Here is a 144179-nt window from a genome sequence, read left to right as displayed (position 1 = left end):
TGGTCTGACTGCGGCCCTGCCGTGTCCCCCACCATCCACTGCAACCCCCATTAGGGCAGGGACCAAGTCCCAGAACCCCGGAATCCCAGAACAGACGTGAGCACTCCAGGTGAGGAAACTGAGGCCCAGCCCAGGAAGGCCTTGCACCTCAGCCAAGGTGCCCTAAGAGGTCTTCCAGGTCACCTCCTAACACTTGCATCTTGGGGAAAGCTCTGAAAGAAGTGACAATGTGAATAAGCAGTGCTCAGGATGTCGGAGGAGAAATAACTTCTTTGCTTTTCATTTTGATGCAGAGATCGAGGACCAGGAAAAGAAGAGGTATCCAATGGTCCCACCATAGTGTGGAGTCTGGAAAGCAGGGGGCACCTGGACTCCGGTTACTGCCCCACTCTGGAAACAGGGCGCAGGGCCAGCAGGATCAGTGGATATTACTAATGCATGTGCTGGTGGTGGCCAAGAGGCCATCTCAGGCTCCCCAGCTGGGCCCAGGGTGCATGTGGGTGGAGGCTCAGGGGCCCATGTTCACCCAGCTCTGGCCCCAGAGACAGCCCTGAGGAAACACACGCTGGTCTGCGGAAAGAGCCAGCCGCCACGTTCTGAGAGCCCAGACCAGCAGAAAGGAGGAGTCAGGTGGAATCCCTGTGTAGCGCTGTCATGTGATGCGATCACCTGTCCTCACAGCCTCCCCGGACACTTCTGTGCCCAGCTGTCTTCTCTATACTGATACCACCTGAGATGTGAATTTCATTTTTGCAAGGGGAATGACCTGTATTCCTGCCAGGGCCTCCACCCTGGATAATCCTGACTCTTCCTGGGGTGCCCGGCACCCCGCAGGCCGCTCTGTTCCACGCAGCTCCCCACCAGACACACACCAGGTGGCTCTCTCCCCACAGAGCCAGGATCAAGATGCTCCTGGGACACTTGGGTACATGGCTTTCCTGGGCTGGGCCTCACTCTCCACCCTGGACCCCGATGCCTTGGGTTTTATTGGTCTGTCTGGCTTTCTGAGTCTTTTGGTTTTGCTTTGTTTTAACTATTTATTTATTTATTTGGCTGCGCTGTGTCTTAGTTGTGGCACGCGGGATCTAGTTCCCTGACCAGGGATCAAATCTGGGCCCCCTGCATTGGGAGCGTGGAGTCCCAACCACTGGACCACCAGGGAAGTCCCTGTCTGTCTGTTTATACCCTGCCTTGTTGCAGAAAGGATTTTAGACATTGACATTTTGTACCTAGTAACCTACTCGGTCCTGTGAGATACAGAGGGCGGATTCCTGCCCTGTGGGACATGAGCAGCCACAGGTGCTTTAGCGCAGAGTTTAAGTGACTTGCTTAAGGCCAAACAGAACTCATCCAAAGTCACACACCAGCCTCCTTATCGCCAGCCCAGAGTTTTTTCCACCAGACTCTATGCCTCCCCATGAATAATTTGTGCCTGGCTGGCAGGGCAGTCATCAACCACATCCCTCTTCTCACTTTTCTGGAGCATCAACGCCAGCCTCTCTGCTCTCCCTCTGACAGTTCCCCATCAACATCTGTGAGCAGGAGAACCCGTGTGTTCAAAATTCTTAGCCAGTTCCTTCCCCTCCAAATAATGAGCCTCTCATCTCCTGAAGCAGCCTTGCATCATCCTGATTAGAATCTCATTTATAAAATCATTCATTCGGTTCTGGTCCACACATAAATATGAGACGTTCACACACACACACACACACACACACACACACACACTCACTCACTCACTTTGCAAGAGCACCTACCATAAAGCATTTTTAATTCATAATTTGACATTTGTGATAACAAGAGTAAGAGGAGGGCTTCCCTGGTGACGCAGTGGTTGAGAGTCCACCTGCCGATGCAGGGGACACGGGTTCGTGCCCCGGTCCGGGCAGATCCCACATGCCACGGAGAGGCTGGGCCCGTGAGCCATGGCCGCTGGGCCTGCACGTCCGGAGCCTGTGCTCCGCAACGGGAGAGGCCACAACAGTGAGAGGCCCGCGTACCGCAAAAAAAAAAAAAAAGAGTAAGAGGAAATGTACCTTTGCATTCTATATGCAAAAAAGTGTTGACTAAATAAATAGCATAATTGAGAAAAAAGCCTTATTTAATATCCTACGAGGGACTTCCCTGTGGCACAGTGGTTAAGAGTCCGCCTACCAATGCAGGGGACACGAGTTTGAGCCCTGGTCCGGGAAGATCCCACATGCCACAGAGCAACTAAGCCCACGCACCACAACTACTGAAGGCCGTGCACTCTAAGGCCCACGTGCTACAACTACTGAGCCCGCACGCTGCAACTACTGAAACCCGCGCGCCTAGAGCCCATGCTCCGCAACAAGAGAAGCCACCGCAATGAGAAGCCTACGCACCGCAATGAAGAGTAGCCCCCACTCGCTGCAACTAGAGAAAGCCCGCGTGCAGCAATGAAGACCTAACACAGCCAAAAATTAATTAATTAATTAATTTAAAATATATATATATATATATCCTACGAGAATTACATGCACAGGGTTCTTCAAGTTTGCCTTTGGAGTTCATGGCAGGGAGACCGGCTGATGGGAGGATGTCTCCTCAGCTGCACCCTGGGTCCTGAGACCCAGACCTCTGATGGAACAAATCCCAGGACCCTTTGGGTACAGCCAGAGCACTTGTGACCTTCATCCGTGTATGCCAAAGGAACTCATGCTTCCTGAAACAGAGGCTCTGATCGGATCCTTGGTCCCCTTCAACATGGAGAGCCCCAATTGGGGCTCAAAACCTCCTCAAATGCTCTTGGCCTCCCTGAGGTCCAGTCTGTGGTCCAATGACTGGCACAAGCATCTATCCTTGGCACTGGACGGGCTGGTGAAGGGGATTTCTCCGAAATCCGGGGCATGTTCTAAAAGGAGCACCTGGTGGCTTATACAGAACAGTGCTGAGGGTATAGAACCTCTAAAATACCAGAGTCGATTGTTCCCAGGTGCTTCAGAAACATACCTGACAACTAACCATTTGTAATAGCAAAACAATGGAAACAATTCAAATGGCCACCACAAAGGAGCAATTGAATAAACCATGATATATTTACATATTGCAACTGTTAAAAAAAAGGAATGAAAAATATCTCTACTTCCATAGATAGATATAGATATGGAAGATATATTAAATAATTTTGTGTGTGAGTGTGTGTGTGGTACGCGGGCCTCTCACTGCTGTGGCCTCTCCCGTTGCGGAGCACAGGCTCCGGACGCGCAGGCCCAGCGGCCATGGCTCACGGGCCCAGCCTCTCCGCGGCATGTGGGATCTTCCCGGACCGGGGCACGAACCCATATCCCCTGCATTGGCAGGCAGACTCTCAACCACTGTGCCACCAGGGAAGCCCTAAATAAAAAATTTTTTTTAATGTTTAAGGTGGAACTCTTTTTCTTCCTTCTTTTCCCTTCCCTTCCCTTTCTGAACAATTCATTCCAAAAGCCATGAAGTGGGCTGAACAAGGTAGACATGCATGCTGTGGTACAGGTGGGACCCTGAGCCAGGTAAGGAGGGCATTGGTGCAGGAGGGCGTGGGCTGGGTGTCAGAGCAGGAGCAGTGTAAGGCAGGCATCCATACAGCCGGTCCTGCCACCCGCTGCAGGGTGTCAAAGCCTAAATCGGATGAGAAGGGCATCTCCATAGGAGGCCCACCCATCACGGAGTGTCAGAGTCCAAACGGAGTAGGAGGGTACCCCCATAGGAGGGTGGACTAGAATGGGGTATCAGACTCCAAGAGAGGTGAGAGAGCTTCTGTTCCATTGAGGGGAGCTGTAGGGGAGAAGTGGCTGTGATTCGAGGTTGGTTACATATAGGGATTAACCAAATAAGTCAATATTTTAAGAGATCAACAGGAACCAGATTTCTCACTGTTGGAGAGGAAGGTACAAATATTGAGAGAGAGAAAACAAGGAGAAGCTATGGAGTTGGAAAACTTGTGGTGTTTTGTCATTTATACATAAATATAGTTCCAGGTAAATATGTATTTACATCTATAGATCCAGAAGTAAATATAAATGTAAACATACTTCCTAGCTCTACCCACTAGGAGGGCCTGGGATCAGTGACAGTAGTGATAGCAAAGGTTATTTTGCACCTTTGATGCACCTATGATGCTCCTATGATGGCAGTGTCCATCTCCAGTGCCCAGATTGCTTCTAAATACCATTTTCCACTAAAAGGAACCAGGACTCCTTGGAGCCTTGGTTGATTTTAGTACACTGGCAAGAAATATACAAATGAGTCTGAGATATCTTGCACCCAAAACCAAGGAAGTGCTCAAAAAAATATAGAGATGTGTCAAAAGCACACAGGAGTCCCCTTGAAAGGGCTCCCACAGGCCAAATCTAAGACAATTAGCATCAAAATAGTGATAGTAAAAATCATAATCCATTGAATAAAATCTGAATCCATGAGTCTATACCGATAGACACACGCAAATTGAAAGTTTGATGAGGGACAGGGTACTTACATAGGCTCAAAGCATCTCCCCACAAAATACATATTAATAACAAAGGAGACGAGAGCAGCTTCACAATGGGGAAGCCCCGCAGACACCATCTTATTCAAAGTGAACATCATCAGTAACGGGGCAAATGAAATTGTACCTCCTGATGCAACAAGAAGGATGCAGCATTGCTTTTGAGTATTTATACAGAAGACCCATAACCTGAGGGATCCAATCATGAGGAGTCATCGTCAGCAAACCCCAACTGAGAGGCATTCTACAAAATAATGGGTGTGGAATTTTCAAAATTGCCGAGGTCATGAAAGTTAAGGAAGGACCAAGGAACTGTTTCGGCCTGAAGGAGACCAAAGAGACTTGACAAGTATATACTATGCAGGATTGTGAGCTGGAGCCTTTCGTTATAAAGGACACTATTGGGACAACTGGTAAAACTGAGTGGGGTTCAAGGATTTGGTGAAGATCAATGATAATTTCTCGATTTTAATGTTTGTATTGTGGCTATGTAGAAGAATTTTTTTTTTAATAGAAAATATAAAAGTATTCGGAGGTGGGGCTTCCCTGGTGGCGCAGTGGTTGAGAGTCCGCCTGCCAATGCAGGGGACACGGGTTCGTGCCCCGGTCCAGGAAGATCCCACATGCCGCGGAGCGGCTGGGCCTGTGAGCCTTGGCCGCTGAGCCTGCACGTCCGGAGCCTGTGCACCGCAACGGGAGAGGCCACAACAGTGAGAGGCCCGCGTACCGCAAAAAAAAAAAAAAAAAAGTATTCGGAGGTGATGGGGTATCATGTTGGCAACTTATTCTCAAATGGAAAAAAAAAAGTTCCTTTTACTATACTGAAAACTTTTCTGTAAGTTTGTAATTATTTCACACTTTTGAAAAAATTTAAATCAAGATAGAGAAAAGTATGTATTGTCTGCTTCATTTATCTAAGAAAGGGAAATATGAATGCATATATACATATGCTTCTAGTTTTTTAAAAAATGGAAGAAAAACCCATACAAAAATTTTAAATGTTTACTTACAGGGGCAGAGCGGTTATAGGGTAGAGGGAATGGGGATGGACACCGGATTTAAATGATTTTTTTTTTTTTTTTTGTAGATTTGGCTATGGAACTGTGTAAATATTTTACAAAATTATAAAACAAATGTAAATGTAAACCATTTGTAATAGCAAAATATATGAAACAACTAAAATGTCAATCAGTAGTGAACTCGTTAAATAACTTTTGCTACATTCGTAAAATGAATTCTATGCAGCTATAAAAAAAGAATGAAAATGACTTAATTTTATGAAATGATACTGTGCTGAACAATGTATAGATAAACCAATTATGTAATAATGAATGTAATCTATATTCATATTTGCCTGCATTTTAACAAACTCTGAAAGGATAATCGAGATACTAATAAAAGTGGATGGAAAGGGGAAAATGAAAAAGAGAGGCCGGAAGATTTTTCATTGTATATCTTTTTATGTTGTCTCAGGTTTTGACTATGTGAATGTATTCCCTCTTTAAAAAAATTAGTTAAAATGCCATTTAAAAATGAAACGTAAGGGACTTCCCTTGTGGTCCAGTGGGTGGGACTTCTCTCTCCCAATGCAGGAGACCCAGGCTTGATCCCTGGTTGGGGAACTAGAAACCGCATGCATGCTGCAACTAAGAAGTCCACATGCCTCAACTAAAGATCCCGCAGGACACAATGAAGATCCTGCATGCTGCAGCTAAGACCCGGCACAGCCAAAGTAAATAAATAATAAATAAATAAATATTTTTTTTAAAAATGAAATGTAAAAAGAAAGAAATTCCTAAAAATCAGAAGTGGACTAAAACAAAGGAACCCTTATGTCTAGTTAAAGGTCATATCCACAAAGAGAGAAACTATAGCAAGTGACTTTTATTTTTGTGTGTTTGTTTTTCGGGTCTTTTTTGCCGTCCGCGGGCCTCTCACTGTTGTGGCCTCTCCCATTGAGGAGCACAGCCTCCGGACGCGCAGGATCCGGAAGCGCAGGCTCCAGAAGCGCGGGCTCAGCGGCCGTGGCTCACAGGCCTAGTCGCTCCGCAGCATGTGGAATCTTCGTGGACCGGGGCACGAACCCGTGTCTCTCGCATTGGCAGGTGGACTCTCAACCACTGCGCCACCAGGGAAGCTCTAACAAGCGACTGTAAAACACGGTACGTAACTTAACTGCATATTCCTCACAGAACATACTCAACAGACAAAAGAACTGAAAACACTGAAATTTAGCAATCATGCTGTTGGTGGTGGGGTTGGCTTTGTTACTCTGAGCTGCGTTGTGCATGAGCTGTAGAATAAAACAAGTGAGCCGTTATGTTGGTGTCCTTGAGAACTGACATGGATTTGGCATGGTTAAAAGCAAACACAGAAGATCAATAAGGTTAATTAAAAACACTTGGGTCAAAAAACAAACAAACAAAAAAACAGGTCTTAAATTTGAATAGAAATTGCTTGCTTTCTTGCTTGCTTGCTGTGTTGGGTCTTCATTGCTGCACACAGGCTTTCTCTAGTTGCAGAGAGCGGGGGCTATTCTTTGTTGCAGTGCCCCGGCTTCTCATTGCGGTGGCTTCTGTTGTTGCCAAGCACGGGCTCTAGGTGTGAGGGCTTCAGTAGTTGTGGCGCACGAGCTTAGTTGCCCCGCGGAATGTAAGATCTTCCCAGACCAGGGCTCGAACCCGTGTCCCCTGCACTGGCAGGTGGATTCTTAACCACTGCGCCACCAGGGAAGCCCCTAAAGAATTTCTTTTAAAAAATTATTAAGACAAATAATATTTCCTAGCTCTGCTGACTGGAAAGGACTAGAAATAATGACCAATCCAGTAGCAGTGAGTACCCCCTGACATCCAGATTCTAGACTCTGAATATTATCTCCCACTAAAAAGAAACAGGTGTCATTGGAGGAATTGTTGATTCTAGGTCTGAGGCAGAAAATGTCCAAGATGAATCTAGAACTTGTCATACCAGAAAGCAAAGATGCTCTCAAGGAAAAATAGGACTGAGTCAAAAGGACTCAGGAGCCGGCCTGAATAAGCTGCTCGGCATCATTAGTTATCAAGAAAATGCAAATTGAAGTCACCGGTGAGACGATGTGAACATCATAAAGGATAATAGCTGCAGTGCTAAAACACATCAATGCCATTCCATCCCTTGCACCACAACAAAGCCCTCTCTGATCAATGGAGGATGTTAGGGAACCACTTCATTCTGAAAACTGGCAAATAAAAAGAAAGAATCAAGTGTGTGAACTGCCTTTCCTATATGAACTGTACCAAGGAGCTAATCAAATCAAAGAGGGGAGACCTCTCTTTCTGGAAGTAGTGCTGTGAATAAATGGAGAAGGAGTGATAGACGGTCCCCGCTTTGAAACGTTTAATGAAGCAACAGATCTAGAGCAGCAGTTCTCAAAGTATGACCCTGGACACAGGGGGCCATGTGATCCTAGGATTTTCTTCATATATTTCAACCCAAAAAACATATCACAACAGATTGAATGCAGAAGCTGATAGGACAGTCCAGACGTTGAAGACATTTGCAAAAATGTAAGACAATGCCATTCTTCTTCTTAAGTACTATTTTTTGTTTTTGAAAATGGTTATTTTCATAAAATATGTTATTTTTGTTAACATGTAATACACTTACTGTTGTTATTTTTGAAAGAACTAATAGTTTTTAAATTTCTAAGTTTTAATTTCTAATAAAGTAAATGCAAATAGATACAACTCATATAAATAAAACCTCCTTGGGGCCCTCAATAATTTTTAAGAATAGAAGTATTCTAAAACCAAGGATTTTGAGAATCACTGATCTAAGCAAAATGTCCTCAATGGCTGATAACATCTGAAGAAAGTCTTCGGTACAACCTACAAAGTATCTTGCCTAAATAAAACCTGAATATGATCAAAATACCAATTTATAGGAAAAACAAGAACAAAAGAATGTATTAAATGACCCCACGGGGATGCAACTGAAAATATCCTGACTGTGAGAAACTCTACAAGATAAATGACCAGATTTCTTTAACCAAAAATTGGAAAGTGGGACTTCCCTGGCGGTCCAGTGGTTAAGACTCCATGCTTCCACTGCGGGGGGCACGGGTTCGATCCCTGGTCGGGGAACTAAGATCCCGCATGCTGTGTGTGGCACAGTCAAAAAAAAGAAAATTGGAAAGCATCTACAGCAGCAAAAGGAAATGGAGGGCAAGCGGGTAGACCTCATGCTGTGTTCTTATCACAATAAAATAATAAAATAGAATATAAAATAAAATATTTTTTAAAAAGCAAATGAAGGGGAGCCTGTCTTGGGATCAATTAGAAGAGACAAGAGACATATCAACCAACAGCTATGTATGGACCACATATGGATTCCAGTTCAAACAAACAGAGGGGATGTTATGGACAGAATGTGTGTGTCCTCTCAAATTCAAATGCTGAATCCTGAATCCCCAAAGTGATGTATTTGGAGGTGGGGCGTTTGGGAGGTAATTAGGTTTAGATGATGGAATGAGGATGCAGGTAGTGTCGTTATAAGAAGAGGGAGAGACCAGAGCTCTCTTTCTTCCTGCCATGTGAGGACACAGAGAAAGTGTTGGTCTGCAAACCTGGCAGAGAGCCCTCACGAGACACCAAATCTGCCAGCACCTTGATCCTGGACTTCCCAGCCTCCAGAATTGTGAGAAAGAAATGTCAGTTTTTTCAGCCACCCAGTCTATATTTTGTTAAAGCGGCCCGAGCTGACTAAGGCACCAGGGGCCTTGAGGCTGGGGAGATCAGGAAGAGCCTGCTAGCAGAGACAACGCTTGCTCTGCGTTTTGAAAGATCAGCAGGAATTATTCAGGCAAAGAATGTTCCAGAAGAGGTACAAACTATCCTCATTCAGGGAACTGCAGTAGTTCAGTGAAGCTGAAGTGTAGGGAGCATTGGAGAGTGGAGAGGTGAGAGGGTGGGATAAGTAGGGCCATACCATGCAGTATGTGAGCCCCAATTCGGAGAGACGGGGTCAGCTCTGTTTCAGGAAGAGGGGCTGGGGTGCATCCCGCCACCCCACTGTGCTCCATCTCTCTGACGCCTGGCCATGCAGGGGACAGCCAGGTCCACATCTGGTCACGGTCACTGGTCACAGCGGACTGGGCCCATGTGACATCTGGCCATTGTTATAGGACCTTCAAATGGTGTGGCATGAGGCCCTGGTGGCTTGCAAACAACTGTGCCGAGAAGCCTAACCTTCAAGACGGGTGACAGTGTGCTTATGGCAGTTTGGGGATCAATATAAAATAATTATGCTGGAGTTTCAAGGCGATATACTAGGGGACTAGAGGCTTGATGAGCCCTCAATTGGGGTGTCCTATAGAACCTCCTTTGGGACAGGCTGACAGGTAGCCACCAACTGGAATATGTCCCCCAAGAACCAAGAGAGGAGCCTGGAGGAGCCGTATCTCGCCAGCAGGTATCCTGGGAATCCTTTGCTGAACGTGGATCCTTCCCACTGGACTCAGTAAGTTGCATGAGAAAGAAGTGTCTGAGGGTCATCTTCACCAGTCCTCGGTATTGCAGGGCTAATGTGAAGTGGTGGAGTGTAAACGGAGAGGTCAGCGAGGCAGTTAACTCCCAGAGACAACAGCTGGTGACCTGCGTGAGGGTGCAATCCTGGAGATGGAAAGACCTGGAAGGACTGGGAGCTATTTGGGTGGCCTGAATGTGGGGCAAGAAAGTTCTCCCAGGTTAGAGTGAGGTGTACCATTCATGCGAGGGGGAGCCTGGGAGAAGGAGTGGGTTATGGATTTTTCAACATATTGGCTTTGAGATTCCTGTGGGACCCACACGAGGCTACTGGGAACAGAGATCTGAACCTCAGGCTGGAGATCCACTGAGAGAGACAGATTTAGCCATCGGCAGCCTACGGTGGGTGGTGGTGGGGCTCTGGGTGATGTTCCAGAACACCAACCGTATTTATTTTGTGAGGCTGCTGTTAAAAATTACCACAACTGGATGGTTGAAAACAACAGAAACATATTCTCTCAGTTCTGGGCAGAAGTCTGAAATCAAGTTGGCAGGGCCCCTGCCTCTGGAGAAGCTGGGAGAAAATCTGTTCCATGCCGCCCTCCCAGCTTGTGGGGGCAGCCAGCAGCCCTTGGCCTTCCTTGGCTGGTATGGGAGTCACTCCAATCTCTGCCTCTGTCCTCTCACTGCCACCTCCTCTGCTGTGTCTGTCTCCTCTGTGTCTCTTATAAGGACACTTGTCACTGGATTTAAGGCCCACCAGGATGTTCTCCTTGTCTCAAAATCCTTAACTTGAGGGGCTTCCCTGGTGGTGCAGTGGTTAAGAATCTCCCTGCCAATGCAGAGGACATGGGTTCGAGCTCTGGTCTGGGAAGATCCCACATGCCGTGGAGCAACTAAGCCCGTGTACCCACAACTACTGAGCCTGCGCTCTAGAGCCTGTGCTCCGCAGCAAAAGCCACCGCAATGAGAAGCCCACGCACTGCAACAAAGACCCAACGCAGCCAGAAATAAATAAAATAAATTTATTTTTTAAAAAATTCCTTAACTTGATTATATCAGGAAAGACCCTTTTTCCAAGTAAGGTAACATTTGCAGGTTCTAGGGATTAGGACGTGGGTGGACATATCTTTACGGGGGGGGGGGGCACCATTTAACCCACTACACCAGCCATTAAGGAGAAGAAACAGGCAAGAACTCGGTGAGTGGGAGCTCACCTGGACCCTGCAGGGCTGGACCTCGGATGCCGCAGGACTGCAGAGGGACCCACTTGGGGATGGGAGAAGGTGGGAGTGGATATTTCTGGTTTGTTTGCTTTGATGCTACTTCTGCTCCTTGGATTTATTTCCTTTGGTGTTTAACAAAGTCTCTTTTGAAAGTTCTAGTCTGTCTTGGCTGTGTTGCAAAGAACCTGGTTTTTGGACCAGAGTAACAGAGGGGGCTCAGCTCACCTGGGCCAAGGTGTGTCAGCAGCCCTCCAAAGTGAGACACTGGGGGAAAGGAAATGAGGGCACAGGCAGCTCCTTGAGGCAAACGGGCCTGCCCTCCTGGAAGCCTCCTCTCAGAGCCGAGCCTCAGAGAGCCAGGGTTCTGTTCCATCAAGGCAGTGGTGTCCTTTACACAAGGCCTCCAGCCTGGGAAGCCTCTGGACGCCGGTGGTGCTGATGTAGAAATACAAAAGGCAGAGAAGAGGCAGGAGTTGGGTGGGCTGGGGAAGGGCGGGGAGGGAGGTGGAGTCCAGACTTTGCAGGTTCTGGCTACCCCCCGTGCCCGGGGAAAAGAGCCTTCTAGACCGTGAGACCCAAGAAGGCTGGGAGAGCCCCTTCCCCACCCCCGACGTTAGCCACACGGAGGGTGGGCCAACGTGGCCCTGCGCCGTGAGCAAGCGGTCCAGCGTGGCGTGAGGGAGGGCAGGCGCCCGGGCCAGCCCCGCCAAGGTTCTCTCTGAGCCGGAGGCTGGAGGCAGGCGGGGGAGGAGCCGACACTTGAGAACCTGGAGAGAAACGGGCGGCCCACCTTCCAGATCGCCCCACCCCCACGGTTTCCGGTCGCAGCCAAAGGATATAGTAATAGTGCCGGTCTGGAGGGCGATTGTTGCGCGAGTGAAATAGGCTGTTGCTGTGAAGCTTTTAACACGCACCTACTCAGTGGTCACTGATGGTATTAACTAATGGTCAGTGGTCGTAAGCACATGGGAGGTGGCAGTAGCCTGAGGTGGCTCGCAGGGAAAGTCGAGCACCTCTGCAGGGATGGGGTGACAGGAGCAACGGTTTGGGGGATGGCTCTGGGAGGCTCTGGGCTGATAATCCATCTCTCTGAGGTCCCCCCCCACCTAGAAAAGTGGGAGTTCATGTCCTGAAAGCAGAGAAGCCCCTTGAAAGAGGAATATCTTAGTGAATCTCACAACTCAGGTCATGGGGGCATCATGCAAATTAGTGGGTACCCTAGGGGAAGACCCCTTTGTTCGATTCTGATTCCCCAGGCCTGAGAGTGCTTTCCAGAAGAACTTAGGGAGGAGATGCCATGCCCTTCCTTACCTTCCAGATGCCTGTCCTCAGGAAGTTCTGCTTGGTATCTCTCCGAAGGCTCCCGTGCTGCAGCCCTGGCAGATGCCCTGTGTTGGGCTGGGAGACATAGGCAGAGGGTCTTTGGGGGGCAAAAAAGGAGACACACAACAGAATTGGAGGACTCTGCCCAGCTCCATGGTGACAGCTATACACCCTTGGCTTTGGGGGGCAGGCAGGTGGGGAGGTGCCTGCCCGCCTGCCCCCCAGGGACTCCGTCTCTGTCAACTTCAAGAGCAATTTCCTTTATTACCGGCACCATTGGCTGGAACCCTGGATGAGCAAATGAATGTTGGAAGCAGGTGGGCACAGTTAATGCCTGCGGACGGCTCTATGTTCTCTCAGTGGTAAACAAAGATAATCTGAACTCTAAACAACCAGTCCAGGCTGCCCACGCAGTCCTCGCCGCCCACAGCAGCCCTTGCTCAGCAGATGATGGGCTTGTTTGAAAGACGCCAGGGCCCTTCCTTAACTGTCCAGATTCAGGGCGGTGGAATCACAGGATTCCACGAGGAGGGGCCGCCCTCACCCTGCCAGGGCCGCAGCTCTGCGAGGAGGATCCTCCTGCCACTTCCTGGCCCCTCACCTACTCCAGCCTCTCACTGCCCCGCAAACAGGAAGTCCTGCTGTGCTGCAACCGCCGCGATGATCCTGTGACACCCAGAGCCTCCAGGCCAGACTGGCAGAAGGGGTAGAGGCACCTGGGCACCCCAGCCCCAACTCCCCCGACATCTGCTGGGCAGGGTCTGCTCCCTCTTTCTGCTGGGCCAAGACTGGCTGGGCTCCTGCAGCCTGCGTTCAGGAATATCTTAGTGAATCTCACGGCTCAGGTCATGGGGGACATTGTACAGATTAGTGGGTACCCTGGGGGTAGGCCCCCTTGCTCGACTCTGATTCCCCAGGTCTAAGAGTGCTTTCCAGAAGGACTTAGGGAGGGGATGGCACGCCCTTCTCTGCTTTCAGGACCTGAACTCCCACCTTCCTAGGTGGGGGGGCCTCAGGCTGCTTACTGCCCCAACTCCCCTCTCCCAGACCCCATGGCTCCGAGGGCAGGACACTGTCATAACTCAGCAGGCCTTTCCAGGGGCCGACAGTGCAGAGCCCCTTAAGGGCACCCTGCAGCATCCGAGGCTGACCACATGGGGGTCCCAGGGCGGGGCCCCCACTACTGATGCCTGGAAGTAAGAATACCCATTACTAGCTTTTGAGCACTTACTATGTATGTGCTGAATTGCCTCTCATACTGGGGCTCACACAGATTTAAGGTGGGTCCTGCAGGAGAGGTGGTCTGGGGGTGGGTCAGGAAGCATTGAGGCAGAAGAGTTGGTATGGGCAAAGCTGAGGCAGGAACACGGGGTCTGGGGACCTCTGGCCAGGAAGGGGAGTCAGAGCAGCCCCTCAGAACACAGGAGTGGACACTGCCCTCCCTAAAACCCTCAGGAGGGGCCTGGAAGCCCTGGAATGGCAGATGGGAAGTAGGGTGTATTAAGAGGTTGCAGTATTGACAGCCTTCGGGTGGAGGTTTCGAAATACCTGAAGGGTGATTGAGGGTCATAGTCTAGTTCCATCACTGGGTGTTACTAACCAGCTGTTACCTTGGTCACGTCATTCTGGTCGCTTAGTCTCAGTGTTCTCATCTGTAAAATGGGGGCATAGGTTGGGGCAAACTAAACCACTAGTCATTTTTCCAAATTTTTTTAGCATTAGAGCCTGGAAGCTTTTCCTTAAAGGAGGTCTTTCTTGGGAGGCTTAAGAACAATGGATAAAAATGGAGCTGTGCCAACTGACAGTGGGAGGGAGAAGCCCAGGGTCTGATCAGGTTCCCCTCTTGTGTCTGCCCTGGGAGGCTGTTTGACAATCTCTGGGTTTGGTATCTGTCACGATAGTGACTCCATGGTCCTGACCCCACCCCACGATGGTCCCCTGACCCCCACCGCACATCCCCAGCTCAAGCAGGTGACCCCGCCTTCACGCTGGCCCCTCCCGGTCTGTTGCTGGCTTTGGAAGAGGGACAAACGCCCTAAGTCCCAGCCCTGGAAAAAGAAGGAGGATTTGGCCCGGCCCCCAGTCCCCTGGCATTAGTACTGAACTGTCCATATTTCTGTGCACCCAGAACCCCTGCACCCCGGAGCAGGGGAGGGGAACAGCCCTCCAGGGACCTAGGATGTAGTCGCAGGACCTGCCTGGCCTCCGGAGCCACCCTCAGCCTCGCCCCCAGCAGACCCCGGTTCAGGGGCAGTTGTCCAATCTCCCAGGGCTATACCCGAGCACCTACTACATACACGACTGGCTCATTGGCATTTATGACCCTGTGTGTGGCTTCTGTGATATGAACCAGTAATGTTTTAAATTTGCACACCCTTTGACATATACATATATATATTAATCAAAATATATCTTTTAAAAAAAATATGAGGGGGACTTCCCTGGTGGTGCAGTGGTTAAGAATCTGCTTGCCAATGCAGGCGACATGGGTTCAAGCCCTGGTCCGGGAAGATCCCACATGCCACAGAGCAACTAAGCCCGTGCGCCACAACTACTGAGCCTGTGCTCTAGAGCCCGCGAGCCACAACTACTGAGCCCACATGCCACAACTACTGAAGCCCGCACCCCTAGAGCCCGTGCTCCACAACAAGAGAAGCCATGGCAATGAGAAGCCCGCGCACTGCAACAAAGAGTAGCCCCTGCTCACCGCAACTAGAGAAAGCCCACACGCAGCAACAAAGACCAGTGCAGCCAAAAATAAATAAAAAATTAATTAATTAAAAAACCCCAAAATACGAGGGACTTCCCTGGTGGTCCTGTGGTTAAGACTCCGTGCTTCCACTGCAGGGGGCACAGGTTCATCCCCGGTCCTCGGGGAACTGAGATCCCGCATGCCACGGAGCACCACCAAAAAAAAAAAAAAAAAAAAGAATTTGTGTAATAGCGGGAAATTGGAAACTGCCCAAATGTCCTTAAGCTGAGCTTGATAAATTAAGGAATAACCATAGGATGAAATACTGCAGCAACTAATCGTCATATAATGTAATCTTCCCAAGAGGGAAAGCTTACTCAGTGAGAAAAGTGAGGTACAAAAGAGTACGTACAAAATGGTCTCTTTTTTTTAATTATTATTAAAACAAAATGCACGGTGGAGAAAGACAGGGTGAGCCTGCATTGGGTGGTGATGGCAGCTTTCTGGGATTCCTCTTCGTGGTCTTCTCTCTCTGCAGTCTAGGGGTTACTTCTATGATGGAGGGGCAGCAAACATTAGTTTTAAAAGAAAATTAGAGAAAAAGGAAAAAAACAAAACCCCAAAGCCTCCAAACAAATTCTGCCAGGAGGCACACCCATGGGCCTGGCATTTCTGTGGCTGCCCTCCCCTCCCCTTTTTCCTCTGCTTCTGTGTCACTCAGGTAATATGACCCTCCTGGTGAGGAGGGTCTCCATTCCCTGGGCTCCTCTTTCTGAGGCCAGCTGCGTTTCCTGGGCTCAGGGCTCAGGCCTGAAGAGGGAGATGCTGCCTCAGACTGTACAGCAAGCCCAGGCCGTGGCTAAGAGGAAGATCCTCTATTCCAACACTCACTGCATCCAGGAGTTGGACTGGGTCTGCAGGACCTTCTGAGTTTGTGTGGGCAGTCCTGTCTGCCAAGGGCTTCTTGCCCTTTGGTTAGTTATCCCGTAGTGAGACACTGGAGATGGCCCCTGGCCTTCAGAGACAAAGAGGAGAAACCTATTTCAAGGGTCTCCCATTCCTGCGCCCTGTGCTCAAAGCTCCACATAGATCACTGAAGTTAAGTCTAACGTTCCTATGAGGGGGATAAACTTTTATCCCCATCTTCCAGATGAGGAAACTTAGGCTCACAGAGGTGAGGTAGCTTGTTTCAGGTAACAGCAGCCACAAAAGCTAGCAGACGCTCCTAGCCGCTGGCAGGGCTCAGCCCAGTCTCCCAGGCTTGTTCCAATGGGGCCAGGTCTTACCCCCTTTCCTGGGTCAGGAAGGCAGTGGGAGGTCCCTTCTACTGCCGCTCAGCTGGGCCCCTGGGTGGGACACGTCTGACTAGGCCCTCTGCTCCGAAGGCCCAGCCAGCTCTGCCATAGGTGGGTGGGGCCTGGAAGCCTGGCCATGCACAGGCTGTTCCTGCTGCCTGCCCCTCACTGGGTGCAGAACGGACAGTGTTTACCCCTTTAGGGCACGTGCCCAGCTGCCCTTTGGACGGGCACCAGCCTGTTCCAGTGTGAAGAAGGGTCTCCCGAGAGGCTGTGGGTGGTGTGTGGCCTGGAGGCCCGGGTTTGTGTTCCTCACATCACGGGGAGCCGGGCCCGGCCCCCCGTACTCCCTTCACCCTCCGGGGTCTCGCCTTCCCAGCTGTGTGGACTGCCCTTCGGGGCATCCTCAGCAGCGGTGTTCTTCGCTGTGCTGTCCAGCGTCACCTAGGAGGGCAGCAGGGTGTGTGCGAGGGGGGCCGAGGGGGGAACGTCTGAGACAGACGGCAGAGGACAGGAGGGCAAGATGGAGACAGAGCCAGCAAGAGCAGGCAACAGAAAGATTCAGAGAGACTCAAGGAGAACACAGGGGACACCCAGTGGGCCCAGCAGCTTTGGGGACTGGGGGTGCAGTGGGGGATGGAGGCCAGGTGGAGTTGCCAGATTTAGCAAATAAAAATATGATTCCCAGTCCAATTTCAATATCGAATAAACAACTAATACTTTTGGGGGGTATAAGTATGCCCTATGCAATACAGTTGACCCTTGAACAACACGGGTTTCAATTACATGGGTCCAGTTACAGGCAGATTTTCTTTCCTTCTTCTTTCTGCGGTACGCGGGCCTCTCACTGTTGTGGCCTCTCCCGTTGCGGAGCACAGGCTCAGGACGCGCAGGCCCAGCGGCCATGGCTCACGAGCCCAGCCGCTCCGCGGCATGTGGGATCTGCCCGGACCGGGGCATGAACCCGTGTCCCCTGCATCGGCAGGCGGACTCTCAACCACTGCACCACCAGGGAAGCCCTACAGGCAGATTTTTTTCAATAATAAATCCTACAGTACTACACCATCCGTGGTAGCTTGACTCCTCAGAGAACCTCAGATACAAAGGGCCAACTATAAGTTTTCATTGGGCAGAGGGTCGGCGCCCCAACCCCCAGGTTGTTTAAGGGCCAACTATATTTGGGACGTATTTATACTAAAAAAGAAAAAGATTCATTGTTATCAGAAATTCCAATCTGACTGGCATCCCCTGTTTTATCTGACAACCCTAAAGCCAGGGCCTCTGTTTTCTTCAGCTGAAGAGGCCACTCAGAAGGCACTGAACTGCTCCCTCTGGCCACTGACCCTCATCTTCACACAGCCGGGAAGGGGCCTCCCCGTCCTGGGACGCGCTCAGTCTCATGGGGGTCAGGCCTTCCCTCAGGGTAGGGATATGCTGACCCACGACGACAGGGCGCTCCCTTCAAATGCTGGCTCAGACTCAGAAGCCACTTTACCCTGACGTGTGATGTAACATCCTGAGCCCCCAGAAACCATGCTGCGGAGCCCAGGTGGGCTGAGGTGGGTTCCTCAGGGATGAGTGGCAGCAGATGGTCTGATGCAAGTGTCCAGAGGATGCGCAGCTTCTGCGAAGGGTATCCAGGGGCCCAGGCATGGGCGCGGAGACCAGGGAAACACCCCAGCCCGCACCAGGCAGTCTCTCAGGACAGCATAGAACACCTGGGCTGGAAGGGAGTTCCAACTCTGCTTTAGGCATGAGTGCCCGGAGGCCCAGAGAGGCAGTTCCGGGGGCAGAGCCCAGGCCCCTTGGCCCTCACAGCAGTGCTTTCCACTGCGGTGTGGAGTGTCACCACACCACTGTGGCCTGTGGCCATGACATATTACTGCCCCTCATGGGGATCCAGCATTTTCTACTTAGCAAAACAAAGTTCTCTCCCCTCTTTTGTCTCATTTGGGGTGCACAGCCACCCTAGATGCCGATGGAACCACCAGCACTGGCCCTGTTTTACAGATGCAGACCCCGAGGCACGTATATGAAACTAGCCCAAAGTCTTCCAGAGGGGTGGTGGTAGAGCTCCAAGCAGAACCGGAGCCATCTTTGCTGCAGGCAAAGTGAGGAACCCCAGGGCAACTTGTTGCTCATTCTTCAGCCAGTCTGGGTAGGGACCCAGAGAAGTTACCTAGCTTCTGTAGACAGAAACTCAAGTTAATGGGCAGGCTTGGATGATGGAATATTTTGTGTATTTGCAAACAACTTCACCCAATCCCGAGAGTCTTGGTAGATTCCAATTCCTGCAAGAAGGGACTCTACAAACTTCAGAAAGATAGCAGAGGTGCCTCCGGCAGCACCTCCACTCCCCCTCACTGGCAAGCTGAGCCCCACCCTGCTCTCTGCGAAGGTGTGGGCTGGCCTTGGAGCCCAGGGCTCTGAACTCCCCACTGCCTGCTTGGCTTGAATGGATTACTTCTGATCCTCCCCTGCACCTCAGTTTCCCCACCAGTGAAGTGGGTGGAAATACGCTGTCATCTCAGGCTCGTAGGGGCCCAGAGTGATGCCCTGTTTGATTACAAAGTGGATTAAAAGTCTTGTGTACTTGATACAAGTAATTCTATCCTGTACATGGATAGTTTCATTGAAAAGCAGCCTCAGGTGGCCTTTCACCAGCCTCCCTGCCCCTCCCTTCAAGCCCCCATGGAATGGGCTGTGAAGGAAAGAGAGAAAGATGATAGGCTCCTCCTGGTGCCCTGAGGTATCACTGTTGCTGTTCTTTCTTGCAGAGGGCTCCCAGGAAGACCCAGGGGGGCTGGGTGTCTAGGCCAGGCAGGCCCCAGTTCATACCTCGTTCCTCCCAAGCTGGAAGCTTGTCTCTCCCAAAAAGGGCCATAATGGCTAGACAATGGGCTCAGACCGGAGGGCCAGGGTTCCTGCAGAACACATGGAGGGGCTCAGGTGCCCAAATGCATAGCCCAAGCTCAGATCTGGCCTCTGGCCAAGACCTAGTCCCCTCCTGCCCCTGGACATCTAGGTAGAGGGAGAGTGTAAGCTGCCCCAGGGGAAGCTGCAGTCCTGTTGCAAGGCCACCCTTACTCTGTTCCTCACAATGCAAGTAGGAAGGACTCAGCTGAGGCCCTGAGGTTGGTGCATAGGTAAGCGTTCGGTCACCACTACATTAGCTGTTGGTTCGGTGTGTTTCTGTCCCCCTCCTTCTGTGAGGGTTTTGCTGTTCTTTTTCTGTGCACAGCTCTTCTGCTGACGGTCTTTCATCATCTGCTCCTTCTGGAAGCAAGGCCTCAAATCAACAAGTGCATAAATGACATGTGTCCCGGTGGTTTTCAGGAAGTTGGACGTTAATGGAGCAGCATTCCCATCCCCACCATGACCACCATCTCCCCCTCCCATAATGCTGACACCCAGGCCTCTGGTGGCCTTGACCAGTCGAAGCTGCAGGCTGCAAACAGCTGTTGTGTGCAGCCTGCTGCCTGCACGAGCTGGAATGGCTGGGCTGGCCTGTTTGATTTCAAATGGATAGAAAGACTCCTGGACTTTATACTTTGGAGCAGAGTGATATTCTCCTTCGTTATGGCTGATGCTGGATTCAGAGACACAGCTCTAGAAGAAAGTTTGAAACTCATAGTTTTGTGAGCAGCAACTACCTTCACTGGCATAGTTGGCGAGATGGGGCCAAGGCCCGTCTGGAGCTCAGGATGTGGGGCTGCCTCTCTGCCCACTGGAAGCCAGAGGGTCCCTCCAGGGATATCCACACTCACTCTCACATAATGGCACTCAGACAGACTTGGTCCAAGTCCTGGCCCCACCCCATCCTGGCTGAGAGACCAAATTCCTGAACCTCTCCAGCCACAGTTTTCTCATCCATAAAATGGGCATAATAATGCTAACCTCACACAGCTGTGGGGAGGAGTGTAAAGCGCCCCCGCAATAAGTGTGATTTCCTACCTCCTGGGTTTTTAAATAAATTACAGATCAGAAAAAGAAACCATGTTTATTAACAAATGCCATTTATATATTCAACAAACATTTAACGAGTGCCTACTATGTGCCAGAAAGGTACCGTTAACACCTGAGCTCTCAGACAATTGCAGGGTGGTGCCTGAGCTTGCAGGTAGGAAGTACACACAGGGACACATAGCCTGTGTGGTCAAGAGGCATTTTGCGTTTGGATTTTCATGAGGGAAATGGAAGGTTCAGCAAATGTGACGAGAGTCTTCGGGAGGAATTTCATGGTTTTCTAACCTCTAGACTGAGGGCAACCTGAAGCAAGATGTCCAGGCGTCTTCAAGGCAAGATCAAAGCCACCATGTTAAGAAAACACTTCTATATATGTGGCTCAGCTAGAACTAGCTTGGGGCTGGCTGAGGCCTAGGGCAGATGGCCTGAGTAAGCCCCTACTGAGGCCTCCAGTAGACTCGAGTGGGGCAGAGTGGATTCCTGGGATCCTGACAGCCAAAAATCTAGGGTTCAAGTTTCAGCTCTGCCACTCACTAGCTGTGGGACTTGAGTGAGTCAATCTCCTGGAGACTCAGTTTCCTCATTGGTGGAATAGGGTTGTCCTGAGAATCCGATGAGATGAAGTGTGTAAAAGCCGTTTGTAAACAGCCAAAGTGGCATGATCAGGGTTGGGAGTGAGAAAACCTGGGTCCGAGCCTTCATCTGCCAAGGGCCCTCTTAGTGAACTTGGAAAAGGCACACTCTCAGCAAACCTCAGATCTTCCCATGCCACCGAGATCTGAGGAGGAGAATTCTGTAAGCCGTGATCTATCAGGTCTCAGTCAATCCGTGGCCCAGGCGCCCCAGGTTTCCCTGGTGGCTCCAAGGTGCCTGGAGCCCTTCACTGTGGCACTTCACTCAGAACATTTCCTCAGTATGGAGAACAGATCTGTGGTTTCCAAGGGGGACACAAGAGTGGGGGAGGGATGGATTGGGAGTTTGGGGCTAGCAGATGCAAACTATTGTATATAGAATGGATAAACAACAAGGTCCTACTGTATAGCACAGAGAACTATATTCAATATCCTGTGATAAACCATAATGGAAAACAATATGAAAAAGAATGTATATATAACTGAATCACTTGGCTACACAGCAGAAATTAACACAACATTGTAAATCAACTATACTTCAATTAAAAAAAAAAAAAAGAAGAGGAACATTTCCTCAAAACACAGAGCCAGGGAGTTCCCTGGTGGTCTAGTGGTTAGGATTCAGTGCTTTCACTGCTGTGGCCCGGGTTCAATCCCTGGTTGGGAGGAAAAAACACAGAGCCGGGTCCTTGTTCCCAGCCCCCTCAAAACTTACCCGTCCAGGCCAACAAGCACATGAAGAGATGCTCGACATCATTAGTTATCAAGGAAATGCAATTTGAAACCACAAGGAGATGTAGCTTCACACCCTCTAGAAGGCTAAAATGGAAAAGACTGGCCAATCAAGTGTTGGCAAGGATGTGGAGCAACAGGAACGTGGCAGCACGTTGATAGTTTCAAATGGCCATGATGGGAGTACTCCTACCTCGGAAACCAACAGAGGCTCCAAGTCAGGGCTGCCCTCCATTCCAAAGAGCTGGTTGTTAAACATTTACCAGCATAATTTCTGATGGAAACACGCCCATAAAGAGACTTGTACATGAATGTTCATAGTAACATAGTATTCATGATAGCCTCAAATTGGAAATAACCCAAACGTCGACCACCTGGTGAATGGATGAACAACCCGTGGTACATCTAGGCAACGGAATGTGACTCAGCGATAGAAAGGAGTGAACTAGTAATACACATAACAACGTGGATGAATCTCAAAGGCATTATGCTAAGTGAAAGCAGCCAGGTTCAAAAGATTACATATCATAATTGCATTTAGATGAAATTCTAGAAAAGGCAAAACTACAGTGATAGAGAGCAGATTAGTGGTTGCCAGGGGTTGGAGATGGGGTGGGGGTAGGGAGGCAGGCGAAGGAGGTTGACCTGGAAGGGAAATTTTAGGGGTGATCAAAATGTTCTATACCCTGACTGTGGTGGTGGTTACATGGGTGCATATACTTGTCAAAGCTCATCTAATTGTATGCTTAAATTGATTCATCGTATTGTACGAAAATTATACCTCAACAAAGTGGTCCAAAAAAAACCAATACCAAGACTTACCCATTCTGTGTCCCACTGCTTTAGGTCCCTCTCTCTGCTGACATATTTGGGATACTGTGGGTTCATGGGCTGCAGGACCAATCTTAGGGAAAACTCCTCACCTGATGTCTACAGGATAGGCCGATGGGAAAGCGATTCTGAAGCAGGAGATGTACCTCAAGTTACACCTCCTCCGAGGTGGGCCAGGGCCTGCTGGAGTCAGGGAGGGCAAGACTGGGCACAGGCTACTGTCCCTTTCAGTGGGCGTCCTTGCCACCTTCTGCCCCCCACATGAAGTCACTGACCTGTGGAGCTGACTGACAAAACTTACGTTTCCCCCAAAGCCTAGTGGAACTGAGAGAACTGGGGTCATTGACGCTTAGAGGAAAGATGATGGGAGGGGGGTGAGGGCAGGGAGGGACCAGGACCATGTCATTATTTACCACGTGTGCTTAGAGGGTTAGCATATGGCAGATAATAACCAGCTGTTCTCTGTCGGTTCCAGATGGATTCAGAGAAAAATGGCCTTCGTTGGTAGCATGAAAGATTTAGGTGGGCCACAGTGATGAACTTCCTGAGAGAGTTCTTGAGAAAGTGGACACGTGTGTGCTCACTCACGTAGGTGCGTGTGTGTGCGAGGGTGCATGCGTGTTGTAAAACCAGAGCAGGGGAAGCAGGCACTGGGTGTACATAACTCCTTTCTCTGGAACACTTCAGGAACTGGAAAGACAAACCTCATTCTGAAATGAGCCTGGGTCCCTCTGGGCCGGGGACAGAGCAATGGCCTCAGATCCTTTCTCTAGGTACCTTGGAGGGCAATTAGCTAGCTTGTCCATCAGTAAGACCCCCAAACCAGAAGTCTGTGGAGCCAGATGGGTACTCACTTCCATGGCCCGACCCCCCTTCCAGACGGCCCTGTGCACTCTCTTCCCCATTAGTGCAGAAAAGACCATCCATCACCAGCAGGGATGGTGATGTCACAGCTGCAGGCCTCCGAGTGCACAGGAAGACTGCTCCAGCCCCTCCAAGGTGCTAAATCATTCATGGGGTAGAGAGCCCGGGTGGCAGGAGATTTACTGCTGAGGAAACACTTTAGGGACTAGTGGAAATCAATTCTTTAAAGAGATCCCATCAGCTAGCAGGTGGCTTAAGGCTGAGGCTTGGGCATGTGATAGGGACCCAGTGAAGTGGGAACTGGCAGGGGGCGGGGGCAACTTCGCAATTCCAAAGCAGAGGATGGAAGGGAGACCAAGGCTTGGGGCCCAGGGTAGGTCCAAAGTGAAGGCAGATTCCCAGCACCCTGGGGCGCGGGAGGGGGTGTGTGTGTAATGGGAGGGGGGCTCTCAGATCTCCAGCTCTGGCTCACATACTCCTCCTGTCACCCCCTATGGGGCTTCCGTGCCAATACCCACAGGAACTCTGCAGGTCAATAAGACAGAATAAGGAACATTGTTGGAATGTGTTTGCTGAGACTCTTGGCTCTTCCACCTTGGACTACCTCATCCCAACCAGTCCCTGCCGGAAGGGGAGTTCTAGGCCAACTTTGGTTTCTCTGAAGTGGAAGTTGGAGCATTCCCTGGCATTCATCTTCTTGTCTGAAAGAGAATGTGAGCTCCTAGAATGCCCAAACAGTCTGTTTTATGATGTAGAATTCCAGGACTTGATTCAGCTCCTGGGGTACCATGTGTTAATTTATGTGACATCCAGAAGCAGCCTGGGACTCCTGCTGCCCCACACCATGCAGCACACAGTGGGAGCTTCATATCCAGCACAGTAGTTCTCTTCTGGTCCAAGTCCAGCCCAGCTCATGTCTATAGCCACAGCATACTTCCTCCATGTGTCTGTTTTTTTTGGCTGTGTTGGGTCTCTGTTGCTGCGCGCGGGCTTTCTCTAGTTGTGGTGAGCGGGGGCTACTCTTCGTTGCGGTGTGCGGGCTTCTCATTGCAGTGGCTTCTCTTGTTGCAGAGCTTGGGCTCTAGGTGCGCAGGCTTCAGTAGTTGTGGCACACGGTCTCAATAGTTGTGGCTCGCGGGCTCTAGAGCACAGGCTCAGTAGTTGTGGCGCATGGGCTTAGTTGCTCCGCAGCATGTGGGATCTTCCCAGACCAGGGCTCGAACCGGTGTCCCCTGCATTGGCAGGCAGATTCTTAACCACTGTGCCACCAGGGGAGTCCCCCTCCATGTGTCTTGAAAAAGAAAAATGAAGGGATGAAGGAGAAAAGGAACAGTATTTTTAGATCAGCTTTGGAAAAGCAGACATAGCTCTAGGGTTTCCTTTACAGATAATGAAACTGAAGCCTAGAGGGGGAATGGACTTGTCCAAAGTCCATGAGATGGGAAAATGGAAAGAGAAAAGACCCCCAGAAGTCATGCTGAGCAGTTTCCACCTCCCTTGAGATGACCTTGGTCACTGCTAGCTAAAAGGGGTGATGTAGAGCAGGCAGCTGTGATGGAAAGAGACCGGGACAGGTTCTGGTCCTTGTCCTGCTGCCTGGCTCCTCTGCAAGATGGGTCTCACTGTGCTGCAGGGGGATTCCTGTGGGACCCTGGTTGTGACTGCACTCTGTACCCTGGCTCATTTATTCACTCAAACACATATTTACGGAGGGCCTTCCAAGAGTCGGGCATGGGGATACAGCAGTGAACAAGACAGATGTGGCCCTTGCCTTCCTGAAGCTTGCATGTTATGTTACCTGGGACTAGTGCTAAAGGCCGGGGCAGGTAATCCCCCCAATCCAATCCACCCAAGGAGGCTGGGCCCAGCCCTGATCCAGCTCTACAGGGTGCTCATAGCAGCTCCACATCCTTGACTCAGGCCAAAGGCTGCTTCCTACAGTAGGGACCCCACAGTTTTCAGGGCAGGGCTTCCACTTACTGTAAAAGCTGCATCTTCACCACTTTGGCCAGCCCCGCCCTCAGCTGCCCTCAGTCTCAGGAGGGCCGGTCTGAACTGGTTCCCACAGGGCAGGAGCCAATGCTGGACTCTGGTTCTAGGTAGAGCTTTGTGTGAAAAGCAGACTCCAGGAGAATCAGAGAGATTCAGGAATTCCTGATCTGCCCAGTCGCTACTCCCCACAGCCCTGCATCATCTAGGGCAGGAGGGAATCTTGGCTTGCAGCCCTTGTAGCTAGGGACCCAAGATACCCTCCTTCTAGACATCCCAGCACTTGCTTTGTGCCCACCCCTCAGGTTTGTCCCCAGGAAAATCTCTGCAGTTTTGCAGGTCCCCTCAGCCCCCCGCCCTTGGCTAGATGCCCAAGCCCACCTAGGGGACCCGGGTGTTTCTGAGGCCGGGAGCTCCGGCGGGCGGTGGGGGGGGAGTGCACCCTCAGTATTTCTTTCTTAACTACTGTTCTAGGAATTCTCTCTGGATCCGCCCAACTCAGCCCAGAGGTAGAAGCCCCAGGCAAGCAGCCAGAGAAGTGTGCTCTGGTCGCGGCTCTGGCCCCAATTAGGGGCCTAGCTAGGTCTCTGATCCCTCCCGTGAAAAAACTGAGGGGTTGGGTCAGACAACCTCCACAGCCCTGGGAAGGTCGGAGGGGACGCGCGGCAAACCAGATGGACCCCAAGGCCGACAGCGAGTGTCCGCGAACATGCGGAGGCTGAGAGGAACCCGAGCGGGGGCCGGCTGGGCGCAGGGCGTCCGGGAAGCGGCTGCGGGGAAGCACGCACCGCAGGGAAAGGGCCCAGGCGGTGCGAGCCAGGAGATGCCTCCCGCTAGGAGCAAGAGAGGAAGGACGCCGTGCCCCTGAACGGAACGCCTCGCCCTCTCCACAGCTGTCTGAGAGCTGGGAAAAGACCATTTCGTGCCCGTGCAGGAGCTCCGGGCTCTCAACCAAGAAAGGCGGACAACCTGACCCCCTCGAATTGGGGTAGTGGCTGCAAATCTAATTTGGGAGGACGAAAAAGAACTGTCCCTTGAACAAATACTTTGCAACTTCCAAAGCGCTTGCAAAAAAACATTTCGTTATTTGATTCCCCCAGCAGTTCTCTGACTTGAACAAGCTCCCAATTTACAGTTGAAGAAACGCTTAGAAAGGTCAGGCAGGCGCCTAACAAACACAGACGTGTTAAGTGGTTAAAAATGCAGATTCTTCTAATTTGAGACAATTGAATCCTCACTCTCGGAAGCATCCCAAAACAGAAATACAGGTAAAAGCATTTGCCTGGTTTGGGGGCTCAATTATTCAGTTAAATTCTGCTTTGGACGTAGGAAGTGAAACATAGCCCGTGGCCAAAACCATTTCTGGGTCACCGACCTTTGGATAATCTGCTGAAGGCCTCGGGACCCCTCCCCCACCAACTGCAGACACAATCTCACAGAACCTCGGAGTTCCCGAGCCCTGTAGACATCCCCGGGCCTCGGATTGGGGTGGGAAGCTAGATTTCTAGCCAGGGGAGACCCTGGCCGAGCTCTGGCCCACAGGGCTCCTCTCCAGGGCCATGCACCGATTTTCTCCCTCTTTTCTCCAGAAGGAAAGTGCGGTGGGTCTTCTCAGCTTATTTCGCAGAAGAAGAAACCGAGGCTGTACTCAACCCCAAGCGGTGAGCTCCCACCCAGTGCTCGGTCCCCTATCCCCGCTAGCTGCCTCCTCCGCTGACTCCGGTCAAGGACACCTCTGAGGTGGGCGCTCAAGCCTTGGCTGCCACCGGGGCCAAACTCAGCCGGGGTGTCACCTGGTGGGAAGGTGGGAGACGGAGTGCTGCAAAACTGCACTGGCCGTGCCCGCTAGCTCCCCTCCCCGGGTCGCTCTCGCTCTGAGCACGCGTTCTGCACCCGCATCGCCCCGGAGCCGAGAACCCCGAGGCGCCCGCCCCGCCCCCCGCCCCTCTCCGCCCTCCGCGCCCCAGTTCGCTGTCTCTCGGGCTCAGCTCACTCTCTCTGTGATTGACTCCTCCAGGCTTCAGCATCCCGAATCAGATTTTTAAAAAACCAATTCCTGCAGTTTCTTTTTTAACTGAAAGTTTAATACAAGCATGTGGTAAACACATACACTTCAGATAGTCCAGAAAGACGTACAGCAGAAAGTCCCCTGCTCTCTGGTCCCCGGTTCTCCTACACGGAAACCACCCCTATTTGCTGTGTCTTGGGTCTCCGGGCAGAGGCTTTTGGCGCATAAAATAACCGACACCTAGACACCCCCCTCATTTATATTTTTACACAAACAGAAGCCCATGTGTCCTTTGCGTTTTTCACTTAACATCCAGGATATCTTCCAGAATATATAACGACTATATATTTTTTCCTCACTCTTTTTAAAAGCTAGATAGATTCATTTCTATGACAGGATCGCTTTTCACTTGTCTATTTTTCTCGTTGTTTCTCCATCCTTTCATTCACTCCCCGCTCCCAGCCCGAGCTGAATCTTGGGGGTTCCCCGCCCTTTGAGAACCTTACAGAGACATTGTGCTGCTCGAAGAAAAAACGCGCAAACACACCGTTTTTCGAAAAATGTCGGGGGATTAGTTGGGTTTCGAACACCCCTGCGAGTGTCGACCGAAGCACATCACATCTAAGATTCTAGAACAAAGCCCCGAGGGCTGGGCCTGGGCTAAGATCGAAAGACAGCGCTGCGGCTCCGCCAGGGGACTGGAGCCCCCGGCACGTGGCCCTGGCGTGGCGTGGGTGGTGGTGGTGGTGGCGAGATCTCGAGGGGCGGCACCAGGAGCCTGGGATGCGGCGGCGGGGTGGGGTACCGGGAAGGCATCCCACAGGCCGGGATGCAGGGTCCGCGCCAGTGATAATACGGGGTCTGTAGTTGGCAGAGATCTACGGGTCACGAAGTACGCGCGTGCCTACACGTGCATTCTTTTTCTTCCTGAGAGGTGGGAGTCACTCTAACCATTTTGCAGATGGGGAAACTGAGGCTCTGAGAAGTGAAGTGAATCACTGAAAAACGCCCAGCTGGTAACTAGCGTGCAGGAGGACCCAAAGCCGGGGCTCGGTCTCACTGGGGAGTACTAGTTACGCATGTCATGGGGCGGAGAGCCAGGGTCGGCGCCGGGACCCGACCAGTCCGAGCGAGGCTAGTGACAGAATTGCCCCCGTCAGGGCGGGTCTAGGTGGGGGTGGCAGGCCTGCCTCCCACACACCCCGCCTCCCAGCTCTGCCTTGTAGAGTGGGAAGAGAGCGAGAGGCCAAGGGTTGATGGATGACCTCTTCGCCCAACATCTTCAGCACAACGGGAACTGCCATGGAGGGGGCGAGGTTGGGGGTAAGGGAAGCAGAGTGGGGCAAGGGCCAGGAAAAGAACTAAGATGGCCAGAGAGGAAAGTCGAGACGCCAATAGAAAGAAGAGCCGTGTCCGGGGTCAGAGCTAAGGGCGCCGAGTCCTCCAGGTTGGAGTAAGCAAGGCAGTCCTTCCTAAAAATTTAGGGGTCCTTCCTAAGCCCGACCCGTCGGGGAACCCAAAACTACACGTCGCGGATGCACAGCTTCGGGCGGAGACGGATGTCGGTGGCGAAGCGGAAAGGGTCTCTGTAGGGGGCGGACGCCGCCGCGGGCCAAACAGACGTCGGATCTGCTGAGGGAAGGCAGGAAACGGGCGTAGGGTGCGCGGGACAGAGCAGCAAAGGGAGGACCTGAGGTCGGCCGAAGCCACCTCCTCCCCCGCCTGCGCCTGGAGCCGAAAGGGATCCGGGGTATCGGGTCCCCAGGGGCCGCCCCTTCACCGTCGAGGTCCAGCTCCGGTTACCGGCCCGGCCTGCTCCCTAAAATATGTATGAGCACTTGCGGGTGCAGTTTCGCTGCCCCTCCCGGAGTGGGGCTGGGGGCGTCGGGGTGCTCGGGGAGCCACGGGGGGAGAAAGCAACGCTGGCTCCTGAGGCCGGGGCCGTCTCGACTTTCAGCCGCGCATTTAAGAAAAGGTGGAAACTGGATCCGTGTCGGCTGCGCCCCCGCCCTGCCAGCCCCGACGGCCGGACCGCGCGGCCCGGTGGCTCGCTTTGCGCTGTTTGGTGTCTGGTTCTCAACAGCAGGTGAATGGGCTCGGGCGGGGCGCGCCGCGCACGGGAGGCGGGGCGCGCGCTATAAAGGGGGCGCTGCAGGCTGCGGGGGCCACTCGAAGCCGGCAGGGCCTGCGCTCCCGCTCTGCGGTCCCAGGCACACCGCGAGCTTACCACCCAGCATCCTACAGTCCTCGGGGACCAGGTAGGGCGCGGATGGGGACTCAGCTAGGGAAGTTCAAGGCGACCTGGCTGGGTGAGGGAATGCGTGCGGGCCGGGGAGGGGTTAATGTGGAGCCAATCACCTCCCCGTTTTGGCCTGTTGGGCCCTGTGCGTTGCTCCTGATCTCCCCAGTCCTGGCCCTGGCGCACTGCGCCCCACCTCTGGCTGCGCTGAGAGCGACACCGAGGCTGCGCGACTCGCCTGGCCAGCGCGCCTGGGGTGGGGGTCTTGCCTCCTCCTCTGGCTGCGACGACCAGGGCCGGAGCAGGCCCCGCCTAGAAGTCGGACCTATTGAAGGGTTCGTATCTGCACGAGCACTCTCGGCCCCTCCCGGCACGGAAGGGGCGTAGGTGGGAAGGACCGTAGACCTCCACCCGCATCCCACCACCACTGCCTACTCCCTTCCTTCGCTCGAGCCCAGGGCGCGGTGCTAACGGTCTTCCATCTTAATACAAGAGACCTTTAGATTTGATGGGGCACCGGCCAGGAACCTTCATCTTTAGGGGCTTCTCAACCGCCAGACATTCAGGGGTCGATCGGGAGAACTAGGAGCTAAACGGGAGGAGGTCGGATTAACGTTTTATTTTAATCTTGTTTTGTACCGTGGTTGCCGTCTGGGGCAGCCAGGCGGGGCTGAGACAGGGAAGGGCGCCCAAAACAGCAGGGGGTGGGGGCGCACGGGTGCTCAGGATGCTGGGGAGGGAGGAAGAGGCCACCCCAGCGCTGACAGCCCGGGAGTCTCCTAGCCCCTGCCCCGCCCCTCGGAATGCTCCGGGTGGTGTCCGAGCATAGGACGGCTGAAAAGGATCTAATCCACGCCCGCGCCCCAGCATTTGCTCGCCCCGCCCCCTCCTGGGGGAGCCATTGCCGCTGTGGGGGGAGGAGGAAGGGGGATGGGAACGGGTCTGGGGGCGGCTCCCCTCCCCTCCCCCTTCTGGGACAGGCAGCCTTTGTTCACGGCGGCGGCAGTGGCCAGACACCTGTGGGGCCGCAGAGCTGCCCGAGCGCAGGTGGGTGAGGCCGTGGCGTAAGCCCCTCGTACCCACTCCAGCCCTGCGCCCCCGGCGGGTCCACTGAGACAACTCAGCCTTGCGCACCTTTCTGCGGGGGAGAGTGCGGAGATCCGTCCAGCGGCCCCACAGTGCGTCCCAGCTCCAAACGCACTTCCCTTCCCCCAGTCCAGGATCGGATTTCCAAGCTTGCTTGCTACGCTACACACACCTCGGCTAGCTCCCGGCTCAGAGGGCGGTGGGGTGGCAGGGCGCTGGTGCGCACCTCGGCCAGCTGCACCCCGGCCTGAAGGCAGGACGCAAGGAGAGAGGGCGGACGGCAAGACCCCTTGTGTCCAGACCCGGACGAGTTGGGCGAGCAGGCGGGGCTCCCGGCGTCTCCGCAGTCCCTGTCGGGCGTTCCCTGCGCTGTGCACCAACCGGAGCCACATTCAAGGTGAATCATCCCGGGCCCGCCCCCTGCCCCTCCCCCTCCTCACGGCACCTGAGCCAATGGCGCGGCGCAGGGGGCGGGCGGGGCTCAGGGGGCGGTAAACCCTCCCAGAGTCATTATCTCTGCACTCGGCGTAGTCCCTGCACCTCTGAGCCGGAGCCTGCGAGCCTCTCTCTGGTCTCGCCGTCCAGGGCACCCTGCGCACACTTTTCCTCGGGCTTCGGGGCCCCCATGCCTCTCCTGCCCTACCCCGCCTGCCGCGAGGAGGCGGCTCCTCCTCAGGTGGCCGGGCCGGGGCCTCCCCCAGCAGACCTGTCACCCGACACCCAGGAAGCGCGCGGCCCCATCCCGGCTCCTCTTTGTTCCCCCGCCGGGCTCCGCGCTCGGGCGCCGCCGCCTCCAGCGTCGCGCTGTGGAGGTTCGGGGCGCCGCCTTCGGTGCGGCCCGGGCGCGCCTTGGGTTCCGTCCATTGGCCCGCTCCGAACCAGGGTACTTTTTGCCTTGTTTCTCCGGTATGGACTCCTCGCGGAGCTGGAAGGCGGCGGTGCGCCCAGCCCGGAGCCGGCGCAGGTGAGTGTCCGGGGCGGGGCCAGGTGGAGCCAGCGCCGGGAGAGGAAGAGAAGGTGGAGGCGGGCGCCCTGGGGCGAGCAGTGCTAGAACCCGAGTTGCGGGCGGGTGGCCGGGCGGGCAGGGGCTGCCCGGCGCGGGCGGCCTTCGGGGATGACGCGGCAGTGCGGCCTCCTGGCTCTCCCGCGCCTTCCGGAGTCGCCCACGCGACCCCGAGGTCCCGGGTCCCCCCAATGGAGATTGCTGTGAGCCCAGGGCTGTGCCCCGGACTTGGGGCGGCAGCGCGGCTTGAGGGCGGCTGGTGTTTAGCGAGGTGCTTATCGGCGCGGGCCCGCGCACCTCCCTGGGGAATCGAGCGGGGGTCACGTAGGCTTTTCGCCGCCCTGGTGGGCTCCGGGGGAAGCGCAAGGCTGAGAGGAGGGCTGCAAACCAGAGCCGGGAGGGAGTTCCTGCTCTGAGAATTAGTTTCTTCAGTCCCTTCTCAGGGCATCCCTGCAAGTCGTTACCACTTTTGTGGCCCCGGGGTGGCCCCGCCCAGTCTCAGGGGGTAAGCAGTTCTCGGACCTTCTGCTTCGCTGCCACCCATCCTGGGAGCCTCGGAGAACGCGGCTGAGACATTCTCCCCCCTTGCCCCTACTCCCATCCCTGTTTGCTCTAGGAGCACCCGAGGCCCCTGAGCTCTGCTCTGGGGTGGGCGGCGCGTCTCCAGCGCCTCACCGGTGAGCGCATCCTACGGATTGCGCTGGGAAGGTGCCGCCCCGGAGTCTGGGGTCGCCCCATTCCGTGGCCCCCTCCAGGCTGAGCCATTCACTCTCCCTTCCCCCAGCCCTGGCATCCTTACGCTGTGTATAGACGTACCCTCCAGGGGCTGGGGGTGCTAATACTGGCTCAGAGAGATTAGGAACTGGAAGCCGGCGGTGCCCTAATCAACCTCTCCCCACCCCCATCGCCACCCCCATCGGTTAGGTGAGGACCGAGCCTCTCTGCATTCTGCCCGGCTTCGCAAAGCTCTTGAGGATTAAAAGCCCGATTTTCCTCCTGGGGGCCAGGTGGCGATGTCTGCATTATACCCCTGGTTCTCGGGCGAGGGGGGGCGGTCACTGGGCTCAACCGGGTGCGCACCACCCTCTGCCCAGCCCGCAGTGGGCCCAACGGGCACCGAGTCGGCAGGTCTCCCAGCCGAGAAAGAAATCTATCCTGTCTGTGGACCGAGCGCACCCAAAGGAACGTGGTGGCCCCATGCCCAGCTCTTAGCTGCAGCCGGCCAGCACATTCCCCGTGAGGTTGGTTCTCGGTTCAAATTCTGGCTGCTGACCTGCAGCCTCCGCTGCTTGTCTCTTTATCATTCATGACCGCCCCTTCCTGCACTGAAGACAAGACCCTGGCCCTGCTACTGGGAGGAGGGAAGGGCCTGCTACTGGGAGGGAAGAGCCTCTGGAGTCGGTCTTATGCAAAGAAGAAAAAATTCCGGGGTACCAGTCTCGCTTGTAAGAATTTTGTTTATGCCTTTTCTTCTACGAAGTGGGTGAATGGGGCGCAGTGGCTCCTGGCTTGAGCCCACACAACTCCTGCCACCGTGTTAATGGTGGGTGCACTGGCGTCCAGGACAGCGAGGAAAGCAGCTTTGGGCCCCTCCCCTGCGACCTCATGGGGAGAAACGGTGGCAGGTACCGCGTCCATGGCATGTCCGGGGGCCCCAAACACTCCTAGCCTCCAGCCCCTTGGACCTCGGGGACATTCGATGGAGACCCCGTCGCTGCCGGGAGCGGGTAGCGCAGCTGGGATCCAGAACTCCAGAATCACTGTGTAGAAGTCAAGGGGAGAGCCTGGGGGCTTTAGGATGGTCAAAGACCCGGAATCTCGGAGGGCTCGGCCTCTTGACCTCTCAGAAGCCCTTAGCACAGGAGGGGAACATGGGACCTGCTCTGTGCTCCAGGGCACCTGCGCTGAGGGAGGGAAACCTCTAGGGGAAGTGAGACTCGGATGTCAAGAGGTCCTGGTACAGTGCAGGATGGTGGGGCTGAGACCACCGAGGAAGGGGTTGGTCAGCAGAGACCTTGTAGGGTGTGTAGGATACAGGAGACCCTCAAGTATTTTGGGCAGTTTGCTGGCACTGGTGTCAACCTGCCCCCCTCACCCGCCCCCCCGCAGGTCAGCTCTCCTTTTGACCTGCGCCGGCCCTTGGGTGTTCTTTTCTTTGCCAGGAGCTCACTCACGGCCAGGGTGGGAGATGAGGACCAGCCTCCTCGGGGACCTTATCTTCATCTTCCCACTCCCAGAAGGGGATTTCTGTGCCTTTGGATTTCAAGGTCAGGGCTGTGTCGTCCCCCCCACCCCGCCCCCCAGGGAGGGAAGAGGAGGTGGCTCCGGGGACCCCTCTCAAACCGCAGTTTTCCCTCTTGACTTTTCAAATGAGATTTTTGTTGCTTACGACCCTCCCAGCTCTCCTTGCCCCCCATTTTCCACAGAGCGGGGAGATCCTGCTTTCCCGAAGGCCAGGCCTGAGCCCACCTTAGTTGAAATTGGAGACGTGCTGCAGGGCCCTGGGGCTTGACCCCAGCGGGGGTGGCAGTCGTGGCGCCACCCAGGCACTGCGGCACTGGGGCCTGACGCACTCCCGTTAGCAGGGGTGAGGCAAGCGCAGGGGAGGAGCCTTGCCCAGGTCTGCGCTGAGAAATGGAGGCTGGAAGGGGATTTGGCCTTGTAAGCTGTTCTCTGCAAAGATGAGGAAAACAGAGACCGCGTGTCTCCACAGAGATGCCCCGTTAGTCAGGAGAGCACCTAAGAACCTGGGGACCTGCTATGGCACCCTTACCTGTGGTCGCTTTTACTTCCAGGGCTGGGGGGAGCAGGACCCATAACTACAGTCCTCTCCCCAGACCTCTGCCTGCTCCTTGGTTGCCTGGTGCCAGGCTAATGCCCAGTGTTGCCCCCCAGAGAAAAGAAAAAAGGAATTCGGGGTTCTGTTTAAATACCCCAAGTAAGGCTTCTCATTGCTTAGAGTGGAGGCCTTGGGAAAGAGCTCCCGGACATTTCTCAGAGGATCTGCATCCCCTGCAGTGGAGTGGCCTGGGTTCCTATTAACATGCAGATTTATGGGTGGGCCTCCTAATCTACATTTCAACGGCCCCTTGGCTGAGTCTGTAGGTTACACCCAGGGCGCTGTTGAAAACTACCTCCCCTGGACACACTGTCTTTGCTAACCAGGCTTCCCAAAACCCCCCTCCCGCCCCCCAGGCTGGGAGATACCCTGTCTCTTCTTTTCTTTAGCAGAGTTCAGAGTTGTAGTGGGGGAAACTGAGACAGGCTGCCAGGCAGTGACTTCTAAAAACCTCCTTCCCACCGGGCTGGGTTGGCTTCTGGAAGACCAGAGCCCAGCAGTGGGATGTGTTGAGGCAGGACTGGGGAGTACCTGGGAGTGGGGAGGGTGAAGCGTAGAGCAGTGATTTGGGCCCCCCTGGGCACAAGTGACAGGGGCAGAGTTGGGTGAGAACTTGGTGTAGGTGCAAGCAGCCCTGAGGTCACTGGGAGAAGCATTGCCAAGGGGTTTTCAGGGTTTCCAGACCAGACAACGCTGGGGCTCTTCTAGCCACTGTGCCTCTGGGCTCCAGGCTGCCCTGGAGTAGGCCGAATTACTGCTCTGCTGAGCCCCCAGCCCTCTGCCCTGGGCACCAGCTCCCCTGGGGCCGACCCTCTCTCCCTTCCTCTGCCTTCCCAGGGCGCCTGGCACCAGAGGCAGGAGCCGCCACAGTGACTTCTCTCGAGGTAGCTGCTCTGGCAACCCCTGATGCAACCTCTCCTTGCCCCTCCCTTGCCTCCCTCGCCTCTGCTTTCCTCTTCAGTTCCCTCAGAGACAGCCAGAAGCGTCTCCCCTTCCTGGAGGGCAGCTGTGCCTCTAGCTCCCTCCGTGCTGCCTGCTTGGCCGTGGGTCTTCCGGCCCACCTGCCCTCCTATCCTGGCCTTCTCCTGCCTCAGTCCTAGCCACAGGCCAGAAGCAGAGATGCCCAGCCTGGGCAGTTCACGGTCTGATCTGGTTTGGGATGGGGATCCGGGGAGCAGCAGGTTTGGTTTGCCCCCTGGGGCTCTTTCTGCCATTACGGGGCAGGCTGGGGATGGAGGATGGTGGAGACCAAGGCATCTTGGAACAGGACTGCTGGTGTCTATGCTCAGAGGCCAGGAGACGTGCCCTGGATGTCCTGCTGGTCACTGTTCGTTTGGGTCCTGGCATGATGGGCAGAGAGGAGGCTCTGGGCAGCTGCTGGCTACTCTGAGCTGGATTTACTCCATCCCCAGCCTGAGCAAGGGTGGGCTGGGGGATGGGGCAGGGGCTGTGGTGGGCTTTCAGGTTGAGACAGGAAACACCTTGATATGGACATCTCCCCTACCCTTTTCAAAGCCAGGAGTTTGGCCCTTCTCCCCTGCTGTCGTTGTCTCCTCAAAGGTCAGCTTGCGCTGAGTGGCTTGTGAAGGTGTGGGGTGAGGGGGCTGCTAAGCAGGGGGTGGGAGGCTGGGCCTTGGGAGCGGGAGTCTCTCCACAGGGTCGGCAGGCTGGAGAGTGCGACTCCTGTTCTGTGTATGGCACTGGTAGAATTCACTGTGAACAGTCTCAGTCAGTGAATTACCGAAGGGCCATAAACAGAGCAGAGACAGATCCGCGAGTGTCTCAGGAGCACCTCACCCCACTCTGGCCTCCCCAGTGGGCCTGGACGTCGGAAACAGGCTTCTTCCAGGGAGTGTAGGGACGCTTAAGATACCCACCCCTCCAGCGGGTCCCCAGAGGGTCCGCACCACTACCATCTGCTTGGCCGATTTTGGCACTAGCACATTTTTGCTTGTGTCTCTCCGCTCTGAGCAATCATGTGCAGTGCCAATATGGGAGAAGCGGGATGCTGCAGCCTTTCACCTCCCCCCCGCATCTTGTGTCCGGGCCCCAACGCTCCTCGCTGTCTCCCTGGCCCATCTGGCTCAGCTGCCGCGAGGGCCATGGCCCGTGGGCAGCCAGATCGCCTTACACTGCCTGGGGCCACAGCAGAGCTGGAAGCCCGGCAATCTGAGCTGGGCCAGCAGATGGGGCTGCCTGCGGCAGTGGAGGGGGTGGGTCACCATCTGTAGGGCCAGCCTGGGTGGTGCCATGGGTTGGAGAGGCTCAGCTCGGCTCCCAGCACACCCTTGGGGTGAGACCTGGGCTGGCAGCCCAGGGCCTGGCCTTCTGCCGCAGGAACTGAGGGAGGCAGCTCCTGGCACTGGGGTGGCCCTGAGATCAGGCTGGGTGTTTGCGGAGGGCTGTTGTCCCTGGGGGAGCGCCTGCCATGGACTGGGTCATCTGGATAGCACTAAGAGCAGGGTACCTGGTGAGCTTGGAGTTGGAGTGTGGTTCAGGCCCTGCCTCTGGAAGGTTCTGGGACAGAGGCCAATGGTCCCCTTCACACACCACAGACAGGAATCTGGCTCCCTGACTCCCTGGATAGGGGCTTTGATTATTGAATCTTTGCTGTCATTGGTGTATCAGGTGACATCACATAAGTCATCTCGTTGATCTCCACTACAGCCCTAGCCCTGTGGGGTGTGGGATTTTTAAAGTCATGTTATGGACAGGGTAACAGGCTCTGAGAGGGAAAGGCCTGGCTGAAGAGCCCAGTCAATGAGTGGTAGAGCTGGGCCTGAGTGGCACTTCAGCCACCAGCCACAACGTGGGTGGGGTCAGCCCCGTTGATGGGTTTTGTGCTGTGGGCCCCCAGGGCTTGCAGACACCTCAGCTCTTGAACCTATCAGCCTGGGCTCCCGAGGATGCCCCCAGACAGCAGACATTGAGGCTGAGAGGCCCGGACCCAGAAGGCCTGCCAGCTGACCTGGGATACTGAGCACCTGGGAGCTGTCAGGCCTGAAGTCACTGTCCCTGTCCCTGTCCCTGACGGAGATCCGTGGGGGGGCGAGCCTCAGGCAAGGGCTGGTGACTTAGTCTGTATTAGCAAGAGCCAAAATAAGAGGCAATTTTGGTTTCTGGGCCAGGGAGTGGTGGGGGGAGGATGCCTGGTTGAGGCTGTCAGTGGAGGACAGCCGGATCCAATGGGCTGCTCCCAACCGCCCCTGACCAGGGCCCTCAGGACCACCTTGGATGGGCCAGCCCATTTCCCTGCCTGTTTCCCAGCAGGGAGGAGCCCCTTCCTAGTTCCTCCTGGGTGTGGTGATGGTAGCGCCATGCAGAAGTTCTTACGAGCCCTGCAGAAAAAAGGAGCTGTTGGCTTATTTCAAGATAGACGGGGAAGGGGACTTCTGCCCTGGTTAGCTGCCCCTGCAGCTGGATCTCCCCTCTGACAGCCCAGCCCCACACGGGGCGGGCTGGCCGGTGCTCTCCCTGTCTCTGCTCCAGGCCTAAAATGTCTGACCTGCCCGAGAGCTTCGCCGCCGGAGCTCGGGGCTCTAGGTCTGAGGGGCAGGGAAGAAGGGAGTGACCCTTGGCCAGCAGGGGCGTTGGACGCCCACTGGGTGCAACAGAGCATCTCTGGGACTTCTGGAGGGTGGCCCTTGCAGCCGCCCCTCAGATCCCGGGTAGTCTGCAGTTAGGCTTCAATTCTTCCCGTGGCTTTGCTTCCGCGCCTCACACCTGCCCAGGTGGGCACCTTTGCTGAGCCCTTCCTAGCAGGTGCCAGTTAGGGGTGTGGAGGGACCAGTTCTGTGTCTCCAGCCAGCCTCCATGCCCTGCTGCCTCTGGGGGCCCAGCTCAGGGGTCCCCGGGGAAGACCGCAGGCCCCAATTAGTTTCAGTCAGGCCCTCATTTCTGGCTTGAGAGATGAGTTTGCCCACAATAGTGATGACCCCAGGATGGGACCCCTGCAGCCGGCTCTCCTCCCCAAGATCAATTTCCCGGCAGTTTGGGGTGGAGGGGGAAGGCTTTCCTTTGCCTCCCAACCCGTCTGTCCCGCCTTTGTTCCTCACCACCCTGTACAATGGGGCCTGAATCCTTTGCGTGTTTCCCAGGGGAAATGGGCAAAAGGTTTTACCCATTCAACAGGAACCTCGGAGTCTGGGAGATGTTTAATCCACCCAATGCTCTGTGCCCCACAGGAATTCCTACTGTCTGACTTAAGTCTCTCCCGCTGCAGCTGAAAGCATTTTCTTGTCAGAGTGGGAAGGTGTCTGGGAAGCACTTTGCTCTGGTTTCGGGTGTTTTTCAAGAGCAGCCGCTCCCGGGTGTCTGCCTCCCGGTGCGGGGCCCCTCGCCCGGGGGGCTTGGAGCCGCTGGAGCTGGCAGCTCCCTGGAGGGGCTGTGTGAGGTGGATTTTCCTGACTCCCCGCCCTCCCCCGCACTCCATTTCCGTAGGCAGTCCCGGCCATTATCCCAGTCCCTGCCCTGGCTCCGCGAAATGCGATCCGGCTCCATTGATTGCCCGTGGGGGCCGCAGTGCAGCCGGGCTGGTGCGCCTGTGGCTGAGAAGGCCCCCCTCCTAAAACGGCGTCCACAGGCCCCAGGCTGCCCTGCGGTGTGGCCCCTGCAGATGGGAAGGGCGCGACCCTGCCTACCTACACACTCTTCTGGGAGCCCCCAGGGGAGCCTGACTCCTGGCCGAGTCGCTGCCTGGGCAATTCTCTGGGACCAACAGCCCCGTTTGCTCTGGTGCCTCCAACAGGGCTACCCACGCCCACAAGCCGTGCCCTTGCTCAGCACTGTGACATTCACCATCCATCAGATTTCTCTCCGCAGGGGGGCCTCTCCCAACAGGCAGGCCTACTGGCCCTGACCGGAGCTACAGGCACCCCTCCCCAGAGGGGTATCTGTCCCAGTGAGTCACAGCTGAGGATGGCCTGGCTCTGTTGTGTGCATCTCTCTTCTTCCCAGTGGCAGGGCTGCTGTCTCCCGGCCCCTGCGGAGGGCCACAGCCCTGTGGGATGGAATCAGCTGCTTCTCCAGCCTGGGCTTCTGGTTTGGAAACAGGCCCACCTGTGATTTGGTCTTACTGGCCAGGGGCCTTTAGGGCAAATAGATCCTTCCAGCCTTGGAAGGCTGGGCTGCCATGCGGACTGAAGACGTGAGGACCTAAGGGGCTTCAACACCCCTTAGGAAAGGACCTGACTACATCTAGGGGATGTGGGGCACAGGTGTGTGCTGTCTTTGGGGTAAGTTACCTGGAGGCCTGAGGAGGTGCTACTTTGGGGAACCAGACTGCACTAATCCTCCACGGTGTATGGAGTGGAGGGGCTGGTGTGGGTGTATGTGGTGGGTTCCTTGGTGTACATGGAATGCTGTGTACATGGGATAAGCTGGCTCTGGCCTGGCCCATTCCTGCCATTGAGCGAGGTCAGTGCGCCCAGAGGCTACCCTAGCCCAGTCATGGGTGGAAGGCCCCGCCCAGGTGTTCACGGCCATCCTCAGGGAAGAGACGGCAGCAAGTGGAGCGGGTTGCCTCTTTGGGGCTTGATAGGGAAGAGTATGATGTACAGAAACTCGCCTGCCTCCCTGCGGAAGGAGGGACTGACATGGAGGGGTCTTCCTGGATCAAATGGGCCAGTGACATGGAGGGCCTGGTAAACGGCAAAGCTCTGCCACTTTAGCTGGCTCTTCTCTAGAGCCCAGGCAGAGGACTCCCGGGTTTAGAGGGGTGCCCCAGTCCCTGAACTCCCCCCACCCCCTGCGGCACACCTGTCCCCTGCTGAACCCCTTGCTGGTGGCCTGGCGTAGAGATACCCGGCCTGGGGTTCCCCCGAGAGCAGGTGGGCACAGCCTCGAGGCCTGGTCTGGGTCCTAATGGCTGCCCCCTCCATGTCCCCTCCATCCTGTCCAGTGGGACTGCACGGGGACTGCGAGGAGAGGGAGGGACCGAGGAGGGGCTGGGCTCCCACACCAGGGCAGCCACCAGGAAGAAGGCCGTAGTGACCTCGTCCTAGCTGTGGGGAGGGTGCCTCCCTCCTGGCCCTCCCCGGACCTCACTAACCGTCCCTGTCTCTTCCCTCAGCACAGGCCTCGGCCTCCCCAGCCTCCGGGGTCCCGGTTCTGCCGCCGCTCGCCTCCCACTGTTTTTGGCAATGGTAGAACTCACACTGGTGAGGTATTGGGATCCGGTGGTTCTAGACTTGCCAACTATGGTGCGAGGGCTCAGCAAGCAACTCTGCAGCCAGCCGCCGAGAGAGGGTCCACGCTCTACCGGGACCTGCTGCCCCGCTGGGACAGAGGGGACTCGGATCCACAGACCACCGGGCAGTGGCAGAGGGCAGGTGCAGCTGGAAGTGACACTCGGTGTTTCCCTGCATCCCCCTGAGGTCACAGGTCTCTGAATCAGCGGAAAAGCTGTTCTCTGGCCCTTGGAGCTACTGAGAGAGCTTGCGGTCCCGGCCGAGGTGAGGTGGTGGGTGGGGCGCCGGGCTTAGGAAGGAGGGAACGCTGGGGTTCCAGTGCCCTCACGGCTCTTCTAGGTGATGAGCCTCCTCTCTCTGCGTCGGAGGCCCTGTTTGGGGTGGGCTCTTGAGGCCCCTGGGGAGGATCTCCTCTTCCACACTGAGAGCAGGTCTTCCCATTGGGCTGTTGCCTGGGGGTATGATGGCAGAGGGAGGGCTGGCTGTCCATCCACAGGCATCCAGTAATCTTCCTGAGGCAGTGGAGGGACAGACGGATGGGACAAAGGGCCCGGAGATGTGATGTTTAAGCCGCTTGCATAGGTACGGGACTGGCTCCCTGCGGAGCTGGTGGCCCGTGGGCTGGACCGCTGCCTCCAGCTGCAGCTCTGTGCTGGGTGGATGGGCTGCTGATGCCTGAGTCTGGTAACAAAGCCTGCACCTGCCTTGCCAGAGCCTGGTTGCAGCAGGAGCTCCTTGAGACAGACCACGGGGTCAAGGACGTGGCTTGGGTCAGGACAGGTGGGAGAGTGGGGTGAGGCGTGGCTGTTGGGGAACCTTCTGTGCCTACAGAAGGCTCGGGGGCCGCTGGACTAGAGCTCCAAGCGTGTGTGTGTGCGCGCCTGCCTCTTCTGACTCACGGGGAGCCGTACGAATGCAAAGTCCTGCCCCCCTGCTCCCCAGCTCCAGGCCTGACCAGCCTTCCATTTCTGGGAAGACCCCGTCCCCTGCAGCTCTAGCTGTCTTTCCCCCTCACCTACCCTCAGAGGGTTGTCAGAGGTTCCAAACACTGAGGCTGATGGTGGGCATCGCCAGGCAGCCCGCTCTAGGCTTGCCCTGGTCCATGCAGCTGCAGCCTTTCGGGAAGAGAGGGGCCGAGTGAGGAAGTCTGAGGGAGAAGAAGGCTGTTCAGCATGTGTCCCCCAGAAGAGGGCATTGAGCCTACAGCTCTTAAGAACGAGAAGGGGACTGTCCTTTCATAGGAGTTTAAAAACCTGATAAATTATGGCCAGGCATGGGGAGGTCGTGGGTTTGTTCCTTGTGCCACGTGTCTATTGAGCACTCACTGCATACCACAGTGTACAGCTGGGACAGGCAGTGTGAAGGGTGCGAGGGGCACTTGCCGGGATGCGGGAGCCCTGGAGGATGAGGGACATGGAACTGGGATGAGGGAGAGGAGGAGGAAGGGAGCCATTGGAGAAAGTGCAGGTTTCCTTGGGGACCACGCCAGGCTGGAAGGCAGACCATTGTTGAGGGCCTTGGAGGCTGTTTGTCCTTGAACCCGAGGGCAGTGGGAGCCGTGGAAGGCAGAGAGAAGGGATGTGATCAGGTGTGTGATTTGGCAAGATCACTTGAGGTAGGCAGAGGTAGAATGGAGGGACGAGACGGGCACGGGTCCCTGGTGAGGGCGCTGATCCGTGTGTTGATCTGAGGGGGAGATGGTGGTCTGGATGAGTGGAGGCGGTGAGGTTGGATTGGGGCGAGAAGAGTAACCAGAAACAGACCCCTTGGGAAGGCGAGTGAGGGAACATGGGTCTCCTGCCTTAAACGACTCTGTTCCTAAGCCTGTGAGCGGCGAGGCGAGGGTGAGCTGTAGTAATAACACCGCAGGCACCCTCAAGGGGCAGCCCGTGGTCCGCTGGGCGCAGGCCCTGTGTGGCGCTCCAGGGCAAGCACTGGGCTAATGGCCTGATGAGAATAAATTATCATCAAAGCCAAGGAGGTGGGCAGAGCAGGAGGTCAGGGCGCCCACATCCAGCACTCTGGGCCTCTTTCCTGCTCCAGGGAATTTTGAGGCCTGGAAGGGCAGACGGAATGGGATTATTCTGGGGCCTTGGTGGGGAGTTGAGGAAATCGGGGGGTGGGGGGGCTTTGGGCAGATTTAGTCAAGGTGAAAGCTACCCATCTTTGAGCAGCTTATTATGTGTATTTTCGTGATTTCAATTAATCCTCACACTCAATGGGCCAGCCGGGATCAGGATGGATGAAGCGCCTTGACCTCAGTGAGGGGCAGGGAAGCCCACCCCTGGCCATCTGCCTCCCGAGGCTGCGAACGAATGCTGCTTTGCATGCCTGGAAGGAGCTGCCATGGGCTGTGGCCCCTTTAACTGCTGCAGGGTCCTGCCCTACCCTGGGAGCCATGGTTGCCGGGGTGATGGAAATAGCCAGAGCTGATGGAGGGGACCTGGGCACCTGGGCACTGTCACCACTGCTGCCTCCCAGCCTGTTCCCCAGACCATCCTCAGCGCTAATCTGACCATCGCACCCTGCCCCTCCCCCCCACCCCAGGATAAACCCAAGCGCCTTACCTGGTTTACGAGGCCGGCCCCCTGTGACCTGGCCTGCCACCTTGTCGCTGCTCCTGGTTTCCCTTGGTGCTCAGCTAGGAGGGGAGTCCACGTGGGGGTCTTGCCCCGCCCCTCACCTTTGTCGGTGTCCTTGAATCTACATCTATGGTCTGGTAGTGACCCAAATGCCCGGGACACACCTCTTCCCCAGTCCTAGCTGCCTCACTGAAAGCATCTGCTAGTAGATCCACTTCCCAGGCCGAGTCTCACTCATACTTTTATGCCCAGGGCCGGCAAGATGTGTAACAAGGCATGTGACAGGGAGGCCCTGTAATGACAGGGCATTGAATTGTAGCTTCCACACTCTGCATGACCTTGGGCACCTCCAGGATCCTGGTCACCCCAGAGCCCCAGTTCCCCACAATTGGAAGGGACACTCATGGCACAGGTAGCCCATCAGCCCCCTTAGGTCGAAGGGAGGTGCTCCAGTGAGCCAACTGATATTCCTGTTGGACCTTAACGGCAAAGGGCTGGGCTCGCTGCTGGAGGGTGTAGACGGGGCCTGTCCTGCCATATACAGCTCAACTGGGGTGGTAGGACAGGTACAGTAACAGCCATGTAGATGGAGGGCAGGTCCGTGCGGTGGAGATGGTAGGAGGCACTGGGCCCAGAGGAAGGAATGGCCCCCAAGGCAGGGCTTTGAGTAAACGCAGCACCTAGACTGAGCCTTAGAGGAGAGGATCACATGGAGAGAGAAGCGGGCAGCAGTGGGCTCCAGGGGGACAAAGCCATAGCCAAGAGATGCCAGAAGAGAAAAAGGAGTAGTGGGAGATAAGGCTGAGGAGCCCTGGACTCACCCCTCAGTCTGCTCAGCCTGGAGGACGTGATCCTGTTCTCACCACAGTCACTAGCTACAGGCTACAGTCAGAGCGTGTAGTTGACACAACCAGGACAGGACAGAACAGTGGCCTCATGGGGGCAATTTTTGCCCCGCTGGGGGACACTTGGCAATATCTGGAGACTTTGATTGTCACGACTGGAGTGGTGGTTGCTACCAGCATCTAGTGGGTGGAGGCCAGGGATGCTGTTCAACACCCTACAATGCACGGTACAGCTTCTCACGACAGAGAATGATGGGCTCAAAATGTCAAGAGAGGTTGAGAAACCCCAGTACGGAGTGATAGATGAGAAGCACCAAGTTGGCATCTGAGAATAAGTGTGAAACCCTATGTTTCAGTTAGAAGAAAAATCAGTTGTACAAGGGCAAGAGTGGAGGAGACCAGACTGCTGAAATGAAGGTGGAAGAAAGCACTGATGACTCTGGTTAACTACGTATTCATCTGGGACAGCACTGGAGGAGGGACAGCAGCAGGTCATACGGGCGTGGTGGGGTGGGGAGGGGATAGGGTGTGTGAAAAGACTATATCTGTGCCTTGGTCAGGGGCTGGTGCAGTCTTCAGAGCATCTACATCAGAGATCTGGACAAGTGACAGTCCGGGGACCCAGGCTCCCATCTGCAGACTGATTACTGTAGGGCTAGCTCGTTGATACATTTAAAGAGGTATTAAAAAAATACATTTTTTAATGCAGCTTTTTTGGTTTCCCCTGGGAGGGTCCTTCAGGAAATCTAGTCCACTTTATAATTAGAAACAGCTCACCAATCTCTAGGAAATGTTGGAACTGGAGATTTTGGCTATGAAAAGGTTTGGGTGGGAATGTGAAGGCTGTTTTCAAGTATTTGAAGGCATGGAGACCTTCACAGTTCTCTGTGGCCCCAGAAGCAATGGGTAGACTTTACAGAGAGGCAGATTGTTTGTCTCACAGAACTTCCTGACTGGTGTGTCGGGCTGTGACTTAAGACGGGCTAAGTCCCCATCTCTGGAGGTGTTCCAGCCAAGGTGCTGGGGAGCTGCGGGGGATGGCAGCCTTAGGGGGGCTGGACCAGATGTCCCTGTTCCAAGCGTCGGTTCAGGCTTAGGCTGGTTTCTCAGCCAGGGTGGGAGTGGGGGGGCCTCTTGCACCTCCTTAAACTTCCCGGCTACAATCTAGGCATTAGTGAGCTCACACACAGCTTTTTAAATGTGTGTAAGTGCTGTTGTGATGAACTACAAACTGATTGAGTTTTGCATTCATGGTGGCTGTATCTTTTCTCAAACACCAGATACTGGAAAGTCAGTGGCTGCAGTGGTAGGGCTGGTGGGCTATGGGGTTTTGATGGTGGCTCGGTCCCATATAAGGATTCTCAAAGCTCTGCTCTGAGTGTTGGCTGAGGCCTGACTTGAACCTTCTGGGAATGAAGGTCTCCCCCTGCACTGGCTCCACTGGGGTTTCTCAGGGTGAGAGGCCGGCCAGAAGAGGAGGCAGCCGGCCTTGGGGAGGGCGATGGAGGTGGCAATGAAGGCTCCCTCTTCCCAGTCTGGGCCCCCTGCCCAGCACCATTAACAGAGACGTTTCTGGAGGGTCTTATGTGTGTGCTCCCCTGCCCACCAATGTTATCTGCCCTGCCCTGCCCTGGAGGTCCCTACCTTCTGCCTCCTCAGCTCTCCTGAGAAAGCGGCATGGGGGCAGGATGGGGGCTGGAAGTCTTTAGGACCAGAAGAACAAGGACAGCTTCCTGTGGAGATTATCAGGGGAGGTGAGATGCAGGCAAAGGCGCTCCTTGTGTGGAAATAGAGCCCTTCGTTGCCACGGATGGACCCGCAAGTCTGAGGTGTCTTCTCTTTATGAAACCAAAGGCATCTTGCCTTGGTGGGTTTAAATACAAAGCGGTTTTACTTTCTGCAGTCATTGCCTTTACGATGTTCTGTTGACTCTCCCTTCTAGTTCTTTAATGAGGTTTTGAGTGAATTCCATAATTTTGTAAATACGGTCCATCATTAAGTCCAGACCATTTGAAGCTTCAGTCTCAATCCTGAGTTCAACGTCACCCTCTTCCATGCTTGCAGGGAAGGCAGGACCTGCAGTGTTTGGGGTGGGGTGTGGTCCAGATCCTCCAAGAAGGGGGAGGGGGGGTGGAGCGTGGTGGGCAGGCAGGGAGGACGGGAAAGGAAAGGCAGAGATCCTGTTAGCTATAAGCACTTTCCTCAGGACCAAGGACCCCAATAGCTCCTCTCCAGTTCCCTGCAGGTCTTATACAGACTGGGGAGGCACCAGCTGGGGTGGCAGCTGGAGGCAACAGGGCTGTTTTTGCCTCTTGGTAAGCCCTGGTGGAGGAGAGTGGCTCCTGTGATTGGTGATTTTCAGCATATCACTGTGCTGACTCCACAGTTGGCAAATGTGTGGCCTCCTTTTATTTGGTCTTGATTTATTCTTTTTTCTTATTTCACTGCATACATCCTTCATGTAAAATGCTTCAAATTATTTTTGGAGAAAAGTGTTAAAAAGAACCCCTTTCCTTTGGGGATGACGATAACGTTCTGAAATTTGATTGTAGCGATGGTTGCACACTGTTGTAAATACACTGAAGACCCTTGACTTGTGCACTTTAAAGCGGATGCACTTAATATGTAAATTATATATCATTAAAGCTGTTTTTAAAAACCTCGAGGTTATTGGGGATAGCGGGAGTGGGGAGATGGGCACACAGTTACCCAATGATCCCTAATTTGCAGACTCAAGACATTCAGACTCAGGAGGCTCTTTGGTAGAGGCAATGAGGGGCAGCGGGAAAGCTGTTATGACCCCAGCTTCACTGTTCCCTGGTTGCTGCAACTTCAGTGGAAATGACGGCAACTCCCTTTTGGTGGACCCATATTCCAGCCCCTATGGGGCTTCTCTACCTGTGGGATAGGCCCCCACCGACCATTCCCCACAGCCGGGTTTGGGTACCCTGCCCCATCCCTGATTAGCCCGGAGACAGACACGTGACCTCAGCCGGCCAATCAGCTGTGCCCTCCTCCCTGAGACCGCAGCTCCCTGTTGCGGGGTGCGAACTTGGACAGACCGAGGACACCGGTCTGTCTTTGTCAGGCACCTCTGGGATTTCTGCTGTTCACAACCGGAAAGGTTTTGATCACTAGTGGGCACCAGGAGCTTTCCGGCATCATCTCATTCCGTCTGCGCAGGCGGGCGGGGCAGTGCCAGGGCATGGACAGCACACTGAGGCCAGGACTCACAGCCAGGATACTCCACCTGGACCAACCCAGCTCACGTGGCTCATCTGTGGAACAGGAGTGACAACACTAGACTCAGCTACTTCATTGGGAGAAGCAAGGGATTCCACTTTACGTTGGTGATAGGGTCCCCAGAAATGTCCATTGTCCACGGAGTTTAACGAATGTTTTGTATAGATGTCAACTGTGGGCCAGGATAAAGAATCCTATTGTGTGATTAGTCTCCCTTAACTTTTCTCTTGTGAATTAAAAAAAAAGAAAAAAAAACCCGCTCTCTTTAGAAATAGTTCTGGGGGGACTTCCCTGGTGGTCCAGCAGTTAAGAATTCGCCTTCCAATGCAGGGGCTGTGGGTTCAATCCTTGGGCAGGGAACTAAGATCCCATATGTCGTGGAGCAACTAAGCCCGTGCGCCGCCAAGTAAGAGCCTGCGCACCACAACGAAAGATCTCTCCGCAAGGAAGATGCTGCAACTAAGACCCCGCCAAAAAATTTAAAAAATCCCAGCAGGATTAAAAAAAAAAAAAAAAAAAAAAAGTTCTGGGGACTTCCCTGGTGGTCCAGCGGTCAAGACTCCGTGCTCCCAATGCAGGGGACCCGGGTTCGATCCCTGGTCAGGGAATTAGATCTTGCATGCTGCAACTAAAGATCCCACATGCCAAAACGAAGATCCCGAGTGCCAACGAAGACCCAGCGCGGCCAAATAAATACATAAACATTAAAAAAAAAAGGTTGTAATGAGAGCCATACCTTTCCAAGAGTGGGCTTCGTGCTAGAATCATACTGAGACAATGCTTAAAAAAAAAAAAAAGAAAAAAGCGTAATGTGACAGCTCATGCCCAAGAATGTGTTCAAGCACCAGCAACTTCACTGCCTTTCACCCTTGGGACAATCTCACAGGGCCAGTTTTTCTTAGGAATAAAATCAACATTATTTTACATCAAACGGTGTTAAAACACTTAACACTGGATTTTTGCAGAAATATTTTGAGTAATGAGGATGTGTGGGAATGGATGTTTTGGGTTCCATGGATTTTCTAATTAAGGAATCACTGAGAAACTAAGGTCTCTCATTCGATGGGATGTACTGGGCGCCTGCTGTATACAAGTTCCCGTGTGTGTTTGCGTGTGTGCATGCATGTGCCGAAAAGGCCCAGCCACTGGGAGGCTGCTCTAGGTGTGGCAAGCCCTGGGCAAGGACCACAGCCTGTCCCTTACGACCTGCTCAGAAAACACGGACCACTGGGAGAGGCTGCACTTGGGCTGAGCTCAGGACTCAGCTAGAGGTTTTTTAAAAATGAGAATCCAGGGACTTACCTGGTGGCGTAGTGGTTGGCTGAGACTCTGCGCTTCCAATGCAGGGGGCCCGGGAACGATCCCTGGTTAGGGAACTAGATCTCACATGCATGCCGTAAGAGTTCACATGCCACAACTAAAGAGCCTACCTGCCGCAACTAAGACCAAATAAATATTAAAAAAAAAAAAGAATCCGGATGTGCAGCCCGTTTTCTGTCACCTGCCCCGAGTGGTTGGCACAAAGGGCAAAGCTTCTAAAGGCAGACATATCAGAGTCTGACCCCAGTCCTCCATTTACTAGTTCTGCATTTACCTTGGGAAGTTGCCGAGTCTCAGTTCCCACACCTCTAAAATGGAATCAAACCTCCATCGGAGGTTGTGGAAAGGATTAGAAATAAAGGTGTAAAGCATTTTGCATAGTGTCCTATGCAGAGCAGCCATTTAGTAACTGGTAATTGTAACTATTAGTTTCTTAAAGGGTAAGTTCAGAAGAAATTTGAGTTGAGACCCAGTTAATTTAAGTTACACCAACAATCTTATTTACAAGTGCACTAAATTTGGGGGACTCTTTCTAGCTTTCTTCCCCAAATATTAAATAAGCTACCTCTTAACCTCTCTGTGGTTCAGTTGGCTCATCCATAAAGTAGTGACAATAACAGTACTTTGTAAAAACTAGTAAGTTAATATATAGGCAAATCTCTTAGAACAAGCCACATTGTAAGGGCTGTGTGAGTGTTAACTATTATTATTGCTACCATATAAACACTCTTAATTGCAGATAAGCCATAGTTCTCATAAACTAAAGCTAGGAACGCCTCTGAACAGGGCTGGGGGCACAGGCCTGTCCTTGCCTTATAAGTTGGTGCTGGGTAAGGCCCGGGTTCTCGGGGGATCCTCAATCCCCCCCACTCTGCAGATGAATATTATCCCTGTTCCTTTGCCTTTCCCCTCCCAACTCTGCAGAAATACACTCCAGTACTCAACAAATATTTGCTAACAGGTCAGCGGTTTTCAGGAGGGAGAAACTCAAATTCAGAGTGGGCTGGGGACTCATTCAGGGGCCCAGCAGCACCAGGAGCTGAACAGCAGGTGGAGAAGAGCCTACGTTCTCCAGCTATTTCAGGGTCCAGTCCTTACGCCGTATCTCCCCGCTCTGTGCACCTCCTTCCTCTGTGCTGCCTCCACCGTCCTGAATGGATCTTCTCCAAGAGCTGCCAACCTGGAGCAAACAGCAGAGGCCAGGTGGGAATGCACTGATGGGTGCCCCTGACTCTGGCATCTGAGCATGAGCCGTGCTGAGGCCACAGGCTGGCTTGGGCTGGTGCCCTGGGCAGCCCACGGCCCACTGAGATGGAGGTGAGAGCAGAAATGTGGGCTTGTCTTCCTCATCCCACGTAGCCTCTGCTCCAAATAAGCTTTGAAGTTTCCCGACTGGTTTTGGTGCCGACACCAAAGGGAGCCACCACGGGCCTAGTACAACTCCATCCATAGCTAAGGCTTTGGGGGCATGATAGAGGAGGGGAGAGGAATGGCGGCAGGTAGAAAGGAAGGCGAATGCAGGAGCAGGCCGTCTTCCACCTGAGAAGCGGCTGGAGATGAGCCTTGCTTGGGTCTGAGTGAGGCCAGCGCGCATTGGCAGCCTGAGCTCTTCTTACAGAGCGAACAGTCCCCTTCTCTTCCCTGCCCTTCGGGTTCTCCTTGGCTCACTTATCTGAGTTTGGAAGACTCCAGTGGTCACCAGCATCGTCAATAGATCTTCTCAAATGCAGGACTTAAAACCAAGAATTGCTAGCCCAGCATCTTGGTTTCGCTGAGCACCATATTCTTGTCTGCAGCCTGGATGATAAACTACTTAATGCAGAGGACCCTTAAGGAGATAAAATGAGATAATATAACTCATCCTGCCATAGCACTCCGTCCAGACGGCACCTTATCACACCGGGCTGCTGCGATCTGTTCACACGAATATCTCCTCATCTCCTCCTGTTTCTCAGGCAACTGCCATGATTTATTCACCTGGCAGTGGTAGGCATTCAGCAAGTTAAACAAAACTGACCTACAGGCCAGAGCTGGTCTACAGGTGGGTTTTATTTTGCCTGCAGAGTATGTAAAGGAGTTTTGATTTGTTGTTGAAATCAGGAGACTCATACACAAACCTGGACTGCCCAGTTTCTCTGGAAAATTTAAAAGATGGGGCTTCAGGGCCTATGTTCCTCCCGCTTGGAGACGATCTGCTAGCACTCAGGAGGGGCTGCTCCCTTTAGACAGATGCTCTCCACTCTGTCCTCTCCATCACTCCTCCTCCTCTCACCACTGAATGGCTTCCACTTTACGCATTGATTCCACCTGCCTGGTCCCTGTAGGCAGCTGAGTTCGCAGCTCCTGCTGGTGGTTTGGGCAATAATGGAAGCAAAGGTCTCCACCTGCCCCACTGAAGAAAGTTTCGATAACATGCTTGCTGAAAAGGCAGCATCTGGGTCTTGCCAGGCAAACAGAATGGACTACGCCTCTGGAGAGAGGCCATCCCCACAGAGGCACTCTAGACAACCCAGCTGCTCCCTGGGTGGCCAACGGCAGTGATGTTTGGTTCATCTGGCTGCCATCAATCCTTCCTGGGGTCCACCCTCTCTGGTGACAACAGGTGATGATGTGCCATTTGTTCAAGAAGAGAGGGAAAAGGTGGCACTGGCTTTATCGAGCCCCCGTCAGGCAGCAAGGAAAACACTTCTGGCCTTCACATGCAACTGTTCTAATCATTATCACCAGGAAACCGACCCAAACATCCAAGGACAAAAGGAAAGAAAGGGGTGGCGGAGGCGGCAAGGAGCGCGTCACTCCAGGCTGAGGCTCGCAGTGGGCACAAGGGGCACAACGCGGAGGGGCAGACTCAAGGGGCTTGGAAGGGCCTGAAGCTGGGGCTATGCTGTGGCAGGAGGCACGGGTGCAAGAAGGGCAGCTGCCACATTAAAGTAGCGAGCTGTGCGCGAGCCCAGGGAGTGAGGGCCTAAAGAAACAGTTAATGGCTTGGGGCTCCTGCTTCAAGAAGAACAAGCCACTGCAGTAGTGAACAGCACTCATGTGGGGAGGACACAGATGGACAGGCACCACCACCCACCCTGATGTTTAATGTGGGATGCAATTAACCCCTAGAAGGGGGACTCCAGAATAGAGGTTTTCAAAGTAGAGCCCCCTAATCCCCCAGGACAGCATTTTATAAAACTGATTCAACAGACCTGCTCTGGTGATGGGGGACGGACAGGTGGCCCCAGCCTCACCCTAGCACTCCCCTTACAGGGCTCCACAGCACCAAGGAGCACAGTTCAAAGATCACTGAGCTTGAGTAAAAGCACCTTTGCCTTTTACAAAGCAGAACAAGCCTCCCCGAAAGAGAATTCCTAAGAGGCTAAGTGTTCCTACAGAGATGAACAGTTCCACTTCCTGTTGCCACTTTGTTACTATTTATTGAATGAGGCAGTAATAGACAGAATGGAAAACGACACAGAATCCATGCTCTGCTACTGGGGTCTTGCTTTTCTTCTTCTTCTTCTTGGCAATTTCTCAAACTATTAGGAGGTTATTTCACCACAAAGGAACACGGACTTTAAAGCCCCTGGACAGTTTCACAACGACGATAAAAAATAATAATTAAAAAAATAACAAATTGTAGAACTAGGGCTGTTTTATGTAAATTTCCCCTCCCTCCCCCCATTACGTACAGAAAAAAACATACAAAGAACATTGGATAGTTTTATATAAAACAAGCAAATACAAGAATCTGAAACTTTTCTCAAAGGCTGAGCAAGATGTGAAGAATCTTTTAATGTCGCATTAAAAGAAAAAAAAACACATTAAATACACTATCACACATGGGGGGCCCGGGAGGAGGGAGGAAGAGTTGTCCCTGTACTCAAGGAGCAGAGATTTGGCCTGTCAAAAAGTCAGGTGAATTTAGCCGCTGGAGACTTGGGGCTTGCAGCTGAGAAATCCCAGAATTTAGTTACAAGAACACCCAGACCAATCAACACGTGTGAGAAGGAAGCTGTGCGGGGACCCAGGTCCAGCAGGTTGCACCTGGGAAAACTGCAGGGTTCCTTCTGAAACAGGGCCTGATCCAGGAGTGCAGAAAGCACCCTCAGCCCTCTCTCTCTAACTTCCCCCAGCGTGACGGCCAACCTTCCACGAGCCAGGTGCCCCCGTCAGTTTCAGTCTCCTCTGTTAAGCTACAGAAAGTTACAGGAAAGGAAAAAATTGCTCCCACTGGTGTAACCTGGTCTTTGAAGATTTTTCTCTCCCTCCTTCCTTTCCCCTTCCAACCCCTCCCACCCCCCCCATTCTCTCCCCGCCACGCACACACTCACAAGCACACTTAACACGCACGCACTCCTCAAACCCTTAATACTTCTGTTACCTTCAATTCATATACACGACCAATTCAGGACTGACCTTAAAACCAAAGCGACATGTTAATAGTCATGAGATCAAGAAGGTTTCCTCGGGAGGGGAGGAGATGGGAGGCTGAGGAAAACCCTCTCATCCCTGCCTGGGAGTTTTAAGGACATTCACTTGCCCGTGGCAAGGTCAGCACCTGGGCCAGCCCGAGGAGCGTCCCAGCTGCCAGACCACGAGGCCCTGGACCCTGCAAGCACAGTTTCTGGACCTCACCCCATTCTGGAACATCCTTCCTCAGGCAAGTCCAGCAGGGAGAGTTCTGGGTGGCCACTGGGAGGCAGCTTTGGTGAAGGGCATGGTCACCTCTGCCTGAGTTTGTCAGTAGCTCAACGCATGACCCTGGTATGAACAAAAACCGGTGGCTGTGTCTGGCCACGTACCCAACACCCACTAAACTGGGTGAATTATTTTTTCCACAGCTCACCTTGATCTCATACAGATAATTCCATGCGGGTTTCATACGTACATACATACATATATATATATATATGTGTATATATATATATATATATATATATATACACACACACACACACACACACGTATACATACACACATATACATACACACACATATATATACTTTATATATATATGTAAATGCGTATATCCATATGTACACATATACATATATTCACACTCACACATACACACACAGAACTATACACACGTTTTCGCAGAAAGAAGTCCTTGCCACAATTTGGCTTTTTGGGGACAGTGAAATTGACAACGCAGTATCTTGTTCCACCAATCCCAGAAAATCAAGAGTGGTGCTTTAAAAAAATGCAATTCCAAAATCCGCTGCCTTTCTTCCTTTTTAAAAAAAAGGTTAACAAAACTTTTCTTCCAAAGTCGAGAGACTTAATTTCATTTGATTGCACCTCTGCAAACGTGTAAAAAATTTTGAAGTAGACTAGAAAACGATGCCATGATATGGCTGCATGTCACTGTTCCAACGTCACCACCTCCACAGCCTGGCCGTCCATGGTGACTGCGCTGTCCGATATCCTGGTGGTCACAGGGGCCATGGCCACCTGCACCGGCCCATTGCCCTGGGCGAGGCTGGTTACCACAGTCTGGTACATGCTCACAGGGATCTGGACCAGTCCTGGGGAGACAAGGGGAGACCGTTGGTGGGGATTGGGTGCGGCTTCCCAGATGCTGGCTGGACAGGGCAATGAGCTCCAGCCCTCAGAGTATCACTGTCTGCAGCCTCAGGTAACTGCACACCCACTGTCCAGGCACGAATACAACCCTTTTCTCACCCCATTTTAATTCTTTAAAACAGACTAACAGGAAAGAAAATTTGGAGAAATTGTAGAAACATGCCTCAGAACAGGGCCTCCCCAACTTGCCAAGAGATGACCCTGCCTGCCGGCCTACCTTCAACTTTAGGAAGCATACACAGGCCCATCAGGTGTGAATTCTCCTCTCAACAAGTCCATCTCTTCTGACTGCCTTCTTCTCCAGGAAAGGCCACCATTAATTTTCTCTGATATTCTGCTACACTGACTTCTTCAACCCTCTGGCTGCCTATGCTCAAGTTTCTCTCAGCTTGAAAAAACTTCTCCCTCAATCCTTTCCTGTCTTCTGGCCATTATCCCTCTCCTCAGAGTCAGCTTATTTAAAAAAGAAAAAAAAAAAAAAAGCCTAGGTAATTAGTTTTCTGATATTAGATTTCATAGACCAGTAAAATTTTTAAATACGTTCTGGGGTCAACTTTAAAAAAAAAAAGACCTCCAACTACCTCCTAATATCACTATTATTTTAGAAAGGAGGGTTTAACAGAAAGAAAGGAGGAAGCAAATAATTTCAGAAAAGGGCAGTCCTCCCTAAGAAAGGAAAGTTGATAATTTTATATAACATTAAAAAAAAGATTTCCAATTAAATAAGACAGAATAAATGCACATATAAAATTCCTCTTCCTTCTAAAATAAAAATTATAGTGAAGGAGGAAAAAAAGATATAAATGAGGGATGTCAACATATTTCTGGAAGATGCAAAGCAAACGTAAAGGGGTTCTGACTTATCAGAGAAGGGGAAGCTGCAACTCCTGTGTCCCAGAGAGCTCAGGACATGGAGGCTCAGCCACTGCAGAACGAGAGGAAGAAGCCAAAAACAGGCGTTAGCTGACAGCTTGTATTCAACTGACTGGACCAGCGGGTCCCACCAACCCCAACACCCAGACCTTTGTTGACAGGGCATCTGAAGTTCACCCACTGTATTGAGAAACTGACCCGGGGAGGCTGCAGGGAAGACCTATGGTGACATCTGGTGGGTGGGGAGGTGAGGGGAGGGGGTGCGGAGACAATGAAAAACCTCGCTTGCGGCCCTAATATTTACCACCCCAAGGCCTACAGGCCACCCAGCTCTGCCCTGCATACCCCGACTATCAGTGTTTCAGTGTTTCACTCCTAGGGAACACAGAGGGAACAGAGACGATGTGGGGAGCAGAAAAAACAAAAACGAATGCTCCCAAACTCTAATATCTTCAGAGAGAAAAGGCTTGTATCATAAAAGTGGATAGCTTTATTAAAAAGGAATGAGAGAAAAGTCTTCAAAAATCAAATAGATGAAATCCATGCCACAGAAAGATCAGAAGGTTAAGTCAAGGAAATCTAGAGAGCAGGAAAGGTTAAAAGATGGAAAGCAGGAGACCTTAAGAGGTCCAAGCTCTGATAAAACAGAATTCCAGAGACCAGAAAAAACAGAAGGTAGGAAATTATCAGACACATTGTAAGTAAATTTCAAGAACTGAAAAATATGAGTTTCAGATTGAATAGGCCCACTAGGTGCCCAGCAGGACAGATGAAAAAAGATCCAGACGCTAAGACACAGCTTTGCAAAATTTCACACCACCAGGCATAAAGCAAAGCTCCCAAAAGATCTGAGAAAAAAAAAAAAAATCGTCATATACAAAGAACTGGAAATCATAATATTGTGGGACTTCTCAAAAGCAAGCCTGGAGGCTAGAAGATGATGGAGCAATGTTTTCAAATGTCTGAGAGAAAATGCTTTCAGCCTAGAATTCTCTCTCCAGACTATGAAGTGACACCCAGGTCAGTTAAGCGTGGGGGCAGAATAAACACATCTGCAGACTTGTACGGGCTCTAAAAATTGGCCCGCCACACACACTTTCTTTGGAAGCTCTGAAGGATGTGCCCTACAGAAACGAGAGAGAAAACTTAAGAAATAAGTGGCCGTGGGGTCTAGGAGACAGAGAATCCACTGTAGGGAGCGTGGGGGCAGCAGGAGGGCCCAGGAAGGGGGCTGTGCAGCACGTCTGAGAGGACAGAGGGGAAGTGGCATGAGCTCGTGGGATAAAGTACCTCGAGGGGTCTTCCAGAATTGGGTAGAACCGGTGATTACTCCTTAAAAAGTAGAAGAAAAAAAAAAGCAAGGATTAACCATACCCACTCGTCTTGGCAGTGAACAATTTTTACGTTTATAAAATTTTATGTTTCTAACAATATAAACATAGAAACTGAGTTATCAAAAATTGATAACAAATAACGTCTCAACTCAAGACTATTGTTTAGAGCAATAAAGATACATACCAGAAAAAAGCATGAAGTGTTGCCCTTGGGGTACAAATATTTTTTTTTAAAGGCTTTTAGTCCTTTTTGTCATTTAAAACTATATATCACTTTGATGAAAATAAAAAATTAAAAAAATTTTAACAGAATATTTCCTAATGCAAAAAAAAATCAAACATAAAATAAAAACGTTATTTTACAATGTCAAATTGTATCTAATTGTTTTCTAGGAGTAAATGTTGCCAGTTTAGAAATAAGTATTCGATGATGCAACCTGAAATGGGGCTTGAGGTTCTGCTTTGTCGACATTTTTGGAAATCCAGGCTCACCCTGGTGTGTGTTAATGGAAATGCAAGGCATGGCCCACCATCCTCACACTTGAGATGCTGGGACCTAAAAGGAGGAAGGAGGCCAGCTCAAGCAGGCTGAGGGGCCACACATTGGCTTCAGAAGGCTGTCGGGTTCAATTTCTTTCATCTAGCCCTTTGCAAATGGCTCTTACATGTCTCTAATCAATTCCTCTTTCCGTTCACCCCTTCCTGCCACCTGTTATGTTTCTATAACTCGTCATTCCCCAACCTCAAATTTTCAAATCCCCTGATGTTAAAAAGGTTCCCAAAGCCTATAATAAAGTTCAAATGTTGGGTATGGTATTCAGAACCGCTTGTGATTTGTCCAGTCTCATTTCCCTTACTCCCTGTGCTCTGGGTATCACCCTGGACTATTCTCAGTTCCCCAACATATTGGTCACATTCCTTTCTCTGGGCCTTTGCTCAAGTTGTTCACTACCTAGAATTCCCTTACTGCCCACTCCTTCCCCTTTAAAACCCTCCTCTTGGAAGCCTATCCCAGCCCTAGTCAATACTGATAGCAGCCTCCTTGGGGTTCTCAATAACCACTCGACAGTGGGGTATAATCTGGCTTGGCCCAGTTAATGTATGTAGACAGGCCTTCCCACTAGACTGAAGGCTCCTTCAAGGCCAGGCTTGGCTCTGGTTCATGTTCTATTCCCCACAGTATGAGGTACAAGGTGTGCCAAACACTGGCATCAACACGGCCTCAAGGGCAGCAGGCCAAGGGACTCTATTGTTGGCCTCAACCAACGTGCAGCTGGGCTCTACTCCCCAGTGTCTAGACTCCAGGCATGGGCCTGAGTGTATCTGAAGACCAAATGACCCCCTTCCATCACCCCAGTGTACCTTGATCATCTTCACTTTCATCCTCTCTTCTGGTCAAAACAGAAAAAGTTAGTGAAATAACCCAAAATGCCCTGTGGCAAAACCAGGACACCTCCAAAGAACCCACATGTTAGTAAACAGCAACCAAAACCAGAAGCAAAGATCAGTCTCATTTCACTGTTGTTGCTTCTGGGCTTGATTCAGTTCCAAAAGCTCTAAGCTTGGGGAACAAGTTACATACTTTACAAATACAGTGAATACTATGGGTGGGGAGCTTCTTCCTGACTATGAGCGACCGTCCTGGGTTAGTGATGGGGTGGAGAGAACCTTGAAGAACTGTGAGACTTAAATCTCTTCCACCCTGGCTTACAATGTGTTTGGGTTACCTAGGGTGTGGGTCCATGCCCAACACTGTTGTTAAAACACTTTTTAGTATCGTGGAAGATCTTCCCCAAAATAAAATGGAGAAAGGTTCAAATGCAAAAATACAAATTGGCTGACACTGCTATAACCAGAATGATCTTTTGAACACAAACTGATCTTGTTGCACTCTTTTACAATTCTTCAGTGGTTTCCAATGGCCTGTGGGATGTAAAGTCCAGATCCCTTTGCAGGTATTTCAACCCTTCACATCAGCCCCTGTTGCTCAGTTCAGCCTGGTGATCCATGAATCCTCACCCACTGTACCTTCCAGGCAGGTGAACTGTTTGATTGAGGTTCTCTCCACACACACCTCCATGGTGTGCACACACTGTGACTTCTGCCTGGAATGACTGTCCCTGGCTTGTTCCTTGAATGGGCTTCTATTCTTCCTTCAATAGTCAGCTCCAATCTCTCCTCCTCTGTCTTAGCTCCTCTTTCCCCAAGGGCCCACAGCACTTTGCACTGGCATCCATGGAGGCAATGGTCATATTCTGTATCACTGTTTGCATGTCTTATCTCCAAGGAGACTGTAAATTCCTTAAGGGAGAGATGGAGTCTCCATACCTGAGTCCCTAGCGATCAGCAGGTGCTCAGTAAATGTCTTCTACACTCATGAATGAAACCTGCCTGCTGAGATTTCACAGGTGTCCTCGCCTAGGGACTAAATGACTGAAGTGGGTGAGTCTTCAGGTGATCAGGCTGTTTCAGAATGGGAGCTCTCAGTCCAGAGAAAGCAATACGAAAACAACTACACTCAGAGCTCATCCAAATAAAACCATTTTTAAAGATTTCACCTTCTGTCCTTCACCTCACAGTCAGGGAAGGAGTAAATTTGACCTCTACAACTGGGTGATAAAATGACTCCCATACAAAGCTGTCTCGAGAGTGAGTAACTGGTGACAGCGACTACATATCTAAAAAGCTTCTCGCAGGTAGAAATTCCATATACAGGGTCGTTTCGTAACCTCTAATGCCTTGAAATCCCAAGTCCGTTATTTTCTACATGCAGTTTCAGTCTACCTCTACCTTAAATAGGTGCATTACCATCCCATGGACTATTGTGGGGATTTTAGAATCTCTCTCTCTCACACACACAGCCATTCTGACCTGGGATTAGATTAAATCGACTCAGTGTCTCTGACCTAGCAGCCTTTATGTCTGTGGAAAGGGGGAGGGGGCTAGAGGCTTGGAAACCCAGCGTGCACTAAATCGGCCGGCTGCCCTTGGAAGAGAGATGATTAAATGCTGAGGTTCAGTAATCAGGCCAGGATTGTCCCTGCATCTGCTCAGCCTGCCCCTGATTAGCCCTAATCTAGAAGGCGTATGTTAATCTAAGCTTGTATTTGGGGTCATTTTGATTGATTAGGCAACAGGAAGCCCCTCCCATTCTACTTTAAGGACTTGAAGTTCCCCTTCAAGAGAACTTCCTAGTAATAAGACTCTCCTGGCATTTGTGCAACACTTTTCAAAGCCCTCTCACACCCACTGCACATCACTAGATTTCTGCTAAGACTCTGTAGCAGTAGGCAGGGCAGGTATTCTTCGCTTTCACAAATGATAGGCAAGTTCCTTTGGCAGAACTATGGACTTATAAAGGCACGTACTTAACAAAATCCTGAAGATTTTAGTACCCCAATCTCTAATACCCCCATCTTTCAAAGCTATAAGAAACCCTAGAGTTCTTCAGTGTAGAAAATCTAACCCCCCTTTTCTTTAAGTTCAAAAGTAAACAGATAAAAAGTTTAAACAAAACAAAACATGGACTGAGAGAGACTGAGTGACTTTTCCCCCCCTCAAGATGACCGAGTTTGTGGTAAAGTGAAGCATCTGGGAGCCTTTGCACGCACTAGTAAGCCCTTACCATCGAACACTATGTCCAGCAGGGACCCAGAAGGGAGAGGACTACCCACTTTGGGCTCACTGCTGCCTCACCTCTCAGGCTTCTTGGTAAGGTTTACAGAATTGGCCAAAATGGAAAAAGAGGCCAAAAGAGACTCAGGAACTTCAGGTCCCAGCACAAGGATTTCCTTGTCAAATAGCAGTCAGCCCCAAATCCTGGAGGAACTGCTGACTCCAGGACCACATTCCCCTGTAAAAGAAAATGAGACCTGACCCTGCTCTGTTTTTCTACCACTGGGTATCATTCTTGAACCCAAATGGTCAAACACACTCCTCCCACTCTTCTTCCACCTCAACAAGTGGTGATTACATCCTTCCAGTTGCTCAGGCCAGAAACTTGGAAGTCAAGCCATCTTTGACTTCTCATGCAATTCATCAGCAAATCCTGTCAACCCTCCTTTCAAATATAAACCCAGAATTCAACCACCCTGACTGCCACCACCCTGGACAAACTCCTATCCTCTCTTGCCTGGACTACATTTTAGCTTCTCCTGTAATCACCCTGCTTCGGCCCTGGCTCCACTGCACCCTGTTCTCCCCTCCACAGAAGCCAGAGGGATCTTCTAAAACTTCCACACGAGGTGATGGACATGGAGGCACATTCTGAAAATTCAGACATTTGCTTGGCCTTGTTTTCTGCAAAACAGGAGGTCATGAGGTTCTGTAGTGGTCTGTCTCTGATGGTGTCACCAGGGGAGGCTTTGTGGTAGACCATGGGCACCAATGAGAGTAAATTAAAGGTTAGTGTCACAGCCTTGCACACTCTGGATTTATCATTCATGAGCTGATCTACTCTATTCCTGACCCCTCGTGAGGTACTGAGTTTCGTCACTTACCTACCATGTAATGGATCTCTCACACACACACACACACACACACACACACACACACACACACAAACGTATGCGTATAATTGGAAGTTACTTAGGGGAATTAATTCATTTTTCCCAAAACTAACTTCTTTTAGTATTCTGAGATTTGATGAATAAATCTATACAGTACAGTTAGCTAAATCTTCTTGAAATATTGTTTGGCAATGGCCACCCCGCCACCTCTCCCTGCCTTTTTGGCGGCTCTCTACTAAAGGAAAAATAAAGTCCAAATAGCTAATAGATGAGGGATTACACCAACCTTTCCCATAAATACTCTATATTACCCCTTCATCACAACCATATCTGTCCTTTCAGTATACCCTAACCATCACATGTATTTACTCAGGCAGATTCCTCTGGGCTAGAATTATCCCTGCCAACCTAGGTCCTGTTCTTTCAACAATTTCCCTGTCTTTCAGGGGTTCCCCCAGACACAACAGCCCACTAGGTCCTCTCCTTCAGGGGATTTGACTGCCTCACCATTCATTTGGCACCAGATCTGTGCTAACCTGTTTCCAAGTAATTAGTTTTTCCCTATACAAATCTGCTTACTTAGATTGTTGGCAGGACTATGTCTTTGAGTACTGGGCAACCTGAACATAGTAGATGTTAATAATTGAATATGACAATTGATCGTGTTCTTCATGATTTTCAGAAGCTTGATTACATTCTCATTAGCCTTGGCCTCTGCAGCCTGAAGAGGTTTAGAGCCTTTTACTCTGCTCCAGAATGAGTAGGATTTTCTCCACAACATTATTAAGGTAGCACAGCCAAATGCCGTATGGTAGTTCAGGTGCATTTTATGTGAGGGTAAAACAGAAGGTTTTATTTCCATTAAAGGCTTCCCAGGCAGAAAACCTACGTGTGAATCCTGGCTCCTTCACTTACTGGCGTGTGAGCCTCACTTTCCTCATACATAAAATGGTCATTACTAATTTCACAGCGTTGTTGAGAATTAGATGTGCTGACATAGATAAAGTCTGGCACAGTGCCTGGCACACAGTAGGTGTACAATAAATGTCAGCTGCTTTCAAAGATGACTTTGAATAAGAGGTTTGATGAAGTCTGGCTCGGGTCACAGATGTTAGACTAAAGCTCTCAGGAAGCAGAAAGGAAAGCAGAGACAGCACAGATCTCCTTTCAGCAGCGATTTGCTCCTGCCAGGAAGCACATCATTCGCCAAAGGCCTTCAAAGATGTAAAGATTAGAGATAAAAACCATGAAATCAGGGCAGATGGGCTGGCAGGCAGCTTCCTTTCTGAATGCAGCTATGGTCAGAACAGGCACTGGAACTGCACCATGACATATATGAAATAGCTGCTGATTCAGTGCATCAGTAAATAAAAAACCTAGGCTAAACCATTAATCAGTATTAAGAATGTTAAATATATGATCAGGGACAGTATGATATGATATCATCATGCTGATAAACTTCTAAACCCAAAAACTAATAACACAGGCTAGAGCCCAGTAGAGCACAGAGCTGCAGGCCTAGTCAGGGTCACCCAGAACCACAGACTGCCCTCCCCCCACCCCACTCCATGACAAGATAGAGCAGGACAGACGGCCTGAGGAAGAATGGGCCTTTCATTTGCCCTCACAATCTGGGAAACCTTTGGGAATTGTTGTTTGCTGTAACTGAATCTTTCAGCCCAAAGGCCTTCCAAGTTGGTCATGGAAATATCTTTAGCTGGAAGAAAAATATTGATAGTTGTGAGAGAAAAACAGCTAAACAAATAAATTCTCAAATAAACACAACAGTTGGTGGAAACGCAATAATTCTTAAAGCCCAAAGGAAAAATTCACAATGTAACGCCTTCTGTGGCTTATGGACATGAAAGCGAACTGTATGTGTCAATATTAGGAAAATGCCGGCTTAAATGGGGAACCAGAAGACTGTGACTGGAAGGGATCAGAATAAATAAGAAATGAAACCATGTATTGTATTACCTAAGTCACTTCTGCAGTTTTTTTTTTTTTTTTTTTTTTTTTTGCGGTACACAGGCCTCTCACTGCCGCAGCCTCTCCCGTCACGGAGCACAGGCTCCGGACGTGCAGGCCCAGCAGCCATGGCTCACGGGCCCAGCAGCTCCGCGGCATGTGGGGTCTTCCCAGACCGGGGCACGAACCCGTGTCCTCCGCATCGGCAGGCGGACTCTCAACCACTGCGCCACCAGGGAAGCCCCCACTTCTGCAGTTTTTAAAGAGCCATCGAGGGTATCTATAAGTGTGTTTAGGGATGACAGGCAGGAGGGAAGTCCTTTAAAAAATCTTATCTTCAGGTCTGGAAAGAAGTTTACATCAGTGCCTGACATCTCAGGAAAGCCACTATTATATGAAGAAAAATAGGCATGTTGTGTTCTGGTATAGAAATGGGAGAATATGAAGGGAAATCAGGTAAAGAAGCTAGTGCAGTAGGCAGGTGGCAGGCAGATAAAGAGGCTGAGAATAACAAACATGGACCAGATGGAAAGAGGACAGACGAGGGCAAGAAAAGGAAGGTCATGAAAAGAATGTTGATATCAAATGAAAAGGAGCTCCAGGTAACCCTCATAATAGTAAGACAAGGGGGAAACAGAAAAAGCATTTCTCTCCCAGTGGTTCTGTTTCTGTTATATTAGCTGCTTCTGGGACATTTAATCTTCCTTTTCCGTGTTCTTTAAGTCCGTGGCTTTTGAGGGCATTTGAGGGATTTATGGATTAAAATATGTATTACATCTGGCAAGTACTGAATATTCTCATGAAGCCAATAGCAGCCTCACAGGTACCCTGGGGTAATAGGCACTTCTCAGCATCCAAAGTTTTCTCCCCTCTTGCTAGACAATCTCAAGGCTCTCTTGGAAAAACCACTTTCTGGAATAACTTCCATAGCAATGACTCTCTCTGGGTAGGACAGTGTCACTGTGTCCTTAGCCTTGATTTTGCAGACCACCAAGAAAATCCTCTTGCCTGTATCCCATAAGCCAAACGTTAAAAGTGAATTCATTTTTACTTTATTAGTGAATGTATTTCAAAACATATTTTGGAGATATAATTTCACAATTCCCTCTTGAAATTACTGAAGTGCCCAAGAACATTAATGAAATCAGGGTTTAGTGCTTCAGAGTTCAGAATCACCATGGTTTATATCCTGGAGACTGAACTCCCAATGTGAGATTGAACAAGCCGACTCCAAGGCCTGTTGTCTGACCAAGAGGGCTTTAAACTGAAAATGGCAGGAGAGGAAAGTGTTCAGCTAAAGCCTGTGGGACATGTATATGCTAGGGAGGACATCTGATCAGAGATGTACAGAGAAGGGCAGGAGCTATACAGTAAATTTCCAGAGATCACTGGGAAGGGAGGTAGGGAGAACACCCAAAGTCTCCGTTGTGGACAGGGTGTGAGCAATATGTGAAGAGCTGATATCTTTAAACAGGAAATAGAGCCTACATGACAGAAACCTCAGGAGAAAGCTACCAAGCTGTTTAAGAGTTTGCAATAGTCAGGTGTATAAATGAATACGAGGGCCAATCAGGAGTTATCCAGAGTTAAGAATGGAGAGTTATTTATTTTTCTGTTATTATTTTCAATTTTTTTATTATGGAAAATTTCAAATAGGTGCAAAAGGAGAGAGACGAAGGTAAGGACCCCCATCCCCAGCCCCTTGTGCCCAGCATCCGGTCCTTGCCTCCTCTATCTGAACAGGGAAAGATGGAGGCAAAAGGCTTCCAAAGATGCTCTCCTGATTCTTCAAGCCCTCACTTAGCCCAGTCTGTAGAGCACCATTTAGAAAGCAAGCAAACAAACATCACTAGAACTTTCGAAGAGCATGCAAAGGGCAGAATTAAATTTGCTTTAGTCAGTAAGACACCTGAAGACAGCATACTGGAAAGTGGAAATAAACAGTTATGGGGTTTGACGGTCACAAAGAAAGAACTCTATCTTATAAACTTCTTTTTTTTTTTTTTTTTTTTTTTTTTTATGCGTTACGCGGGCCTCTCACTGTTGTGGCCTCTCCCGTTGCGGAGGACAGGCTCCGGACGCGCAGGCTCAGCGGCCATGGCTCACGGGCCCAGCCGCTCCGCGGCATGTGGGATCTTCCCAGACCGGGGCACGAACCCGTGTCCCCTGCATCGGCAGGCGGACTCTCAACCACTGCGCCACCAGGGAAGCCCTAAACTTCTTTTTAATCTATTATTTATCCTGCCTTTCCTACCTGGACTGTATTTAGCATAACCAAATTGTTAATGGGAACAAGTTCTTTTTTTTTTTTTTTTTTTTTTTTTTTTTTTTTTTTTTGCGGTACGCGGGCCCCTCACTGTTGTGGCCTCTCCTGCTGCGGAGCACAGGCTCCGGACACGCAGGCTCAGCGGCCACGGCCCACGGGGCCCAGCCGCTCCGCGGCATGTGGGATCTTCCCGGACCGGGGCACGAACCCGTGTCCCCTGCATTGGCAGGCGGACTCTCAACCACTGCGCCACCAGGGAAGCCCCGGAACAAGTTCTTTATAAAAGAATTCCAGCTAATAAAGGCAGAAGGAATATTAACACTAGAGAAATCACTATTTTGAAACTCTTGGTGAAATAATGGATCTATACAAAGTCATCAATGGTTACTAAAACTGTTAGGTGATCAGGTGATGAAGAGTGTGGAACAGAGGAATCCCACCACCCAGGCAGGATGCAGCACCTGGAAGGGTATAGCCTCTTAGTTACTCCACCCTCTAGCCGCTTCCTTCCTTCTGCAGAGATGAACCCCCTGTGGCATTCTGTCAGCATCCACTTGCAATGGGCCATATGCCATACAGAGGCTTGACAAGAATACAGAACTTCTAAAAAGCACTGAGCAGGAAGGGCCCCCAGAAAGTGGTGTGGAGAGGCAGTGGCAGGAAGACTGCCTCCACCCACACCCTGGTGCCTGGGCCACAAAGGTGTCTCTGACATCCACCTGTGGAGGTTTACAAATCCTTCGGCAAACATGCCAGCACAATGAGTGCCGACGATGCACATGTGTCTAAAAGCAGATCTTACAGTCAGCTCTTAGCTGAGCCAAAGGCAGGAGAGGTCATTTCCTCCGCACCACGCCGTTAAACTGGAACTTATGATGTGCTTTTCTTGTAGCAGACTTACTTTCTTTCTTACTTTTTTTAAACATCTTTTTTTTTTTTTTTTTTTTTTTTTTTTTGCGGTACGTGGGCCTCTCACTGTCGTGGCCTCTCCTGTGGCGGAGCACAGGCTCCGGACGCGCAGGCCCAGCGGCCATGGCTCACGGGCCCAGCCGCTCCGCGGCATGTGGGATCTTCCCGGACCAGGGCACGAACCCGCGTCCTCTGCATCGGCAGGCGGACTCTCAGCCACTGCGCCACCAGGGAAGCCCTTTTTAAGCATCTTTATTGGAGTATCAGACTTACTTTCTAATTATGTCTTCTTTAAGCTAATATGAAAACTAATTTGTATTCCTTAAGAACACAGCAGCTGGCTGGGGGTGAAGGAGATGGGCCAGGCTTACCCTGGCTTGCTTAGAGAAACTGTCCAAGGATTTAAAATGTGTCATGGGTCATCTGCATACCAGATAATCTGTGTGTGGCAATTAAGAATTGACTAGGTTTACATTTATAAAACCGACAGGCCATTTCTGTCTCATAGGGCTGCTTTGAGGATAAGCAACATTATATTTATATGATTTAAGTTCCTGAGAAAAGAGGTACTATTATTTCATATAGGTTTTCTCCCAGGAGTCAAATCAACCATGTAGTAGCTACTAGAGGCAGACAAATGGAAGAAACAAGCTTAAAGGTCCTGCCCTTGCTCCCCAGAGGAGCTGAAAATGGAAGATGCCACCAGCTCAGTGCTCCACTCCCGGGAGTGTTGTTCACGCCCCATGTCGTGCACAAAATGAACAATCCATGTACACGCTCTTGGCCCCTGAGTGTTCACATGCCCTCTTGTCCATGAGAAGCTCTGTTTAATGAGAAAAGAACTCTCAAGTCAAATAGTAGGGAGGGATGTGAAAGCTTAAGGAAGGGAAGGCCAGGAAGCAAGTCAGCTGTAAGTGGGCATTCCTAAAATTAAAGTCCTTTCTCATGGTTACAATTCATTATTATCATTATTATTATTGTTTTGTGAGGAGTGAGCAGGGGGTGGGGAAAGGACATGAGATTCTTGGAGGAAAAATAATTTTAAGGTGAAAAGACAAAACTTATAGTCAAGTAACATGGCTGGAAGTTGTTCCAAAAACATTCAGGCAATTTCCTTTTCCCCTTCCAGCAAGCCTGAAATCCAAAGTCCAAGGCTCACTTAAGCAGTCAAGACATTTCAGGAGGTACAGACCAATCTCTAAAACAGTCCTGTACACAAGAACTCACTGTGAAGATGGGCACATTGTATTTGTGCACTGACAGTAAGGTGGCTATAGAGTACTTGAAACGTGGCTAGTGTAACTGAGGAACTGAGTCTTTAATTTTATTTGATTTTAGTTAATTTCAGTTTAGAGAGCCAGGGCACAGCTCTAAAACCTTCCCAGAGCTTCCAGTGAGCCAACTCCACACCATAAGCATGCTTCAGTTGCACACACACTGTAGAACATAAGTGTTGCCTTTGTTTAGATGGAAACTCAATCTGAAATTGGATGCTCTGCACTTGCCTAAAATATATTTCCCTGGCATTCTTCTTATTTATATCACAGGTTTTTTCCTTTGCTGCCCTACCCCATCAACTTATTTTAACATACCCTACCTCCTAGGCTTGTGGGTGAGAAAATTTATCAACATTTGAGAGTACTATAGTATAGCTATACATTATAGCGCTACAAGTAGTAGGGAGAGGCTGGGCTGGGAAGAGTCAGAGAATTGCTGGACGCCTCTTTAGTGAGCCAATCTGATAGCAGTGTCTTTGTAGTCTCGCTCAGAGCAGTGTCTCAGTTTCCATATTTAGACCCCTTCAATGATTCTCAGATCCATTTACTAGCTTTACAACGGAAAAGATGTTTTTACCAATTCTACTTTTGAAAACCTCATTTAGGCTCTGAAAATCTCTAAATTGGGGCCTTTCTCATAATGAAGATTTGGTATAATTATAATGTCACAGGCAATTGTGCTGACAAAGTAAAACCAATATGTCTCCTTGCTGGGCCTTTGCTCTCAGTCTGACCAAGAGGAGGAGAAAAGAGGCTTTGTCAGGAGCAGATACGCAGTGGGAGGCGCCGGGAAAGCAGATCTGCTGAATGAAGCAGGTGCCACTTAGACATTCACTTTACTGACTCCGACCACAACCTCCCTTTCATTTGATAGCCTGCTCTTGGCAGGAGGATGGGGAAAGAGCATCACACAAAAAGGAAGCACGTTCATCCTGTTCAGTTTACTGCCCTGCTAGGCTGCTGCTGCGGGGTTCTGCACATTTGCTCTTTATGAAACAAACGGTAGAGCTGAGAAGTGAATCCCTGTATTTATACAGGTAATCTGAGAGCCAGAGGGCCCCAAACCATACTGGCTGAGCTGTGCAAGCTATTAGAGTTAATAACAGTGTGCTGACATTCCTTCAAAATCCTAATGGAAGCATAAGTAAAAAGAGGAAAGTTCCCTTTACCCAAGAACCTTAAAAACTTTATTCTGTAAGAATTTTTCCTGTTATGATATTCTGTTCTTGTGTGAACAGTGATTAATCCCCTCTTTACATGCTCAATTAAAACCATTTTTTCATCCACATATTGAATAGAAATGACTCCAGTTAAACTTGCCCAATTATGGCTCTGGATTTGGTATGCAAAAAAAAAAAAAAAAAAATCCCTTTACAGAATATTACCTGCAATGACAGGCACCAAGATTCTGTCTTGGTTACAAGGAGCTGGAATCATCTAAGACCAGAATCTGTCTTTCGAATACAAAGACTCAGAAAGATCTGGGGACCTAAAGGGAAGGAGAATGAGATAACGAAACATGTAACTTGGCCTTGAGGACACAGGGACGGAGAGGATACCATGGTCAGTGGTATCTATCTGCCTGATGGCAGGCACCTTCTTGGGAATCTCTGCTCTGAAGCCCTGACCTGAGTCCTCTGCCCAGAATATCCCTGGCTTGTCAAGTTTCCCCAAGCTGAGAATACCTGACACAGTCAGACCAACCTGGCTTCACATGTGTGCTAATTCCCTCTGGGGCCCCGAGGAGCCAACTCTGAAGACATTCAGCTTTCAACATGTAAAGTATCTAAAAGCATCTGAAAGACATGGCCATGGCTCAGATGAGCACTAAGAATAGAGAACAAAGTATAGTGGTCATTCCATTGTAAAGGCCCTCTTTTTCTCTGCAGGGCCTAGATTAGCAATTCCTGGTATAAAATGATAAATGCCTGAGGCCACCCTGGTTTATGATGGTGTAGTGGAGGCGACACATCCCCTCTGGACTTCCAGATTCTGCAAGGAGAAAGATGAATCTAAACATCACAATGACACATTTTTTTTTTTTTTTGGCCGCACCATGTGGCTTGTGGGATTTTAGTTCCCCGACCAGGAATTGAACCTGGGCCCTCGGCAGTAAGTGTGGAGTCCTAACCACTGGGCCGCCAGGGAATTCCCCACAATGAGAGCTATTCTGGAAGGCCTTTTGGACTTCAGGAGGTCACAATGAAGGGAGTAGGAAAGGAGGACAAGCTTCTACGCTGTGAAAGGGCTGGGTGAGTAACATACATAGGGCAGAGAACTGTAACCCCCTTTGGGCTCTAGAATCAAGAGCCCCATTACACATCTCCATGTTCCCATTTCTCAAAAGCAGCCATGTTTCCTTGTGAAATCTGGAATTCACCCAATGGTAATGGCTTCTTTCAGCCTGTAAGCCACCAGGCTCTGGATATTTAATTCGTTTTGGGGTCATGATAAATCCATTAGAGCACCTGACCTGAAGACAGCTGTAGTTGAGAAGAGAAATTTGCACTTGCGGAGCATCCAAGTGGAAATGGCCAAGTCATCTAGGTCATGAATAAGGCGACGAGGAAGTGGGCGTAGGTGTTGCCACTGCCTCCTGGCTCAGGTTTTCCTGCTCGGAACTCTGCAGTGCACAAAACTAGGCCAGCTCTTCTTGCAACCCTCTGCCCAGCTGTCCACCGGCTGCGGATTACTGTAGTCACGTGGCAGTTTTTTAGCAAAGGCTGGCTGTCTCTGTGCTGAGAAGGTCACTGGGAAGGGAGGCTCATGACGTATTTCTGCTGCCCTCCCCTGTGCAGAGGGGCACAACTTGCCAGAAGACTACAGTATTCCTGCCACAGTCTTTATATCGGCGCTGTCCAACAGAGCTTTCGGCAACGATGGAGATGTTCTGTATCTGTGTGGTCTATTAGTAGCCGCTGGCTACATGTGGCTATTTAAATTTAAATGGGAGTAAATTAAAATTAAATAAAAAATTCAGTACCTCAGGCCACATACGGCTACTAAGCACTCGAACTGTGGCTAGTGTGACAGAATAACTGAATTTTAAATTTTATTTAATTTTAATTAACTTGCATTGAAATTCAAATAGCCACCTATAGCTAGTGGCTACTGTATGGGACACACTTTTATTTTATTTTATTTTAAAAATTTTTTGGCGTGGCTTGCAGGATATCTTAGTTCCCCGAGCAGGGATTGAACCCGGGCCCCAGCAGTGAAAGCACCAAGTCCTAATCACTGGACTGTCAGAGAATTCCCGGGACACACCTTTAGATCTTGGGTTTTGATGCCATTTACTTATTGGCTTCTGTTAAGATTCATCATGACACTGACTTCTAAAGTGAGCAAAATATGGCTATGACCATTCTTCAAAACAAGCCTGCAAAAATAGTGAGCCACATCAAGTAATAGTTTCATCAGATAAACAGTAAAGATGATTTTCATTTGTTTTATACCTTCTTTACTCTCTTGGTTGGGTGGATTGGCAAGATGGAGTGAAGGGGGAAAAAGGGAGCCCACAGAGGCAGTAGAAACAGTCCTGGAGATCTGGGTTTGGTTTCCAGTTTCACTATTTAGTAGCTGAGTGTCCCTGGGCAAATCCTAGCTTTAGCTGCCTCTGCAAAACAGGGCTATAAGCTCTGTTCTACCCACCTTACTGGGTGAAGGTAGAACAATGCAGACTGCTTACTTAGTCAACTGCAAGGCAGTGGTGGTGGTGGTAGTAGTAGTAGTAGTAGTAGTATTGGTTAAAAAAAAACACAAAAAACAGGAAAGGAAAGAATGTAGAAAGAAAAGAAAAAGATGAAGGCCCTAAATAATAATGCTTAACGCATACAGTCAAAAGGCAAATAAAGAGCAAAACTGAAACAGTTATTTTCCTGGTATGACATCTACCAACATGCTTCCCAGAACGAAAACTTCATCTCAGGAGAAAGGTTAGCTGGCTGAAATGGGGAAAACCCTGTCTGCAAACAAAGTGTGTTTCCCAGAGCAGCCCAGGGAGGACAGACTGTGAGGCGTGCTGTTCCGAGCGCTGCCCTGGCTACTGCAGTTCCCCAGTGTGGCACCAGCTTCTCAGGCAGCCTCAGATGCAAGTCCCGTTCATGCACTCAGCCCTTACCCTTCTTCTTTCTGAGCCACAGCTCAGAGCTCTCCTTATCTTATTTGTTCTAAGAAGTAATCTTTTCAGGTCTCTGAGTATGTCCCGCTCCCCCTCCACTTAAAAAAAAGACATGATTCTGAAGGGGAACAGTTGCATTACAGATGAACCTTCATGTGCTTTTTCTTACAGACCAGGCAATGCCTCAGCTTGGTCTGACTGACACCATCCTAGTATCTTAGCTTCCCTTCAGGTCTCCCTGTCAGTGGAAAAGAGGGCCATTTACCTTACAGGAGGGTGGCCTGCAAACCCAGAGTGCCATAGGCGCTGCTCTCTAGGGACTGTCAGGGTGTGGGGCTTGCAGCCTGGGACTTCCAGCTTACACTCAACACTGGTGCTCAGGAGCTGCCTGCTTCCAGTCCTGGAGGCACTGAACTCCCCGTCTTTGCATTAAAGGTACAGTATCAAAGAACACAACAGTTCTTTTCAAGCTATTATCATGCTTTAATGGTGACTGAATATGCACATTTACAGTAAAACTACACTTAATACCATGGACACATTTCCTAAATTAATTTAATATTTACATCTCCACTGACTCATTTAGGAACAAGTCCTTATACTAATGTGTCCAGAGAATGAGGAAAAGGGAGAATGAGAGATGTATTTTATAGTTTATCAAGATGAAGACTGGCATTTTCTCTCTTATTTTTAAAGAAGAGCTGGAACAGAAGGACATGCTGTAAGTAATAATGGATGATGGTGGTGGTGATAATAAGGAAAAAGTGAAAAAAAGTCACCTTTCATGATGGAAGTTGAAATGCTGCTGGAAGAGAACAGCAGCCCTGGCCCAAGGAGAGTGATATAACCACATGCAGGAGCCATTAAACAATATCACCTTCAATTTCCTTCACTCAAGGTTATAGAAAAGGCTATGATCTATTCCCATTTTTACAGTATTCATCTCTGGAGCTTAAGTTCTTCAACTGCATAAGGTAAGCATTTAGATCTGTCCTAAAGACAGGAAAGCAGGGTCTATGACAGTACCACGCACTCTGTACAACTTAACGTATCTGGGGCAATGCTGGAGAAGAAAGTGATGCTGACAGCTAATAATAATTTCGTGCTTGCGATGGCTCTATAGCCATCGTACGAGGCCAAGCACTGCGCTAAGCACTTCACAGGACTCGTTTTGTTTAATGCTCACAACCACCTATGAGCATGGAACTATCACCATCCTAATTTTACAGCGAAGGCTCAGAGAGGTTAATGCGCTAGAACACAGAGCTTGGTAGTGGTGCAGCTTTCAGAGTACCCGTCTAGGTCTGCAGGTCCTCCCATCTCCCTTGCCCCTCCTTTTACTCTCAGTGCCACACCAGATACTCACAAAGTGAAATGACCCTAGCCACACTCTCTACAGCAGAGGTTCTTAATTTGGGGGCGGGGGTGGGGAAATGGGAGCTCTCTCTGATCTATTTGCACATCTGATCAAAGCTGTGGACCCCAGAAAAATATAAAACCTTTCTGCAGAATTTCTCAGGGTCCACAGACCCAGGTTAAGGATGCCCTAACATTCGTATAATATACATAAAGTAGGTTTCCACAGAAAATTAAAACACACACATGTTGCCCCCTTCAGGTCCAGCTGGGCTTACCTCTTTATAATAAGTACAGGACAGACCTTTCAGCCATCCCGTCTCATTTGGGAGGCCTTGCAGGATAGGAATGTGTGTTCCTCATGCAAGGGCCCACCCAAAAGTCCTGCTCCCTTATCTGAACTCCATGTTTCTGTCCTCATCCACCTACTCTTTTATCCCCCTTGTTAAGAAGGCCAATTTTTTTTTAAAAAAAGGCATTCCAATGAGCATGGCTGAGATTAAATTCAACTGGGAAAACATATATATATTTTTTTTGTTTGTTTGTTTTTGCTTGTTTTTGTGGTACACGGGCCTCTCACTGTTGTGGCCTCTCCCGTTGCGGAGCACAGGCTCCAGACGCGCAGGCTCAGTGGGCATGGCTCACGGGCCCAGCTGCTCTGTGGCATGTGGGAGCTTCCCGGACCGGGGCACGAACCCGTGTCCCCTGCATCGGCAGGCAGACTCTCAACCACTGTGCCACCAGGGAAGCCCCATATATATTTTTTTAAAGTTTATAAAAAGGTCAGAGGAAAACAAGGAGGTGAAAGTGATAACATGGTCAATGTGAAAAGAAGATAAAGTGTTTTTTCTGAAAGAATCTGAAAATTGATTTAGTTTGATCTGGCAATTGGGATGGGTAGTAAAATGTACATGTGTTACACAGTGCAGCAAGACTGAGTGGGGTCTTTGGGTTGTAGGAAATTTTATATCTACGAACCTTAAGGGGGAACCTCAGCAGCAGGACCGTTGGCAGGGCCAGGCCAGAACAGAGAGGGACGTATGGCACTGAAAGAAATGAGAAGGGCTGCTCTTTCTGTGAGTATAATGTGAATGCCCTTGTAACCAGCTTCAATTTTTAAACAGACCAGCCCCCTAGTCCACTTCTCTTCATTCAGGGCATGAGGAAGGTAGCTGGCCCCCGGTCTCAACCAGGACAGAGCAGGTAGTGGATGGTCTCCAGGTGTTGGACAACAGAGAAAGATGTACTTTACGAACGCTCTGGGGAATGAAATCAAGGGCTGGAGGCAGAGCCAAGGGGAAAGCTTCAGTGAGTAGCAGGGGAAGCAAATTAGCCAGTCAACTTGCTCTAAGCAGAAATGTAAACTCCCCTGAGCCCTTTCCCACATTCCCCAACCCTAACACCTCATTCTCTATTTCCCTGGAAACAGGTGGGGAGGCTGAAAGAGCCCTGGCATAAATTGAAGGGCAGCAGGAGGGCTTGGGTAGAGGATTCTAGAAGGTGAGAAAATAACTCTTCAGCTGCATTTACTCCCTTCTGACCATCATCTACTTCCGCCCCAGACAGTGTCCCCTCGTTCTAAACAGCACCAACCCAGGAATTCCCTGGCGGTCCAGTGGTTAGGACTTGGTGCTTTCACTGCCGGGTCTGGGTTCAATCCCTGGCTGGGGAGCTAAGATCCCACAAGCCGTGTGTGCGTGCCAAAAATAAAAATTAAATAAATAAAAAATAAACAGCACCCACCCATCCCTCTTATGTTCACTAAGTGCAAAGTAACCAGCTCACTGAAAATACTTAAATCTGACGGCCAGCTGCTGACTGCTTCTGTGACTTCCGGAACCAGAGAAACACACACACCTATAGGCTTCTCCAGGCGAGCAAAGGAAAGCCTGTGTGTGCATGTGCGTGCATGCGTGTGCAGTGGGTGGGGATGCTAGCAGGGGAGCACTTGGCATCAGAAACCACCAGAGGATCCCTACAGCCATGAGGAACAGCTGGGGCAGATGGGCACTGTGGCTAGACCAGACAAAGGCAAGTGGCCTTCAGCAGAGATGGGAGAAAGGCCCTGACATTTCCAAACTTATTTGTTCAACACTGGGAGACAATCATCACGCTGTATTTGTGGAGTCCAGACAGAAACAGTTCCCATCAAAGGGAGGCAGCAGAGCAGAGCGGTTTGGAAACAAACTGCCTGAATTCAAATTTCACTCTGCTACTCTCTGTGTGAACCTGGTCAAGTTACCAAAACTTTCTGTGTCCCAGTTTCTCCATATGGTAAATGGGGATAATAGTGTTTACCTTATAGATATATTCTGAGTTTTAGATAAGTTAATGCATGTAAAACACTTAGCAGAGTGCTTGCATAAGCAAGCATTATAGAAATGTTTGTTAAATAAATAAAATTAATGGGGCACTGGGACTGAGACACAGAATGCAAGGCTAATAGCAGAAAAGAATGCTATGTCCTACCTTGCAGTACACCACAAGTGGGCAGTGCCCCCACCATCATCTTTAATACAAAAATGAAATTGAAGTTGGGGAAAAAAAGAGAAATTAACGTTTCAAAGTGCAAGAACTGAGCCTCCATAGAATTCTGCATAAACAGAATGGATGGCCACAACTTCTTAGTCTAGAAAGATACATCCGGTTTGGTCTTAAGAGAATGAACACGGTTGCAGCAGGGACAATGTATTCTCCAGCAACAATTACCGTCCCATTATTCAATTCACTGGGGCAGTATTCAGAGCACTTGTCTCCTACTCCTGGTCCATCTTTGTCATAATGAACACTCCCCATGTCCCCTGTCCCAGGGAAAACTGGGGCAGAAGGAGAAGAGAAGCCTTAAATTAGTCAATTTTAAAACTTCTTAGCAGTTCTGCTAACAGGCTTGGTAGGATTTTTTTCTAGGATGAGGCTTAATTTTTCCAGATGAACTTAAAAATTATTGTGAAGTTCACTCTGCAAAAAAACTCTGGAATTTTGATTGAATTTTTTTCAAATTTGGAAATAGGCCTTTCACTAGCTGCTAAGAATAACATCACAATAATAAAATATTACAGTATAAAGAACAGAACAAACAGATGAATAGAAACAAAAGAGCCCCACACAAGACCTTACACAGTCTACTTAAGAATTCTGCATAATAAAGATGAGATTTCAAAACAGTTTTTTTTGGCGGTACACGGGCCTCTCTCTGTTGTGGCCTCTCCTATTTCGGAGCACAGACTCCGGACACGCAGGCTCAGAGGCCATGGTTCACGGGCCCAGCCGCTCTGCCGCATGTGGGATCTTCCCAGACCGCAGCACGAACCCGTGTCCCCTGCATCGGCAGGCGGACTCTCAACCACTGCGCCACCAGGGAAGCCCTCAAAACAGTTTTAAAAGGATGGATTGCAACCTTTTTTACAGCATAAATGATGCTGGAATAATTAATTATGTAGGGGAAAAAATGATTCAGATTCCTACCTAATGCCATATACTAAAATAAATTCCAGATATTTTATAGTATTTAAAATGAAAATTGAGTCCATAGAAGAACGGGCATATAAATATTGATCTGACTTGGGGCCTATGTAAATATAAAGGTAAAAAGAGAAACAATTAAGGAAATAAAAGTGAAAGTGGGACTTCCCTGGTGGCGCAGTGGTTAAGAATCCGCCTGCCAATGCAGGGGACACGGGTTCGATCCCTGGTCCAGGAAGATCCCACATGCCGCGGAGCAACTAAGCCTGTGCGCCACAACTACTGAGCCTGCGCTCTAGAGCCCACGAGCCACAACTACTGAAGCCCGAGCACCTAAAGCCCGAGCTTGGCAACAAGAGAAACCACTGCAATGAGAAGCCCGCTCACCGCAACGAAGAGTAGCCCTGCTCGATGCAACTAGAGAAAGCCCGTGTGCAGCAACGAAGACCCAATGCAACCGAATAAATAAATAAATAATTTTAAAAAAATTAAAATTAAATAAAAAGTGAAAGTAACAGAAGTGAAATAAAAATAAACAGGGAAAGCTTGCAACATATACAATAAAGGGATTACATCTTTCCTACTGATTTGGAAAAACTCTTCATATGTTAAAGACTTCAGCAGAAAAACAGGTGAAGAACACGAATAGACAAATACAAAAATACACATGTGTAGATAAAATCATGAAGGAAAAAGTAAAATTATCTATCACTAATATTAAAAAATGCAAATTAAAATGAAATACAACTTATTGCCTACCAAATAGGCACACACACACACAAAGCAAATTATGCTAATATCCAATTTCGGTGAAGGGTAACAAAGCAGGTTCTAAACAGTTCTATTGTAAGTATAAGCAAGTATGAGCTATGTAGAGAGCAAAGAATCAAAGGTATGGACAAGATTTTATACCAAGATGAAGAGTATTATTTTTGTTGTAAAAATATTATTAATAGCCTAAATTATCAACAATAGGGAATTGGTTATTATGATGGATAATATGATGATATATTAGCAAGTATTAAACATATATTAGCAAGTATCAAAAAATATTTAACCACATGAAAATGGTGAAGATATTTCAAAATAAGTTATGAAATAGTACAACATGATCTTAATTAGGTTAAAAAACCTTATGAATGGGGGGAAAAGGCCATATTTTAAAAACTCAACAAAAACAAACCCTCAAAATATTAACATTCTATGTAGTGGGATCATAGATGATTTTTATAATCAGGACCAAAACAACCAAAACAAACACCTCCAGGAAATGCTATGCTCCCCTTTTTTCTTGTGGTGTTGTCAGAAAAAGTGTCAGCCATTTTAGAAAATGTTGATCCTTTCTCAGCAGCTCTGGTACGAAGCTTGATGGACAATAATTGAAGCAGATGATTCCCATTACCTTTATTGATTAACTATGAACTTCAATTATTTGTTTTGTTTTCCCCCCATCTAGCTTTTTTCATTATTTTTTGTAGATATAGAAAGAAAGCTGAAAGATCTGTGGATCTGGTTCCCTAGAGAATTGCTAACAATGGATGGCAAGGACGGATAAGAGGTGAATATCACTCGAGAGTTCTTCAACCCGTGTGAGCCTGCCTTCATTGGTTCTGGAGTCCATTAGCAAAGGGAGTTCTAGGGTACAGAGGATGGCAGAAAAAAGGAAACCAATGGGCAATTTAAAATTGTTCAACCTCTTAAGATGTGTTGGGGGGAAAAGCAAGGGATAACTGTGTTAAAAAGAAAAAGAAAGAAGAAAGAAAAGAAGAGGTAGAGGAAGGAACTCAACCAGAGGCCTTTCCCAGATTTAGCATTTCAAAGAGAAAGGCACCTGTGAAAATCTTTGAATTGAACCAAACCATGAAACACCATCATAAAAGACCAAAGACTCAATTACCACTATTAAAAAAGGGAGAGACTTCTGGGAAGATGGCGTAAGAGTAAGACGCGGAGATCACCTTCCTCCCCACAGATACACCAGAAATACATCTACACGTGGAACAACTCCTACAGAACACCTACTGAACGCTGGCAGAAGACCTCAGACCTCCCAAAAGGCAAGAACCTTCCCCCCCCCCCCCCCCCCCCCCGCCCAACGTACTTGGGTAGGGCAAAAGAAAAAAGAAGAAACAGAGACAGAAGGATAGGGACGGGTCCTGCACCAGCGGGAGGGAGCTGTGAAGGAGGAAAAGTGTCCACACACTAGGAAGCCCCTTCGCGGGCGGAGACTGCGGGTGGCGGAGTGGGGGAGCTTCGGAGCCTCGGAGGAGAGCACAGCAACAGGGGTGCAGAGGGCAAAGCGGAAGGATTCCAGCACAGAGGATCAGGGCCGACCGGCATTCACCAGCCCAAGAGGCTTGTCTGCTCCCCTGCCGGAGCGGGCGGGGCTTCGGTCGGAGCACAGGGAGAGGACTGGGGTTGGCGGCGTGAACACAGCCTGCAGAGGGTTAGTGCGCCACGGCTGGCCGGGAGGGAGTCCGGGGAAAAGTCTGGACCTGCCGAAGAGGCAAGAGACTTTTTCTTCCCTCTTTATTTCCTGGTGCGCGAGGAGAGGGGATTAAGAACGCTGCTTAAAGGAGCTCCAGAAACGGGCGTGAGCCGCGGCTAAAAGCGCGGACCCCAGAGACAGACATGAGACGCTAAGGCTGCTGCTGCCGCCACCAAGAAGCCTGTGCGCGAACACAGGTCACTATCCACACACCCCCTTCCGGGGAGCCTGTGCAGCCCGCCACTGCCAGGGTCCCGGGATCCAGGGACAACTCCCCCGGGAGAACGCACGGCACGCCTCAGGCTGGTGCAACGTCACGCTGGCCTCTGCCGCCGCAGGCTCGCCCTGCACTCCGTGACCCTCCCTCTCCCCGGCCTGAGTGAGCCTGAGCCTCCAAATCAGCGGTTCCTTTAACCCCATCCTGTCTGAGCAAAGAACAGACGCCCTCCGGCGACCTCCACGCACAGGCGGGGCCAAATCCAAAGCTGAGCCCCTGGGAGCTGTGAGAACAAAGAAGAGAAAGGGAAATCTCTCCCAGCAGCCGCATAAGCAGTGGATTAGAGCTCCACAATCAACTTGATGTACCTGCATCTGTGAAATACATGAATAGACAACGAATCATTCCAAATTAAGGAGGTGGACTTTGAGAGCAAGATTTATTATTCTTTCCCCTTTTCCTTTTTTTGTGTGTATGTTTCTGTGTGAGATTTTGTCTGTATAGCTTTGCTTCCACCATTTGTCCGAGGGTTCTATCTGTCCGTCTTTTTTTTTTTCTTAATAATTACTTTTTATTTTAATAACCTTATTTTACTTTATCTTCGTTCTTTCTTTCCTTCCTTCCTTCCCTCCTTTAGACAACGAATCATCCCAAATTCAGGAGGTGGACTTTGAGAGCAAGATTTATGATTTTTTCCTCTTTTCCTCTTTTTCTGAGTGTGTATGTGTATGCTTCTGTGTGAGATTTTGTCTGTATAGCTTTGCTTCCACCATTTGTTCCAGGGTTCTATCCATCCGTTTTTTTGTTTTTTGTTTTTTTCCCCTCTTAATAATTATTTTTTTATTTTAATAACTTTATTATATTTTATTTTACTTTATCTTCTTTCTTTCTTTTTTTCCTTCCTTCCCTCCTTCCTTCCTTGCTCCCTCCCTCCCTCCCTCCTTTCTTTCTTTCTACTTCTACTAATTCTTTCTTTCTACTTTTTCTCCCTTTTCTTCTGAGCCGTGTGGATGAAAGGCTCTTGGTGCTGCAGCCAGGAGTCAGTGCTGTGCCTCTGAGGTGGGAGAGCCAACTTCAGGACACTGGTCCACAAGAGGCCTCCCAGCTGCACATAATATCAAATGGCGAAAATCTCCCAGAGATCTCCATCTCAACGCTAGCACCCAGCTTCACTCAACGACCAGCAAGCTACAGTGCTGGACATCCTATGCCAAACAACTAGCAAGACAGGAACACAACCCCACCCATTAGCAGAGAGGCTGCCCCAAATCATAATAAGTCTACTGACACCCCAAAACACACCACCAGACGTGGACCTGCCCATCAGAAAGACAAGATCCAGTCTCATCCACCACAACACAGGCACTAGTCCCCTCCACCAGGAAGCCTACACAACCCACTGAACCAACCTTAGCCACTGGAGACAGACACCAAAAACAACAGGAACTACGAACATTCAGCCTGCAAAAAGGAGACCCCAAACACAGTAAGATAAGCAAAATGAAAAGACAGAAAAACACACAGCAGATGAAGGAGCAAGATAAAACCCATCAGACCTAACAAATGAAGAGGAAATAGGCAGTCTACCTGAAAAAGAATTCAGAATAATGATAGTAAAGATGATCCAAAATCTTGGAAATAGAATAGACAAAATGCAAGAAACATTTAACAAGGACCTAGAAGAACTAAAGATGAAACAAACAATGATGAACAACACAATAAATGAAATGAAAAATACTCTAGATGGGATCAATAGCAGAATAACTGAGGCAGAAGAACGGATAAGTGTCCTGGAAGATAAAATAGTGGAAATAACTACTGCAGAGCAGAATGAAGAACAAAGAATGAAAAGAACTGAGGACAGTCTCAGAGACCTCTGGGACAACATTAAATGCACCAATATTCGAATTATAGGGGTTCCAGAAGAAGAAGAGAAAAAGAAAGGGACTGAGAAAATATTTGAAGAGATTATAGTTGAAAACTTCCCTAATATGGGAAAGGAAATAGTTAATCAAGTCCAGGAAGCACAGAGAGTCCCATACAGGATAAATCCAAGGAGAAATACGCCAAGACACATATTAATCAAACTGTCAAAAGTTAAATACAAAGAAAACATATTAAAAGCAGCAAGGGAAAAACAACAAATAACACACAAGGGAATCCCCATAAGGTTAACAGCTGATCTTTCAGCAGAAACTCTGCAAGCCAGAAGGGAGTGGCAGGACATATTTAAAGGGATGAAGGAGAAAAACCTGCAACCAAGATTACTCTACCCAGCAAGGATCTCATTCAGATTTGATGGAGAAATTAAAACCTCTACAGACAAGCAAAAGCTGAGAGAGTTCAGCACCACCAAACCAGCTCTACAACAACTGCTAAAGGAACTTCTCTAGGCAAGAAACACAAGAGAAGCAAAAGACCTACAATAACGAACCCAAAACAATTAAGAAAATGGGAATAGGAACATACATATCAATAATTACCTTAAATGTAAATGGACTAAATGCTCCCACCAAAAGACACAGATTGGCTGAATGGATACAAAAACAAGACGCATATATTTGCTGTCTACAAGAGACCCACTTCAGACCTAGAGACACGTACAGACTGAAAGTAAGGGGATGCAAAAAGGTATTTCATGCAAATGGAAACCAAAAGAAAGCTAGAGTAGCAATTCTCAATCAGACAAAATAGACTTTAAAATAAAGACGATTAGAAGAGACAGAGAAGGACACTACATAATGATCAAGGGATCGATCCAAGAAGAAGATATAACAATTGTAAATATTTATGCACCCAACATAGGAGCACCTCAATACATAAGGCAAATACAAACAGCCATAAAAGGGGAAATCGACAGTAACACATTCATAGTAGGGGACTTTAACACCCCACTTTCACCAATGGACAGATCATCCAAAATGAAAATAAATAAGGAAACCCAAGCTTTAAATGATACATTAAACAAGATGGACTTAATTGATATTTATAGGACATTCCATCCAAAAACAAAAGAATACACATTTTTCTCAAGTGCTCATGGAACATTCTCCAGGATAGATCATACCTTGGGTGACAAATCAAGCCTTGGTAAATTTAAGAAAATTGAAATTGTATCAAGTATCTTTTCCCACCACAACGCTATGAGACTAGATGTCAATTACAGGAAAAGATCTGTAAAAAATACAAACACATGGAGGCTAAACAATACACTACTTAACACTGAAGTGATCACTGAAGAAATCAAAGAGGAAATCAAAAAATACCTAGAAACAAATGACAATGGAGACACTACGACTCAAAATCTATGGGATGGAGCAAAAGCAATTCTAAGAGGGAAGTTTATAGCAAAACAATCCTACCTTAAGAAACAGGAAACATCTCGAATAAACAACCTAGCCTTGCACCTAAAGCAATTAGAGAAAGAAGAACCAAAAAACCCCCAAAGTTAGCAGAAGGAAAGAAATCATAAGGATCAGATCAGAAATAAATGAAAAAGAAATGAAGGAAATGATAGCAAAGATCAATAAAACTAAAAGCTGGTTCTTTGAGAAGATAAAATTGATAAACCATTAGCCAGACTCATCAAGAAAAAAAGGGAGAAGACTCAAATCAATAGAAGTAGAAATGAAAAAGGAGAAGTAACAACTGACACTGCAGAAATACAAAAGATCATGAGAGATTACTACAAGCAACTCAATGCCAATAAAATGGACAACCTGGAAGAAATGGACAAATTCTTAGAAAGGCACAACCTGCCAAGACTGAATCAGGAAGAAACAGAAAATATGAACAGACCAATCACAAGCACTGAAATTGAAACTGTGATTAAAAATCTTCCAACAAACAAAAGCCCAGGACCAGATGGCTTCACAGGCGAATTCTATCAAACATTTAGAGAAGAGCTAACACCTATCCTTCTCAAACTCTTCTAGCAAGGGAGGAACACTCCCCAACTCATTCTACGAGGCCACCATCACCCTGATACCAAAACCAGACAAAGATGTCACAAAGAAAGAAAACTACAGGCCAATATCACTGATGAACATAGATGCAAAAATCCTCAACAAAATACTAGCAAACAGAATCCAACAGCACACTAAACGGATCATACACCATGATAAAGTGGGGTTTATCCCAGGAATGCAAGGATTCTTCAATATATGCAAATCAATCAACGTGATACACCACATTAACAAACTGAAGGAGAAAAACCATATGATCATCTCAATAGATGCAGCGAAAGCTTTTGACAAAATTCAACACCCATTTATGATAAAAACCCTCCAGAAAGTAGGCATAGAGGGAACTTTCCTCAACATAATAAAGGCCATATATGACAAACCCACAGCCAACATTGTCCTCAATGGTGAAAAACTGAAATCATTTCCAGTAAGATCAGGAACAGGACAAGACTGCCCACTCTCACCACTCTTATTCAACATAGTTTTGGAAGTTTTAGCCACAGCAATCAGAGAAGAAAAGAAAATAAAAGGAATCCAAATCAGAAAAGAAGAAGTAAAGCTGTCACTATTTGCAGATGACATGATACTATACATAGAGAATCCTAAAGATGCTACCAGAAAACTACTAGAGCTAATCAGTGAATTTGTTAAAGTAGCAGGATACAAAATTAATGCACAGAAATCTCTGGCATTCCTATACACTAAGGATGAAAAATATGAAAGTGAAATCAAGAAAACACTCCCATTTACCATTGCAACAAAAAGAATAAAATATCTAGGAATAAACCTACCTAAGGAGACAAAAGACCTGTATGCAGAAAATTATAAGACACTGATGAAAGAAATTAAAGATGATACAAACAGATGAAGAGATATACCATGTTCTTGGATTGGAAGAATCAACATTGTGAAAATGACTCTACTACCCAAAGCAATCTACAGATTCAATGCAATCCCTATCAAACTATCACTGGCATTTTTCACAGAACTAGAACAAAAAATTTTACAATTTGTATGGAAATACAAAAGACCCCGAATAGTCAAAGCAATCTTGAGAACGAAAAGTGGAGCTGGAGGAATCAGGCTTCCTGACTTCAGACTATACTACAAAGCTACAGTAATCAAGACAGTATGGTACTGGCACAAAAACAGAAATACAGATCAATGGAACAGGATAGAAAGCCCAGAGATAAACCCACGCACATATGGTCACCTTATATTTGATAAAGGAGGCAGGACTGTACAGTGGAGAAAGGACAGCCTCTTCAATAACTGGTGCTGGGAAAACTGGACAGCTACATATAAAAGTATGCGATTAGATCACTCCCTAACACCATACACAAAAATAAACTCAAAATGGATTAAAGACCTAAATGTAAGGCCAGAAACTATCAAATTCTTCGAGGAAAACATAGGCAGGACACTCTATGACATAAATCACAGCAAGGTCCTTTTTGACCCACCTCCTAGAGAAATGGAAATAAAAACGAAAATAAACAAATGAGACCTAATGAAACTTAAAAGCTTTTACACAGCAAAGAAAACCATAAACAAGACCAAAAGACAACCCTCAGAATGGGAGAAAATATTTGCAAATGAAGCGACAAAGGATTAATCTCCCAAATTTATAAGCAGCTCATGCAGCTTAATAACAAATAAACAAACAACCCAATCCAAAAATGGGCAGAAGACCTAAACAGACATTTCTCCCAAGAAGATATACAAACTGCCAACAAACACATGAAAGAATGCTCAACATCGCTAATCATTAGAGAAATGCAAATCAAAACTACAATGAGATATCATCTCACACCAGTCAGAATGGCCATCATCAAAAAATCTAGAAACAATAAATGCTGGAGAGGTTGTGGAGAAAAGGGAACCCTCTTACACTGTTGGTGGGAATGTAAATTGATACAGCCACTGTGGAGAACAGTATGGAGGTTCCTTAAAAAACTACAAATAGAACTACCATATGACCCAGCAATCCCACTACTAGGCATATACCCTGAGAAAACCAGAATTCAAAAAGAATCATGTACCAAAATGTTCATTGCAGCTCTATTTACAATAGCCCGGAGATGGAAACAACCTAAGTGTCCATCATCGGATGAATGGATAAAGAAGATGTGGCACATATATACAATGGAATATTACTCAGCCATAAAAAGAAACGAAATTGAGCTATCTGTAATGAGGTGGATAGACCTAGAGTCTGTCATACAGAGTGAAGTAAGTCCGAAAGAGAGAGACAAATACCGTATGCTAACACATATATATGGAATTTAAGAAAAAAAAATGTCATGAAGAACCTAGGGGTGAAACAGGAATAAAGACACAGACTTACTAGAGAATGGACTTGAGGATATGGGGAGGGGGAAGGGTAAACTGTGACAAAGCGAGAGAGAGGCAGGGACATATATACACTACCAAACGTAAGGTAGATAGCTAGTGGGAAGCAGCCGCGTAGCACAGGGAGATCAGCTGGGTGCTTTGTGACTGCCTGGAGGGGTGGGATAGGGAGGGTGGGAGGGAGGGAGACGCAAGCGGAAAGAGATATGGGGACATATGTATATATATAACTGATTCATTTTGTTGTGAAGCTGAAACTAACATACCATTGTAAAGCAATTATACTCCAATAAAGATGTTAAAATGAAAAAACGAAAAATACTGCAGCCAACTGCAAACTTCAATATCAGAAAAAATTAATAAAAGCACAGCCAACTTAAAAAAAAAAAAAGATAACCGACTTAAGGGGGGGTGGGGGAGGGATGGATTGGGAGTTTGAGATTAGCAGATGCAAACTATTATATAGAGAATGGATAAACAACAAGGTCATACTGTATAGCACAGGGAACTATACTCAATATCTTGTGATAAACTATAATGGAAAAGAATATGAAAAAGAATGTATGTATATATATTATAACTGAATCAATTTGTTACACAGTAGAAATTGACACAATATTGTAAGTCAACTATACTTCAATAAAACAAATTTTAAAAAATAGAATTTTAAAATAAGAAAAAAAAAAAAGGGAGAACATAAATGAAATAGAGTAATGCTAGTGCTTGAGTAGTCTCTTTAGTGTTGGGGTGAGATAGGGTCCAGAAAAAAGAAGTCTTCAGATACAAGATCTCTTGTCTGGTCTGCCTTGGTAATTTGGAATTTAAACTTCTACCATGAAGGTGTCATTATCCTTAACTTGAAAACCACTGACCTACACTGCCCCAGCCATCTCACATTGGTTACTGTACTCTGTCAAGCTTCACACACAATGGTCCTCCATCCCCTCTAGTTCCATCCCAGAAGATGCTGAAACTCCTGCTTCAGGTCGGAACAGGTCAATATCCGCATTGTTCTTAGAAGAGTCATCTGCTAGAAGGATTTTTATTTAAGCCATATTTTGGAATCTGGGATGTATTTTTTTCCCCAGTAGTGTCTGTTACCAAATAGCACCTTGTTCTGCTGTCATCTTCCTGATAATAAACTCTTCCTGATAATAAATTTAGTCTACTGGCAGACAACATAAGCTTGTCATGACAAAAGTGACAAACAATGCCAATAGGACACAATCTGAAAGAATAATGAAAAAAGAACCCTTGAAATTCCAGACAGATGAACTAGTTGGTTAAATGAGAATATTTTGGCTCCAAGTCCCAGAGTAAATCCTATAGCACTCTGGGTAAAAATGCTAGAAGGCAGAAAGAGCATCAGAATTACCTGGATCATATCCGATATTAGATTCATCCTCTGGATTCCCAAGGGATAGATGACATGATATGTGCCTTCACCTAATATTACTAGGATAAGGCACAACTCAACAGTCTGATTTGATATAGCACCAAGAAAGTGGTAAATCCAACTCTCAAGTCTGAGTTCACACATGTTGGCAGGTCACAAACTAGGGAATGGTCTGCTTTGGGGAACCACTGGCTTTTTGGATGTAGATCATAATTTTCTCTTATCACAAATGCAGCCAACAACATGAAGTCAACACAACTGATTCACACAACCCAAGCTACTGAAAAGAAGCAGCTCCCAGGAATCAACAGTAGTGGTGTGGTTGACCTTTATCTCATGGCTGAATAGATCTACTTGGCGGGAGCCCCAGAGAGTCCTTACACTTACCTATAAATTCATCTACCTGAAAAGGTGAGGCTAGGGAGGAGCCAGAACTATAAAGCAGTCTCTTCTCCTCAACCGGACAGGTCAAGACCACTAGAAGGGATAACAAAGTCTCCCATCAAACCCACACAGGGAATTATTTTTAGTAGTTCCATAGTGAATAACAGGAATTGCACTTCAGAAGAATGTCACACAGTCAGATATCTTCTGTTCAAGGTAGATGAGGACTGAAATGAGGAATAGAAAAAGATAAGGAAATAGGGGTAGGATTCAAGCTCAAGAGGGAGGTTTTCCTTAATTCCAACTATGGTCCATTTCACCCTGAACATACATGGCTATAAGATGCCCTTTACCTTGCAGTGTTCTGGCTAAGATCAACTTTATCTCTATTTGGGTTAGTTCATGGAAGCCCCTAGCCCTACAGAAAAAGCAGGCTGTAGTTTTAATATGTGATTTTTTGTTTAAGAAAATGATTCTCAGAAGCCACATGGCTCTTTACATTTCCTGTTATTCTTCTCTGGGAGACAGAAGTGCTTTCTTCTCCCCACTTTTGAAGGAGGATGCAGCATTGTGTCTTTCTTCAAAGACTTTTCCAACTAACATGTTATTTAGTTCTTAGGGATCTACCCTAAAAAAAGTGTCAGGGACTTTTCCTTCAGCCACTAAATGCCATTAAGGAACTGTCTGCCTAAATAAAAGTATGTCATTATCTATCCTCTTTCCAGGACCTTAAACTACAAATCTCCAAAAACCATAGAGTAGTTAATTTGTCCTACTTAATTATATGTATATTTTAAAAGCTTAATAAACAGTCACACAGAGTCTCACAGAACAGGACTGGTCTTCCTCTTTGACTCAGACTTTTGAGGCACTTCCCAGGCAGCTCAAGACTTCGTTACTGACTCCCAGAGCCTGCTGAAGTAGATCCAAAGAGCTGGGATGGAGCTGTAAATTTTTGTCATCATATTTCTATGAACTTTATCCCTCTTGTTTATTCAGGATATCACCAATATCCAGGAAGTCAAAGAGCCAGGAAAGAAGGGCAGGGTGGTGGCAAGTTATTGGCTCAATCCGGAGGTCCTTGGTGAGGCCACATTTAACAGGAAGCAGAACCCAGAGCATCAATCAGAAAAGCGCCTTTATCACAGCCTGCTGGCTGACCTTGTGGTGAGATGGTGGTGCCCTTCTCGAGATAGTCAGAACATTCCTCGCTACCACAATGCACTCGCCCACAGGAGAGTCTCTGCTACAGTAAAGGACACTGATCTACCCCATGGGAGAAAATGGACAAAATGTACCCCATGGAAAATTTAAAAATCCCTCTCAGCAAGTACTGTCACAGCAAATAGTCACTTTTCAAATAAGTCATTCAGTTAGGTAGCCATTATTATGGCTTTTTTTCCCTCCCAGGAAACCCCAAGTCTCCTACTAGTGAAAGGAATCAGAGGCTCCTAGAATTTTCCTAGGTATTAATTGCCTACCAATATAAAAAAACTCAAATCAAAGTTCAACCTCATTCTGAAGGGTTTGTTGTCAGTCATGTCATGAAGGTTTAAGTGGAAACAGGGAAGAAATTCAATAAAATATTTATGCTCTCTTACCATTAGCATCTTGGACTCCAGTAAGTGCTCCGACAGCTGCTGCGGTTTCCCCAGACAGGACTATCTGTCCCCCCCCTTGCAAGGTGGCCTCAGCCAGGGTGGCGACAGCATGGGCGGCAGCTTCGCTGTGGGTATAGAAAGAGGAGGGGGGAATGTATGAGTTGAATAAAGGTATAGCACTGCAGCAAGACAAACCAAACTTTCAGCCTTCCCTAGGATCTCTCCACTGACTCCATGTTTGTGAGCCTACCAGCACATAAGGCTATTGACAGAATCAGAGCAATTTTTAAATGATAATAATAAATAGCTAGAGAAATCCCAAGTCTTTCACGTTTATACAGCTAATGTGAGATTTTCTTTAAACCTAGGAAATGGGTGTTTAAGGACAGAAGGCACGCATTCCCAGTCCCTTCTTTATCAAGATCAATTGAGTGCCTGTAAGCCATAGTGGAAGCTCTGATCCATATTCACAATGCAAAAGCCATTTTGGTTGTCAATCACAATGTTTTCTTTTTCTCTTTTCTCTTTACGGTAACACAAGGCAGACCATCTGAAACTGCCTTTTTGTTTGTTTTTGTTTTTTTTTTTTTGCGGTACGCGGGCCTCTCACCGTTGTGACCTCTCCCGTCGCGGCTCCGGACGTGCAGGCCCAGCGGCCATGGCTCACAGGCCTAGCCGCTCCGCGGCATGTGGGATCTTCCCGGACCGGGGCACGAACCCGTGTCCCCTGCATCGGCAGGTGGACTCTCAACCACTGCGCCACCAGGGAAGCCCTGAAACTGCCTTTTTATAGCTAAGGATGGATGATAATGTGAGGAGTCAGCAACCTGGACTTGCTATTCAATTAATATTAAATAATTACTCAATACTCTGCAATAACCTATATGGGAAAAGAATCTGAAAAAGAATAGGCATGTGTATATGTATAAATCACTTTGCTGTACACCTGAAACTAACAAACATTGTAAATCAACTATACTCCACTATAAAATAAAACTTTTTTAAAAGATACATAAAAATATATCAAATAATAGCAATTTGGTTTACATCCATGATTCCAAATACAAAGTAATGGTTGACTAATATCTTGCAAAGTTCAGCCCTTCCTTTTGCTTCATGTATAGGTAGGCAGAACTAAATTAACACTTAAAAGTTTAAATTATCACTATAAGCCCAAAATCCTTGACTCTACAAACATAATGAAATAATAAACCTCCCTTCACTGCAAACCAAACACTCTGCATAACAGGAAGATATTAGCCATCTATTTATAGTAAACACTATTCTAGCAGTTTGTATCCCATTTTTCTTTTCCTTATTGTATGCTTTTACTATATGCATAAATACCCACTTTTATTGATTCGATGATGATACAAACTATAAAATGTATTACTGTTTCATGTGCCAGCAAAAAAAGAAGAGTTCCTGGGCATTCCGTGGTGGTCCAGTGGTTAGGACTCCATATTTTCACTGCCAGGGCCCGGGTTCGATCACTGGTCAGGGAACTAAGATTCCCAAGTCCCACAGCACAGACAAAAAAAAAAGATCCTGACAATTGTAATCGTAAGATTATAGTTTACCATCCAAACTTCAGAGATGTTAAAATGTGGAAGAAAAGAAAAAAAGAACCCACCAGATAAATTCATCACCTCTCCTGGGAAAGTACCAGGTACCACTCTGCACAGTTACTGAGGGAGTATCAAAAGTGGGCATGGAGAAAAGGAGGTGGTGTCATTTAGTTTATCAGAGGTGGACAAAGTCCTGGGTTTGACAAATAAGCTAGTTGATTCAGCTTTGTTCTGAAGCTGCAGACTTTGCCACAACTATGGCAGTCATCTCGCAAAAACAAGCTGTAGGGGAGGATGGGGCGGGGGGCAGCTGTGGACCATTTAGGGCAAACGTGTCACGACTGTGGGCAAAGCAATGTGTACCAAACTTAACAGTGTCACTTTCATCTAAGAGAGTCAGCAAACAAGTAAAGCAACTGACATAATCATTCTTCTGGGGAAGACTTCTTGGTCACTATAAGGATGTTAGGAAGCAGTTTAAGAAGTCCAATGGACAGAAAAGTCTCATTAAATAGAAAATTCTGCCCTTCTTGCTAACTTGCCTTGCTTTTTAAATTGTTATGTGTGTGTTTAAAAAGTTATTTTTCTCTGATAATAAAATGCATGTAGAAACTTGTAAAAATTCATTAAGTATAAAAGAAAAATTTTAAATATCACGCAGAGATAAGAGCCATTTTCCTTCTAATCTTTTTTTTTTTTTTGCGGTATACGGGCCTCTCACTGTTGTGGCCTCTCCCGTTGCAGAGCACAGGCCCCGGACATGCAGGCCCAGCGGCCATGGCTCACAGGCCCAGCCACTCCGCGGCACGTGGGATCTACCTGGACCGGGGCACGAACCCATGTCCCCTGCATCGCCAGGTGGACTCTCAACCACTGCGCCACCAGGGAAGCCCCCTCCTTCTAATCTTAAACACAATTTTAAACAGATAATCAGGATCATACTGTACACACAGTTTTATAGCCTGCTTTTCTTACCTAACTTGGTATTTCCCCATATAAATACTCTTTGACATTTATTCAAAATAATAAGTTAAATGTAAAACTGCTGATTCCCCCCACCCCCTTTTCTATTTGTTCAGCTGTGGTAACTTTGTTTTTTTTTTGTTTTTTTTTTTTTGTGGTAACTTTTAATTTCCAGGCTTCCTTTAACTTAGTTCAAGATCATGATTACATATTTCAAATTTATTTACTTCCTTTATAAAAAATTTGGGGATGGAATTGAGGTTGAGCAAAAAGCTGAACAGAATCATAGAGTTTCCACGCGGCCCCTTTAAAAGCTAAGATCAATCTCTGTGCTAAAACGTACTTCCGATGTGATACCCACAGCCAGTCATTCCATAGTATCTATAACATGAATTCAGAGCCAAAGTGGACCCTGGATCTGGAATTACTAATAAGGCTATTCTTTACCTTTTACAAGGTAGATTTTAATTTTAGGATGCTTTATAATTATTTATTAGAGATAGTAAAACGAATGATTATTTAGTGCCTAGACCCTTAACTTTTAATATTTTTCTGAGAAACTTGTGTCAAATAATACTACCAGCCAATTCTGCAGTGTTCAGCTATCACGGATTAACGATAAAAATATTTAACACTCTGACCTGAGACTTCATGGAAAGCCAAAAAGGATATTCTTTGGAAAATGCTTCAGCTGTGTGGTATTTTGAAAAAGAAAGCTGGTATATGAGAACTGTTTATATGGAAATAGGAGCTGTGTTTACAGGTTACCTCAGCAACTGCTCATTTCCCCACTGCTTTTATCACAATCTACAATAATCTTATTTCTATGACCATCAAAGGTGATGTCCTGCCACTCCTGGACACATGCTTTCAGGGTGAAATTTCACAGGCTATGAGGGGGAGAGCAGCCACCCAAGCCCTGACCCGGAAGAGTCCCTGTATCCAGTCATACCCATTTTATAATGTCTGAAGCTCTAAGTATTTGAAATCATTTTCTTTAGTGCCTTTCTAAAATATGTTATGCTGGAAGAAAAGCTGTGAAGCAGCAACAACTAAAGCAATCTGGGATGCCAGGGATGAGGGGTCCGACAGGGATGACAGGTCCACAGGTCGGTGAGGTTAGTTACTGCATGCCATGTTCAGGGGCCAGGGGCAAAGCAGCAATGGATGGATCTTTTACATGGTGCAAAAGACAATGGTGACGCCTGTGGTCAGCAGACTATCATTCTCAAGTCTATTCTAACCATTAGACTTCATGGGAAGTGATCAAACTGTACTGCGAGAAAAAGGTTACCTTCACTTAAAAGGTGAGTAGGGATCAAAATGTCTCTAAGCTACCACTTAGCAATTTTTCGACAAAAGTCATTTCCAAACCAGTTACAAATGAGAAGTTTCTAACAAGCCCCCCGCCCCCACCTTTTTTCTGTCAATGTTTTATCTGCAAGTGTCCCACCTTCACCTATAGGAAAAAGAGGCAGTTGCATAGTCCCTGTCCTCTATTTCCAGAGAGGATTTCTGATCTAGGTTGTCCATCCCATGTTACTGGACAAATAAATACAAGTTCATATATTAAAGCCATGTTTTATTTTAGTAAGATCTCTAATTTTAAGTCAATATTTTCATTTTAAAAAATGGTAAGAGTTGGGCTTCCCTGGTGGCGCAGTGGTTGAGAGTCCGCCTGCCGATGCAGGGGACACGGGTTCGTGTCCCGGTCTGGGAAGATCCCACATGCAGCGGAGCGGCTGGGCCCGTGAGCCATGGCCGCTGAGCCTGCGCGTCCGGAGCCTGTGCTCCGCAACGGGAGAGGCCACAACAGTGAGAGGCCCGCATACCGCAAAAAAAAAAAAAAAAAAAAGGTAAGAGTAAGTTTTTCTTTAGAAACATGATTCACTTCTTTTCTTTAAGCAAAGTCTCTTCACAGCAAAAGAACAGCAACTCTAACTTTCTTGAGCGTTTGTTTCCCCATAGCACTGAGTCACAGCACTACACACAGCAGACACTCAGTAAAAACTGTCTTCCTGTCAACAACATCACATAAATTTCTACCAGAGCAAATGTAGATTCAGTCTACCAATATTTATCATGTACCTGTCTCTATGTGCAAGGACTGTACTGGCTTTGCAGGACTTGTGTAAGAGGGAATGTAAGTTTAGGACAACTTAACCAACGACCTGAAACTTCAAATTAATCACTGTATTGCAACAAGCAAATGATGATTTCATTTCCTTTCCTGTCTGGTTGTTCAGGGTGAACAGGTCTGAGGTGTGACGCTCTGCTTTTCATTTGTTCACTTTGATTCTCTCTCTATCTCCTTCCTAAAAGTGTTAATTTATTCTGTATTTTGAAAATAATTAAAATTAACTAGCTTCTAGATTTTTAAATTACAATTTCTCCATACCCCTTTTGGGTATGGAGGGTGGGCTACAGGTTGTCTGAGCCCAGGGCCCTCATTCTAACTTGCTATACAAAATTCTTTTAACAGCATGGTTGAAAAAAAGGTCTGTCCTGCACCTGTCCTGATCCCCTTTCCCCTCAACAGCTGAGAGAACCCCTCTGCCTTCTTGTTCTCCAGCTGCCATTCCATGTAGCCTGCCTGCCTCTCTCTGCTCTGCACCCACATCTGCTGTTTACAATGCAGCAGAGGTGCAGGTGATTGTCAGAGAACCATGCTTGTTCCATCTGCACCTGAAAAAGAGAGGCTGGAAGGGAGCAGCTCTAGGAAATCGTTTTGTTACCACAGGAACAAAGACCCGATTCGCAGTGTACTTTTCACTAAGACGACTTCCAGCAACGAATTCTTTGGAGAGGCTGGGAATGGGTCTCATCCCATAGAGAAGCAAACACAAAGGGCTTGTGTCTTAAGTCCAATCCTCCTGACGTTAGACAGTGGGTTACCGCTCCTGGAATTAGAAGCCCATGATGTTCCCCTAGTAGCCTGCTATAGTCTAGTCTTCACTGCCAGGCTTGGTTTCTTCACCCTCAGCAGAGGCTGCAACACACCATCCCCCAACACTCATCGGGGTGTTGAACTATCTGATTGCAAACAGATTTCAACATCTCTTTACTCCTACATGCCACAGTGAACCATATTCTCCTTCCTTTGGAGTAAACACTGGAGCCACCTCAGCTGCATCTGAGTTTGTTAACAAGCCCTCAGGGGAAACCATTACCCTCCTTGCCTTTAGAAATAAGCCCTGGTCCTTACACTAAAGGGAGCCAGAATGTGCCTCATGTTTTCCACTATGTACAGGGTTCCCAGGACACTCTCACTTCACTGGAATAGCAAAGGTGCTGGCTCGATGAAATGAAGTTTTTCTGGTCTTTGATGGTGGCCTTTTAGACCCCACGCTACAGTGAGGGGTTACCGGACCAAAAGGAAGGAGGTTTCACTCTGGCCATAGCTTTCAGGAAGTTTATCTGTGTGTCCTCTCTCAAAGGTACAGGTAGGATTGAGTCAAAGTGTAAGGAATCAAATAAGACTTTCATGTTACTGAAAAGTGATATGGTTCAATGGGCTAAGAAAAAAGTTTCTATCCCAGGTCACTCAGGGACTCACTGGTAACTCTGGAAGGAGAAGCGTTTGTGTATGTTTCAGTTTTTTATACCTGACCAACCACCAAGTCCTTACCATACTTCCTTCAAAATCAGTCACTTTATCTCCACTCTTACTACTAGTTTCCACACCTTTGACAAGTCATACCTGGACTGCCTCTTCTTAACTGGCCTTCTACTTTTAATCTCTTCTCGCTGTAAACAATTCTAAGTAGACAAATTTTAAAATATAAGTTAAATGATAATAAGTATAATTCTTGAAATGCTAATTACAGGCCAGACACTTTGATGAGAGTTTTATATACATCATTTCATTGAATCTTTATGATTCTACATGATGAAAATTATCCTTATTATAATGATGATGAGACTAATGCTCAGGGGTTAAATTTCTCCAGATCAAATGGCAACTAAATGGCAGAGGTAGGATTCAAACCTGAATCTCTACGACCTCAGAACCCTCTTCTCAGCCACTATACTATACAGCTTGATGGAAATCTTCTGTACATAAGCCTATCAAGGCTTTCTAGTGTCTACCACAGCCAATCTAAACTTCAACTGATTTTTATATTTTGGAGGAAGTGATCCCCTTACTCTGAATTCCTATGTTCATAGTCTACACCATACATTTGGACAGTAAATTACACTCTGAGTAATATGTGTTTTACTTAAATCAATCTCCCCATTCACAGTATGATTTCTTTTTTTTTTTTTGCGGTACGCGGGCCTCTCACTGTCGTGGCCTCTCCCGTTGCGGAGGACAGGCTCCGGACGCCCAGGCTCAGTGGCCATGGCTCACGGGCCCAGCCGCTCCGCGGCATGTGGGATCTTCCCAGATCGGGGCACGAACCCGTGTCCCCTGCATCGGCAGGTGGACTCTCAACCACTGCGCCACCAGGGAAGCCCACAGTATGATTTCTTTTAAGGCAGACATTATATCTTAGAGCATTCTTTATTTACAGCCTTACCCAGTAGAGTGCTGGCATGTCACAAGAGTTCAAAGACTATTTGAGGCTAACAGCTGCTGCATGTAATGTTAACAGCAACCTTACCATATGCTGGGCACTGAACTAAGGATTTCACATGCATTGACTTTTCCCATTCTCACAGCACCCCTACAAAGTAGGCACTGTTTTTACCCCCCCGCCCCACCATTTTACATAGAGGAAAGCCTTGGCATTGAGCTCAAGTAAATCACCCAAGGTCAAACAGCTAGTAAGTGACAGAGCTGGGATTCAAACCCAAGTAGCCTGGCTTCAAAGCACACTCTTAACCATTAGTTAAAAGGTCTGGGTCCATTGAAAATAAAATTGTGTAAGCAATGAACAACAAGAAGAATAATATGGGGATGATTTTTTTCTGTCAACAACGAATAGAAGGAACCAAGCACGGAACAAAACAATTTAGTTTTGGAAATTACCTCTTACTAGAGTATTCCATTCTGCAGTATCCTTCCTAAACATATCTGAAGAAAAAAAATTCAGTTTCTCCCAATAATCCAAAACTTATTTTATTTCGAAGTCACTGATAAGCAAGGGAAACAAACTTCCTGAAAGTCAGTAAAGTCAGCTCCTGACCAGCTAAAACATGGATTAATAGCCATAACAAAAAGCAGTTTCTTAGTAGGATAAAAGGAAAATCAATCCTGAAGCTTCTTGATTTTTTATTACATCCTTTGGTCCCTTTAAAAACACAAAGTACTTACATCTTGCTGCTTTTGGTCTGTTAAGGAGCACAGAATAGGATAAAGCAAAAGGGACCCATGTCCCTTGACCAGAAGGCTTGAGCTGGAAGTCAGGCTGGACTGGTTGCTGGGGATGGGATAGGATGGGAATGCAGTAGGTGAGGGCTGATTATAAAACAACTTACAGTATCCTATGGGTTAAGAGTATTAAGTTCCAAATGCCAATTGTGACAAACTGAGGTACAACATTTCTCTTTACATCTGTATACAGGGACAGATTCGACCTCCTCTTTTATCGCCCACCCCTGCCTCCACCTGTTGAGTGCCATGGTGACTGTGGCTCCCTGCTGCATCTCCTGAGAAGCTGCCACTGCAGCCTCTGCCAATGATGCCACTGCCTGGGTAGCCTCTGATGCTTGTGTCGTCTGGATGGTCATCTCACCTCCTTGTAACGTGGCCCAATTTTGTTCCACCTGAGGCAGAAAAGGACATGATAGTTAAAAAATCAAACTCACAAAAGGATTATGATTTTTAAAAGTCATTTTTCTAAAAAACTGCTATGTGCTCAGCCAAATACATACATACTTTTAAATTAACATGAATTACAACGTATAGAACAGGGTTTTTAGCATATCTTTGGTGTTAAAAAGGGGGGTATTAGAATATATACTTGAATTTGCTTATATTTGCGTAAAGAAACTCTGGAAGGACACAAAAGAAACCATTGAAAATATTTTCCTCAGTGTGTGCAGAGGGAGGAGTTGTGGGAATAGGTTGGATAGAAGGCAGAAAGAAGATTTTCCATTGCATCCTTTTACATAAATTTTGAAATATCTGAGTCATATCAATATAGTACCTATTCTAAAATTAAAGTTTCTGAATAAATCATAAGTATAATTCTAAAAAAGTTCAAACTGTACCAAAGGGAATACAATGCCAGTACTCCAGACCCTTTACCCAAAGGCCACTGTTGTTACCTATTTCTCTATTTCTCATGCATCTTTGCAGGGATATTCTCTTGATATGTGAGCATATTTACACATACACATACACACACTCAAGAAAAATGGCAGTACTTGCTACATGCCTTTTGTACCTTGCTTTTTTTCATAAACAATACAGCTCTGAAATGATTTTACTTTGGAATGTATCAAACTGCTTCACTCGTTCATGATTCATAATAATGGCTGCATAGCATTATATTATATGGATACACCATGATTTACTTAACCAGACATCTTTTAATGGGCATTTAGGTAGTTTCCAGTGTTTTGCTATTACAAACAGTACTGTGATGAATATCCTTACACACTACTTTGTATAGTTTATGTGAGTCTACTTACTGAGTAAATTCCTAGAAGTGGAATTATATATCAAAATTATTTTGTATTTTTATTTTTGATGGAAACTGCCAAATTCAGTAAACAATTTTTTTAATGTAGCAAAACCTGCTTTTCTTTTACTGGGGAGGAATTATGAAGAAACGAAACAAGCAACAAAACAAACAAACAAAAACATACTATCTGGTTATATAGAGTAGATTAGAATTCATCTTTTCTAGATCTAGAACAGGGTTTCTCAACAATAGCACTATTAACATTTTGGGTTAAATAATTCTTTGTTGTGAGGTCTGTCCTGTGGATTGTAGGATGTTTAGCAGCATCCTTGGTTTCTACCCGGTAGATGCTAATACATCCTCCACAATCATGATAATCAAAAATATCTCCAGACATTGCCAAATGTCCTCTCTGAGGGGTACAGGGGTTGCCCCGGGTTGAGAACCACTGACTTTAGTACAATGCTTTGCCGTTTAGAGATTTTTTTTTCAGTCCTGGATACCTGAATCTAGCTACTTCAGTCCATTTTGCTCAATAAATACTGGTTAAGTATCCCCTCGCCCCCCGCCCCCACCCCTCCACCCAAAACCAAAAAGCAACAGGGGTAGTGAAAGCAGTTTTTATTCTACGATACGGTAGGTGATAAATCAAGCAGCTCATGTATACTATTTCTACAGACTCAGGTCTCAGGATGTTAGCTGTGTTTACTGGAGCTCTTTCTGGGGCGCAGTGAGTGGTAAACTTGTGCCTTCATGTTACTGTGTCCCAAAGAAAGTGTCACAAGCTCTAGGAGACACAGATACTTAAAATGCCTCCCGTGGGACTTCCCTGGTGGCGCAATGGTTAAGAATCCACCTGCCAATGCAGGGGACACAGGTTCGAGCCCTGGTCCAGGAAGATCCCACATGCCGTGGAGCAAATAAGCCCAAGCCCCACAACTACTGAGCCTGCGCTCTTGAGCCCGCGAGCCACAATACTGAGCCCACGTGTCACAACTACTGAAGCCCACGCGCCTAGAGCCCGTGCTCCACAGCAAGAGAAGCCACCGCAATGAGAAGCCCACGTACCACAACGAAGAATGGCTCCGCCCACCGCAACTAGAGAAAGCCCATGCACAGCAACGAAGACACAACACAGCCAAAAATAAAATAAACAAAATTTAAAATAAAATAAAATAAAATAAAATGTCTCCCACTTTGGCTCTATTGCTATACTTGGATTGTCACAGTGCTCCTCCAAATGTTTGTCAAAAGCTCCCCAGAGAATGAGACATTCCTTTGAGCTACATTAGTATTTGCCCTGAGTTCTTATAGACAGTGGGCTGTGCCAGCAAGCCTTCAGGGCCCAACATTAAGAGCCAGAGATGCCCTACTTCCTTCCTGTAGAGCTGCAAAGTTGCCCACTCAGGAATTCACGAAACTCTTGCTTCTTAAGGTATTACCTCTTTGATCTCATTATTCCAATGAGCATCACTGCAAACAACGCCACTTTAGATGGCAAGTTACACTGCCAATCCATAGATGGTTGATGATTCCACTCAGAACACCAGCTGAAGCTGGCCAGCCCTGTAGCATTTCCCTCTTTCCAGATCTGCCCCTCTATATTTCTGCCCATCCCATTGCTGAGTATGGCCTAGTGCAGCTCTCTCAAGTACTCATACTCTACAGCAGCAACTTAATACATATACATTTGGTTACAGCTATATTTGTAGTGAAAATGGTATTAGAATGTTGCCGTACACAGTATACTTTAAGGAAGTTAAATTTGTGGCACAAAAGATTAATGGATGGTAGTAAAGGGTGGAGAAGTGGGAAGAAGCAGATGAAGAGATTTCTATTCAGAGTAATGACAGGTAATAAATAAATCAGCTCAGGTGTTAACGCTTCTTTGGAATTTCCTATTCTTGAGTCTCAGTGCTTTAGAGTTGTGTTTGCTTGAGCTCTTGCTGTGCTCCCTTTCCATCTTTTGGGAGCCACTGTGTGGTTATCTATGCCTGGATGTCACCATGTCCCAGAGAAAGGCCACAAACTCTAGAAGGGAAAGATATTCAGAGGATGTACAGTTAGCTTCTGTGCTTTTCTGAGAGAGACCCACTACAGTGAGGCCCTTCAAACTGTGGCTATCCTTGTCTCTCTGGCTACCGTGAACCACCTTGGCTTTTCCACACTTTCACACTGTGATGCACTGATTGTGATGCTCCCTTTGAGAGGAACACAACTCCCATCCTTTGCTTCCTGTTCACCCCTCTAGTCTGAGCTCAGGTGAGATTAGAGCCAAGACAACTCCACTTAAAGACAACTCCCTATAGTCCAAGGCTCAGGACCTCTCCTCTGGGTTCCACAGTACTCTGGGCTTGCTTCCACTAGATCCTTATCTGATTGCCATTTTCTCTACCACCTACCTGGGTGCTCCTTAAGAGCAAGAATGGTCTTTTTTTTTTTTTTTTTTTCAGTACACGGGCCTCTCACTGTTGTGGCCTCTCCCATTGCGGAGCCCGTCCGGACGCGCAGGCTCAGCGGCCATGGCTCACGGACCCAGCCGCTCCGCAGCATGTGGGATCTTCCCGGACCAGGGCACGAACCCGTGTCCCCTGCATCGGCAGGCGGACTCTCAACCACTGCACCACCAGGGAAGCCCAAGAATGGTCTTTACTCTCCTCTACCTATAGTATACATAGTGTCTGGCACATGGTTCAGAAAGCATGTACTTAATGGATAGATGAAGAACATGTTCCTTTATTCAGATCTCCCTACTTGCTCTTCAGCATACCTATATTTCAAATAAACTGATATTCAAAAATTGATATTCAAAAAAAACCCACCTAAAATAAGCCGTGCTACTTCAAAACTGTTACATGTGTTGATGGTTCAGTTTAAAATTCATGTCTCTAATGTCTCTGTACTTTGGTTTCTTCTTCTAACAGAAGCACATGTCCTACTATTATCCGATATCATTTCTCTTTCAAATTTCAATTTTTCTGACACATAATGCAATTAATATCACCCATACCAATTGGTGGTCTTACCACAGAATAAATTCTCAAATCCATTTTTACTGTAAATATGCCATCAAAATGGAAATTGTGTATTTTGAAATCAATATATATAGTTTATTTCATATTATTTTGAAATTCTTTCCTTATTCATTTCTAAATGTTTATGTAATTTGTTCTGTGTCCCTAATTAGTTTTAAGTTGCATTAGGTTAGAGATTCTTTTGGTTTCTTTATAACTACTTAGATTATTCGATATTCTCAGCACACAGAGTACTCAGAGTTGGGAGACCATTTTATTACCAGAAGAGACAGGCCCACAGAAGGTCCTTCTTATAAATGTAACCAATTGCAACTAACTGGATGTTAAATGCAGTATGATCTAATGTAAGAGCTCTCACTGGCAAGGCTAGGATAACGAAATAACCTTAAAACTTCCAGAAGTATAGGTATTGTTTATTTTTGTAAATAACTTTCTGTTCCTTGGAGAAACAATGCTACATACAGGCAGTAGGGTGTTTCTACTGAGGCACCTGATGCAATGCTTTGTTGGCTTGATATGGTCTTATCTGTCCCAAGTCAGTGAGATATTCTACTTACAGTCCTCATGGCTCAAAACTAAGATGCTGACAACCATGTCAACATCTAATCAGAAGGCACACAGAAGCAAACTATAGACTCTAAAACATTTTGCCACTTTCTGAGATAACCTATGCTTCTTTTCTTCATATTTTTGTTTCATTGTAAGTGTGGGGTTAGAATTTTTTTAATCTGACTGAATCTGGGTATTAACCAACAGGTTATTTGTATATATCATTCACACACTTCCACACGATGACTTTAAAACGACATCAGTGTGCTGGAAAAGCCATAGATATGTGACTAAGATTTTTGTATCCTTCATATTTTCCATGAACTTTTGGATACATTGGTTGTGTGAAGTTATTCTGTAAAATGGGTTTCAAAGAATTAGTCTCTAGAGAAGTGTTTAAGCAACTCAAAGTTACTTTCTTTAAGAGTACCCAGGAAACATTCAGTAGGGAGATGCCTAAATAACTTTGACTGAGTCAAAAAGTAAAAAGTAACAAATCCCATAAATGTACCCACCACTGTCTTTGCTACCTCTTTCACACTTCAAGGAGTGTCTGTCCTCTAGTTTTAGTGTTTGGGGACTGACGAATTTTCCCCTCAGCTAATCCATTCTCTTTCATGATGTTTATATACCTTTAAAAGTAAATCTGTTGACTTCTACCTTTCTATACTGGAACAGCAAAGGGTAGCTCCTGCCCCAAACCTTCCCAGGCTCCCTCACTGGAAACACTCTCTCTTGAAGCTACAGACCACTTTGCAGCCTCTCTGACAGCAGGAACCACAGTTCATTTATGCAGATGCTTCTCTCTCCCTGAGAGCAGGGTTCCTGTGTAAATCAACGCTACATATCTAACACCTCAACTGCAGCACAGCGGGGGGCTCAACACATGCCGGCTGACAGGAGCCTGCTGTATTTCTCTTCACCTTGCTAGCCATGACCCTGTATCAGTTCTCTCCCTTCCCTGAGATGCACAAATGATAGTGATTTTGTGGTGTTCTGAGTGGAAATATTCCATGGTTTTGAACAAGGGTGAGATAATATTTTTAGCTTTATTTCTGATATTGCTCTTTGACATTTGTTGACTATTTTTCAAATTTCAGAAGTATAACCTTTAGGTGAAAAGTCCACAGTGACTTAACGAACCCTTTCCTGAACTTCACTAATGGCTCAGAGCTTAGACAACATTTTTCTAATTGCGTTACCCAGCTTCAACACTTACACTGCGCCTTTGGGCAAGTCACCTAACCTTTCAGTTTCATCATGTATAAAGCAAAGATGATAACAGAACCTATACTTCCTAGGGTTGAGGAGTGCTTAGTTTACCGAGTGTCAATAAAGGTTAGCTACCTTCCTTTAAGTTAACATCCCATAATTATCTCAGTTTTGATAGGGAAGGATTTTCCTGTTCCTTTTTTTTTTCCCCTGGCCGTGCCACGCAGCTTGTGGGATCTTAGTTCCCTGACCAGGGATTGAACTCAGGCCACAGCAGTGAAAGCGCTATGGCCGAGTCCTAACCACTGGGCCTCCAGGGAATTCCCAGGAAAGGATTTTCTTGTGAAGTCTTTTCAAAGGCTCATTTAAAATGCAATAAATCATGTCTACTGATTTACAAATATATATACCCCTTCAAAGAATGTTTTAGTCAGCTTTAGTTTTAATGATCTATTTTTTTTCATAAAGTCCAAAGATAAATTCTTTGGGATTCACAGCATAAAAGTACTAAATCCTATGTTACAAGTATACAATTGTAAGTTCCTGAAAGTTATGCCTGAATCATAAGGATCCATAAATTTCGATTGTTATAATTAACATACACAGAGTAAGCTACTTCACAAAACTGACATGGTGTGATGTCTTAAACGGTTTAAATAAAACAATGCTACAGACGCGTAGGCTACTTACAGTCTCTTCATCTTCTGGACCCTCCCTCTCCCTCACCTATACATTTGAGTATTTAAGTGGAAACAGACAGAATCCTTTCTTACCTCTCCATCAGCCACAGCAGAGTAATTCACTTGGGCAACAGTGACTGTGGTTGGCAATTCTGAAGCATCAGCCAATGTGGCTACTGTTGCCCCTGTACCAACCTAAAGAAAAAACATGGAAAGTGATGTGTCAGTGGATGGATCCTTCAACCTCTCCTTTACTCAGAAGTTAAGTTCAGATAATCCCAAATTCAGCAGAGGTAATGATTAATATGCCTTGTAATATGAAATGAATTACTAAAATCACATCTCAGACACTAACATGGGTTTCAGAGTTTTACTTCAACCATATAAGTCACTATGAGAAGCCATCATGTTTCATCATTGGTGCCCAGTGTCAGTCAACCAACTCTCTACTCTCTCCCCAATCTGAATTTTAGACGCTCCCTCTATCTACCAACAAATTACGTTTCACCTCAGAAGTGGTAATTCAGAAGGAATATTTCCTGGCCACTGAGAGAGTGAAATGGTAAAAAAAAAAAGAAGCCATTTTTACAGTGCTTTGATTTGGAAATGTCTAGAAATGCTATCTATAGCTTTGTATTTAGCAAAATGCAAACAATTTAAAATATTATTCAAAAAATAGAGTTCAGGTAGGAAGATCTTGGGGAGCTGTATAAAATTAATACAAGAATTTATATAAAGACAACTTTCTTGGGCTTCCCTGTTGGCGCAGTGGTTAAGAATCCGCCTGCCAATGCAGGGGACACGGGTTTGAGACCTGGTCTGGGAAGATCCCATATGCCGCAGAGCAACTAAGTCTGTGTGCCACAACTACTGAGCCTGAGCTCTAGAGCCCGCAAGCCACAACTACTGAGCCCACGTGCCACAACTACTGAGCCTGTGCTCTAGAGCATGCGAGCCACAATTACTGAGCCCACATGCCACAACTACTGAAGCCCGTGCGCCTAGAGCCCATGCTCCGTAACAAGAGAAGCCACCACAATGAGAAGCCCACGCACCACAACAAAGAGTAGCCCCCACTCGCTGCAACTACAGAAAGCCAGCACACAGCAATGAAGACCCAATGCAGCCAAAAATAAATACATTAAATAAATTAAAAAAAAAAAAAAAAAAAAAAGACAACTTTCTCCAGTCTGAGGTGAGGTGCCCACTGATCTGCCTCAGAAACCACAATCTGGTAACCAGAAGGTTTACTCACCTGGATAAGCGAGACAGTGCCATCAGGGTTACTAAAGGTCTGGACTACAGTCTGTGATGGTACAAGATGGGCTATACTGTGTGTGGTTGTGGCCTGTGTTTGTGTTTGCTGATCTTCAAAAGCATACAAAAGGTCCTCCCGCCCATGCTGTTTATAACAGTTTTTAACTATGGTCCGTAGTGCCTGGGTCCATGAAACCTGTCATCAAAAGACCAGAAAAGCACATTAAGTCACAAAGAATGTTGGTTATTCAGTTCTACTGTGGAATAAGCAGCTGCTTATTTATCAAACCAAACCAAACTTGCATGGAGTAACTCTCTCAGGATTATTTCCCACAGACCGATTTGGACATAAAGAAATTCAGCACCAAGTACCAACAATTTCACACTGGTTTCCTTCCTGATCAAAGTCGGGTTTAACTTTTGGGTATTCCTGAGGCCAACTGTTAAACTTCTCACAGAAGAAGGTTACTCTTTCATCAAGAATTTTATTTAAGATTTTAAAAAATATTTATTTATTTATTTGGTTGTGCCGGGTCTGCTGTTGCGGCACGCGGGATCTTCGTTGCAGCACGTGGGATCTTCAGTTGTGGCATGTGGGCTCTTAGTTGCAGCATGAGGGACCTAGTTCCCTGACCAGGGATCGAACCCGGGCCCCCTGCATTGGGAGTGTGGAGTCTTAACCACTGGACCACCAGGGAAGTCCCTTTATTCGAGATCCTCAGTAGATCTGAGGATCTAACTGAAAAAAATGAGTATGCAGAACAAGTAAGGGAGGACACCTGGTTTAGTCTTTCTTCTTTTTTAAAATAAGTTTCATTATCAGCAGACTTCACTAACTTCACATCTCTCTATATTTATATTTTCAACAGTGATGCTTGCTAATCAGAAATAAGGACATTTCAAGTCTTCAAAGTGATTAATACCTTTTACTTCAAGTTTCGTTAGTTTTTCCAAGCACCTTATAAAATTAAAACTGCTCCAAAAGGCAACTATGTAGAGAGAAGTGTAAATTCACAGAGCCATCCCAAGTTTTACAGTGATGGAGTGATGAATGGGAAAGGCTATAAATCAGAGAATATCAAACCTCTTTTGGGGGATAGGTTTGACTATTACACAAATGTTTTTAGACTTTATAGCATAAGAAGTAGAATAACAAAAATGAGGTGGTTGATTCAGAATGGAAAAGCAATAGGAAACTCAGGCCAGAGGAACCCTCACCCTCTGCTTTTGCTCTTCTGTGCGGACATCGCTCCGAACGTTTGCCCATGGGATATCTTCAGGCCACCAGATGGGCTTGCAGCTTTCTTTACCCCAGCCTGGTTTTCCCCGACCTGTGGAGTACTTCAGCATCTCTGGAATAAACGCCCGAAGCTGGGCCTGGAAAACAAGAGTGTGGTCATCAGTAGTCATGAAAGATGTCTGGGATGTGTTTGTGCCTCCAAACAAATTCTAAGATTATAAAAGAGAGCCTTCCTGGAGGGTTATGGAGAGCCCCAAAATGTGACTGTGAGAACCGTCTGTTTCTCATAGGTCACTATAGCTCCATGGGTGATAGAGAATTATACATATGTTGGTAAAGTACATCTTAAGCTGTATTTCATACACTTGCTCCTATAAGATCAAGAATATCTGCCCCCATGTTTGATTTCCGCCCCCTAAGGTACTATTGATGCTATAGCTTATTTCCCTTCTAGAACGTCCATGCATTTATGGTGTCAAGGTCAATATGTCTTCAACATGTTGTTCTGGAGGTAGTAATCAGAACAATTAGATGAGAGAAATAAGAGGTGACAAACAGATAAAATCACCACTATTTGTAAATGGTATGACTGTGTATCTGGAAATCCCCAGAGGATAAAATGAAAAAACTACTATAAACAATGAGAGTTTGGTAACATGATTGGTCACAAAATATATGAAAATAAATGGGCTTTACTTAATAAAAAGGGAAAATAACTCTTAAACTCTTCTAAAAAGTTTCTAGTAAGATAGTCCAATGTCTATGAGTCTGACATACAGATATACGTATTGAAGCATGTGTTGATCTTAATGAATTTCATTCAGATTTATTTTACAAATCAAATCCAGACCAGACAGATGTTAAACCACAGAAACAACTACCTTTCTTTATCTCCTGGCATGGTAACCACGCTGTGTGTGTATACTGGGGGAGAAGGGGAGCCTACTTTGTGAATATTCTCAATTGCTGACAATGATTTTTGGCAAGAGAAGCAGTTTATCAAGTTATAATCTTCCTCCTCAGACGTACTGCTTTCCCTTGAACCTGGTGGTCTATAGTGTACCAGAGATAAGCAGCATCCTTCATCTAAGAACACACTCATAGTGCCTCTTAAGACCAAAAGGAGAGGACAATTTTAGCATGAGTCACACGCAAGGACACGGGCTTGTAGCCGTAAAATAGAGAAAGAAAAAAAATAGAAATGGGAATACTTAAGTATTAATGAGATAATGAGTACAGCAAAACTTGTATTAAAGAGCCTATTTAAATATCAAGTGTTCTCATTTAAATACTATTTTACCAGAAGATGACAGAAATTGGTACATAACAGGGAAGCATGAAACCAAATCAGTAATGTTTACCTAATAAAGATAGTTCTTGCTGACTGTACTTACATCGTTAATTCTTGCCCCAAGCCTGCCATTTCACCTCCTTCTAAGTACCCCCCATCTCCCAGACAGTCTCCTGCCTGCAGGATAGGGTATTATATACTCCGTTATATATTTGGCTCTGTGGCATCAAGCAGCAGGCTAACAGAAATGTATCCATTTGCAAACCCAGGCTATCAGCTGGCTCATGAGGTCACTTCTTCAGTTATTTTAAGAAAGTGCATCTCAAAGTCATTTTTCCCTTTATCCTGGCTTCCTGGGAGTGTCTTTTTCTAGCCTCAGTTATATAGAGAAGGAAAAGGCTTAGTTCTCACACACAATATTTATATTTCTTCATATAAAGAAATAATAGCTTTCTCTGATGCATAAACAAAATAAACTCATACCACAGACTTTTATAAGTCTTCCTCTTTCTTTTAATCCCATTACCAGTCTCCAAAAGGAGAGTTCTTTATATCCACGCCCAGCAGAGTGAGGAGATAATGAAATAAGAAGGCCAAATATCTCTAAATTAACAAAAAATGAAAGTTTTTAAAAGATGTTTTATGTGCTAGAATTTCTAGATGGGAAATGTTTCAAAGCCCCAGGAAGAAGACAGTAGAGGCTAATATGAGAGGCAGGAGAAACGGAAACAGCACAAAGGAAAGGTTACTTCCACAGGCAAAAACCTCTTTAAGTTAAAAAAATGGGCCCAGAGTGAAATTAATAAGTTCTAATTCAGAGTCAGATCTTAGCTTTTTAAAGTACTAACTATCAACTGTACAAAATTTGCCCCTACATCAAACAAGAGGCAAAAAGCACTTTCTACTACAAAAGTTAACTTTTCAAGACTGCACAGTTTAGAGATGAAGGACAATCTTTGCTTTTAAGTGCAAAGATAATGTGACTTCACTGAAAGAAGCAATTTTCCACCGGACTATTTTCATACTGTCCCAAATAACTAGTGCTAATAAAGGGATATTAATAAGGGTAAATGAGCTGTCCAGTATAGAAAGAGTTAAATGACTCCTTTCCAGAATTCAGCACTGTGCTCTCATTACCAGTTGGATTAATTACTGGTCCTGGAGAGTTTTGGAAACCCAAGCTACTCAATGCGCTTGTTAAGGAAGGTTTGTCTTTAATCCGCAGGGGAAACAATCAACAGGATCAGCAAAGGTAAAGCCTATCCTCTCCGGCTATCCTTTAATTGGGCTGCAACAAGCTTTCCCAGCCTCTCATTCTAATTTAGGGCTCTAGATGGGCTTCAAGTGCCCGGCGTGGTCAGTAAGCCCACCTCAAACCAGCAGAGAGTAGAAAATACCACTCCTTCCAGGGCACACTCAGCAAAGAAAAAAGGTATTAAACTCATGCCAGTGGCAATCAATAGTAAAGATTATGTGGAAATCACAGATGGTTTAAAAAAAAGATTTTCTAAAACTGTAAGTTTTAATCTGGCCAAAATGAAACAATATTTCTTACTATGCTAGAAATTTTCCACTTGTAAATTTTGTTACTTTGCTGTCCAACAATGCTTTATCCTTATATATTCCCAAGTACCCTTCTCCTCCCATTTCCTCTCTCTTTGTTCTGCATGTACCCGAGATGAGGAATTTTGAGGCTCCAGATGTCCATTTAGGTTCAGTAACCAAGAAACGGCCTTTCAAAGCAAAATGTTTGCCAACTCCATATCTACTGAAGAGATCAGAGAATATGTAACAGATTTAAAGAGAAGGTAGCTAAAATCAAACCACATTGAAAGGTGATGTTTTCTATACCCTACAGGAAAACAGCAATGTAGCAGGGAAGGAAAAGTGAAGAATTTTCGGACTGTGGCTTCATAACTGTAATTTAAAATTATGAACTTCCAGGTTGACAGTCCCAATCATACTCAAATGGATATTTAAAGGGCATTAGAAAATAAAAGCAAAATGATTTTTTTGCTCACTTTTGGTAATTATTTGTACCACTGACCTCTGTTCATAGAGATAATGAAAGTGGCTTTCCTTACTAGAAACACCAATCCTATGTCCCCATGTTCGGTAGTAGTGCTAGCAGAAACACTGGTTTCTCTTAATCGCATTTTCCCATAAAACACATTCCCATAGAAACATGGGAAGAACAAGTTTGGAAGGAAAGATAAAATTAGAGAATTCAAGGGACAGCCAATGAAGACACTCCTCTCTCAAGCCAACACTTCTGCTTCTCTAGCTCCATACCCCATCTACCCATTACACTGTCTCCTTCCCATTAATCAAAATGCTCTTAAAATTTCCACCTTCTCTTTGAAGGAGTCTCAGATTAGTCAGTTTCTGCTACTTATCCTAGTTGTACTCTTCTGTATAAAAATTTAAATAACACAGATGAAGTCAAAGCTCTCTTTTTGATCCACCCTTCCCCAATCTAGTCACCTGTCCAGAGGCATCAATTTGATGAACATCCTTTCGTACAGGCCAAATTCTATGCATTCACATAAATACATGCTGGAAAGGCAGTTTTATGTGATGAAAGAAAACACACGTATTCACATATTTTAGTATAACTCACTTTTTCTACTCAACATTTTGCCATAGAGATCTTCTCACGGTAGTACAACTAGAATAATCTCATTTTTAAAGAAGCAGTTGCTTAGTACCCACAGCACAGCTTTCCCATTTTATTTAACCGCTCTCCTACTGATAAACTTTTAGGGTGCTTACAGTGCTTGTACATGCTTCTTTGAGCACACCTCCGAGTATTTCTGTAGCAGAAAAGTGGAATTGCTGGTTAAAGTGTATATGCATTTTGACATTTTAATAGATACTGCCTAACTGTCCTCCTAAAAGACTTTGTCAATCCTATTCCCACCAATGGTACAGAACAATACCCATTATTTCAAAACCTCCCTTCACACGTTAAAAAAAAAAAAAAAAAGCTTTAAATCTTTAATTTGTTTTCATGTTTTTCCTTCATTTTGCTTCCAAAAGGAAATGAGAGCATAGCTCTGTCACCTGTATATTGTCCACAGGCTCTAGGCTGGGGCAGGTCCTGACCCCCGCCTGCCGGCTGCCTCGAGGCCACAGGGCGCCTGGGGGTTCACGTGCAGCCCCAGGGGTCGCCTTCACATTTTTTAATTACCCTGCTTTCTTATTTTGGCTCATCGGATGTTAGGGAAATGATTTAATTTTCATTACTAGTGAGGCTGAGACTCTTTTTATGTTTACTGACTATTTTTCATTTTTACAACTGTTCGTAATGCTTTGCTTATTTTTCTAATTTTCTTATTAATTTGAAAGAAATATTAATCTGTTCTAGATATTCTGTCATATAATATGCAGCTACTTTTCCCTAATCTAGTTCTGTCCTGAATATGGAATTTATATGCGTGCTCCCTGCTCTTGGTATTCCTGAATATACCCCTCAATTATTTTACTCTCAAAATATGCTGCGTTCTATTACATTCCCTTAATCTCATCCTGCTTACCTAAAATTTACAAAATGTGGAATGGCATCATATACATCAACATTTTTTGATCATTTCTGACAGTAAGAAAAGCCTACTCTGCACATAGATTCTGACACAGCAGTAGGAGAAACAGCTGGGAACTGTGATCTACAACAGTGGTTCTCAAAGTTGGCGGCACACTGGAATTGCCCGGGGAGTTTAAACACTGCAGAAGCCTATATCTCATCCCCAAAGATTCTGACTTAATTGGTCTGGAGTGTGGCCTGGGCACTAGGATTTTAAGTTCCCCTGGTGGTTCTACTGTGCAGCCAGTTTAAGGACCACTGAACTAATTTAAATACATTTTATCCAGCCCTTCTTCTTTAAAAAAAATTTTTTTAATTGTAGTAAAATATACATAACATGAAATTTACCATTTTATAATGTACAATTCAGTGGCACTAAGTACATTCACAATGTTGTACAACCATCACCACTATTTCCAGAATGAATTCATCATCAAACAAAAACTCTGTACCTATTAAACAATAATTCCCCATTACTACTTCCCCCAACCGCTGGTAACATCTATTCTACTTTGTCTTTATGAATTTGCTCATTCTAGACACCTCATGTAAGTGGAATCACAAAATATTTGTCCCTTGTGTTTGGTATATTTCACTTAGCATAATTTTCTACTCTTTAGGTAGAAGAGGCCAGATCTATGCTTTTTCAAAACAAAACAATACTCAAAAAACCTAAACTGATAACTGATGAATGTTCTCTAAGTAAAACATGTCAATCCCTGTGAATAATTTCTTTCAAAGAAACAGTCGCTGTGCTGAGGCTTCTGAAGGTTTCCCCTGAAAACTTGTAAAGAATTTCTATCCTGTTGCATCATCACTCCAAGGGAATATTAAAGCAACGAAGATTGCCCCAGTGAGAGTAACAGGAGGGCAATAAGTTCAAGGGAGGAGAGGAAAGGGAGAGGGGGAAAAGGAGTGGATTTTAACCAGTAATACCAGACTGGTCTTTCCAGAGATATTTTTTCTATAATTATATTCTTTGCCTGGATCTCTTCTAACACAAAGTCCAAAAAGATTAACAACCTCCCAAGAACAAGAGACTCCCACAGGACTCAAATGTGGTAAAGAACATAACTGATTTTCCACTAGCAAAATCATAATTATTGCTTAAAGACTCTATAAGAAACAATTCAAGTCCTTTAACTCAAAATGTAGTCTGTCGTAGAGAATGGACTTGAGGACACGGGGAGGGGGAAGGGTAAGCTGGGACGAAGTGAGAGAGTGGCATGGACTTATATACACTACCAAATGTAAAATAGATAGCTAGTGGGAAGCAGTCGCATGGCACAGGGAGATCAGCTCGGTGCTCTGTAACCACCTAGAGGGGTGGGATAGGGAGGGTGGGAGGGAGACGCAAGAGGGAGGAGATATGGGGATATATGTATATGTACAGCTGATTCACTTTGTTATAAAGCAGAAACTAACACACCATTGTAAAGCAATTATACTCTAATAGAGAGGTTAAAAAACAAAACAAAACAGTGTAGTCTGTGAGTCAGCAGCATTGGCATCACCTAGAAGTTAGAAGGCAGAATCTCAGGTCCCACTCCAGTCCTACTGATTCACAATCTGCATTTAAACAAACAAGACTCTCAGGTGATTCCTATGCATATTGAAGTTTGAGAAGCACAATTTAGCCCATCCTCTGGTCTCTGGTCTGAAGTATCCAAGAAAATTTTGCCGACCTGGCTTTCAAAATCTCTGAAAAAGATGACTTCATTATTTCATTGTAAATGCGACTGCAGAATCTATACCATATTAATGATTTCTTCTCCTAAGCCTTTTCTCAACCTCCTTCAATTCTTACACAAAAGAGGCAGACAGAAATGGGATAAGTTCTAGCCACTAGTCACTATTCTTAAAGGTGCCTAGAAATTCAAGTTTTCATTTTTTCACTAAAAATACTGCAGAGCTATGTGTTTTTTACCACACACACCAAAAAAGACTTTCTCAGAATCAAGATATATTTATAATAATAAAAACAGAAGCTTTTCAGGTAAACATTTTATTTACTCATATAGAATTATACTTTTATCAAAACCAAAAACCAACATGCAAAACACAACAAAAACCACAACTACAGAGCTGCCTCCTGAAAGAATCGGCACATTCAGCTCACACAGAATTTAAGATACTACGTTATATGTAACTTCAACCTGTTGCAGAAGACAATTTTGACAGTTGCTGGAGCAAGTCAAGAAATTCTTTTACAACAGTAACTGTCCAGTGTAGATTACCAGAGATACTCAGTCTGAGCGATGATGGCAGTATAGTTTCATTGAAAAAAAGAGGGAGAGAGAGTAATGGGGGCAGGAGGAGAGAGAGAGGCAGAAGAAAGCACTGCCAATATGGACTCCACCCTAAGTTCTATTGTTTGTCACTAGCTTGCTTCATAGGTTGCTTCCTCTCTTTGTGCCTCAGTTTTTTAATACATTATGACCTGTATTGGCCACTTCACTGCTGAGTTAAAAAAAAAAAAAAAAAAAAAGCTAGGTTCATTAACTTTCTCTAAGTGAAAAATGGGTGAGAAATGCTATGTTCAGATTATTCAAAAGTTAATATAGGTAACGTATATAACTAGTATTAATAATTAGTAATAATACCTTTGTGTGATTCCTTAGTTTTCAAAGTACTTTCCAATATAACATCTCATTTTTTCTTCCTCCAACTCCATAAGGTAGGAGGGCAGGTATTATTCTCACTTTCATAAGATGAAACTGAGAACCAAGGCTACTATGTAGTAGAACGGGGATTTAAAGACTAGATCTTCCAGCTAACTTCCTAATTTGTAAAGAATTAAAATAATGGGACACATAACTTTAGAACAATGTTGAATATAATTTATTCTCTTTGGATGATTCACAACTCATCTTAGGACTGTATATGGAATTATACTTGTAAATCAGGGTCATCAATATAAACATTAGCTATCTCCATAGCATTCAGTGCAGGTAAGATGATTAACAGAGCTGTCTGGTTAACCCAAAGTCCATCTCTATTCCAGTGCACTTTTATAATTCAGGAATTTTATCACTTCAAGGAAGTCATGAATTATCCATATGGTTTCAACTCTAGAATTGGTGTCCACTTAAACTTACGTTGTCCTTTATGGCTACAGACCATATCTGAGCTCTTCTTCCTTGACTATAATAGAAATTACACACACACACACACAAACACACACACACACACACTCTCTCTCTCTCTCTCTCTCTCTCTCTCTCTCTCTCACACTGGAGAGCAAGGTTTAAATGAGATACTCCTGTAAAGAACTTAGTGTTGTGCCTTCCAATACACAGTAGCTACAGAAGAGAAAAATAAGAGAGAGAGAGAGAGAAAAGAGTTGACATCTTCACTGGAACATTAAAAAATCATTGGACAAAACAAAGCAGAAACATCAACAAACTTACACTTTAAAAAATTCAATTTGGGGTTTCTATGGTTATAAAAGAAATTCATGCTTATTAGACAAAGACACTGAAAATCACCCATAATGCCACCACACATATATAATCACTGTTAATATATTGGTGTATATCCATCTAAAGTTTCACACACACTCACACACATACAGGCAAGTTTCGTGTGCATGTTTTAAACAAATGAGATCAATTAACTCAATCTTGTATTCCCTGCAGGGGGAAAAATCTAGCCATCCCCGCCCCAAGTAGAAGAAAACAAACAAAAATAAAACCCTAAACCCCTCAAATTAGAGTACATAAGAAATGCTATTTTATAACTAGTTTTTAACTTAATATATCACAGTATTATTCTACTGCAATAGAGAGCAAATCATCATTTTTAGTGTCTAATATTTCACTGCACAGTCACTAACAGTCTCTTTTTTGGGCTAAACTGCTCTTCTTTCCATGTAAATTCTAAACACCACTATTATAATTTATTCAATCACACTGTTCTCAGACTTTCCTACTGTAAACAATGCCATGAGCATACATCTTTGCTTACTTGGAGGGCATGACATGCACATTTAAAATTTTGCCAACCTGCCCTCTGGAAAAATTGTACCAATGTATATTCTATTGATGATGCTTTATAATTCCCATAACCTTGCCTATCTAGGTTTGGTTTGAAATAGAACCCTGCTTTTACTACCATTAATAGTGAAAGGCTTTAGGATCAATAAGCTAAAAAAAAAAAAAAAAGGTGTTTGGCTAACATTAAGAAGAAAGCAAATATTTGAGGAAAACAAAATAAAACACAATTTAAAAAAAAAAAAGGGTTGTGGGGGGAGGAACCGCAGGATCCGACTCCTCAGAAATTCCTGTTCAGCTGGAAGCTGGGTTCTTCATCACCCTGCTCACTCCTCCTCACCATGTTTGTTTTATTTGTTATGCGTTATTTTTTACTCGTCATCTGTGGTGAGACGGGTAAGGAGGGAATGTACAACAATAAAGAAGATGCATCCAACAAGATGCATCCAACAAAGTACCTCTGAGACCGACTCATGACTTAGTATCACCTTCCCTTGGATGTACCATTGTACCAAGCTCTACTGAGTGCATATTTCATAAAAATGGAAAACAACAGTTTTAAATGTTTTACCTCCAATGTGATAATTAAACTGTTTGCTCTGACTTCTGTGACCGTCCCCAAATTTTCCTAATTATCAGTAGCCATGATTTAATATAATAAAAACCTCAGATTATTTCAACCTAACACACCAAATGTGACAAAGAAGCAAAACATGCCCATCGCAGGAGAGGAGTTTACCTAAACATAGTGCACTCCTTCTCCTTAATGATGACTCCTTACTTCTGATTAAGTAAGCTTCTTAATCAGCTTAGTTAGCTTTAGATGTACTTTATACCTGAGATACGGAGTAGATTCTGTACATTAATCAGATAAGATTCACTTTATGTTTTCTTTAACCAGTCAGAATGGTCCTAGGGATAGAATAACAGCAGGTATGAAATGACAGGAAAAAAGTTTGGATAATGCTTTCCTTCGGAACCATTATCCAGAGATACTTCAAGTGTCCACAGAAAGATCTGTGAATCCAACAATCAAAAGATTACAATTCAGCATTATATTTCTAAAATACTGCATTACTTCAAACCAAGTTGTTAGTTCAGACTTAGGTAAAAATGAAGTGCCATCTCCTGAGCTGCAGCATCAATGTCTGCAGAGTGAACACCCACTCAGGAGACTTGTGACCCAGTTACCCACTCCCTGGATTCATTTCTGCTCTGCCTCTTAGGTCATTTACTGAACAGATATTGACTGAGTACTACAGTCACCCCTAGGTATCTGCGGGGGATTGGTTCCAGGACCCCACCACAGATAGCAAAATCCGAGGATGCTCAAGTCCCTTATATAAAATGGCATGGTATTTGCACATAGCCTACACACATCCTCCCATATACTTTACACCACCTCTGTATTACCAAAATACCTAATACAATGTACAAGCTATGTAAATAGGTGCAGCACTGCAAATTCAAGTTTTGCTTTTTGGAACTTTCTGCAATATTTTCCCCCCAATATTTTTAATCCGAGGCTAGTTGAATCCACAGATGCAGAACCCACGGATATGGAGGGCCAACTGCATTTAGAATACAGATATTATCTGGTGCCAGGCAGCTGTACTGGACAGCAGTGAAGAACAGAACTAAGCCCTTGCTCTCAATTCTAGCTGAAGAGACAGACCACACAGAAGTATAAATGTTAATAAGATAATTTCAGGTAGTGGTAAGTGTTACGAAGACAATAAAATAGGGGATGTATTAGGCTGTAACTTGGTGGTGAGGAGAAAGCTTCATTAGATGGGATAATCAAGAAAGGCTTGTCTCAGGAGGTGACATCTGAGTTAGACTTTGAATAAGATAAGGTCAATCATGCAATGAGTTGGGAAAACAATGTTTCAGGCAGAGGAAATAGAAAAAGTAAAAGAAAGAGCTTGGAGTGTTTGACAGGAAGAAAGAGGGTGAGTGTGGCCAGAGCACAGTGACTGAGGGGAAGAATGAGAAATGAGGTTGAAAGAGGCCAGGTTAATATAGGGTCTCAGAGGCCATGGCAGAGTCTAATTTGATTCTAGGAATAGTGGAAAGCCATTAAAAGGCTTAAACAAGAGGGTGATATTACCTGATTTAAGTTTTTAAAAAAATCTCTGGTGGCTCTGTAGAGCGTGGACTGCAGTAGAAAGGAGATCAATAGAACTGATCAATGTAAACAGTCCATGTATGAGATGCTAAAGGCTTGGGCAAGGGTGGTGATGGGAACTGAGAAGAATGGTCAGATTCAGAATACATTTCAGACATGAAATGACATGACTTGCTAATGAATTAGATGAGGTTTGTGGGGGAGTGAGGGCAAAACCAAGGATTACTCCTATGCTGGGACTTGAGCAACCAGATGGACCGTGGTGCCATCAGCTGATATGAGGAATACTAGGGGAGGAACACATTTGGAGTGGAGAGTGGGGGCAGTCAAAGGTTCTGTTTCAGGCATGTTAGGTACTGGAGATCTAACAGTGGTATAAGCCGGGGTACAGATAGCATACGGATGGGATATAAGGCTCACAGGACAGGATGAGATTACTTGGAGAAAAACTACAGATAGAGCCCTGGGACTTGCCAATATTGATCAGGTGAGAAGAGGAAGAGGAGCCAGCACAGAGCTGAGAGGGAGTGCCCGGTGAGGCAGGAGGGTATTCAGGAGAGGGTGGGGTACAGAAACCAAGAGAAGAAAGTATTTTTAGAAGGAAGGAGTAATCAACTATGTTAAATGCTGCTGGAAGTCTGAACAAGATAAGGAAAGAAAACTCACAACTGAATTTAAAGCTGGAAGTATTAATAAAGAAATAAGGTAGAAAGATGTTATAAAAAAGGCATTTGATCTCGATCAAGCTATCACTTTTAAAGCTAAAAAACTTATAAGGGACAGTCTCAGCAAAATCCCTGAGGTATGTTGATTTATCAGGCTGAGTACATTTTGACTTCCCCTCTCAAAGGGAGAGGAGGAAAGCAATGACTCAGGAGGGTGTCCTTCTGAGTTTTCCATTCTTATTCCCTGGAACAGTGAGCATTCCTTGGCAATAGTGTGGTGGTATTCAGAAGTTACATGGAAAGAGGAGCAGCTCAGCCCAAAAGAGACTGAAAGTTTACTTGTCCCCCTGATTGTGATTCATCAAAGTCCTGACAGTCTCCTGTCCAAACCAACTCCAGCTAAAAGTTTCTTTATCTAACCCAAGGGACCAAGTGAAAGGAAAAAACTGCCAACAGAAGTAGAAGACCACATCCACGCCCTCAGCTGGAGCATTCTCCTGGCACTACATTTTCTTTTCCAAGGCTGCTACTGTTTCACTATCAGGCTCCAGCCTGTGTCTCACTCTCGTGGTATATCACTGAGGACAAAACTAAAAAAAGAGATCTGAGGCCTGCCCACACCTGTGCCACCTCACTCCCTGCCCCTTACCTGAGTCATTTTGTCCACAGAGACTGGAATTCCATCGATGGTGAGAGGCGGCAGCTCTGAGTTAACCTCCTGTGGCGCAGGGGCATGCTCTGCCAGGGCAGACTCCAGGTCTTCCAGGATCATGCTCTTGTACTTACGGACCTGCAGGGAATTAAGGGCAGAAGTAAACAAGATGCCCAACAACCAGGGAGGGTTGGTGCCAAGCAACCAGAGAGTGGGTGGGGCGGGCCTCCCTCAGCCATTGCAGAGCCCTAAGAACAAACATGTCCACAGCTAGCAGATAAAAATACCCGCTGGCCCCAAAGACATCACATTGTACAGAATTAAATGAAAAGATGATGAAATTACAGGTAACAATTGTAGAAAGAAGCCAGAGGAAAAATCTTTTACAGAAATACCGCTCCTCAGTTAAAATCACCTTTTCTCCGTAAATGCTGGCCCCAACACCTGTTCCAGATCTAACAGGAATGGCATTCATTATTCTGCATTTCCCAGGCCATTTGATAAAACCTAGCTGTGGCAGTTAATTACCAAAATCATTTTCAAGATCACTGAGGCCTTATGTCCCTGAAACTCTAAGAAACTTATTTGAAACTTTCCTATGCCGTTACTTTCCTACAAAGCTAGACTACCAAGCAAACAGGAGATTCAAGTGTACAAGAGGCTGCACTGAAAGGCAGAGAAAAAAACTAGCTAGGTGTCACTATCAGTAAGGCCCAGGGCCAGAGAGAGCACCACAGGTCAAGTCCTCCTCCTTTCTGGTACTCCCTGGTGACAGAGGTGAACTTCAAACCCATGATGCGTCTGTAACTCTGACAAGCCCAGGTCTGAAGCAGATACTGTTACCCTGACTCCATTCCTTCCAATGCCAGTGAAAGGTCTCTCAAAACCCAGAACTTAACAGCAGCACATTGCACATGTACACATTCTTCTATCATGAGCAGAAATGGCAGAGAGACACTGGATCCTACCACCACCAATAATGGGTTCATTCACTTACAAGAATACACAAGGGGGATGAGGATACCTTTGGGGATAACAAAGAAGCCATGGAATTATAGAAATGTGACAAGATGGGATAGAAAATTAACTTGCTTTCAGGGCTCAGGCCATTATCTTAGAAAAAAAGGGTAAGAGAAAATGAGGTTTACCCAGAAGTTATGACAATGTTTGAGTCCTGGGTTTTCTGCTAAGTGGACTGAACTCCAATCACCACACACTTCCTTATAAATATCTCACTATGAAGATTAAAAGAGAAAGATTCCCATACTCAACCTCAAGCATATGGAAAAGTAAAAATTATTGTTGGCTACGATGTACAACTTTTACAGAGTTTTCCAAATAGGTCAACAATAAAAGTGATGAAAGAAAAATAGTGCAAACACGTAGAATCATTATTATCTCTAGAGATTCAGTTTTATCCTGGTTTCCAATAAAAGAGAAAGTTTCAAAAATTACTGCTGATATATTTATTGTAACTAAATAGCTGTGTTGTCATGGCATCTTTAAGGATACATATTTTCTGATTTCTAGGTTTCTATATCCTAAGTAGAGTTTTTACACTACCAACTCACAGAAAAACTGAGTAAGCCTAATTTATGGTCTTTGAACTTTAATGTATCAGGTTAAATCATTATATTAGTATGTATTCCCATAGTTGGAGTGAATGGAAATAATATAAGGGTAAATTTCATTGTGCAGAAACACCTGGCATTCTAAAACAAAAAATCATTAGATTATTACTATTATTAGCTAGTTTGAAACAATTTCAGCCATTTGTATGGGTCAGCAGAATTCCAGGAATTCAGATCCAGGCATTTTGCTAAACTTACCCGTGCTGTATAATTCCTTAAAAAAATCTTGATTAAAAAAAAAAAAAAGAAGCTGGTAAAGCATCCCTCAGAGTAATTTACAACTTCAGGTGTGAACACAATATTTCTAAGTCTGCTTAGTAAAGTTAACTAACTTTCCCAGAATTAAAAAGCTAGGGCTTCAATTCTACCTGATCTATCAATCCTGAGATGAACCCCACCACCACCACACTTATCATTCCTCTGAAATTGGAATACATGTTAAAATTGCTGTAGACCAGGTGTTATGGGGCATAGCAGTCACTGACTGCACATTTGTGAACATGGCTGTTATCCCTGGAGGCATGACTGTAACCCCTGGCCTTTAAAATCAACAAACCATTTAGCACCATTTCAGAAAGGAATGTGAGTCTTGGCTGTTGTCTGATAACTTCCCCAGTGATCCTTCTGGTAAGACCAAAAAGCACCAGCATCAAACTTGTCGCAGCTTGGAAAAAGTCTCAGAGACAACAGTAGAGCTCTTTTTAAAGAAATGAAGCACCACCCATGCTCTTGATGGCACAGAGGACAATATTACATGAAACCACACATACAATGATGACTCTGAAACAAGAAGTAATCCAGAAGAATTGGACTGTGAGTGTGAAAAAGTTTTAGGAATAGCTAAAAAAAAATTTAGAAATAGGAAATTTATTTCACTTACATTTTCCTTTTTATGTATTTACAAAAGCAGTATGATTAAAATCTGTATCTAAGTAAGCCTGAAAAAACTCTTTCAATAAGTATAAAATAAAAATTCCAAGTGATAATAAGCATTGTGTCAGAGTTTGTCATTTTTTCTTTTTTTGGTGCTACATAAATAATGGTGCATCTTATAATTGATGGTATCAGAGATATGATGAAATACAGGTTTGTTTGTTTTCCAACTTCCACCTTCTATTCCAAAAACCACAGCTAAAGCCTTTGTCACTTCACACCAATATGTCGCTGTCAACTAACTTGTTTCACAATTAAAGTTAAAAACCACTTAAAAACAAAATCAGCTGGTCTGCCTACCAATCTCTCCTCCCCCAATTCATCCTCTATACTGCTGCCATTTAAAATTTCTGAAACACTGATAAATTATAATCAAATACCATTTACTGAACACTTGCTATGTGTCATGCACTGCATACATTATTCAATTAATTCTCACATAATTCTATAAAGAAACTACCATTATACCCATTTTGCAGATAAGAAAATTCAGGCTTAAGTAACTTCCCCAAATTATATAGCTAGTATATAGGAATATAGCAGAAAATCAAACTAATTTTTACGTAGCTTCAAAGCCTATATGTTCAGCCACTTCACTATCATTTATCTTTTTTCTCAAAAATACTCCTACAGTTCCCCACTTCTTATAGGATGAAGTCCAAACTTCTCAGTCTTGCGTTTCAACTGTTCTGATCATTCCCTACTTTCCCAATACTCTCCACCAGGGCCACCACGTACAGCTGTGCATGCCCAGCTCTGAGAACTATGTGAATAGCACCCTCCTGAGTTCCCAGCGCATAACCCAGAGTCCTACTGGGCAGCTTTGCTCACCATCCTCCCTCTTTAGCTAGCCATCCTCCTCACTAACTTCTGCATCTAGCAAGTTCTTTTGTCTCTGGGTCTTTAATTCTGCTTCTTATCCAAATATTATCCATCTTTCAAGGCCCAACTCAACTAATTCTGCTTCTTATCCAAATATTATCCACCTTTCAAGGCCCAACTCAACTTCCACTTTCTCTGAGAAAACTTCCCAAGTGTTCTTGCCATAATTATCTTACTCCTTTAAACTTCTACAGATTCAAATAATCATGTGTCACTTACATGTTATTTCCAGGCTACACTGTACACAACTAGTGTTATGAAATCACTGAGCACAGGAACCAGGCCTTTTGTTTATTTTTAAAATATATATTATGAAACATTTCACATATTCAGACATGTACAGATAATACATTAACAAACATCCTCATAATTAACAGAGATGAGAGCGTTTAGGGTGTTTACAGGAGCCATCAGAGTTCTGGGCACAGAATGCGCTTGTTGAGGATTTAGGAATTGGCTGCTACAACCGTAAGGTCAATGGGCCTTTAGTGAGGTTGCAAAAACAGTCCCAGACAAGATATAATTATTTTGCATACTCAAAGCTTTTCTGGATAAAAGAGGAATCTTCAGGAAGGTCTCAAAAAAGATTTTTAATATTTTTTTACCTATGAGCCCCTCTGAGATTAAAAATACATTGTCATCTGAGGTATATAACAAAGAGATGCTCAAGTGCAAAGCTGCCTTCAGACCTGTGATCCTGAAGCATGCCTGGCACAGAGCCAGGCCACACGCTGTGGCCCATGAAATCTGTTGGCTTCATTCTGTTCTCTCTTCAGTCCCAATGTCAGCCTCTTCCCTCTCCTGCCTCAGTCCAGATCTCAAGTTTTCCCCTTGCCCCCTGGATCCCTACTTTTGAACCTTGAAACCTCAAAGGACTTAGATGGATGGAATCCTTATCTCGTACTTTGTATCTAACAGTGTTAGTTATTTGTTGAGTAAGTTAATAAACAAACAATAGGGCTTTTCCTTTACTACTTTTAAAATATGCTTCCACATTTCATGTAACTTGAAGCCATTTTTTAAAAACCTATCTAAATAAGTGAATGACTTAAAACAAGAAATCATGAGACTATTGGAAAGGTGGAATTAAACAAAGGCAGAAGGATGACTTCAAAGAAGCTGGTGATAACCCCAGAGCTACCTCTTGCTTCTGTGACTGTGACTAATATCTGTACCTTAGAACTGGTTAGTCATACCCAGAGTAACCCCATCTAAATGCTATGGATTATTGACTCTGAGGAAAGAGCTCCACCTTCAGAAACTCCCATGGTTCTTCTGAAAAAAGATGGAAATTCTCTCTGTCCCTCAATAAAATTTTTCTAGGCCTATTCTACAAAGCTCATAAAAGTATGTGATAAGGCAGTAAGCCACCAAGACAATGTCCTTAGGGCACAGCAACTTTAAAATCTACCATTTGCCAATGCCTTTCATGCCAGTTCTCTGTAAACATTACATATAGGGGAATGATAATAAACTTTAATTAATTTCTACTGCTCCCCAGTGAAGTTGGTATTATCCTTATTTCACACATGAGGACACTGAGCCACATACAGGAAAAATCAATGTGGGAAACCACTCAAGAAATCAAAGCCGAAACAGAGTTTTCACAAAAGGGAAGTTTTTAGCTACATATGCCCACTCTAGTTAACATCAACCCATGGGCAGGATTGAATTAGCCTGTCTAAATGTTGGTAACTCTATGTTTTACTATGGGAGCCACACCTTCATTCACTAAGAATGATACTCAAAAAGACCAAAACATTCAATGGAATTATTCTGGAGGTCTTTTAACTTGCTTTGTTTTAAAGAGCAGAGGCCTTAAAAAGACAAAAGTTTTAAACTGCAGAGGACATTAGATCTGAAGGTAGTAGATCCCAAGCAGCTTAGAGAAATCTTAAGTTTCTAGGTTAAGGAACTCTCATTCTCCATCATAGTCAAAGGCCCTTTCTGAGAGTTTGCCTAATTTTAAGTTATTTCACTACCCCCATGTTACATATATAGACATGGCATATGTAATCTCTGAACCAGTAGCTTCTCCATCCAAAAAGTATTTATTATTCATTTGTATGCTGGGCACTGTGCTAAGGAAAGGGCTGGGGACAAAATGGGAAGCAAAGTTATCAGTCACAGTGCCCCAAGGTTGTATATATTCCAATCTAGTGGAGAAGACAAACACAAAAATAAATGTGTAATTACAAACTGGGACAAGTACTATAAAAGATGACACAATCTAACTTAATAGATCTTTACCTCTCAAGATCTCAATTTCGATCCAATGCAGGATCAGAATTTAGAAACCAAATCTGCATTCTGAATTTCTGAGTGCTGCCAAACGTTTAGGATGCTTCATTCATTCAACAAATATCACTGAGCAACTGTTCATGGCAGGCACAGTGCTTGCACTGGGAGCACAATGGAGAATAAAGTAGATCCAGTCCCTGCCACCTTAAGAGCTCACAATCTAGCTGGGGACAGACATTAATCAAATAATCACACAAATTGGTAAATAATAAAGCATCTATAATAAGTGCTCAGAGGCGCTGTGAGAGTCTTGGATAGAACAAGGGGCTTTAATCTGCACAGGGAGGTCAGAAAGACTTCACAGAGGAAGTGTCAACTGAGATGAGTTCTTAAATATAAGTCAAAGTTTAATAAGGTGAAGAAGGAGGTAAGAGAGGGCAAATCAGAGGGAAGAGCATACACAACAGCTTTGTGGAGGGATGAAGCAAGGGAGTGAACAAAGACTGTGGTTGGAGTAGAGAGAGAAGCTGGGGAATGGGGCAAGATGAGGCTAGAGACAGGTGGGAGTCAAGCAGAGGGCTCCTGCCACCGAAAAGGGAACTGGATGAACACCAAGATTGGTAGCTAGGGTCGTGGCAATGGAAACAGAGAAGGTGGGCCAATTTCAGAGATATTTAGGAAATGAATGGAGAACAAAGTAATAGATGGGGTGTGGGGTGGAGAAGAGGAGAGGGAGGTGCCAAAATGGCTCTAGGTTTCTGCCTTGAGTAACTGGATGAGGAGGACAGATATTGGAAACAGACATTAATTTCTTTGGTTGGGGAGGAGAAGACTTTAGTTTTGCTGAACTTGAGATGCTATTAAAATATCCAGGAGGAGATTTTTCTCTTTCCTATTCTCTTTCAGTCAGTCGTTTGAAAGTATTTTTGATAATGTCTGTTTTGTGTTATTTGCATCTTCAATATACATGGAAATGACTTTCTCCCTTAAAAACTACATACAAACATATGCACATATAGATGAAGTTTCTCTCTCTTACTTCCTACTCTCTTTCACCTCATCACTTACTCACCCCCAAGGTTCTCTGGCCTCTTCTCTTAGTTCTGCAGGTCTGACCAGGAGGAGCGAAAGGGAAAGCGACCTTTGCTGTTCAGTGGCACCAGAATAATGACCGTTATACTGCCTCTTTCCCTCCCCAGAAAGAAGCTAGCAGTAGCTATAGTGGGTGCTTGCTTATAGCAACCATACTGACCTTTCACAGAACTGGGAAGAACTGGAAGGTATAGTTGTCCCCCTTTAGAGGAGTGGGGGAAAGACTAAGAAAATGAGATTAAATTTGAAACTCCGTATTCAATATCCTAGACAAACCTATGGGAGATGTTGGGCCCTGGCTCTACTATTCAGAAATTGGGGAATCTTGGGCAAATCACTTAACCTCTCTGAGCTAGCAGTATTCTCATCTGCAAAATAAATACCTACATCTCAGGGTTCCTGTCAGGACTACTGAGAATATAAATCTGCTCTACTATACAAATGTTAGTTACAACAATCCTCTGCACTCAGCAATTTCATAAACATGTAGAAAATGCAGATTTACTTTTAAAGTAGGATCAAATTCTGTATGGTTCTATTAACCTGTTTTCTTCACTTAATAATTCATCATCAGCATCTGAAAATATTAGAAAGATCTATGCTTAATGGCAGTGTAGCAGTCCTATCTATGGATAAGCCATCGATTTATCTGACCAACCCCTTATCTTTGAACTTTTAGGTTATTCTCAATTTTTAAAAAAATACTATAAATAGTACAGCGACTGATATCTTTGCTCATTTAATCAATTATTTTCTTAGGAGAAAATTTCAAAAGGAAGCTGGATTAAAAAGTGTACACTGGGGGCACTTTCTATCCCAGTTGCCAAAATGCCCTCCAGAAAATTACACCAATTTACATTGCCTGTTTGATATGCCAACACTGCAAGTTATATATCTTCTTCCTGTTTGCCAACATGAGCCATGTAAAATGACTTTTTGTTTTAATTCCCATTTCTTTGAAAATTTCTGTGGTTGTTAAACATTTGTAGTTTCTCCTTTTATTTATGTTCTTTTGTCTTTGGGTATTTTAAAAAATATAATTTTTAAATGAAAAAATTTAAATATACAGAAAGGTGGAAAGAACAGTAAAATAAATGTCTGTACATCCAGCACTTAGATTCAATAGTTGTACATTTTGGCATAATTACTTTATCTGCCATCTATACACACACACATTTTTTGGGCTAACCACTTAAAGTATAGACTTTGCAACACTTTTTAAAAATATATATATATATATATTTATCTATCTATCTATCTATCTATCTATCTATTTATTTGCGCCAGATCTTAGTTGAGGCATGCGGGATCTAGTTCCCTGACCAGGGATTGAACCCGGGCCCTGTGCATTGGGAGCTCGAAGTTCTTTAACCACTGGACCATCAGGGAAGTCCCAATACTTCTTAATATTTCAACATGCATCTTGGAAAAATAAGGGCATTCTCATACACAACTACAATACAATTATCACAACCTGCAAAAATAACATACTTCCTTAATATCATCTTCTAATATCTAACCCATATTCAAACATATCTTTGGATCTTTTTATTCATTAATCTGTTCATATTTTTATTGATTTTTGAGAGCTCTTTATATACTAAGAATGTTAATCATTAGTTCACTCCTTACTGTGTGACCCTGGACAAAATACTTAAGCTCTTAAACCTTCAATTTCTACATCTGTAAAGCACAGATAATAACATATATATATATACATCATAGGGTTGCTGTAATGATTAAGTAAAAATCATGAGGTGCTTAGCAGAAACAGGCACATTGTAAACACTCAGTAAATTGTAGTTGTTCTTATTTTGAAAATTTTTTTTTCCAGTTTGTTGTTTTTGTTTTTATTTACAGTGGCTTGCCATACATCCCAGCTGTGGGCAAGGAGGTAATATGGGCAGAACACAGTATGGAGAAATAAATGAAACTCTGGAAAATATAAGAGAAATCTCAACACCACGTATTAAAAGACCCAGTAGGGACTTCCTGGGTGGCATAGTGGTTAAGAATCCGCCTGCCAATGCAGGGGACACAGGTTCAATCCCTGGTCCGGGAAGATCCCACATGCCGCGGAGCAACTAAGCCTAGATGCCACAACTACTGAAGCCCGCACACCCTAGAGCCCGTGCTCTGCAACAAGAGGAGCCACTGCAATGAGAAGCCTGCGCACCACAGCGAAGAGTAGCCCCCGCTCAACGCAACTAGAGAAAGCCTGCGCACAGCAACAAAGACGCAACGCAGCCAAATAAATAAATAGACAAAAGTCAAAAAAAAAAAAATGGCCCAGTAAAGTTTTCAATCCCCCTTTGACAAATTTGTAAAATAACTGACAATCTTGAATCTGAAATCCATATTCCAAAGATGAATGGCCCTACTGAATTTTAATTTTCCAGAGTTCCCAGCAGCCTCCAGAAAGAAGAGCAAGAAGGAATATTAATGATGGCTTCAGGTAGGAGGACAAAATGCAAATACCAAAATTTTAATAATATTTAATGAGATAATACATAATTATAATACATATAATACATAACCTAGAACACAGCATTCAATAAATGTTAGACATTATTACAAAATCATTTCTTTTACTGTTAATATGAGATTATGTGGAATACACTGCATAATTGATTATGGTAAACATGAGCTCTGATTCTTTAATACCACCCTGTGTATTGGTATATATATAAGATTAAAGAATATTCTGTACTTTGAAGGTTTAACAGAAGTCACCCCAAATAATCAGGAGCGTAGTGTCCCTTTGAAGGATATGGTTTAATTGCTTTTTCAGTTTTGTACATGTTTATTATCCTACTGAGGTTTAGATATATTTTCGTTATTTTATTTTCTTATTGAATTATCCACTTAGTTAGGATTTTTAATTTAAAAGAACAAAATTAATGCATATCATTTCCTTACAATGTTCAATCTATTCTTATCTGCAATTATAACTGTTATCTCACTTCTAAGACTGTATATTTTTCTTCATCCTTTTTCTCAATTAGCATGCTAGAAGTTTTTCTATTTCATTGGATTTTTCATAGTACCATTTCTTGAATGTAACAATTCTACTTCTATTTACAAAATTATTAATTTCTTCCTCATGTTTACTTACTCTATTTCTTAGACTTATTTTCTTGTTCCCTTTCCAGCTTCTGGCTTTAGATGTAGTTTCTTTTCCTTCTTTCTTGTGTATAAAAAAAAAAATCAAGGCAATAAACATTCCTTTGAGCATCAGTGTAGATCATAATTTTTAAAGTTTTTTAAAAATTGTTTTTAAGTAGTCTGCAAATTAAGTTGTTTTTTCAAATTTCCATGTGGCTGAAAATTCCTGTCAATCTTTTTTATATTAAGTTCTAAATTTTCTATACTTTGGTCAAAAACATGGCCTGTGTAATTTTCTGCATTTTACAATTTATTAAGATTTTCTTTGGGGCCTAATAATAACATATGGTCAATTCTTATAACCCATTCATGTAATTTTTCAAATATGGTATATTCAAAAATATATTTGTAAGATATCAATGTTAATATATCTATTCTTTATATTAACCTTATTAATTCTAATATTCAGATCTCTATGTTCTTATTTATATTTTTCTTCCTTGATCTGACAAAGATAGCAAAGCCTCCTACTACCACTAGTTTCTTTTTATTTTTTTCTCCCATTTCTAACTTTTTGATCTACATTCTTTGCTTTAATGTTACTTGAGACATAAACTACTTATCAACACTAGAAGACCTATGGTTCTCAGTTAATACTCATCTGTCTTGAGAATCTGGCTTTGTCTGATATTAATGCTGTGATCCATGATTTATTTTTGTAGGGATTTGTCTGACATACCTTTGCCTGTTATTTTGCTTTTAAAATTTTAACACCTTTACTGAAATATAATTCATATACCATACATATTAGTTTCCTATGGTTGCCACAAAGTATCACAAACTTGGTGGCTTAAAACAACAGAAATTCGTTCTCTTAGTTTCAAAGGCTCAAGCTGTTGGCAGGGCTGGTTGTTCTGGAGGCTCTAAGGGAGAATCCATTTTCTCATCTTGCCTAGCTGCCGTCTAGCACATATTCCTTTGCTCCTGACCCCTTCCCTGCACCCACCCTCTTGCTTCTGCCAACACATCTCCTACTTCTACATCAATCTCCCTTTGCCTCCCTCTTATATAAAGACACTCTGATTAGATTTAGGGCCTACCTGAACAATCCAGGGTAATGTCCCCATCTCAAAAATCTTTAACTTAACCACACCTGCAAAGTCCTTTTTGCCATATGGTAACACTCAAAGGTTCCAGGGATTTGGATCTGTATATCTTTGGTGGCCATTCATTAATCAGCCTACCACACACACCATACAATTCACCTGTTTAAAGTGTACAATTCACTCTTTTAAATATCTGTAGGGTCATGTAATAAGCATTATCATAATCTATACCCCCTAAAAGAAACTCCATACCCACTAGCTGTCACTCTCCATTACTTCATCCCCCTTCTCCAACCTGGCAACCACTAACCTACTTTCTGTCTCTATAGCTTTGACTATTCTGGACACTGCACATAAATGAAATCATACAACATGTGGCCTTTTGTGAACGGATTATTTCACTTAGCACAACGTTTTCAAGGATCATCCATGCCGTAATATTTATCAGTACTTCATTCCTTTTTATTGCTGAGTAATATTACACTGTATAGATAATACAACTTCTTTTAATCCATTCATCAGCTGATGGACATTTGGGTTATTTCCAGTTTGTGGCTATTATGAATAATGCTGCTATGAACACTGTTATATATTTTTGTATGTAAGTTTTGCTGCAATGAACACTGTGTGTGTAAGTTTTGTTTTCAGCTCTCTTGGGTAAACGTAGGAGTAGAATTGCTGGGTCATATGTAACTTTGCTTTTAACATTTTGAGAAATTGCCTAAGTTTTCCAAAGCAGCTGCATCATTTTACATTCCCAACAGCAATGTATGGGGCTTCCAATTTCTTGACATCCCAACACTTATTATTGTCCATAATTTTTCCAACACTTATTATTGTCCATCTTTTTTATTATAGTCATCCTAGTAGGTGTGAAGTATTTCATCGTAGTTTTGATTTTCATTTCCCTAATGATTATTTATAAAGTGCTCATGTGCTTCCTGGCCATTTCTATATTTTCTTTGGAGAAATATCTATTCAGATTCTTTGCCATTTTAAATTGGGTTAATTGTTTTTTGTTTTTGTTTTGGCCGCACTGAGCGGCTTGTGGGATCTTAGTTCCATGACCAGGAATCGAACCCATGCCCCCTGCAGTGGAAGCACAGAGTCCTAACCACTGAATCACCAGGAATTCCAGGTTAATTGTCTTTTCATTGTTGAGTTATAAGAGTTCTTTATATATTCTGGATACAAATTCTGTATCAGATACATAATCTGCAAATATTTCCTCCCATTCTGTGGATTGTATTTTCATTTTCTTGATGGTATAGTTTGCATCTACTTTGAACATTTGTGAGTCACTGTAAGTATGTCACATAAATTAAATAAAATTGGGTTCTGATTTGGGTTGTTGTTGTTCCAATCTAAAAGCAAATCTTTATTTTTAACAACAATATAAATATAGTATTTATATTTATGGTTTATAACAGAATTAATTGGTCTCACTTATATTCCTTTGTTCTATACTTTGTGTTTTGTTTTGTTTTTTTAATTCCTCCCCTTATTTTCTATCTTTTGTGTATAGACTTTCTTTCCTCTTTAGTGGTCTGGAAGACATATTTTGTCTCTAATTCTACTGGCATTTATTCTTTAGCCTATATTTATCAAGTGTCAGTCAACAGAAAAATATCTCCTGCTTTTTCTCAGTTTAGGCTATCATATGACCATTTTTTTCCTGTTTCATAGAGTCTGTAACTTTTTGTATTCTATGGAGGACTCCAACAGTTTTCTAACACTTTCTTTTGAATTTTTCAGTGAGTAATTTTCAGAGGTATTTTTCTGAGTCTTCCAGATGAGGCTTTTTCATAGATCACATTACTATTAGTAATAGTAATACTATCTAAAAATTTTAATACTGAAGAAGACATGCCCAGATTTCATGTTTGTCAACTACATGAGGGCTGCCTGTTAGGTACCATTTTGCACTAGAAGCCATCTACCATATTCCTGTAATGAATATGTAAGGAAAGGTCCTAATATGCATCCTATTCTGGGGCCTCGGGAATTTAAAGGAAAACTCAAAACAAAACTCAAAAATGTTAAGAAAGAACCACAACATCTGTGTGTGTGAAAAAAAATACACTAAAATCTCAGCTGATTACTAATTCTGAACTCTTGAAATGTCTATTCAATGTGGGAGATCTAAGAAATGTTATTGTAAGCTATAAATCTTATCCTAGTAAAAATAAAATGCAATTTAAATCTGGACAGATCATCATTCTACAAACGATTCAAAGTTATTTCAGCCAGAAAAGAGTAGTTCACATAGTATAAGTATGCAAGGGTAAAATACTATTTTTATAAAGTTAGCTATGGATAAATATATAATCAAAATATTCAACTATATTTCAAAATTGAAGCAGTGTTAAATCAATTCTTTGAAGAAATACAAGAGATTTAAAATATGCAACTCAGACTTCCCTGGTGTTGCAGTGGTTAAGAATCCGCCTGCCAGGGCTTCCCTGGTGGCGCAGTGGTTGAGAGTCTGCCTGTGGATGCAGAGGAAACGGGTTCGTGCCCCAGTCCAGGAAGATCCCACATGCTGCGGAGCAGCTGGGCCCGTGAGCCATGGCTGCTGAGCCTGCGCGTCCGGAGCCTGTGCTCCTCAACGGGAGAGGCCACAACAGTGAGAGGCCCGCGTACCGCAAAAAAAAAAAAAAGAATCCACCTACCAATGCAGGGGACATGGGTTCAATCCCTGGTCTAGGGAGATCCCACATGCTGCAGAGCAACTAAGCCCGTGCGCCACAACTACTGAGCCCGCGTACCACAACTCCTGAAGCCCACGCACCTAGAGCCCGTGCTCCACAACAAGAGAAGCCACCGCAATGAGAAGCCCGCGCACCACAATGAAGAGTAGCTCCCGCCCGCTGCAACTAGAGAAAGCTCAAGTGCAGCAACGAAGACCCAATGCAGCCAAAAAATTATTTTTTTAAGTTAAAACAATAAAATAAAATATGCAACTCAGATATCAGTGATCAATAAAATGCTCCCAGGTTTGCCTCATGAAGTTCACATCTTGAGTAAACACCATTTGTTTCTGACATAATCAGTAATATTCTTAAAAAATCTTGCATTGGTTTCTTAAAGAACACAACGTCATTTTTTCCATTGCATCTGATGAGGTAAAATACCTTGTTATGGAAAGTAGAAACAGAAATGATCCTTTTTATTTTGATCTGCATAAAGGAGTTTGAAAACCAGGCCCAACTCCAACCTCTGGATGAAGGGAAGATAGAATAACTATTGTGCTAGACTAAGGATCAAAAAAATATGAACAACAACCCACAGAAAACAAACGGTATCTGAGAACACAACTCAAGTTTTCTTACCACATTCTCCAAAGGTGCTGCACCGAACACTTTAAAGACAGGGTTGGGTTTGGAGGGTGAGATACAAAGGACAATAGCTTGCTGTCCTACTCGAGTAGTATATTCATCTAATGTGGCTCGAAGTTTCCTGAATCAGAGAATGAAAAGAAACAAAAACAGTTAAAGAAGATAGAAATTACAGCGATACAGACACAAGATTTACTTTGACTTGGGACAATTTATTCTGATTAGATATGTTTCTTTTACCTGAATTTTGAAAAGGGAGCGTGTGAAGTTTAATGTCCTGTTCAGTAGAAATATGTACATACCTTTGTCCTGAAGACCCACGATTAGCTCACTGATAGATATAAGGGTCTACCTCAGGTGTACCTCAGGACACAGCCATGACACAATGCTGAACACAGCGAGTAACATACTTCCTGATCTCATCAATACCAAAGGGGTTTTCTCTTACTGCTGCAAAGATTAATGTTGAGATATCCTCTTATAGACTTTATTATATCAACTCCATGTTTAATGAAGGGGCCTTAAGTCACCTGCTTCTAATTTCTTTGATATAATCATTGTTTATGTCTTACTGACATAATTTTATCCAAAAATACTACTTCAAAAATGTTGCCATTTGCAGATTTTCATTGTGATATAAACAATAATTCTTAGTCCCGAAGTATTTTACAAATGAGGATGGAGTAAAAGAGCTTTTTCAAATATATCAACATTGGATGAAATAGAAACACTGTCCTTTCCCTCTGAAATCATGGGAGATTAAAGTTCTACATCCTATAATTCTTCTGGGAACTTGGTCTACCCTTTCAAGGGACTGGTGAGTCATGCCAATTCAAATGAAGCAAAGCCAACATGTCACAAGAAAGTTTTCCGTCTTTCTCCAAAAGCATGTACTATTGTGTCTATGCCCATTATAGAAAAAATATTTCTATAAATAATACATTCTAATTCCTCCTGCCTGTACTATCATTAAAGGAAATGGAATTTATCATTAAAGGAAAGGAAATTTTTTGGCCCATCTAGTGGTATATAACCTCTTTGCTGAAAGCTACTGTTAAGTACTCTCTGGATTTTCCCTTCAGTTTCTTTCTTATGTTCTTAATATAGACTATATTTTCCAGCTTTTGTCACATATCATTTACATGGGCTGGCACTCTGAATTCAACATTCCAGTAAACATCTGAAGTATTTGGATATAGTATTTAAAACACTACAAGAAGAAACTTCTGGAACATTTTATAGACAAAATTTCTTATCATATATGATACATGTTATGCAACCTGTCAAAATATTAACCCCTCCATGCACCACATCTGTGTAATAATCTTTCTTTGCAACCTACAAACTCTTCAGAAGAAATAAAACTGAGCAAAGGACCACATACCAAACAAGAAATTTGGTGGCATTCCTTGAAGGAATGAAGATCGAAAATATATTCACTGTCTCCAATTCCTCTCTTCCCATACTGTCTTGAAGACACTCCAGTCCTTTCATCCTTACTGCTCCTTTGAAAACACTCTTGTCAAGTTCAATCATGACCTCCATGTTGCTAAATCTAATGGTCAATTTGCATCTTACTCAACCTGTCAGCAGCACTTGACAGTGCTGATCACATGCCCTCCTTTTTGAAACACTTTTTGCACTTGGTTTCCAGAATACCACTCTCTTGGTTTTCCTCCTGACTCACTGGTTATTTCTTAGACTCCTTTGATAATTCCTCTCATTTCTCTAACCCCTAAGGGGTAAAGTGCTTCGGTCCACACTCATTCCCTAGGGGATCTCTTCCAGCCTCATAGTTTCAAATACTACCTATGTGCTTATATCTTCAGCTAAGGTCTCTCCTTTGAATTATAGACTCATATACCCAACTGCTTATTCTGTATCTCCACTTAATGGTTAAGAGGTATCACAGACTTAACGTGTCCAAACCAAATTCCTGATTCTGCCCTACCCTCACTCTCATACTTGATCCTCTTCCAGTAAGTGTCATCTCAATCCTTCCAGGAATCAGACCAGAAACCCTGAGGTCACCCTTCACTCCTTTTTCTCTCTCACACAGCACATCCAATCCATCAAGGAATCATATTGGGGTTACTTCTGAAATACATCCAGAACCTGACCACCTCTTGCTGCCTTTGCTACTGCCACATTGGTTTTAAGACACTGTCATTTCTGGCCTGGATTACTACAATAACCTCCTAATTGGTCTCCCTGCTTCCATTCTTGTACCCCCAGAGACTATTCTCAACACAGTAGCCTGAGTGATACTTTTAAAACATAAGCCAGATCATATCATTGCTTTGACCAAAAGTCTTCATTGACTTCCAATGTCACTCAGAGTAAGAGTCAAAGCCCTTATATTGGACCAGAAGATGCCATGGTGTGGCTCTCCACTACTACTCTGACCACACCTCTTCTCATTCTTTCCCTAGTTGTTCCTCAAACATGTCTAACACATTCCTTCCCACTTCAGAACCTTTGCTCTTACTATTTCCTCTGCCCAGAAAGTTCTTCCCCTAGACATCAACATGGTTGCCCTTATATTTACTTCAGATCTCTGTTCAAAGGTTGGCTTATGAAAGAAGACCATTCCTATAGAAAAAGAGAAACTACTATATCCCCCCTAATCCCCTAAACCTTTCTGTTTTCCTTACTCTGCTTTGTTTTTTCCCACAGCACTTTCATCATCTGACCTATTACATACCTGTTTATTTTCTTTTTCCCTCCACTAGAATATAAGCTCGTTAAGGGAATTTATTTTGTTAACTGTTATATTCCCAAGGCCTAGAACAATGCCTGGCACATAGCAGGCATATAAGTTTTCTCTGAATGAATTAATGTGATACTATTCATCTGTTAATCATACTTCTAGTTTCATTTATTTATCTTGCAAGAGTACTTTAAAGTCTAATTCTGTCATCAAAGAATTTAACTTGGTGTCCCTTGATGAACTTAATAAGGTATAGTCTAACTCTGTCATCCACTCCATAAAGTATTTGAGGAACAGCAACAATATGAGAAAGGAAGCCCTCACCTAAGCAAACGTGTTTGCTGTCTCTTCCGGATAGACGGATTAGACTCAAACACATGAGGCCGTTTCCGTTTCTTTCCTGTTGCCACAGCAGCAGCAGCAGCCATTCCCACAGGACCTGAAATAAGAAGGGATGCGCTGAGATTAGGCAGAGCCTGATAGCTATACAAGGCAGAAAACAATTAGAGGTACAAAAAAGTAGCACTTATTTCCTCATATGTTATCAATAAATATAGATACTCCTGATATCAATATACTTCACCACTGTTCAACATGGATCATTTTTTAGTTTACCATTAAAACTTACAACAAATCTTTTTAAAAAGTAAATGACTTATACTTCCCCGCCACACACCAGCTTGAATTTTATATAATGTGTTTTTTTGTTTTGTTTTGTCAGCATACCCATACTGTTAAGGCAATATTCTCCAAGGTGCTAGATGAAATTGCAGCATTGAGAGGAACAGTTTGCCAAAACAAAAAAGTCGCAGATTTCAAATTTCGTTTCCATCCCCGTGTCCCTCTATCCATTACTCCAAGAAACTGCCAAGTTAAGGAAGTCAGAGAAAATCACTCATACCTGGAACTCCAATACCACCACACCACATATAAGAGAAATATCTAGAAGGATACCATCTTAATCGGAAACTTTTTTTTTTCTATATCTGAGAATTATGCCCTAAATGGAGCTGTTGACCACAAGGTCATGTTGATGAAAGCATCCTGGCAGGAAAGAGATGAAAACTGTCCCACTCTAAGGAAAAAATGTTAATAAAATTTGGTCTGGTTTGCCCTGAAACTAATAACTGAAAGAAAGGGTAGGCCTCAAGGAATTATTACAGTCTCCGATTCATGCAATCTCAACATATCAAGGGCATTCCTTTTTTTAAACAAAACAAAAAACCCGACAATCCACCTTCATCCCTATTTGTGAACCCTGTAAAAGGCTTAAATGAAAATTAGGTTTAAGTGCTCACGTTATCCTACATATATGTTCTATAAGTGGCTCAATTAAAATAGGCCTCCTTATTTTAATCTAGATGAGCCTCTCTACATGTTGTTTAGTAGTATACTCAGTCTGACTTAAATAAACTCCTCTAAAGAGCCCCAAAGTAATTAAAAAATAAATTAATGCCCTTTACCTTCCCTTCCATCATAAACAGCTGGTAGAGGAAAAAAATCTTATTGATGCATTTTTTCCAACATTTAATTTTTTTAAAATTGAGGTAATAACACTTAACGTGAGATCGACTGCCTTAACAAAATTTTAAGCGTACAGTACAGTACTGTTAACTATAGGCACAATGTTGTATAGTAGATCTCTAGAAACGTATTCATCTGGCAGCACTGAAACTTTATGCTGTTAACAGTAACTCCCCATTTCCACACCCCAGCCCCTGGCAGCCACCATTCTACTCTCTGCTTCTAAGAGTTTGAATATGATACCTCATATAAGTGGAACCATGCAGTAGCTGTCCTTCTGACCTGGTGTATCTTACTTAGCATAATGCCCTCAAGGTTCATCCATGTTGTCATATACGGTAGGATTTCCTCTTTCTTTAAGGCTGAATAATATTCCATATATACATACCACACTTCCTTTATCCATTCATCTGTCAATGGACATTTAGGTTGTTTCCACATCTTGACTACTGTGAATAATGCTGCAATGAATACAGGAATGCAAATATCTCTACGAGATCCTGACTTCAATTCTTTTTTTTTTTTTTTTTTTTTTTCTGACTTCAATTCTTTTGAATAAACATCCATAGGTAGAATTGCTGCATCATATGGTAGCTGTTATTTTTAATTTTTTAAGGAACTTTCATACTGTTTTCCACAGGGGCTGAACCATTTTACACTCTCACCAACAGCATACAAGGGTTCCAATTTCTCCACATCCTCGTCAATACTGATTTTTTGGTTCTCTGATAATAACCATCCTAACAGGGGTGAGGTGGTCTCTCAACTGTGGTTTTAATTTATATGTCCCTGATGATTAGTGATGTTGAGCATCTTTTCATACACTTACTTTTTGGCCATTTGTATGTCTTTAGGGAGATGTCTATTCAAGTCCTTTGTCCACTTTAAAATCAGGTTATTTGTTATGCTATTGAGTTGTGGGAGTCCAACATTTTATTATTAAAACTTTAAAATATATTTTAAAAACTTTAACATATATAGCAAAGTTGAAAGACCTTTACAGTGAACATTCATATATCTACCACCTAGATTCTACCATTAACATTTTAGTATATGTAACTATCCATCTTTCTACATGTTCATCAACCCATATTGGGTTTTTTTTAATGCATTTCAAAGTAAACTGCAGTATGATCCCCCTAAATACTTCAGTAGGAATATCATTAGCTAGAGTTTAATATTTATTCACAATTTTTTTCTTTTGAGGTAAAATTTACATATTACAAAATGTACAAATCATTCAATAAATTTTCAAAAATGCATACAACTATGAAACCCAATCCCCTACTAAGATATATAATAGTATCATCACTACAAAATTTCTCTCATGTCCCTTCCCAATCAGTTCCCACGGTACCGCCCACCATAAGAACACAATTATTGTTTTTTCACCCTATGTTAGTTTTGCCTATTCTAGAGCTTCAAATTAATGGAATCATACAGTATCTACCCTTTTGTGTAAGATTTCTTTCAATTAGAATAATTTTTTTAAGATTTGTCCATGTTGTTATATGTATCAGTAGATTGTTCCTTTTTATTGCTGAGTAATACTCCAGAGTATGAATAAACCACAGTTTATCCATTATTCTACTGATGGTCACTTTGGCTATTTCTGGTTTTAGGTATTATGAATAAAGCTGCTTAACTAAATTAATTAATTAATGCAGTTTAAATAAAAATCCCCATTTTTTGGTGTGGAACTTGATAAAGTTATTCTAAATTTTAAATGGAAGTACAAAGTCCTAAGAATAGCCAAAACAATTTCTGAAGATTTTAAAAAGGAGGCAGAGGCACTCATCCTAGCAAGTATCAGTAGTTACTATAAGGCTACAGTCTTTAAGACAGAGTGGAACTGACTGAAAGATAGACAAATAAACCAACACAACTGACTCGAGAGTTCACAAACACCCTTCTGTGTCAGAAGACAGAGGTGGGAAAAGGATGGATGATTAAGTATGGTGCCGGAGTAACTGACTGTCTGCATGGAAAAATAATGAAAGTAGATTCATACATCATGCTATACATGAAAATAAATTCCAGGTGGATTAAAGGCCTAAATGTAAAACAAAAACATCAATAAAGCAACAAAAATAAACTTTATAACTTCTACAATAAACTACTGGAAAGTATTTATAAACTCAGGGTTAAGAAGAACTGCTTAAACAAGACTCCAAAAGCATAAACTGTAAGGTAAAACACTAATAATTTCACAATAATATAAATCAAAACCTTTATGGACAAAAAGAAGTAACAAAAAATTGGGGAGGGAGTGGGCAACAAACTAGGAGATAATTGCAATACATATTACCAAGAAAACACTAGTGGGCTTCCCTGGTGGCACAGTGGTTGAGAGTCCGCCTGCCGATGCAGGGGACATGGGTTCGTGCCCCGGTCCGGGAAGATCCCACATGCCGCGGAGCAGCTGGGCCCGTGAACCATGGCCGCTGATCCTGCGCGTCCGGAGCCTGTGCTCCGCAACGGGAGAGGCCACAGCAGTGAGAGGCCCGCGTACCGAAAAATAAAAAAAAAAAAAATTAAAAGAAAACACTAGTATTAAAAAATATCAATAACTCTTAAAAAAAAAAGACAACACATTTGGAAAATGGACAAAGGAAATATGCAAAATAAGAAAAGTTTATAGTCAATAAAGTTCTGAGCTAATGCTCTATCTTGTCTTCCCTCACTGGCTGGAACCTCTTGCTCACACAAGCAAATTAAACCAACACTGAGACACTGTTTCATACCCATCGGACTGGCAAAAATGAAAAACAATTGACAATATCAAATGTGGTAAGGATGAGAAGCAACAGGCACTCTAGTACACTGCTTGTGGGAATGCAAATGAATAAAACTATTTGGAAAGACACTTGGGATATCTAGTAAAGTTGAAAATGTGCCTATCTTTGCCCTCCAATTCCCCTCCTGGTTATACCCTCAAGCAGTGTTTTTGTTTTGTTTTGTTTTTTTAAGCAGTGCTTTTCAAACTTCGGATTTCCACCTGTTGGTGGCTCATGAGTAGTTTTTGTTTCTGTTTTTTTAATAAAATGGAATAAAGTAAAGAGATTAGAACACATGAGAGTGTGTCACTTGCAGGAGGAGTAAGTATTGCTTCATGAGAAATTGTTATTTTAGTTATATGTGCATCTGTTTATTCTAGATCACAATGTATTACTGTGGGACACTGTCAAAAGAACTTTGAAAACCAAAGCCAAGAGATCTCTCAATGTGTACAAGAAAACATATAAAATAATTTTCATTTGCAGCAATTGTAAATACCAAAAAATTATAAACAACCTAAGTGTTCTCCCAATATACAACATACTTAGATAATGAATGGAATACTAAATAACAGTCAAACTGAAAACATCTAGCCACATTATCAACATAAATGAATCTCAGAAAAATAATACTGAATGAAATAAACACTGTTAGACAAAAAATATCAGAGTGATACCATTTATATACAATTTAACACATGCAAAAACAATGTTAAATATTGTTTACTGATACATACACATACAAAAAAATATGAAAGACATGTAAGAGAATGATAAAGACCAAATTCAGAAGAGTGGTTACTTCAGTAGAAAGAGAGAAGGAACTAGGATTAGAAAAAGCAGTAACCAGCTACCCTTCCTGCTCCATTTACCTTACACTTCATTATATTCTTCAGAGCCATCAGTGCTTTATGAAATTATTTTACTTTATTATTTGTACCCTTCTCTCCACCACTGGTCTGTAAGCTCCTTTAGGAGCAAGCTCTTGCCAGTCTTTGTTCACAGTATCTATATATAATAACATAAGGCATATAATATTGATAATTCCTCAATAACTGTTGAATGATTCAGTGGTAAATCATTTCTACCAGTTGGGCCTCAGTTTCCACATCTGCCACATGAAAGGGTTAAAGTTCTTTGCTAATCTTAAAACTATGACAGTGCAGTACAGTAATGTCGCAAAACTGTTCCTCAAAAGCATCTTCCTTCCTAGGAAAGAAGTTGAACTGGATTTATTATGTTAGGATGCCCTCTTCTGGGAAGTATTAAAATTTCAAAAAAGATATTTCACAAACATTTTATGTGTGTTTTGTCACTAAGCCTTATTTTTAAATTCACCATTCCAGAAATACACAGTAGATAACACCTGATAGGAATAAGTTTATTTTCATTGCAGCTGTCTTCTTCACTTTAAATACAGCATAAACTAAAAAAAATGTAGTATTTTGGCCATTTCTGATCATTGATTTCCTGTCCAGCTTTTCCTAAATATCTTCTAACATCAGTGTTCCTTATACAATATTAGACCCATCCAGGCATGGTCTACATGTAGTCTTCCACACAGTGCTAAATATACAGTGTAAATAGCAAAGAGAATGATACAAAATATCACTCAGCTTTAAGTCATTTAGAGGCCCAGAAAACCTCAAAACCTGGGCTTCCCTGGTGGCGCAGTGGTTGAGAGTCCGCCTGCCAATGCAGGGGACACAGGTTCGTGCCCCCGTCTGGGAAGATCCCACGTGCCGCGGAGCGGCTGGGCCCGTGAGCCATGGCTGCTGAGCCTGTGCGTCCGGAGCCTGTGCTCCGCAACAGGAGAGGCCACAACAGTGAGAGGCCCGTGTACCACAAAAAAAAAAAAAAAACCTCAAAACCTTAAATTGGATTAAGATGATCCAGGATTGCTAGTGCCCTCAGGCATTTGGTAGAAGCAAACAAAAATCCTCTCTAGAGGCGGATAATATTATTCTAGTTCCCAAATTATTTCTAAAAATGGTTTTCCAAACACACACACATCCAGCATTCATCCAAATATAACCAGTATGTGAAGAGAAAAACCAACATGAACAAGAAACAGCACTAGTAACATATCACAGGAACAGACCAGACCCATAGGCACTTCAGAAAGTAAAATGACCAAATGGCCTGTAAAATCATAACACTTACTTTACTCATAGATATTAACAAAAAAAATTTTTTTTTTCTATAATAACTGAAAACTGTAATACTGCAAATTTGGGAGGAAGGAAAAAAAACACTAGAAATTCTAAAACTAGAAAACAAAACCATTACCAAAACTAATAACTCAATGGACAGACTTAAAATCACCTTAGACATAGCTGAAGAAAAAAATTAATAAACTGGAAGACCATCTGCAGAAACTACATAGAATGAAGCATGAAGAGACAAAAGGGTAGTAATACAGAACAGAAGGAAAGAGACATAAAGGCTTCAATATGAAGACTAATATATTTAATTGGAGTCAAAGAAGGAAAAGAGACGGAATGGAGGGGACGCAAAACTGAAGCAAAATGTATGGCTAAGATTTTCCAGAATTGATGAAAGACATCAATCCGAAGATTCAAGATGTTTAAAGGAACTGTAAACAGAATAAATGAGAAGAAATCCAGAGCCAGCTATATCACAAAACCTAAAGACAGAGAAAATCTTAAAAGCAGTGGAGGAGGGGTCTGTGTGGGAGATAACCTTCCAAGGAACAGCTGTTAGAATGAAAGAGCTGAACGCTCAAAAGCAAGAATGGAAACCAGAGACAGTGGAATAGCATCTTCAATATGAGGAGAGAAAATAACTGCCAACCTAGAATTCCACACCTAGGGAGACCATCCTTCAAGACTGAAGGTTAAATAAAGACATTCTCAGGTAAGCAAAAACTAAGAGACTTTACTACTAGCAGATCCATGCTGAAGGAAATAAAATGGTATCTTTAGGCAGAAGAAAAATTCTCAGAAGGCAAGTGGGATATAAGGGGGAAAATTAACATTGACTATGTAGAAAACAAAAATAATGTCATATAGGGCTTAAAATATACAAAGAATTAACACACAGAACAACAACAGCATATAGGTCAGAAGCAGGGGGATGAAATTCAAGTGTTCTAAGAAACTTGCATTATCCCTAAAAAGAACAAAAGTACCACTTACATACGACTCTGAAATAAGTGAAGGGTGTATATTTCTAGGTGTACCACTAATAGCAAAAGTATGTATAACTTCCAAACTAACGAGAAAAAAATGAAAATAAAAAAAACAACTTTTCAATCACTCCAAAAGAAAATTGAAGGAAAAGTAAACAGAACAAGTGAGACAAAGAGAAAGCATATAGTAAACATGATAAATTTAAACCCAAATATATCAGTGATTAGATTTAATGTAAATGGACTAAATGCTTGACTTAAAAGTGAAGAGTGGGGACTTCCCTGGTGGCACAGTGGTTAAGAATCTGCCTGCCAATGCAGGGGACACAGGTTCGAGGCCTGGTCTGGGAAGATCCCACATGCTGCAGAGCAACTAAGCCCGTGCGCCACAACTACTGAGCCTGTGCTCTAGCCTGAGAGCCACAACTACTGAACCCGCATGCCACAACTACTGAAGCCCACGCACCTAGAGCCTGTGCTCTGCAACAAAGAGAAGCCACTGCAATAAGAAACCCATGCACCACAACAAAGAGTAGCCCCGCTTGTGGCAACCAGAGAAAGCTCACGTGCAGCAATGACGACCCAATGCAGCCATAAAAAAAAATTTATTAATAAATGAATGAATTTTTTTAAAAAGTGAAGAGTGCTGGAATGGAGGAAAAAACAAAACCAAAGTTTTTATCACTAATAGTACATGAGTCTGCAACTTAAGTCTCAGTGTAATACAGGTACAAGTTATAAATTTAAGGCTTAAAAAGAAATCATGAAGAAATGATGACAATAAATGTGAGTGCCTGTATCCTAGGTTCTTTCAGATAAGCACAGTATCAGAGTTAAGCCAAAAATGAAGAGTTCCCAATACAAACATTACCTGCAGCAGCCAGATGGGCTGTTACCTCATCAGCCGCTGTGGAGTTGAGTATGTCTGAATCATCATACGAGGTGTCTTCAGGAGAAGAAGGTGAGTCTTCATCAGCACTCAACATACTGTGTTCAGTGTAGGTAGCCACATGGACCTGTTGAACTTGTTGGGCCACTGCATGGGCTTCTATGGTAGCCATGTGTTCAGTTTGGGTCACTCCGTGTTCCTCCATGAAGATCTACTGTCAGAAAAAAGGCAAAGAACAGGATTCAGTGTGTAATATATTCCAATGCTTAAAATAAGAGATATTTTCCTCAAGAGCAGAGGAACTCTGACAAGCCTTTGATTTTACTACATACCTCACCACACCAAGTCGTAGGAAATGGGGAGCATCATTCCAATGACATAAAAATAGTAGAATATTTTCCTTGTGTGAAACTATTTTGATAGTTTTTTTTTAAACAATCTGTGTGATTTTTATTGATGGGCGACAACTTTA

The 144179-nt window shown here is 45.4% G+C and overlaps 1 protein-coding gene across 1 annotated transcript; it reads right to left on the bottom strand.

Annotated features, from left to right (window-relative positions):
* Positions 1-54243: 54243 nt before the first annotated feature.
* On the bottom strand, positions 54244-143912 carry NRF1 (nuclear respiratory factor 1). Its single transcript, XM_065884004.1, has 10 exons — positions 143690-143912; positions 135691-135805; positions 132651-132777; positions 118326-118466; positions 105996-106154; positions 104776-104973; positions 103614-103715; positions 97024-97181; positions 88942-89066; positions 54244-54407 (listed from the first exon to the last, which is right to left on the bottom strand). Exons 1-10 carry the CDS (start codon positions 143910-143912, stop codon positions 54244-54246), a joined length of 1512 nt encoding a protein of 503 aa, XP_065740076.1.
* Positions 143913-144179: the final 267 nt, after the last annotated feature.

This window comes from Phocoena phocoena, chromosome 9, assembly GCF_963924675.1.
Source record: "Phocoena phocoena chromosome 9, mPhoPho1.1, whole genome shotgun sequence".
Taxonomy (NCBI): domain Eukaryota; kingdom Metazoa; phylum Chordata; class Mammalia; order Artiodactyla; family Phocoenidae; genus Phocoena; species Phocoena phocoena.
Note: the sequence above shows the minus strand (reverse complement) of the source record. Positions and strands in the feature narration are given on the sequence as shown.

What these genes read in the sequence shown, in the direction of transcription:
- NRF1 (XM_065884004.1), bottom strand. Translation starts at nt 143,912, where the DNA reads ATGGAGGAACACGGAGTGACCCAAACTGAACACATGGCTACCATAGAA. An exon ending in AGCCCATCTGGCTGCTGCAG is followed by an intron (nt 135,806 to 143,689) that starts GTAATGTTTGTA and finishes TTCTTATTTCAG; the next exon opens with GTCCTGTGGGAATGGCTGCT. An exon ending in TGGAGTCCAAGATGCTAATG is followed by an intron (nt 54,408 to 88,941) that starts GTAAGAGAGCAT and finishes TTGTCTCCCCAG; the next exon opens with GACTGGTCCAGATCCCTGTG.